The sequence below is a fragment of the Strigops habroptila genome, chromosome 6 (assembly GCF_004027225.2).
Source record: "Strigops habroptila isolate Jane chromosome 6, bStrHab1.2.pri, whole genome shotgun sequence".
In the NCBI taxonomy this organism is placed as follows: domain Eukaryota; kingdom Metazoa; phylum Chordata; class Aves; order Psittaciformes; family Psittacidae; genus Strigops; species Strigops habroptila.
Window position 1 is genome coordinate 5353208 of NC_044282.2, and position 144179 is coordinate 5497386.

Sequence of the window (144179 nt, forward strand, 5' to 3'; positions counted from 1 at the left end):
TTACACAATTGTGGGAACACAGTCACATCATGAGGAGGAGTTGGGCTGTCCCATAAGTCCTAGTATGAGAGAAAGATATTCTGTAAATATCTGGATCTTCATAGCAGTGGAGCAAGCTATCGATAAGCTTGAACTATTAGAGATGTTTTATGTCACAATCAAGTGAAATGGATCTATCATTACGGTTACAGGCACATAACTTTTGCGTTTTCCATAGCAGCAATCTCTAAGATGGGATCAGCAGGCAATTTTCTAATGGTCTGTAGATGATATGGTACATAGTGCTGCTTTCTTCCTTCCAGATACTCGGAGGAGTAGCCAGGAAAAAACAAAAAATCAGGAATCTTATTTAAGAACTTGGAATGGGACAGAAAGAAGTATCTTAACTACCTCTTGTATGCTTATATGCACAGTCCTCACAGAGAAAGTGAAGGCCAGCACCACAGCTGGAACCTAAATATTTTCTTGACATTATTTTTCCATTGGAGCAGTTGCTGTGGTTATTCCTGTTCCACAAATGAAATGGGAGGTGACCCACACCACCAGCATCCTGTGTCCCTCACTATGGCCTGGGAATACTTGCTTTAGAAGATCCTCAGCACATATCCCAAAGAGAAGCAGAGTGGATACTGGATATGCTTTTTATTTTGAAAAAGTTTTAGCTTTCAGGACACTGGTAGATGATTAGATATGGTACCAAATCTGTGGGGGTTTTCTTCTCTACTGAAACTGTGAGGAGAAGAAATGTGTAACTACCATGGCTTGGGTGGTGGTTGGTTTTGGTGGTTGTTTTTGAGGGGTGTTGCTGATTTGATTTTGTGCCTATGTTGTGAATTCCTGTTTTTAACTTTTTGCCATTGGAAAGTTTCAAAGCTTAGCAGGAAAATAAAGTCAGCAAGTGACAGAAACTTGAAACATTTTATAAAGCAATAGGGGAAGTATAGAAATATTCTATTCAAAGTTTTTGCAGGAATTTGACTTTATTCCTTTACACGTATTCTGGTACGTATTCTGGTTTGTCTTTGTCAGAGCAGTGAGGCCAAGACTCCCATGCAGAGTTATAGGGTTAATATGTAACTCATCTAATTAACCAATGTCATCTTTCCTCATTGTGTGGTCTGTCACATTGCAGTATGTTTTTTCCAAAGCATTCTTGGCGAATGGTTTGGCTTCCTACCATAGGACACTGTGAAACATGAACTTCTTTAAAGAATACTGGTGAGTCTGTTCCTATGAGGTGTTAAGTGATTTATATTGAGTTATAATCAGACTCAGCTTCTTTGAACTTTGCTAAGTGGTAAGGTTGCCCACAGCTTGGTTTCAAGTTCTTTAGCTGGATGATTCTAGGAATATGTATGATAGATACTACGCTGGTGACATAAATACCCGTTTTGCCATCAAGGATAATGGGACCAAAGTGGGACCTTAGCCTATCTGGCACAGCGTTCATGGGACTCCAATATAAATAAAAACCACCCCTCCCAGCCTGCATTTTTTCCAAGATTCTATTTATCAGCCCCACGAAAATGCCTTTCAAATGTGATAATTATCCATAGCTTTTCTAAGGTAAGTGAGAGCCCTCCCTCACACAACCCAATCTGCTCACTCTGAAATTGCAAACTGAAAGTCAAACCAAGAAAATCTTTACCCCCAGGAGGAAAACAGATCAGTGTGATCAGTACAGCCCACAGACCTTTGGTGGCAACAATTCTTCAAGAAGGACTAAAGATCAGAGATTGTATAGGCACACAGAAACCTCCTGTTGCGGCAATAGCACCTATGCACATCCCTGCACAATGAACATGTGGGCTCCCTCCTTGAATTATCTTAATGGGATAGCAATAAGATGTGCCTCTGCAAGTTAGATGATGATGATTATTAATGCACATGTATCCATTTTATCTAATCCTTTCCACACTAACATTGGTATCTTAGAGAGACAGCATTTTCTTCCAGTCCTCTCTTTTATATTCAGCTTCTTTCTTCTACACTGTATGACTGAGCCAGCTGCTTTGGCCTCTGTACAAGGTGTTCATTCTCTCATCCCAAAAGCTTTTTACTTTATGGCCTTACACCTAAAAGCTGTAGCTAGTGTCTACGTGCCAAATTTATCCATCACAGCTTTTGACTTGACGAAGACAAACTCTCTCCCACCAGACTCTTGAAGCTTTCATCAATACTTAAATAAATTAGAATCAGAAACATTTTAGAGAGATGTTAACAGATTGTATATGAATTAAGAATTATCAGCTTTGCAATTGAAATACCAGAGATGCATCAATCATGTTTTCACTAAGTGACAAAAAACATGCATCCTTTGCTTTTCTTAAAATTATTTTTCCTTTGGAGTCTCGGTTGGTTGGTGTGGTGCAGCTGTGAAATAAGTAAATTATTTTCTCTCTTAATGAATTTCATTCTCTAGTTTATTACCACACAACAATGTTTCAACTACATTTCTTTTGCCGTAACTGATTTCAAGCCCTGGCTGGTCTGCCAGGTTGGATCTTTCCATCTGTTGTGGATGTCTGCTCTACAAACAAAATCTAGGTCTTCAGCGACACTTGCCACTTACCGATGCCAATATTTGTTATCCGCTTCACTACCCAGGCGGTAGCAATGCCAAGCAGCAACATCAAGAGAATACAGGCTTTTCACATCAGCAGTCACTTTGAACTACTGGTTGTTTTTTGCTGTTCAGGGAAATTTATGTTGTGGCATTGATTTTGATACTTAACAACACTACCGAATCAAACAAATCTAAAGATATAAGACAAGTATCACCCATGCGTATCAATTTCATGACCAACATGGTGTACTTTCCATGCAGTTCTCTCCCTCCCTCTTCTCTCCAGCTGAATAAAGAGTTTAAATTCATTGTGTTTACCTTACCTCACATACTGCTCATATTTTTGTTGTTATTTTGTGTTTTGCCGTTAACACTCCTAACTCTACAACTTCTATTGCTATAAAAGGTGCAAATGCCCCCCTTAAGGTGTGCCATTTCTTCCAGAGATAAAAGCAAGCTTCTTCTCTTTAATGGTATGGTCTGACAATCGACAGAGGTGACATGTCCCAACTTGAGGACAACCCTCAAACCAGTATAGCAGTAACCAAGAAGCAACGTAGCAATTCAGAAGGTGCATTCACAGGAAAGAGTCCTTTAACCGGTAGTGTCTGCAAGACTGGAATCTCAGTAATTCCAAAACCTCACAATTACATTTATCAGCTTATAATCACCATATAAGAGCTGTCAGAGTGGGATTGCTACATTTGCCCCCCCTGTCAGCACCACAGCTGGGGTGTGAGAAAACTCATGCCTTCACACTGCAGCAATATAACTTGTCTCTAGTTTCAGGCTGTATCTGATGTGTCAAAATCGGAGGCCAGAGGGAATCCACAGCGCTGTTCTACCGTGAGAAACGCAAAGCAGAATCACACATTCCTTGACCAGCAATCAGAGGTAGCAACATCCACTCCTGTGATGCCACAGTGTACCTCTGACATGACCTCATGAATGTGCATAAGTCATGAAACCCTGAAACGCTGCATACAGATTATATTATGGGGCACATGAAGCCTCATGTGCCAGTAGATTGAAAATACTGTCCATGACGAGCGTCGCGATCAATAATGCAGTTTTATCACAGCAGAATTGCAGGTACATCAACTTCTTTTCTTAGAGCATATTTTTATGCTGTAGCACATGTTCTATTAATTGTGGAAGATATTTTCACCCACTTTTCCAATGCCTTGGAATCTTCCTGAATGCCAGCAGACGGACCTTTGGGCAAAAAAGAAAATACATTTCCTTTCCAGAAAGCTGCCTCTTAGAAGCTTATTCCCATCTGTAAGAAACTTGATGGCAGGAGAGACACTCTTTCAGGACCCATTGCTAGACCACTCTGGATTTTACCCATTAAAAACCACAGTGGTGATGCTGAATAGCTGAAGTAACTAAAATTAAGTTTAACAGTAGTTCTATTATTGTACTAGGAATAGGTTATGTAGGTTTATTGTGTTTACTTCATCCATTTCTTGGAAATTTTTTTGTTTGCTTTTTGGGTTTTTTCCTAAATCTCTAAAATGGAGAAATCTTTATATACAAGAAGGCAGCATTCTTCCTTATGTCTTGTTTTCTTTTAACATCAAATAGTTTTAAATTGGAAATGGATATTTTTACCTCATTTTCTTTTATAACAGACAGTGCTGATGGCTGTGCCATGAGGTTAATGTGTAGACTGCAGGCTGAACGCTATACAGGAGGAGTTACTCGAGTGTTATTTAGGTAAAGCCAAGAAGCCAACTGGTGCAAGAGGTGAGCAAGCAGCCACTTTGACTACAGATTTATAATCTGTAGGAACAGCAGCTACAATATGAGGTTCAAAATTTGCTGTGTTTACATTCAGTTGTATTGCTGCGGTCTTTATATCTGTTAAACAAGTGTTGGTTGTATCAGCACTTTCAGGAGATTTTGCATATTGAGTGCAACAACCTATCAACCAGTAACATTCTTATCACTGTGGCACCTGCACAAAATTTAGATGTAAACTCAGAAGAGCGGAAAGGGCACGGAGGATAATATCTGAAACTGCATTAATGGCATTTCTCTAGTACTAGTGCAGCAGCAGTGTATCTATCTCCTAAGAAAATAGCAGATTATGAAAACTGCCACCTGACATGCTGTAGGGAGAATGACACAGACTTGATTTGGCTATCCACATGTTTCATTACTCTGCTTATGAAATTGTCTGTATCCTTCTACTCTTTAGGCCATGTACGTCCCACAGTAAAAGAGTTAAGGAAAAGCATACACCAAAAATTGTATTATATTTTATACCATTTAAAGAAAAGCAGCATAGCTTTTAAATTCAGTGAAATAGGCTATTTCCTTTTCCAAAGTTGTATATCAGAGAAGAAGGAAAGTTTGTCATAAGGCAGCAGATCTTTTCAGGAAAAAAAAAAGACCCAAAACCAGTGTGAGAAGAAACATCAGCACAATTACAGCTCTCGGGGAGGCACAACTCACTGGGATTCTCAGCAGAGGTGTCTGAGTCTCTCTGAGGAAAGAAGAAAAAAGAAACTGAAGCAGTTTCCTTCAAAGTCTTCCTGACTTCTTGTAATTAGGGAAATTTCATTACAGGCCTTTCCACTGGTTTTATCAACATTGGCAACATTACTGAAGACCAGATCGTTGCAGGTGCAGCTGTCTGTAGTCCTGTGCCAATTAAACTTTGTCAGGCCAATGGTATTAAATACTGGCAGTCACACAAGCGCTAGCATAAAGAAAGAGGAGTTTGGATGGTGCAAACTCAGGTAGCCTCAGAAAGCTGCAGAGACCAAGCGTTGTGCCTGTAAATTAAGCCTTTTATAGCAGTAGCTGCTGGGTTTAGGCAGGCATGTGAGGCTGCTATATTATTTCTTGAGAAACTGGAGCATATTCTGTCATTCCTTATGTCAAAGCATCTGAGGAATGAACCAGGGAAAATCCTATATAGAGTTTTAGAGTCCATTCTGCATATAAAAAGCATCTAGAGGTAAGATCCTAATCCAGTTGGTGCTGTGGTAATTGTAGCATCTGCTATATCAAATAAAATAAATAAAAAAAAGCGAAGTGAGTGGTTTTCCTGAAAAAGAAAAATGATACAAATGATACTGCATCTCCTCCTCCAGTCAAAGGCTTTTTTAATGCTGTTTTTGAATGTGGAGCAACAGATACTGAAAGTATTTCATAAGATTTAAATTATACACTGTAATAAATAAAACATGAAGATTGCAATAAAACACAATATAGCTACTAAGAATTAAAACTGCTTGTGCACATGCATTATAATTCCTTCTTTAATTATTGGTCCCTAACCTCTTTCACTGAACAATGTGGAATTGAGCACAGATATCTAAAACTGCTTTCTCTCTATTCATTGCCAACTCATTGCCTTACTGTGTGCTTATATTATTTTCCTTTAACAGCACTCCTATGAGCTGCAGGGTTCTTTTACTTCTGAAGCAGCAAGATTAAAGAAAAGGTATTAATCAGTTTCTAATAGGACTTGATTTCTCAATCTTATGCATTATGAAATACCCAGAATATTTATGGTATAATGCCTGTTGACTTCATTTTCAGTAGTAAGCTACTTTAAATGAGACCTCAGCATCTTAAGATTGGCATTGTGAAAACACATCCCTCAGCCCCTTCACAAAATCAGATTCAAGTGTGGCACATGGGATCGCACAGAAATTTTTGATAAAGGAAACTTGGCATCTTACAATTTCTACAGAATTCTTAAAGAACACTCAGCAGCCTGCCATGATCCTGCTCTTCCCCCTGCTTCTCCTTACTAATTTTTCTAGAAATGACACAGGGATTACATATAGTTTATTTCACTGCACAGCTCTGCTCCAAAGTAGAAAAATTTCTTCTGTGCACTAACAAAAAATAGTCATGGGCATATGAGGGTGAGGTGGGAAGTCTGCGGTTAACTTTGGGTTATAATTCATAAAAGGGATGAAGTTGTACAGGCAACATATACTGTGTGCTGGATTACGTAAATTCAGTATGACTGCATGTAATGAGAAAGAAAAAGATCAAAGCTAAGAGAAGCCACACTTTCTTAACCAGCCAGTTGTTTAGTTGTTTTAGTTTCTGGTTGTTTGGGATTTTTTTTGGGGTGTTTTTTTTGGTTGGTTGGTTGCTTTTGGTTTTTGGGTTTTTTTTTTTACACCTGTTAGTACTACATTTCTCTCCCAGCGTTTTCTCTCTTGTACATACATACATACATGCACAAATTGTAGGCCAAAATATCACCTCAGTCCACGATTTGACACGCCTTTTGCATGCTGAAAGTTACAAAGAGAATGAAAAGGCTAACACATGGTTTAAAGGAGAGCCCAAAGGCTTAAAGACTTGCCTTTAGGTGCAGAAAAGTGCCAAGAGCAGAGTGCCCACAGCACCCCTGAGGCCTGCAGCCTGTGCAGCCCAGCAGTTGCCATTACATTCCATCAAGTTTTTCATATCCGGGCCTCTCAGCAGTCAGCATCCACGAAGTCATGTGAAAGATCTTTAGCTAAGTGAAGGACAATCCCTATCAAGACTGTAGGACATTACAAGATTCAGATTGCAAGGAGATCTGTATTCCAACCTCCTGCTCGCGCCAGAGCCATGGTCAGGCCAGGGTGCTCAGGGCTGTATCCATTTGGGAATGGAAAACCCCCGAGGAACCCACGCCGCTGCCCGGCTGCTCTCAGGCGCTCGGAAAACCTTTTCTTTACACCCAGCCTGAACATCTCATTTCAAATCTCGCCTGTCGTCCCTCAGCCTCTCACCATGCAGCACCGGCTGCTGGGGGCTGCTGTGAGCCCTCCAGCGTGACCTCTCCCCCAGGCTGAACCAGTCCCGACCCTCAGCCTCCCAGCACCACCTCCCAGGGGGTGCTCCGGCCCGGCCACCTCGGGACCACGCCGAGCTCCCTCCGTTGTGCCCATGTGCACCCCGCCGGGAGGGGTAACCCCCTCCTCCCTTCAGTGCTCCTGCCCGCCCAACCCGCCGGCTTCCTTGGCAGCCCGGCAAGAGCTCGTTCCCCCTAACACCAGCGCATTACGAGTCTGCGTGGAGACACCGCAGCGCCGGGCGCTGCGGGACAGCGGCGGCCAGCCGCCCGCAGCCGTGCCCGGCGAGCCGAGGAGGGGAGGGGCAAGGCGGCGCCTGCGGCACACCGTCCCGCCCGCCCGGTGCTTGGCGGCGCTCCGGGGCAGCCGTCCCCGCGGTGCCGGTGTCGCTGGCGCTGCGGTGGCTCTCCCGCAGCGCACCCGGCCGCTCGCCTCCATCACCGACCACCCAGCCCCGCCGCGCCCCGCACAGCCAGCGGCCGTTGGAGGCGGCCCAGGAAAAGGGGGCGGGGGGAAGCGCCCCCTGTGAGGATTGACGGGCTCGCCAGCCAATGGCAGCGTGGCGAGGCTGGCTGGCGAGGGCGGGGCGAGGCGCGGATTGGCCGGGGGGCGGGGCCGGCGGGGGTTCTCCCGGCCGCGCTGACGGCTGCCGTTGCAACTTGGGTGCTGTGTGTGAGGCGCGGCGGCGGCCGGGCGGCAGGTACTGGTGGGGAGCGGGTCCCCGGGCGCTGCGGGCCGCAGCCCGGCCTCCCGCGGGCGGGGAGGTGGCGGCGGGAGGGCGCCGGGCAGCCGCAGCGCTGCGGCGGAAAGGGGGGGCGGCTGTGCGCCGAGGGGCCGCTTTGCCCCGGATCCGTCAGCGCTTCCCTTGGCCCGGTGCGGGATGCGGGGGCCGCGGGCGGGGCCGGGCCGGGTGATCGTCCTGAGGGCCGAGCTGCCCGCTCCCTCTCTCCCGGCCCCGAGCGGCTGCTGGGCGGGCGGGAGGTCGGTCGGTGGGGGCTGTCAGAGCCGGGGACGGCAGGGGGCGGCAGCGGCCCCGAGGAAGCGTGTCCGGAGCGGTGGCCGCGGCGGGGGAGATCGCCTCGGTGCCGCAGCCCCGCCGCGTCCTGGGGCCTTTCCCCGCTCCTGGGCGGACAGGGGTCTCTGAGGGGGCCGGCTTCTCCCTCCCGCCTCTCCCCGCGGGTTTGGGCGCTAGTGCCAGCGAGCCGTGCGGCGCAGAGCAGCTCCTCACCGCTCCGGTTCAAATCTCCCTCGCGGGGCTGGCGCCGCGGGCACTGCCCGCATCCTCCGCGCTGCCCTGCGGGCCCGCCGGGGAGCGTTCCGTCAGGGCTGGACGTGCTCCCGCGGTCCCGTCCGGCCCCGCATCTGCTGCCCTGTCGCGTCCGCCTCTTCCTCGTCAGAGGCAAGGAGGAGAGGAGGACTTTTCCCTGCCAATCTGTCCCGTTTTCTGTCGGTTGCTCTCCCGCACCCGTCGTGTGAATACTGCGAGAGGAGTGCTTAATTTTTTTCCTGCTAGAGCACCACTCCTGATGCTGATAACTTCATCTGTTTGCATCTTGGGCGGTTTCTTTCTTTCGGCTGTACGTGAGCAACGGCAGGAAAATGTGCTAAATAGGATCCTGCACTGGAGCTGCTTATCAGTAATTAGGTAGGGGATGAAATTGAGGAAGACTGCACATTCCTAATTTTCTTAAGAGTTAGACTTAAAGTCAGTTTAGAATCCTATTGTTTGTTCTTTGTCCACCATTAAAAGAAGAAAAATAGTCTGCCTTTCAAGATGTGATGACCTGGCCTCTGTGTGAACAGTAAGCACTGAGGTCTTACAAAATTGAGATGTTATTTATAAATTTAGGTGCAAAGTTATTTTCCTATTATTGTTCTTTTGGGAGACTTTGATTACAGGGCTGTAAAGTCTGAATACTCTCAAAAGAGCTATTTAACTCTGTGGTAACGTTTTTAGTCCAGCATTTTTCCACAGGTGAAGATGCGGCTGAGTTGAAGATAATGCCTCTTGATGTTAATAGTATTGTGCATGCATGTGTATGACTGGAATGGACTTAAAGGAGGTCACTGTATTGATCACTGATTGACACAAAGGGAGTTGGTTTGAGGGCTTATCATCTTGATGACTATGATTTCCAGAAACAGCTTCTGAAATAAGTCACTTCCAGGGAACAGATAATAGCCAGCTAGGGTGTGAACTTCGGTTAAGGTGCTTTGATACCAGTGATGACTAGCAAACAGTTCCATTAGGCTGTTTTTCCTTCTTGTAAAGCTGTCTAAGACCCATTTTTAATTAAAACAGTCTAATTTATAGCTTTTTCATTGTCAGGTAGTGCTTTACTTGGCTTTACTGCCTCATTTTCCTGTCTGCTAGCATGGGTGCTTCCAGAGTGTTAGTGAAATGCAACAAGCACGTAGTTCTGCAAAACTTGGCCTTCAGCAAATTCTCACATAAAGTCACGTTTCCAGACCTGGAGTGTTTGAAATCAAAAATGGTGTGATATTGTTAAGTTTCCAACAGCAGCAGAATTCAGTCCCTAAGCTGCAGAGCCGTCCGGTTATAGAACAGACCTAGTTCAGAACCAGTTTCGTGGCATCCTGGCTTACACATAAGCAGCCCTGAAAGGGTGTTCAGCTGAAGCGTCCTGCTTCAGCCTGCTCTCCTCCCTTCCCACAAGTTTCCATTTCTGCTTGCCATGCTGTTTTCTATCTGGTCTTAACCTCTATGGTGGGAAGTTGAAATGCTTTCTCTTGCACAAATTGCAGTGTTCTAATGAGTTTGATTCCCTTTGGGCTTAGGATATGACTTTCCCTTTTGTGTTTTCGGAGGTTATGGATCTTGAAGTTTGTATCAACAATCTGTACCCATGGCAGATGAGCTTGTATTGTAACAATGTCATTTAGAATGGTCCAGACAAGGCTTTCAAAAACTGTACATAATTCTGTTTGCACACATGTTGCAGTAGAGGGAGAGTTCAAACTGAACAGCCAGGGCCACTTGGAGTAGACTTCCAGGTTTCATTCCTTTGGAAATATACCTGTTGTTCCCCTTCTAATTTGATAAGTCTCCAGCGATTGCAGTCAATGCATAATAGATTTTTGTTACCACTTTTTGGTATAGCTGAAAAAGTAGGAGCAAATGCAGCTCTCTGAAGCCAGCCTGACTTGATGGTTAATGGGGTTTTAGCAACGACACTGGATAGGTCTCATTTAGAGAGGGTAACCTGAATAATAATTGCATTTCTTATTGTATTCAATATACTCTGAATAATTTAGTGAGGACAAGGGGTAATGGGTTCAAACTTAAACAGGGGAAGTTTAGATTAAGTATAAGGAAGAAGTTCTTTACAGTGGGGGTGGTGAAGCACTGGAATGAGTTGCCCAGGGAGGTTGTGGATGCTCCATCCCTGGCAGTGTTCAAGGCCAGGTTGGACAGAGCCTTGGGCCACATGGTTTAGTGCGAGGTGTCCCTGCCCATGGCAGGGGGGTTGGAACTGGATGATCTTAAGGTCCTTTCCAACCCTAACTATTCTATGACTCTATGGCAAAATACGCATTTTTCATGTGGCCAACTACCAAGTATACATTTAAGGATGAAGAACATGAGTCATAGAGAATGAGAAAGTGTTCTGGGAAGTAAAAACATTTGAAAGACGTATTGTGGGTTGTGATTAATAATAATTTAAACATAAGTTCTCTGTAAGTTGTTGTTAAAATTAAACTAGGCATACAAACAACATATAAAATACATGACAAGGTAATAAAACCTTTATGTAGTTGGTACTTATATGATTCCTTTTTGAATTCCGTGTTCACTCTTGGCATTAAACTTCAGAAAGTTGAAAGTAATAACCTGAAAGAATTGCAAACGTTACAAGAACTGGGAAGCATGTTTCAGTACAAAGATTCACCTATTTAAGCATTAAAAAGGGATGGAACAAAATAGAATGGTGATAGTTGTACCTGTAGTCTGAACAATAGCCAATAATCATGGCTATGAAAGGATTTAGTGGCAGGAAAAGTTTTTTAATAGTTATGTGTCTAGTGTACAGCATTACTCTGATTGTTGAAGGAGGACAAGTTTTCTACATTTTGGTTTACTGTGTGTAAATTTCAGTAGGGTAAAAATGATTTTACCGAAGGTTGTTGTGTATAGTGTATTTGCCATTAGGTATCTTTAAAACAAGATTAAATGCTTTCCTGAGAAAGATGTACTAATTCTAATGGTGGTTTCATTCTGGAACTGATCTTAAGGTGGGGGAATCAAAAGGAGAGAAGGTGGGCTTTCTCCTCATTGCAGGCAAAATTAACCCAACAAAAGCAGCATTGGAAAACTATTTGTTGTATACTCACACAATGGCTGGACACAAGAAAGGGGATGGGAGCAAGAAAAGGGATGTGAAAGTGTCTGATTGTGTTATAGCCTGAGTTATACGAGTAGTCAAACTACATTGTAAGGGGTTATTTTCAGTTTTCTGAACCGAAAGAAAAGACTCGACTTAAGAGTGTTAGATTTTACATTAACTGCCACGCTTCCATATTTGTTTATTTTTTTGTTTGTTTTAAGAGAAAATCAAAAAGCAAGTTAAATGATTGTGTGTGTTGGGGTTTTTTGCTTTTTGTTTCTTTTTTTTTTTTTTTTTCTCTTCCTGTGTGGAAGGGTGTTCACATTTCAAAAAGATATTTCTCATTTAAGCACAGTTCAATTTCACTTCTCTGGTTTTCTAATTCGCTCAGTGGGTGGGATAGTTTTCCATGTAATTCGACTCCAAATTTAACTCTCTCTTACAGGTAAAGAAGATATTGTGCTGTTACCCAGTTGTCATAGTTGACTGCATTCTACTAACCTTCAAGGCTTCTACTGGTGTGAAAGGTAACTTGTGATTAATTATTTTTTTTATATCAGAAAATTCACTGTAGGAATTTACGAAATAGGCGAAGTTCTGTTTCAACTTCTCCAATGTTTTTGCTGTTGTAGTAAGTTTACATGGTTTGAATTGTCAGTTTTGTAGTATTGTACAGGAAAGAACATATTAACAATACAGTAAATATTTAGATTTTTAGCAAGTTTTATTTATTTATTACTTAAAATGTTTGTGATATAAACTCTTCTGTGAAGGTAATTTTACTAGTAACTTATTTCCTCCATAGACTTCACTTTGTCTTTGAGTGCTTTGTGAAGATTTATGCTTTTAAGTGAAGGCCACATCAACAGATCATTGATTAATTAGTATTGGGTAATCCAGAAATAGCCATTCTCTTTGGCTAGGCAAATGAGAAAAGAATGTTCTGTGTATGGTACGAGATGATAGACTTGCATGTAATGCAAGTGGCAGAGCTCAGTGGGAATACAGGCTTGTTTAACTGACTTGGGGACAAGAAGTTTCTTTCCGTTGCAGTAGTGTCTGATAGGTTAGTGGCACTGTGCAGACAGTACGTTACAGCAACTATACAAGTGGTGTTGCCTGCCCAGCAAGCTGTGTAGGTATTGCTGACAATAATGCTGAACAGCGCTGTCTGATTTCAGTTTCCAGCTCATGGCTTGATTTCTCCATTTTATATTATTCATGCAGCTCCTTACATCTGACATACTACCTTGAAAATAGAAACAATCAGGAGAAATCTATGGACTAGATGTATAAAACTTGAAACCCAAACAAAACACAAATCCTGTTTCCCTTTTCCAGTAATTCTCTTCACCTTCTTGCCTTCTACTCTCCTGTACCCTGTGTTGCCTTCCTAGTTATAGGGGAAAGCTGGGGCTGCATCTCCTTTAATTCTTTACTCAGTTGTAGGTAATGTTTATGAGGTCTCATAAAGGAGAATTTCAGATGCCTACCTTTTGCTCTGCACATCACATGTTTCATGGCTGGATTTACGAGATTCTCTGAAGGCCTGCCTTCGGTTAGGTTGGCCTCTTGTATAAAAACTGATTGGCTGGCTCTGAATACTCTCAGAAGCAGGTAGTAATATTTTATTGGTTTTTGTTTGTTTGGGTTTTTTTTTCATTTCTAGTGGAGATAAGGTATAAGGTACTACTGCTGTTCATCTATGTAGTGCTTTTATTAATAGTAGCTTTGCTCTTCAGAGACCTCATTGTGAAGGAGCATTGCAGGAAGATACTCCCTTTAAAACCGGAGACTTCTTTGTCAGTGTCTAGGGGGTTAACTAGGTGTTTTGCTTGATATTACATCTACCATGGTGCTCATATTCATCTGTGTCTTGGTTCCTCTTCCCTGTATTCTTTCTGACCTGTCTTCTAACTTACCTTGCTGTTATTAAGTGATGCAGCCTGTGTGCTCTACGAGGTCATTGTTAGAAGACTTTGATATTGAATAATAAAATGGGGTTAGCTAAGGACGGTTTAAAGGGAACTATGGATTGCCTTGGTACTCCACGTTTGAATCTCCCTTTTGCTTCTACGTTGTCTATGTGGTTTTCTATTTGCAAAGTGGTAGTTTTGGAGAAATGTTCTGTAGGAAAAGATGTTCAGTTACCAGAAAATAAAAATAGACTCTAAAAAAGAAGTGTGGACTCTTTGAAAGATCAGTTTCATCTTAAATTGCTTGCACTGATGACAAAGCAGAGTTTAACCAAATATTTATTGTTGAAATTACTCTATAATTAGTAGTGTTGTACAGCTAAATGTAACACCAGATTTTACTGTAAATTACTGCTATCCCGTTACTGTGGCTTGAGAAGTATAGACTATAACTGTGGTATTCTTTTTAGTGGCCTGGATAAGAATTTGACTACAATGTTTTAAGAAGATAGTTTTTATGTTTTTAATAACATTCTTCAGTACATATTTAAAATGCATGATGTGCTATCTTACCACAGTGGAAAATTAAAACAGCTTTTTCTAATTTGAAACATTCAGTTGTCCTGTATATGGGATTAAAATATATATTCTTGTTGCAAGCTTTTGAATGTGGACTAGGCAGACTTTTAAATTCTGATTGACTCAGCATGTATCCTACTTCTTCCGAAAATCAAACCAAAATTAGAATCTGATGATAAAAATACGTACTTAGATTTCACGTTTGTTGAAACATCTTTATTGCTTCCAGTTACTCACAAAAGCAAGGATTCACTAATAAAGTATTTTAGAATACACTGAGTGAAACTCCTTTGAGTTTGAACGTTTTGATTTTGGAACTGCAAGTTCTTGTTCAATTTCCAAATTGAACAAGTTTTGTACTTTGTAGTCACTATATATAAATGAACTGTTCGCTGTTTCCTAAGCTGAAAGAAGCTGCTTTATCCCCTGTTTGGCTTACTCCTTTTGAAATTGTACTTAAATGCTGTACTTAAATAATACTGTAACTGCTGTTGTTCCATCATCAATTGGTTAAAGAAATTTGGCGAAAGAGCAAGCCCATCCATCATTGATCTTCTCTTAGGGCACTGGATCCTTTTTCTTGAATAGCTTTTTGGGTACTTTTCCTGGTAGGATGTTGCATTATTGGACCATGAATCTGAAGCAAATGTCTGGAGGAAGAGAGGTGGGGGGGGGCAGAAGCCACTACTAAAACCCAAAGAATGTCAGAGCATAAACTTCATACTTAAGTCCATGTTTGGTCTTAAGGCTGCTCTGTCCCCTCTGTAGTGAATGGTTTTGTATTGCAGTAATCTTTGACAAGAGGTTATCTACATAATGGTCACAGGCAGCTGCTCGGATCAAGGGGCTGGGATTGCTACATATCAATGCTACTACTTCTTCTTTACAAACCCCAATTGCAACTGATTTTAGTATTAAACCTGTTTTGGACCTCTAATTATCTCATGTTAATTAACTTACGCTGTTGGATATTTGAACTCAGTTTCACTGTGTGCTTTCTCTACTCTTCGTGTGCTTAAGGATGCGTCTTCTAGAAAGCAATTAATGTCTAATGAGATTTGTGCACTTACAGTTTTTCTTCCCCCTCCTATCCTTGACTATGATATTTGCTTACAATATGAGACCGTTGTAACTTTTTCTGAGTAGATTGTAATATTTTCGTTCAGACGGTAAGACACATTTCTGAAGACTGAGATCCATATTCTCAGAGTTTATCTCTTAATTCCATTCAATAGAAAAGGTGAAACACATAGCATATTAAAACATAATTTTTTTTGTGTCAGTTGAATTTAGTCACAATGTAATTTCAGAAAGTAAGGATGCTGTATGTAAGTGAACTTGGGAATACTTCAGTCCAGTAATGCAGGTGAGAAAATGCTTGGGGAAAAGGTGCCTTCTCTGTAAAAGTGTTCTATAAAACAACTTATGTTAGCAGAGATTTATGTTTAAAAGCCTCATTCAAAACCAAAATGAAATCTTAGTAGAGAACACAGTAGTGAATGACAGTGTTCTGACTTGGGGAGGGTGCCAGCGTGATTCGTTCAAAAATAACAGTTTTAAGAAACTACATACAACCAATTTAACTGGATATTCCTGCTTTTTGAAGACCTGAAGGGGCTGAAGGCACAACCTTTTTTACCACGGCACACACAAATACCCCTCTCCCCTGCCCCAAACACACCCATGCAGGCTTATTTTGGCAAATTTAGTAAAATATACAGAGCCCTACATTTCATTTTCATCTGTTGATCATTACAAGATCAATAATCCTTATAGGGTATTTGCAGTCTTAACTGAGTTACTGGCTGGGTTTAAACCACGACAGCTAGCGACCAAGTATTAAATGTGAGGCAGTACTTTATGGAGGAAAAGTTTGTGTGATTTTGGCTCTGATATGAAAGGATGATGCTGGAAGCTTCATTACTTGTCTCTGTTATGTATCACAACTTCTGTTTCTTGGATTTCAGAAAGCCTAATGAAGCTTTATAAAAATACCGATATGTTAGTCGAAGTGTATTTTACTACGCTGACTTGTTCAAAAGTTGAAATAATTTAACTCTTTATCTTGAGGAATTGTGAGACTTGGAAGTACTGGGCTAAGAATGTTTTATTTATTGCCTGCAAGTGAATTTTTAAAAGCCTATGTGAAAAATCAAGAAATGCTTCTGGTATGTTGGGGGCAGATTTGATTTGGTCATTTTTTTGCTTTTATAGAAATGCAGCGTCTTTGATTTTTTTTCACACTTTTGTTCAATTTTCCCTGATTTTTCTTTTTTTTTCCCCCTTTCATTCTCTTAACTTGCATCACAAAGCAACACCTACTATGATGCTGGTTGGTTTACCATAGAATTCCCCAGCTGTTGGTACTGGTTTAGAGTATGTCATATGCATTAGATAAAGGATGAGACATACGCCATACATAGCAGCATGAAAACTTTGGAATGGGACCAGATAAAAACAGTTTTTATTGGATGAATTGTTTAGTTGCTGTCATAAGCCCTGATTTTCTGGCTAGAAAGATCTTGTATCCATAACCTGTCGAATGATGTGGGAAGATTAATTTGCCTGGTGAAGTTTTTTGTTGGTTTTGGTTGGTGGTTGGGGTTTTTTTTATGTGTTAGAATTTGTGTCACATGGTGTATGAAGAAGTTACCCTAGTTCTTGTAATACAGAATGTGCTTGAAGTTTTAAGCATCAGGAGCTAGCGCAAGATGATGTTATAAAATACATTGATGTTGTCATGGGATTTTTTTGGTCCCTTCCAACCTTGGTAATGGCTTATGACTTTTTTTATTAGGAATTAATTGTATTTTCGTAGAGTGCTGTTTTCTTTTGGTTTGCCTTCTATTTGTTATTGGATGCTGTTCTGTATTAAACTTGAATCCATTTTTAATTACATTTTGCAGTTTCCCTCTTTGAGGTAACTTTTTAGTAGAAAAGGTAGTTTGTTATGTATGTTTGGTTTTGTGGGGTTTTTTGGTTTTTTGTTTTGTTTTAATTTTAGTAAAGTTAGGTGACTTTAATATGTAATTATTTGAGCTGAAACTTAGTAGTGCAGTGGGCACTTAGTGCTTCTAGAAGTATATCCAGCTTTATCAACTCTTTTGAATTGCACTGTAGTAGGTAGTACTTGTGTGTTGCCCACGGTTTCAGTAGCTTGTCAAATCTCGGTTGTTCCTCCACCACCCTCATTTTTCTTTAAGAATAAAGCGGATTAAAGATGATCCTTTTTGGGGGGGGGTGGAACAAAGTAGTTTGCTCATTTGTTTTGCAGGGGTATGGAGCTTGTAACTTCTTTCAGAGAAGAGCAGCTTCTGCTTCAGGTTCTGCCTCCAACCAGTGTATTGGAGCTGGTCACTTACCTCCTAGGCTGCTGCTGCTACATGTATGTGTGGGGAGTCTGCAGGAGAGCGCTGTGTCGTGATGGCATTGGTCTGCTATCAAATGACACTCATTCTTGAAATTATCTCCTCCTGATTTGAGGAAGAGGGTTCCTATATGCTTATGGAAAGCAACGGTGTTTCATGACAAATATGACTTGGATTAGTCTGATTTTGTTTTATGCAGATGCAAAAATGTCTGATTTTGTGCAGTTAAGTCATTTCTTTATTTATTTTTTTTTCCCCCAGATGATATTTCATGTGTAGTTGTATTCTCTGGTAGTTTCTGATGATTCTGGTACGTGAACGTGGAAATTCTCTAACCGAAGTTCCTTGGTGTTGTAGAGCCTTGAGTAACTTTCTCACAACAGAACAATTTTCTGTAGAGAAACAAACTTGGAAAGTTTTGTAGTGTATACTTCTGTTATAAAATGAAAGAATAATAAAATAGCAACTTTGGCATCTGTTAAAACAAAGTTTAATGACTACTAAATATTCTTATTAGAACAGCAAGATTCTGCTATAATGAGAATTCCACTTGTACCATTTTTCTAGTTGTTTGTTTGCTACTGTTAGGGTATTAACAAACCTTTTTATAGATGACAAACCATGTTTTGCCATTAGATTTTTGCAAGCTTCAAATTATTTCTACTTTACAGTATCATAAAGTAAAATTACAGAGATTTGTTTTCTTTCAACATGTTTTTGCAGAACATTATTAGTCTCAAATGGTATGTAAACTATGATAGCACAGAGGGAAAATGTGCCACTGTGTAGGAGTGAATTGGAACTGGAGATACTTGAGACATTTCTGACTATGACACTATTTGTTTGCCTGGTTTGGTGAGCTTATAGTCAAGACTGTGACTTTCGTACCTTTGATCGTATGTATTTTGTAGGTACAAACAGTTGAACAACAAATTTGGTCGCTAATTAGATTGTAACTATTTTTTCTTCAATACTTAATGTGAGCCTGTTGAAGTAGTGATATCAGCGGGAAGCTCTGTGTCCATGGATCCTTCAAGGACAGTACTTTTGAACTATTGCTCCTATCATGGGACCTTTAAAACAAGAATGTACTTAGAGATGCCTTTAAAAAGGAGGCTGAGTGTATCTGTAGTCTGTATGGGGGTTATGTTATGCAAGTGAAATTGGGCTTCCATTTTCAGCAGTAGATGTACTGTTCTGGGTGATTTCCTTTCCCTTCACTTCAGTTCATCCTCCAGAGGCATGGTTCCTTTTATTTTCTCTCCCCTTTGTCCTTTTAGCTCCAAGCAAACCCTTTGTAACTTTTCCTCCCCACTTCATTTTCTTCTGTTCTCTTGTCTCTTTTGGTCTCCCCTTGAATTAACTCTAAAGTAAACACTACTGTTGTTTACAAAGTCCTGTACTACTGAAGAATTGAAGATGGTTTTTCCTCTGCTAGTCATTGCTAAAGAAACATTTGGAATGAGTTGAGAGTGCTCTGATAGTGATATGATGCAAAGGTATGCAAAACTTTGTCTCCACTGTGAGCAGTAAAATGTTACCTGATCCACAGCTGGGCTTTTAAATGGTACACTAATATGGAATGTTTCTTGTTGCTTTATATGAAGGTAGTCACATTCTGGGCTTTAGCTGAAATTGAAGGAGCTGCCTCAGAATTCTTCGTTTAAAAATAGGCAATGTAGCTATCGCTGCAAATGTGATAACCTAATATAGACCTTACATTAACATGATTACAGTATAAAGATTCTTGTCCTGCAAAATCAGGCTAAGCTGAACATCCTTCCATGCAGGACTTCTAAACTTTTGTTTTGAAAACAGTTGTTGCTCCTTTCACCCGGCTAGACTAAGGGAGATGCCTCATTATCTTCTCAGGTGTATCTTCCTTTGCATGAAAAACCTTTCAGTTTACTGACCTGTCTCTATGCTTGAGAAACACTGCCATAGGCATACTTACATTTCAACAATATGCAGTCATTCACATGACAAAGCTGTCTCTTGATGCCCATACCCTGAAGGGCTGGTAATTCTGCAAAGGGCTAAAATATTCAGCAAGAGTTTTGCCAGAAGTTCAGTGCTTTTCAGCCAAGAAAGCTTGTGTGCTATATTCAGTTTTCCAGTTTGATCTGGAAATCTGTGATCAAACATCTAGTGATTTGGTTGTAGTTACTTTTTTGAATCATTTGTATGCTTTATTGTTTTGCTGCTATTCTTCAAAACACACTTGCAAATTTCAGTGTAGAATTTTTGAGGACCCCTTGTTTAAATTCTTAGCTTGCTGCTGCACGAGGAAAAGTGATAGCAAGAGAGAAGTCACTACGCATGCGGAATGAATAGGTACCAGTGCTGGACTTAGACTTCCACTAGCTTTCCATTTCTTATTGCAGCGCTAAAGAGGGCATAACTTTGGGAGCAACAAGTGTGACTTCTCAGTTAAAAAAGTTCTTGCAGCAAAATTGTTATTTAGAGTGACATTCATAAATACAGAGTGGTTTTGTAATCTAGCACTCGTATATATCAATCTGTAAGTTCACACAACAGGAGGTGGTGTAATATAGGAGCTGATAGGCAGACAGAAACTACCTTTTTGGGAAGGATTTGTTGTGGTGAAAATTATAATTCTTTTACCCCCAAAATGCAAAGACTCATGCATCAAGATATTTCTGAATGCCTTTGAATGATTTTATTTTTGGTGGTCTTATGACTATTGTATCTATGTTATTCTGTAGGTTACATAAGCATTAGGAGACCAGAGTGTTAGTAAATATGAGGCATCTCCTGACCTTTCAGAAAAGGTTGAGATGCCATTATGAGAGTTCTAAATCAGATGTGCTGAGTTGTTGTAATAAGATGTCAAAGATCCTTCACTTTTTTTCCTCTTCCCCACAGAGTCTCAAGAGTATTATAACTTGATTTATATTTTTGTTTCTTTCCAAGTCAAGAAATTTATTTGAGCAGCTTAAGCTCTACACAGGCTGCAAATGAACTTCCCTATGTATTTTATGGTAGATAGCTCTAACATAGCCTATTGGACTTGATATGTTCTTCAAAAGAAAAATACATGGAAGTTGGTATAGTCAGTTCCCTGTGTGAGACTGAAGTGCTTTATGTATTGTCTGTATGTGAAGATGGGTCTGTGCCTGAACTATCACTGCAGTTTTGAAACTGTCCATTAGTGCTTGGATCGGAGGTAGTTAGACTACCTAGCTGTGAGTAAAGGTAACCTTCTGATTCAGGCCGTCATACTTCTGTTTCCATGCACGGTGGTTGTGCTCTCTGCTTCCAGTCTAAGAAGTCACCATGCCCAGTAAACTAAATTGCAACAAATTCTGTGCCCTTGTGATGGGGGTAAAGACACGATACCATGAGTTATCTGTAGTCTGAAGAATTGCTGCTGCCAAAATTCCAGGATGACTGTCTGAAGTTTTGCTTTCTCAGATTTGTGAGCTGCAACAGTTGAGGTGTGTTGATAACCAGCGTGAACTAACTTCTCTGAAGCAGTTAAATTTATACACTGTGATAAGATCCCCTGATCCCAGGCCTTCTCCTTCCCAAACAATCTCAGCTTTCTCAGCCTCTTATCATATGGCAGATGCTGCAAGCCTTGAACCATCTTAGCTGGGCTTGCTCCAGTATATCCTCAGCGTTTTTGCATGGGAGAACCTAAAACTGGATGAACCTGCAAACCATAATGTGCAGCAGGGGCATGGTGGCAGATAAGTCTACTGTGAATCTATAGGCATCAGTTACATATGGGAGAGGGTCCTACTAGTTTGTCTTGTAATGCTCTGTCATGTACAGTCTGTGTACCTTTTGCCAGTGATAACCTTGGCGCTCCTTTTAAGAACATACAGTTCATATTTGGTTGTGAAGACCAGCTTCCAGGCTTCTATAAGATATGGTAGTAATAGGATAGGATAGGATTAGTCAAAAGAGGATCAATACAGAGAATGGGGTTTACTTTTAAGTATGTATGTGTGTATGTATAAGAAGTTTGCCTAGCTTGTGATTTGTAAAATAATGGTTAAAAATAAAAAGTTACATGATTTAGCTTCTGTTCTGTTTCATTTTGATCATTATTTATTTGTACGGGTATATCTTCAGGAGGTGTCAGGTGGGATTTGAACTCTGTATGTGAGGCACAGTAGTTAGATTTAGAGCAATTATGGAAATCTTATGACTGGGAGACAGAAGTTAATGTTTCCAATTTCAGTTGAGAATTCTGATTTACTTCAGCAGGCTTTTTGCTTAAAGAATGGTTAATACTTCTGGTAAAACTGAGTATTTAGACTGCCTTTTGCTGTCAGGCAAATTTTGCTGCTATACAAACTCAGTCTGTGTTCTTGGAATCATAGAATCATTTAAGTTGGAAAAGACCTTTAAGATCATCAAGTCCAAACATTACCCCAGCACTGCCAAATCCACAACTAAACCATGTTCCTAAGTGCCACATCTACACATCTTTTAAATACCTCCAGGGATAGTGACTCAGCCACTTCCCTGGGCAGCGTGTTCCAATGCTTGACAACCCTTAAGATGAAGAAATTTTTCCTAATATCCAGTCGAAACCTCCCCTGGTGCAACTTGAGGCCATCTCCTCTTGTCCTATTACTTGGGAGAAGAGACCGACACCTGCTCGCTACAGCCTTTGTTCCAAAAACTGTGTCAACTCTTTTGCTGTATCCTCTGTAAGCTTTTAAGTTCGCTCAGCTGAATATATCATATTTAGCAACTGAAATCTCTGACAGCTTGTCATGAGTAAAAGGTCTTATTTCCTCCTTTTCTGCAAATAGGAAAAGATGTTAACTAGCAGAAGGATGTTGCAAGTTAGGGAAAATACAGTCATGATTGTTACCTTAGTAACACTTAAGTCATTTGCTGGGCATCTTGTAGTACATGGAAAACTCTTTTCTGTTAGACCTAAATCTCACCTGATTCTTCTTCTTTGGAAACCTTATTATGAAAGTAAAAATTTTCTTAAATGCCTCAAGATTATCTTTGACACAGGGTTTTAGAGTAGTTATTAATACCTCTTTCACATTCGTTCTCTAACAAGATCTTTTGAATTTACTGTTAGCTACTCTTATTTTTCTTTAATGAGGAGTCTTTTGAAATCCCAGGCTGGGTTTGTCTAGTATTTTGCTAGTATCACTCATCTGGCGTTACACGAAATTAATTACCAGAACAATTGCCTCAGGGCTGTAATACTGCCTGTTAGTTGATTCCCTGACCCATGTATTTTTCTTTTCTACTTACTATCTTCTGTTGCCTTTTAAGCATCAGAAGTTATCCATTAATTTATATGTATCCTGTTGTTTAATTAAAACATCTGACAATGGAAAGTTTGTAGCAACCTTCCCTTCTCCTAATTTTAACCAAAGGCATGTCATAACTGAAGTGCAGATCCTTCACGTTTATTCTTTTACTGTTTCAGATCAGGAGACAACCTGTTAGTAGACCACTCAGTAGAGCAGACCCAGCAACAACTGGGGCCATATCCACCAAAAAATCTAACCCTCCAGTGTGTTTTGATATTCACAGTCTTTCATGAGTAACAGGAGACAGATTCTCTGTGTTAAACTACAAAACTTGTCCTGGTTGTTGTCCTGAGTTGCTAAGTATGAAATATTCTTGATCGACTGAAGCTGAGTATTCCAGGCAGAGAATTTAGTAAGCTTCTTTGAAGTGTGGAAACTGTGTTGTTTCTTTTTCTCTGACCTTAAGCACGTGGGAAAGAAGATAGTTTCTAAGCAAAGGGAAAGGGAAATTGTCTCATATTTATTAAATCCTTTTCCTATCAGGAAGTATGCACCAGGATTATATGCTTGGCAGCAAGAGTACATATTTTGGCACATGCTTCTCTCTTTGTAACTTTAACAGCCTGCCAGCATTGCAGGCAACACTAGCAGCAGTCTGTGTCCCAGACAGTTTTGATTATAAATCCCAGTCCCTGCAGTGGGGCAGAAAGCTCCATGGGGATGGGTACTATTTGGTCTCCTTGTCTCCTTTTCCTTCGTTAGTGCACTGGAGAAAGAGAGGGTAAGGGATACCTGACCAGCGCAAGAGGATGGTCATGCTGGTAGTAACCCCTTTTGCATCTTTGTTAAATATCCTGTGAATATTGCCTAAATTTGAGGATGTCCCAGGCTTGTTGTGATGGAACCAATGGTCTGCAATCTAATTGTATCTGAAAGATCTTCTGTAAACCATTGTTTGAGTGCAGAATCACAAAGGGCATTGCCCACACAGGCATTCCAGAAATTTTGTATGCAGTCTTTTCTTGCTTATCAAATGCAACGTTGATCATTATTTCCAATTCATAAATATATGGCTAAATCTTTTCTAAAGTTCTTCTGGGGCCAACAACAGTTATGTTTTTTTGTTAAGACTTCATGTGATAGCAATGACAATGCTGTTAAAGTAGCTTAGGTATTTTAAATGAAGTAAAATATTCTTGCACCATCTTCACTTCTTTGTGAAGTGTGAAGAGGGGCGAATGAAGAGTAGATGCACTTGTATGGGAAAGAATCTGAGGGGAAGACTGGATGTCCAGTTTATGTGAACATTCTATCTACAAATACATTTTATCTTCATTCTGCGGAATGAATATGAAGGGTACCAAATCATGGAATCATGTATGTCTTTCCAACTTATGTGTTCAAGCAAATGTTATTGTATTTAAAACTTGCTTTAAAATGTAGAAAGCTTACATCTTAACATCTAGGATAGTGCCTTTAATATTAAAGTTCATTCTTTGGGGGACTGGAGACAAATGTGTAAGGAATATTTTGAATAATTTATTTGACTGTAAACTGCTTTTATGGAGCAGTTAAATACATACTCTGCTTTTGGTTAAAATGTGGTGATATTTTTGGTTTGTGTGGTTTGTTTTGCTTTCTTTTTTTAAGAAAGATTTTTAAAGCCAATCAATTTTCTCAAATACTAAGGAGATATTTAGGTTCTGAATAGCATCTTAACATAACATATAAACTCAACTATTGACATTCTTTCTAACTTCATATAAGCTATGTATTGTGGTATATCTTTGTGGCATGTAAATTCCCTATCTATGTATTTGGTTGTGTGAAATGTCTGATAATGCTCCATCCCTGGCAGTGTTCAAGGGCAGGTTGGACAGAGCCTTGGGCTACATGGTCTAATGCGAGGTGTCCCTGCCCATGGCAGGGGGGTTGGAACTAAATGGTCTTAAGGTCCTTTCCAACCCTAACTATTCTATGACTCTATGTTAATAACAAATTGTTGGTGCCCTTAGCTCAATTTTATCACTTATCTGTTAGGCTGTGGTTTAATCTCAAATGTAGCTTTTAAAGTCTGCAACAAGGAAAGCTGAAGCTACGAAGAGTAAAACTTTTGTTACTGTGCATATAGAAGCTATTCTCCATAATCCAAAGGAATTGGATTAACACAAAAATGTATTTGTTTAAGGGAGCACTGAAGTCCTGCCAGTAAAAGGAATGTTGAAATAACTGCATAGTCTTCCATAGTTTCAATTATATTGCCACATGCAAAGTGTTCTATATCTATCTTACTAGGATCAAGGTATTGAATGTGACTTAGTCGTGAAGATAAAGGAGGGTTGGTTTTTTTTATCTAGCATGAAATCTGAAAATAGAGTTCATAACTTCACTAATGCGTCTGTGCCGCTTCCTGAAGATATTCACAAGACTAGATTTCTCTGTACAGAGGTACAAAAAGTGGATTACCAAAGCCAGTACCACAGCTTGTAAAGCTTGATCTTTACCTCTAGGTATTTATCTTGAGTCAAGGATCCTGAATTTCGTTTTTGAGGACTTGGTATTTCACAAGCCATAGGCAAAGCAAAAAATACATTGCTATTACTGCTAGCTTTGATCATATCCTATAGTTTATTCATTAGGTTGGTATTAATTAGCAGAAAAGGGTTATTGTTGATTTTTCAGATTGCAGCAAAGTCTCTGTTATCTTTGTAGCATAAAAACAAACAGAAAGGTTTGATTACTTGTTATAATTACTTTGGCAGCAGTTCTCATGTAGGAAACTTCTGCCACTGTACAGTTTCCTGGTATCCCCCCTTTTCTTTACCACAGAAGAGACTGCTGCTTCAACTCTTCCTATACATCCTACAAAGACAGAGTTATTGTACCTTGTTTATTTAGTTAGCTGTTTAGGTGGCTTCTCCCTAAACCAGGATTGTGAAATATTTGATTTTAGAAATCAGCTGAGGAGACGCATCTTAAACCAAAATCGTAATGAGTACCTGTAGCCTTACTAGATGGTACCTAGCATCCTTCTTCCAGTTATGGAACTGCTTTTTATTCAGTTTGTTATAATCCAACTTGGTTAGGAATGGGCATACTTGATATGCATTGCAATGAAAAGCTGATTGAAAGAGTGTCGTAAATTTACTTCTTTTTTTAAGGTTGCACATGGTGCAAGATTGAACTGGATGGACATTGTAGTTTAAAAAATGGTGCTATCTTGTGTACCAGTGCAGTCGTATACCTGTTTGGTATTCCTGAATAAAAGTAACAATGCTTCTTGCTTTAATAAGACACAAAAATAACTCTTTGAAATTACTATTGAAAATACTTCATGCCTATGACAAAATTCTGACTAAACTGCGGAGCTCTTAATGATTGACAGATTGTGGAGAACAGTGGAGAACAGTTTTTAAACACTTAAGAATGAGTCTATGGCTGGGAAGCGCTGGCAAGTGCAGGTATCAAGAGCAGTATTGAAGGGAAAGTGCAGCTGTAAACCGAGGGACAGCTGTAATAGGATGAAGAATTTATAGTGTAGCTTTGTAGAGTAATTGCAAGCTTAATACAGAAGAATGTCTCCTGAGGCGCTTCAGGAGGTTCAAGTGAAATAATTCACAGTGAATTTAGCTATAGCTGGAAACATACTAATTTCTTTTTGCTTTGTTTCAGTAGTAGCGTTAGCCTGATTGCCTTGTCTACCCACTCTCACCACCTGAGAAATGTTCAACTGAAATGCTTAAAGTAAACCCCTGTGCGAGCTGATGGGAATGATTATACAAGTTTGCCAAAAAGCTGCTTGGTTTTAACCAAGAGTTAATACTGGGGACAAAGGAATAGTTTTAATGTTTCTGGAAGGAGAAAGTATAGACCAAGACTGCCTTTGTTATATGCTTTGCTTAACTGTCTTTTGTCACAGAACTGATATGTAGGATGGGGGGCTGATAAGGGCAGCAAAAACTCAGCATAAAACCAAAGGGTGAGATTCTCTGGGTGGAGGCTCTGTGTTTTGGTTGCTTTGGCACAAGGGCTGCTTGAATGGCTCGGGGAGCTGACACTGAGTGAGGCCTGCAGCCTGTTCCTCTGCATCTTGCTCCATCCTGTACTGGCATTTATTATGGTAGCAGGGGGTAAGATAACAGTATGTCTTTGCAAAAGCTCTCGGTTGTGAGAGGGAGGCTTGGTTCTTGCAGTATGCTTAGCTCTGTGTTCTCCTGGTGTAAACTGGGCACATCTCTGGGAAGCTGTCAAAGGTCAGAAATGTGACCAGAGAGGACCCAGGAGCACGGTGTGACAGCAGTAGGGCGGGAGTCACTGTGCAGTGCGGCTGGGCGCTGGGGTTCCTAAACCATGGGAGGAAGGATGGAAGTGGAAGCTAGTACTGTTGCTGCAGCAAAAATGAATTGGACTGGAAAAGTTAGTCTTGTCAGTACTGCTGAGAAGCCTTGAATTTGCGCTGCTCTGTCCCTAAACTGTCAAATTAATTAAATGGTTAATGGTCTTGTTCAGTCACATGACTGGTGCCTTTTACCAGAATAGACAGATCTTGGAAAAACTGAACACCAGCTATGTTTAAGTGTCTGTGTGGCTTACTTTTGCAAATGCATTCATAATCAGTGATATCGTGCATCTCCTCTGATAGCTTTGCTTTTCATTAAAATAAGTTTCCTTTTGATTCTTTGGCTTATTGAGATGTTAGACATAGGATAAAAGGTTGAAGGAAACTTGAAAAGCTTTAGTGTTTCAACAACGTGTACAAAACTTAAAGCTAAGGTAATTTGAGAAATGGGGTGCTTGACCTATGATACTGCTGTAGCTTGCTGTTGGAATCAGACGAACTAGCCAAACCAGTAAATCCACTGTGTGGAAAACAGTGTTCTGAAAAAAGACCTCCTTCAACAAATAAATCAAACATGTTAACTAGCATGGAAGTCTTTAGTTTCTTGAAAAAAGTCAATGCAGAATAAGTAGCTTTTAATACTGGAATAAAGATGGTTTTGTCATGACAATAAAAAATTTACTACTAGAAATTTTCACTTGTCATTTGCTTCCTTATATTTCTGGAGGTACTAAATGTTCACTTTTAAAACAGTTTTCTACTTGTTCTATAGTACAACCGTTTAAAGAGAATTAGTATTTGTTATGCCTGACATACTACTTGGGTGTCAGCCTTAAGGCTGCCCTGACAAGAGTTCTGAAATGATGCATCCATTGTACCTTTCAATGCCTGTAGTGCTGTAGAAGGATATTTCTCAGATTCAGCAATACATTGTACCTCAAACTGGAACTGATTATCTAATAACACTCTATTTCAAGGCAACCTCGGGTTAGAGATACTGAAAAGTCAGTCATTGCAAAGTAAGGTGCTGTGTGTTCCAGGATAAAATAAATTTTCCTTGAAAATTTTATTTCGGTGGAATAATTTTCTCATTGTCCCACGGAGTCTGATGCAAACAGTTGCATTGTGTCAGTCAATTAAAACTTTGAAAAGTAGATTAGGAATCTATCTTATCTTCAGTGCAGGTCTAGTCGCCTTTTTTTTTTCCTTATAGTTAAGTATTCCTCTATTTTGAAAATTTCAGAAACACCCATCATTTTAAATAGACATTGATAGGCACTGAAACATATCTGATTTAAAGGAGGGAGAGGGAAGCATCAGCAGTAGTTAATGGATGGGAGTGCTGAGTACAGTGGATCCACATGGGCCCACTGTGGCATTGCGGAGTCTCAGGATGATGCTGTGATGTCCCTGTGACTAGCGGGGATTCAGGTGACCGTGCTGGCCCCTTTGATAGCCCAACACTGATTATAGACTCGGAAGGGGAGCCATTTCTAAGCTGCGAGAAGCTGCATTTGCTGTAGTTGTGAACTGGCTAGGACCACATTGTTGCTCAAGGGGTAAAGTGGAGTTAATCAGTTAGGCTTTTATAAATCTTATATAAATATGTTCGTCTTATGCTTAAGTCCATAGAGACATTTCTGGAAAACAGCATTACATTTCAGATTTAATTCCAAAACTCAAGGCTTGAAGTTTCTGGGAGTTTATAGATAATCTTATTAAATATCTCTATAAGGTGTCTGCATAGTGAGGTACACAGTCTGGTTGCCATCAATGCTTTCTCATATGAAAAGCTTGTAAATCAGGGAAGTAATAGGGGCACAAAGTTAAAGGTAAGCAAACAAACAAACCCCAGGTTTTTTTGAAGAGAAGCTCAATAGCCTGATTTTGTGGATGAGGTTGCTGGGGTGGATTTTTGTGTTGCTTTGTCTTGTTCAGAATTTATATTTATTGACAAGTGGCAGAATTACATTTTCAGTGTATGAGTTCCAAGCATGAGTATTTCTGAGTTAGAGATGCTAACTGTGGCAAAGACTTGGTGTGTTTGGTGGTTTTTGCTTCTTGAGGTGGTAATGTGCCTGACCTAATTGGGGAGTAAATTCCAGATTTGGTTCTCAGCCTTTTTCTGAGTACTTGGCAGACTTTAAAACTAAACACTGCATGAAAATTTGCTTCTTATTGTCTCCTTTGGAAAAGCCAACAGTAGTAACCTTTGGAGCCTTAAAAAGTTTCCCCTAAAATATTGGCTTCAATTAAGATGATTTCAGTTCCTTCAGATAGGTATGCTCTATTTCTTTATGGTTTTGACACCTGAAAGGTGAATAGTGTGGTGATTTGTAGCTTAGTGAGAAAGTAAGCAGAAGTTTTGCTATTAGTCTTTTTTTTTTTGCTTACAAAGAGAGAACTTAAAGTATATAATTTTCAATTTACTGGGAAAAGTCACATTTCATGGTACCAAACACTTCTAGAGGTTAAATTAAGTATCCTTTAATAGGGAAATAGGGATGATGCTCTTGATACCAATTTTGATGTAGATATATATGTTCTTAGATATCTCTGATACGCTGTGGATTTCTTATGGAAGTCACTTACTAACTTTCATTGTGAAAGCAGTTGCATTCAAAGCAGGTTTGTTTTTATAGCAGCCAAAAATTCATTTGAAGACAAGAAATACCGAAGCAGCTGCCTAGTACATTGGTTCTATTAATTAACTGGAGTGCATTGTGTGAAGTGGTTGAGTGTCTGCATGGATGATTGATTACACCCTGACTCATAGTGAAATCTTCTTGCAATAAACAAGAAACTTCCTCGGGTTTGTCTGGGAATCTTTGCTGACAAAGTTAAATACCTAATGTCTCTACATTGTGACAATTGCACTGCTGGTTTGGTCAGCTACATTGCAGAACACAGCGTAAAACAAATTGTCAGCATCTGCAGTACTATTACAATTTTTCTTCAGATGAATATGTGGGGCTTTGGCAGGATGTGCAGTGATGTCTGTTATGTATTCCATGTAGGTTACCTCCTAGCATCATCCTACTGGTGGGTGAGGCTTCTGTGATTTGCCAGGGGTCTTTAATGGCTGAGCGCTCATAATGATGCTTCTTTAGTTGGGTTTCTTTTTAAATCTAGTGGCAGACCACTTCTAGATTTATCTGTACATCCTGATTGAAAATATTAACACTGTAAATTTGGGCTTTATTTCACCACTATGTTTTTATTTATACTCTTTTTAAAATGGAAGAGATGAGAGAACTTTAAGGAGCAAGGAATTGTGCAGGTGTTCTGCATATGGCACACAAGAAGGCAAGATTCAGTGAATTACTCTATGTAAAATGATTTTTCTTTTTGTCAACTGTTCAATTTCAACAATTATCAGTTGAAAATTCTTACAAAGCTTTAGGATTTATAATAATGTGAATGATTTTCTGACCAATCTGTATTATAAAATGAATCTGTATAACTTCTCACGTAGGAAGATATTTCCTGAGGAATCCTTGGCTGATCAAGAGAAATAAGACTATAATATACATATGTCTGTGTGCAAACATTAAAAAAAGTGTGTATGCATGTGTTTCTTGTGTGTAGCTTCTGTGGAACTCCCGTCTGTTAGTCTGACTACTAACACACAGTGACGATTTTGGATTGGCAATGTCTGCATTTCTGGGCACTCACAGCTATTACTGGTATTACTTGCATCACTTCATTAGCCTGTCTGTGTGAACAGGGCTTGTTAAATGCATGCAGGTGTATTGATCTGAGTTGCTGTTTTGCAGCTCCTGAATCTTTTACTGCGTGATAGCTCCTAAGCCTTGGTGTACCTTCCGCAGCCCCAACAACTCCTACACTTGCAATGGCAGCTATGCTTCTGGTCTCTCAGCACAAACAGCTGTGCTGCTTATCTTGGATGTTCTGTGAGCTACTAGGATGGCATTAAGATGGCATTTTCTTCCCTGAGCACCTGATTTGAATGAGACATTAGTTCTGTAATTTATTATTAAAATTCGAAGTTATAGTTAGCCATGCCTCACACTGTCCGTGTGAGCATGTGTTGAAGCACCAGAGCTGTTGCTTGAAGGCTTTTCTTTGTTTCTACTGTGAAAGTAGTATGGAAGGCTGTAAGACTTCTAGATTTAGCCTATGGATAATCGGAGGAAAGCAACTTGTTTGTTCACAGACTTTCCAGCAGCTCTGTAATGGATCTCCCATGGCTGATGCATGTGACTGTGCTGCTCGTAAATTGACCCTGCTTGAGTGCACTGATGATAAAATAAATGAGTGGATTATTTTTCACAATAGGCTGTTATGACTGACAGTGATTAAATTATGAGAGAGTGCAGAACACATTCTTTGGGTGGCTACAAAGAGAGCTGTCTGTTCAAAGCAGCAGAGAAAGTACATTGCGTTTCTGTGTTCCTATTCTGAAAGAGTAAAGTGGTGCATAAAGGAGATGCTGAGCAGTGTGTTGATGAAATCCTAGTTTGGGTTTTGGTGAGTGTTAGAACATTTGAATTATTAGCAGTTAAAGACTGAGAATAGGTTCCCTGGGTCTGAGAACTGAAAGTAAACATCACCTGTTTCAAGACCTTTGCAAGTGCCATTGAAGGGTTGTTTTGGTTTGTTTATCTTGCTGCTTTTTAAGGAAAGTGGCCCCAAAATCTCATTCACTTGTATGAAAAAAACATTTAGTCACTAATTTTATCACTTTTATTCAGAAGTAATGTGATAAAGAATATTCTGTAAGTCAGACATATTTACAGGCTTAAGAATTAACATTAATCATCTTATTTCTTGAGCTGTTTTGATTTTTTATCATCTTTGCACAAATAGAATTTTATTTTATTTTGGGTACTCCAATATATGATCTGCTAATTAACACTGATTGTTGTTGTGGTCACTAGTGGAAAAATACCATGACAGTTGTCATTTATCCTTTATTTATAGGTTTTTAGTTTCTTTTCCCATTAAACTTACAGAAGCAGGGCAAATGGAGTTCTGCACAAAGTGGGAAAATATTGTAGTCTGTTAGTACAGAGTGTTACATGAGCTAGAGAATAGATCTCTAAGTTGGTTGATGTGGTATACCTAGAGTAATGTTACTGTCACAGACGCGACTTAGTAAGCATTTGTAAATCATTTTCTTCTATTGCCATGTTTTTTTGTTTGTTTTTTTTTTAACCTAGAAGATGGGAAGAACCAGAACAGTGCTTGCATGCATTGCTAAGTAAAAATGATGCAGGTATAGAGTAAAGCATGAAAAGCACTCTTTTCATGGGGAATCACTTTTCCAATGTATTTCCTCTCATAGTGACTTAGCATGTGTTATGTACAACTCGCTTTCTAACTCACTTGCTATTTTGTAGATGCTGTAGAAGTGTCAGGCTTGATGTCTTCAGTGAACTTTGTATATTACTTTTCTTATGTTCTGGATCTTGAGCAGACTGATAAAGATGTCCTTCCTAAAATGACTTTTCCAGTTTATGGATATAAATTCAGTTCAGACTTAACCAAATGATGTGGGTCAGAACATGAGTGGTGGTTGCTGCTTGGGGTGAGCCTGCTAGGCCTGGCACAGCGCTCCACACGCTGCTTTGTTGTGTGTGTCAGTCTCCATCCCCTCCTGAGACTTCACCTTTCAGTTCCTGCAGCAAAAACAGTGAAGCAAGAGGTGTATTGTGCTGTCCAGCACCTTGCCTTTCCCCTTTCTTGCTTTCGTGAGCCATTGCGTGTGGCATTCAGCGAAGTGCTGGAGCCAAGCTCTGCTGTGTGGAGAGGAGCTGCCAGCCTTATGGAGGGTTGTGCTGGTGTCAGTATCTCAAGGTACTGAGGTGACATGGATGGAGGGAGTGCAGTAAGGAGAAAGGAACACTCAACTAACTTTTTTTGCCTAAAATGTTTAATATTATTGATAGTTCTGGTGGTTTTGAAATACATTTTGATATAACTGTTGGGAAATACTAAATTTGTGTTGCACAGCTAGTAAACAGGGACTAATCTGTGTGGTTTTCTGCACTGCGCAGAGCACTAGAACTGCTATAGGAACATACGTGTTCTAGAGAGATGTGATTTTAAAAAGGGAAATTCTGAATAAGAAATCCATGGCTTTAACTTATTTTCAGCAGTACTTCCCCCCCCCAATATGGTTAGATCAGCAGAAAAGGATGTCGCCTATTCATGCTGTTCACTAGGTACCCATCCAAATACAAGTTCATGTGCTGATGTATGTGTTCAGGACAGCACTGTAAATTGTGATACAGCATATTCTGTCTTAAGCTGTATGTAGTTTTGTTTGGGAACTAAATGCTGCCTGCTAAGTATGACATGAATATAGATAATCAGAATGGGGATATCTCAAAATTCTGTTGGATACATCTGTACTAATAAACTAACCCATGTCAAGCTTCTGCCAAGCCTGGTAGAATCTATAATACATTTTCTTTCCCTTCACAATAGGGAAAGGACCAGCTGTAAAGGACCACTGGAATTATCTGTTAGTTGTGCTAGACACTAGGGAGTAGGAGTGGAGAAAAGACCTTGATGCTTTGTAAACTGTAAGTGACCATATATTAAAATACTATTAGCACTTTCAGTGTAGACAGTTTTTAAAAGCAGGCTGAAAAGTAGAGAGAACAAAACTTAATTTTAAAGCTCTTGCATGATAGTTTTTAAGGATTTTGACCTGTTCTGTTTATCAAAACTAGTTTACCAAAGGGATTGGAGTGAGATGATTTAATATGGAAGGACATTAACAGGGGAAAAACAGCGAGAACCTGGGGGCCGCATAATTCCAGAAAGGGAATGTTGTTTTCAGAGTCTGGTTAGAAGCTGAGCCTGACACACTTAAATTAAAAGCTGGTTACTATTTCTTAGCAAGTATGATTGATTAATTTTGAAATCAGGTTTGAAGATAGCAATGCATTCTCTACACGCCAGGTCTCTAATCAAACTGGGTATCTTTGCAAAATTTTCATCTCAATAATGTAGTTCTAGTTTTCTATGACACAATTTGAAAACAGGTTTCAACTTCATTCTAAATAGTATGATGTATTAATCACAAATAGAGTAATTATTTTCATGTAACAGCATAAAGTGAAGTTAATAAAAGTAAATATATATTAAAGTAAAAAATAACTTGAATGTGTGGGTAATTGATTATCACAAGAGCAATGCTAAACGTAACATTAACGTTGCATTCTACTGAAATAAATGAATTTTAACAACTACTGAACAAAAAGAAATGAAAGTTTCTTGAGGAAAAAATCATGAAAACATCTATGTGCAGGCATATGTACACAGTTTGATACAGCATTACTGCCAACCAGCTGAAGTCGGGATCTGTTCTTTATTCCTGGAGATTAGACTGAATACTGTAGAAGGACTTCACAGATGTCTAAAATGACAACATTAAACGGTTTTAGAAAGTGGCTTTACAGAGTCTTATGGTCACTTCATTAATGAATTTGGAGATTTTAACATTTTAATACTAGCTTTCAGAACTCTTTGAGCACCTGCAACTAAAGTAACCTAAAAGAATTTTAAGAACACAGCAATACGAACAGAGCCATTTCTTTACAAAATTATGTATTTTTTTTCTAAACAGCATTTATAAATATTAGCTTTTTTCCATCAACTTACTTTTTAAATGTTAAGGGCTTTTCTTGGATCACTCTCAGCAAAGTGCTCAGAAGAAAAACTTGCTCCAACCCCACTTCTTAAAATTTGTTTGCATTCCTCTTATTCTTGCTGTGTTTCCTGAAGGGATTAAACACTAAGTAGAAGAAATATTGCACAGCTTCCAAAAGACTTCAGTATTCTTTCTTTTTCCACAGCCCCATAATGCTAGGAATTACTGAAAAGACAAATGGCATCTCTCTCTCTTACAGTTTTTCTTTTGATAATTGATTTTTGTTCCTGCTGGGTTTATTTTCATTTACTAAAGGATATACTAAGGATTAGTTAGAGCCAATTCTCAAGATAGTGGCATGGTCAAAATTGAGAAGAAAAAGGTGATATTTCTACCACCTATCCGTGACTTCTGCAAACAGTAAAACCTACTCTGAGTAATGCAGAGTATATATTTTTCCTGAAACTTCTACGTACATTCTTCGAAATGGAAAATTTACTCCTTAAATAAACACAGTCCTTGACTAGAACGAAGATAAGGAATATTATTTGTCTGCTGGGCATGGGCAGATTGCAACTCTTCAAGTATCTTAACTTGTAGACAGATTAACGTAGCCTTGTGCAGCACAGCATGCTGCTTAAACCTTGGCTCAGATTGAGCAGTCATAAAATGGATTGGTGATTTAGGCTATTCATCCCAGCCATGGCAGTTTAAAGGAGGTCACTGACAACGTCAACAGAGCATACAATCCTTTTCTTCTAGATAGGCTTTGCCTTGGGTTTTTTTTCAGGCAGATTTTTAGATGTATTTAGGCCTTCTACTTTCATCTCCATTAATCAGGGGTTGTTCTGGAAGAGATTCCCTATGAAAGGAGATCCAGTGTTGGTTTTTGATGCCTGTGATCTCTTCAGTTGGAGAATGCAGAGGTCTTCATAGGCTGTGGATCAAGAACATAATCAATCCATGTTTTTCAGAACAAGATATTTTGGGAGATTAGAGCAGAAAAATCTGGTCATTTATACCGTTCTCAGATTTTATTGCCTCTTTAAGAGGATTTCTGTCACTTCCACAATTATTTGGGATGTTGAGAACACTAACTGGAACATATGGTGTGATCTACAGAAAAGGAAGAACTGAATTGCCATTGTTTCAGCCTCTCAGCACATCTTTTTGATATATTGGCTATACCGGTTTCCAGTTGCTTTGGGCAGAAACAAATCCCCAATACCAGGTAGCAGTATAGTTCTCATTAAAAAGTGAGCTGCAGAAATGCAGTCTCTATTTCTGAAGCTGTTTCATGTTATATATTTTGTCTATGGCATAATTCCATTAGTTGAACAGCTTTTAAGTACTATGTTTTTTTGGTTTGTTTTTTTTTTGGGGGGGGGAGGGTGTTTTGTTTTGATCAGTTGGTAAATTAAAGTATTCACATAATTTCACAAACAGCTTATTTTGCTTGTTCTGCTGTGGATGTGATTTGTAAGAAAATTCCAGCTTGCATATTGAATGGCTTATGTTCTTTTTGTTTAGGTGAGATCCTAAACCGTCTGGATATAAGCCAGGCTTTTGACGAAATTTGGCACCTTGGCTTTCTAACAATGGTTACGGAATTAGGAGTGGAAGGAATAAGACTTAATCAATAATCAGGAAGGTTCTAAAAAAAGCAAATAAGATTAAGTGAAGGTACAAGAGGGGAGAGAGAAGAAAAGAGGATGAAAGAGGGGTTTATACACTAAACTAAAGATTTTGTGTTTTGCAAATGGTGATGCCCACACATCACAGCTTAAAACGGCTTTGTTGCAATGTCCTGGGAATTTTAGGGAAGCTGTGTCCCATTATGGAACATTATGCTCCAATATAATTCTTTTTTCACCATTTCCATCTAAATGTCTCTCTCTTTATTGTATGACTATATATATTTAAAAGGCTTATCTGTGCATCTAAGCATGGGATAACAAGCTGGTAATGCGTTTTCAGAATAAGAATTATTGATATATCTAACTTCTCAACTTTTTGGGAGTCTTTTTGGATAGCTTAGCATCCTTACATTTTATGTGAAATATGCTATAATATTTTGGTTCATATAACCTTGTGGGATGAAAAATTATTTTGTCTGTTCAGCAATTTGAAACTCTTCTTTGGAAGTCACCCTGAGCATGCTGTATTACTTATCTGTGTATCTTAAAAGGAATGCCTTCAGTTTCATTTCCCTCTCTTTTCCAGTAAGTTTACTATAATCTTTACAACTTTCATCTCAAGTGTTGCAGTGTATTTTGTACATGTGCAATCCAAAATCCATTCTCCTTTGTTAAAGAAGACAATGAAACATTGTTTTAATTGGCATAAGAAATGCATGAGAAATGCCACAAAATTTCTTTGCGGAAAAAAGACAGCATATTAATTTTGCTTCAAGTATTGAGTGGTTTCTGTGTAAATGTACTCATGGAGATTAATTGACTCAGGGAGTCATTTTATGACAGCATTACCTCATAAAAGGAATCTGCCACGTTAAAATTCTTCACCTGATGCAGCTGAGAATTTGGTTTGTTTGTGCATAACTGTGGTGAATTCTAATTCGGTTGAACTGGAATGTATAGTTAGTGGTGTCTGTCTCCTTCAGACTTGAATTTGACCTCAGATTTTTAGTGATATCATACAAGCATGAATTAGCCTGGATTGTTCAACAGGAAAATGTTACATCACTTCACAAGAGCAAACTTTTAGCTTCTTTGATAGTTATTTCAATGGAAATTGAGCTGGGAATACTTGTGCTCAGGGTTACAGTTTTAAAAGCAAAAAAGCTCATTTTGTAACTTTTTGTAAGTTTTGTAACTCCCACATAACCCAGTACTGACAGTCTGTAATGTAATACAGTTTTTATGCATGTCTAGAGGATCTGATAATGAAAACGGATCAAAAAGACTTGTCACAACTTTCTCGTTTCTGTATTGCTGTGAAAGTATTGCTGTTGTCTAAGCAATATTAAACTCCTTTTTGTGGTCCATCACCCTTATGTTTTTGGAGAGAAGTGACCTCTGGGTTTCGACTGAAAATAAATGAAAAATTATGATGTTGTCTTCTCGTGTGGAACATCTAGAAGTATTTGATGTCATGAGAGGAGGCCTTGAGACCTGTTTTTGTTTTGGTTCTACTACTGTCCCAGTGAACATGTCTTGTATGTCACATTTTGTAACTACCACAAAGCGCTCTAGTTCATGTCTTCAGATAGTTTAGACAGGCGTTTGATCTTTGAGCCCCCCAGCAAAAGTAAATGGGATATAATTCATGATGTTTTTTAAAACCAGAAAGAAGCTTACTATGTAGGAGCTGGTGAGCCAAAGAGGTAGTTCAATTGTGCCTCAAATCTTCATATTGAATGTAACCAAAACACTTGTGGACATGTGGATATGCCTGAAAAATGAAGTGAACTAATGAGAATCCTGTTGTTTAGGGATTTGGGGATACATTAACCCAGTTTTTCCAGGAAGTACAACTTTTTGCTTAATTCAGGCAATCCAAAGCAAGCATTTGCTGCTTAAAAATAAATACATAAATAGAGTGCTCCTTCTTTTGCACTTGTTTCAGTCTGACAACAGGAGAACAGGTCTTGAAGCTTGTAATGAAATTAATATTCAGAAATGAAGAAGCTACTGGAAAAGGGTTGAAAGTATTGCCCTTTGTGACGCATTTCATTACATAGGAAAGAGATTTTTTAGGCCCTTAAAATAAATTCTTCTGTGGAAACAGTATAGCAGAAGGGCAGCAGATTTAAGGGTTTTGCTTTTCCCAGTCCTGTAGGTGGGCATTTGCCCTTTCTTGCGCAAATTCTGTTGTGGTTAAATGACTTTACTGGGCAGGATTTTATGTGTGAGGGTGAAACGACAGTTGCTGGATCTCCTCCAGCCAAGCACTTGAGGGACACCAACGCTTGGAGACTTTGTGGTCTGTCCGGTGCCCTCTGCAATGTAACTTAGCCCATAGCAGGATTCTGGTGTCTTCCCACCCCGCCCCCCTTTCTGGCCTCACTGCAGTTTTTTGGCTATTACACAAATCATGACCTTTTTTTCCTGTTTTGTCTTCAGTGTCTGTTTCCTGTTTTCTCCTTCCCTCCCCCATCCCATATTTTACTCCTGACTTTCTCTCCAGTGGTGTCTTTACTTTCTTTAGCTTGTTTGTTAGCTTCTTTTTCCCAAGTTGCTTTCGTTCATAATAAAATGCAGAGAAAATTGAGAGCTATAACATCAGTCCTTCCCTTTTACTGCATTTCCGCTTGTTACTGAATTTATTGAACATTAATTCACATGCTGTTCATCCTGTTTCCCAAAACTCAAGTATATCATATGGATGTATTTCTCCCATCTTAACACAGATACACAGATGTACACATTTTCCAAGTGCTAGAAGTTTTCAGTCTTATTTGTAGAGGCTCATATGTTTAGGTAGACGTCTTAGACTAGCACATCCCAGACGTCATCTGGATGAGAGCTCCAGTTGGTCTCTGACATCTCAGTTTGGGAACTATTGTTCAAGTGATCTTGATTTCTGAGAGAACGTGATGCAATTTTAAACAAGAGTCTGAGCCACTTGTCCTTTTCATTAGTATATCCTTCCCATTGCTTCCACACAAGAATATGCTCTTTCAGAGAAAGTTGTTCGCTGATGTACTATGGTCAAGGAAAATTTTAAATGAATTACCAGTTTTCATTTTCTTATTGCTTGATATTCCAAAATACTTCAGAGTTAAGGAAAATTCAGATATTTAGGATGGAGGAAATGCACGACTGTGAGCTCTATCATGGTGTTGGATCTAAGATTAAATGTGAGAGAAGCACACCCATAGAGAACAGTGTGGTAAATATGCTTTCAAGCATTTGGTCGGTCAGCCCGAAACTGATGAGCCCAAAAGGAGGCAAACAAACCCCCAAACCAATGCAGATGGGGAGTTTCATTCAAACAAAGGAGTCTTTTCGACACGGTGTTCATGATGCTGTGTTGTGTGGTTTGTGTAATAAAACAGATGATGAATTGCTGTCAGCTTGGATTTGTGTTTGCCTTGGATGGTTTCAAAGCTTTGAAATTTCTCTGGATATATAAGAATGAGAACTGAAAACATAGCCCAAGAAGGCAGAATAAAGCCTCTACTTAATTTGGCCTGAAAGCTTACTGTAATAACAGAGCATCCCCATTTGTATGTGGTCATTGAAAGGCTTTTCTGCAATGGGTGAGGCTGCTTCAGTAAACTGCAGTTTTGATGTATATTTACATGGGAATGTCATTGCAGTTGTGGTTTGGCAAGTCACCATCTTTTCTTCTTTGTCTACAGGACAGTTCTAAATACTCCTCCCCACCTTGTTCTTAGTGTTCACAAATGAATTATTCTTTTAAGTCTTTCTTATCTGTTGTCTTTCCCTAACTCTCCAAAGAAAACTTTGTTTAAATAGTTACTCCCTCGGGATTTTCATGCATATCCTGTTATCTGTTTTATATTACAGTCTTTCATGCTGGGAATGTCCTTCCAAAAAGCACAAAGCAGCTAAAGCACTCAGATTACTAACAAACATGTTAAGTGCTGAAGTCGAGGCACAAAACCAGCTTTATTAGCATAAAATTCTTTCGCGTTTCCCCCCCTGTTAGTATTATTAGCTTTGTTTCTGACCTCTAGGGAATCATTTTACTTTGCCTAGCCCAAAGATGTTGGCATGGTCGAAATGTTGTTAGTGGCGAAGCCATTGCCATGAAAAGCGGGAAACTTTCTAAAAGTTGCTCATATTTTCATTCTTCTAATCAAATACCAGCATTCAGAAGAGCCTATGGGAGTGATGAACTTTTGGCTGCCAATTTTATTCGCTCAGTGAAGAGGCATCTCCCCTTCACTGCTTTTTGTTGCTTGGGATTGGCAATGTTATGCTCCCATAGGAACAGCAGATGCATGCTTTCCTGAAGAGCAGTATTATCTGTAGTTTCAATATTTCATTATATATTCCAGTAAACATAAATATGTAGGGAGATGTTTGCGGTGTTCTGCTTTACATAAATCACTTTACGTGCATTATAATTATTGGGGAGGGAAGGAAGGGGGGTATGACACTGAGCAAATTGGTTCTGCTCTTTCAGTGGAATGCTTCTGTTCCAGTAGCACATAAAAGACTCAGCTAGCTTGTGCTAGCTGCAAACATAAAAGGGAAAATGCCAGCATAAGACATCTCAGATGGCTAACCTCTGAGGTTTGGGGAATGTAGGATAGCTGGCAGGGAGTATGAGATACCGTTTATTCTTACAGCAGCAGTTGTGAATTACCATGTTTTCAACTATTCTACTTTTCATTTATTTTCTATAAAATATGCTATACCATTAGCAGCCTGGGTTCGCTTAATTGCGTGTGTGTCACGATCTCTGCAGGTTCTTCAGCAGTTGGTGCACATACTGGTAGTAACATACCCAACAAAGACACAGCTGCAAGTTAGCTGCAAAAGTCCTGAAATACTTCACTGTATAGCTTGAAAATTTGCATTTATTTGGAATTTGGATTAAGCTTGTTTAAGATTAATTGCCAGGGATGCCATTTAACCAAGTATTTGAAAACGGACTTCATTATAGATAGGAAGTGGTGGTGTATCGATTTTTTTGTATTTCAGCTGGCATCCTGGTTCAGGAAAGTTGGCATTAAAGAAAAATAGTAGCATGAGAAGATTCTACATCTGTCACCTGTATAAAAGAAGGTCTTATTTTAATGTCACTTTCTTCCAAGTTTTTGTTTCCCTCAGTAATGTGCGAACATCAACCAGTATTGTTGAACTGGCTTGCCAAAGAGAACTGTTCTCTCTATAGTGCTTATATTTGACGATAGCAAAGATGAAGTACACTTTGAAGTTGAAATACAGAACTGATGTTGCTGCCAAAAAAGGCACTTCTGTGTCTCTGTTTACACCCTGAAGCTTTGTTAACAATGTTTGTCTACTGAACTCTATTCTTGTACATGACAGAGCAAACTGTCTTAATGCATTTTTCAGTTGGTTTCTGGCCATTGTTCCTAAGTTGGATTAGCTGAAATAAAAAGCTAACAGGCATTTTGAATGAGATCTCAATAGTGTCTGCATCTGTATGACATTCAGCCACGGCATATTGGTGAAATGAAGCTAACGGTTATATCTGCTTATGAAAATTACTTACAAATGTGTTCTGCTTTGTGGGGGACTGTCGGTACTGTCACCAGTGTTCTACCAAAAGCACAGATTAGTTGCTTCTCATTTCTCTTGCTGACCTTCAGTCCTGGTATTGTGATTATTTCCCTCTTTTGCATGCTGTTGTACATTTCCTAAACATGCGAGGTGGTAATAATTCTTTATATGACTCCCACTGAAGAGGAAATGGATACTTGTCAAAACAATGATGTGCATCTGGGATTCCGGCATCCAGGAGCTTTATTTCACTGGGGCGTCTCAGTTTGCTGTAAAAAATTCTCAGGTACTAGTACATTATTTTTCAACCTCAGTTGGAAAGTGCTTCGATTAACCATGTTATTGTAAGTGCCTTAGAAACATACTTTATGCAAGGGTAAACTTAATGTTGTAAGTATGAAAAGAAACTGGTTTTAATCTTGCCGAGACATTATAAACAGAAGGACTGAAAGTTGGAAATGAAAATTTTGCTGTGGCATCTAGAAATCGATTACCTCTAAATCAGAACAAGCTAAATAATTTACAGAACACCAGTTTCCCCCTGCACACACACTTCTTTCTTTAACAAGAATTGGAAAAAATGAAGTGTTTGCCTGTGCTTCAGTGGAATAGTGGCATTGTTATAGAAACAGCCATTTGGTGAGATGGGATGGGGTGGAAGGATGGGAATGGAGTTTGGAGGGACAAAATTGCTTAGGACAAATGAATGTTCACTGCTGTTTTTAATCTCTAAAATTGTGGTTATCATGAGGGTTTAATGTGAACAGTGAAAACCCACTGTAAACTTGCAGTGTGGATTTTAAAGATAGGGCAGAGATTTTTCTCAGACTGTGTTCTTAGTTTGTTGGACAGATAACAGGAAAACAGAGCTGTCTCTTGACCCATGTTCATTTTCTGGCTGCTGGAATGAATTTGGAACTTAATCCCGGTTTTCCACTGAGCGTGTCATTTAGCAGTGTCAGGGCCTGGGTGGGGTCACTCACTCTTTTTCAACACAGCTTTTCAAAAAGGCAGCTGGATTCTCATCAGCTTACAACATTTTTTTTCAGTGCTGGGAAACAGCACAAAACTAGTTTGATAAACAACAGATTATATATGTGCATGTGTGCTCTGGCAGAGAGAGATTTCTTAATTTGAATTTCAAGTTGCTGTTTAAGATTTTATTTTATTTTATTTTGGTTTTGGGTTTTTTTTTGGTCCTATTGGATTATTTGTAGATTGAAAATACAGAAGGAACAGATTTCTGTTACCTCTGGATATGATATAACTAGCACTGAGAGCTGCAGGATGTCTATTTGCTTAAATGTAATCTCAAATAAATGTGACGCCCACATCAACAACTTGGCTACATATAGCACTTGAAAGGTATTTGTGTTCTGGTTTTGCTGAAAGTTTTGGGGTTGGTTTTGTGGTTTATTTTTATGATGAGCTTTTCATGTTGTATGGGTGCTGTTACACAGATGATGCAGTTTCTCAATGCATTTCATTTAGTTCGGGACACAGCACTTTCTAATATTATCTGTGTTTTATTACACGTTTTTAGGCTGCTACCCGGCATAGCAAAACTGTTTAAAGAATTGTTTAATCTGCTCTTTAAAGAATTCTCACTTGTTTTCATGTCTCATAGTGTTATCTTTGCTTTCTGGAGAGTTGTATCTCTTCCACTGAATTTTCCTTTAAAACAAATCTTTTGAAGTTGTATACGGATTGCGTTAACCAAGTTATTCACCAGACAAAATAGAGATGGCCTGCAGCAGGTGTTTTCTGAAAAGCTCAGAGCACTTGAGTGATAGGAAGGAGGTAGGTGGTGGTGTCCTGCTGCTTTAGCAGGAAAAAGCTTCTGAAAAGTAGTAATGTTCATGGATTCTGCTTTGACTTCACAAAGAGTTGAGGTAACTTCACTAGAGATGCTTTATAAGAATTTGTCAGCATAATAGAATATTTTCACAATAAAGCTATCTAGACTGCAGATACTTGGCAATTTTAGAGAGAAATAGCTTTGTTTCCTTTCATTTGCTGTCTATAGCCTTGTTTTTAGTTTGTTTTATTTTCACAGTGATCTTCAGAATTACTTTAGTACTTGTCTTATATTGCCGTTTCAGAAGTATCATTGAAGTTCACACCATTCTACGTAGGGAGTTCTCAGAGTGTTTCTGGAAAGTCCCTGTGTATTCTGTGTATTGCAAGGAATGATGACATGCTTGCAGTAATTTTCTGGCACTACAAAAATTAGTTCTAGAGACTTAATGATATTTCAGTGTTTATATAAGGACAAAAATGTTTTCCTAGTCATGCAGGGAGGCTACTGTGTTTGGGAGGGAAATGTATGCTTGCAGACATCCAGCTGCGTAATGGAGGGCATGGATGTAAATGTGAGGGCTAACAAAATACCTGTTGTTTTGAATAGTGACTTCACTGTCTAGGTAAAAGGATGATTGTAAGTGTAGTTGCCATTAACTCCGGGGCTGCTAACCACTGTGACACACCTGGAATTCTCTGGAAACTGTATTTGATAGACATAGGACCCTTTGGGAAGACACCATTTTGTGCCATTTCTGCTCTTGGAGATAAGCTTAGATGCTATGTATGTGTATATATACTTAAGCACACACATGTTCATGTACACATGTAACTAACTTTTTTTTGTCATGGAGCAATTCACTGTCTGGCTCTGAAGTTGTATTTATTACAATCTGTTACATTAATACTCCTGTGAAAGCGTTCAATTACTTGTCATAATTTGGGAATTACACTTGAAATTGGAGTATTGGTGGTGTTAAAAGTTCGGCCTTTGAAATGTGCTACTGCTTTTTAGAACTATTATGGCACCATCTGCTGACCAATGTACAGACTGGCAATGGCAGTTTGCTCACCTGGTTACCTCCTTGCAAATAAGCTTCCAGTTCAGGAGGCACTTGGACCAGAATCATAAGGAGAAAGTGTGCTTTTTAGTTGTCTTATGTTGGGGAAAAATATTTTTAGCAGGAGATATTATTACAGTGGCAACAGTTTGAATCATAATATACCTTTAGTTCTCTAATCGGCTGGATTATTGCATCAGGCCCCTCCATGAATTGTGAAGCTTTATAAGAAATAATTTTTGGGTGTCTTTGACAATATGTGGCATAGGATTGTTCATGGTAGTCTCTTGGTCAATGCATTACCTTCTAAGCCTACAAAGAAGGGCTGTGATGGCATAAGATCAGTTCAGGCCCCAGCTCCGGCAGTATTGTCACAGCATGAGAAATTGATGGGCTCTGACAGGCTTCTGCCCTGTGGCTACTGCTGAGACTCGCCAAAAAGCCGAGTCTGCAGTCTGCCTGTTCAGAGCAGGGAAGGGCACATAGACCTGATATTCTGTTTCTCAAGGGATGCGTAGTTCTGGTGCCAAAATGAAACTCTAGAAAAAAGAAATCGTGTCGAACTTGTGGTAAAGAAGGTAGATATTTTGGGAAGTTTGGGAAGCTATCTCTTACACTCTTGGTCATTGCCCTTGTTCAGTAAATTCATCTATCTCTTAAGAGCTCATCCAGAGACTACTGGGAGTATAAAGAAATCTACAGGCTTAACAAAGATGTGTGTTTTGTAGGTTTTCCTCTCTATTTCCAACTTCTTTCCCCCTGGAAAAGCATTGAAGTTGCAAGCTTATAGGAAATACAGCTCGTGAAAGAAATCATCTCCTGCTGTGGGCATCAAATGAAGGCTTTAAATGAACGTGGACAGACCTATTCAGACAGGAGCTGTAACAAGTTTCCCTTTCTTCTGCAGTATAACACCAAGTTCTCCGTTTAACTATACCTTTGATTATGAAACCTGGACACTTGGAGATGCAGAACCTTTCTTGTTTCACACTGAGCAAGTTTGTACCACCCACTGCTATCCTGTCTGGATTTAATCAGTTGAGATGCGTAACTTGGCATCCTCAGTTCCTTTTATTGTTAGAACAATACCATAGGGACGTATTTACAGGGTGATTTATTTTGCTTAGTTCTAAGGAATTCTCTGGAGATGCCTCCTATTTGATTGTATAAGCAAAATATGATCTTAATTTTAAGAGTGGGGTATAAAGAATTTTTGTTAGTGTGTACATGCATTTGTGCATATTTTGGAAAGTAAAAAAAACATGCAGAGAATGAAGTGGTTTTTCTTTCCTGTAGCTTCTTTGAAGGTTTGTTTATCATGTTGTCTAAAATTTTTCAAGCTACTTTCTGAGGAGAAATTGGTTCATTCTTAGAGATGCATGAGAAAAAGAAATCACCACCATGTCTGTTAATAATGAAATCTCCATTTTGACTTTATTAAGTGGAGTGGATTGCTAATCTCTGATCAGCAGAAGTTTGGATTTTTCTCTTAGGGAAAGTTGATTCTAGCTCTCTATATATTGTTCATTTTAATAATAATTTTTTACATTATTAAGATTGATACCTACCATTAGGGAAGAACAGCAGCAATTCTGTGTATATGAAGGTGACAGCAAAATGGAATTTGACTGGTAGCAGCTTTAAAACTAGCATACTAATATGTGGCTTTAAATAGCAAATTCATTGGAAACCTGCTTTTCAGAGGCCTATTATCTCTGAGATAAATAATACTTAAATATTAATACTCTATCACAAGCTTTATTAATAGTATTAAAACTTGAAGGGTTTTATAAAAAGCGAAAGAAATGGCTACATAACTAATATTTAAGCTTGACATATATTCAGAAATCTCTATTGTAGGAGTAAAGATATTAACTTTTCCTTCAGTTTCCCCAATCGGCAAATGTTTTGTTTTAAACGGTGAAGTTTAAAGTAAAAAACAAAGAAATGTCCACAACCTATAGTTACTTTTGGTCTCAAGATTCATGCTTAGTATGAGTTTGCCTGTAGGTGGTTAAAGGCTCCCATGTCTAAGCTTCTTACTAAGGTAACTGTCGAGTTTGTTTCCTTTGGCTCAGTACTGTTCATCTCTTTTGCCAGAAGGGCATATCTCTTGTGTATTTAGGCATCTATTAGCTTCCTTTTTTTTCTTCTTTTTCTCCTTGGGAATGGCTTAGTCTGACTTTGTCTGACTACTTATGAATATGCCTTGGAAACCTGGAGGCAAAGTGTTGCTGCCGCCTTGTGATACGAACTAGTTTCCAGTTGGCTTGAAGTGCAGTTTAAAGTGTTGTGCAAGTTAACTGCATCAAGCCTGAATAAGATTACTCTCTCCTTGACTTTTTTGGGCAGGGGCGAGGGCAGCAGCTTTTGCATTCAGCAGGAGTCCTGAAGTAATAGCCTCCTGATTCTAATGGCAGGCATTGATGACAATCGATTGTAATAATAGAGAGCGTCCATTGTGTTAGTTACACACGTGATTGTAACTAACCTGTTAACCTTCAGGCCAGACAGACAGACCATCAGTTTAAAACTTAATTGTTTTAAGAAGGTTGTAAATAAGTACCAGTAACAACTAATGGAATCTAACCATTTTGAACTTTGTTTGTTGGACCCTGGTGTGCTTATTTTTGTTGGCTCACTTCAATAAATTGGAAAAAAATAATTATTAAGTTCTCAAAGTAATGCAGCAAAATACAGTGCCACACAGCTAACAAAATTTGTTTATTTTAGTCAATATTTTTTCCAAGAAATACCAATAATGTTAAAATTAAAGGGGAAGGAAACTATTGGTAGGTCTGTCTAGAGTAGTACTTTTGAAAATCTTTGTGCAGAGCACTAAGCTTTAGCTTACTGTTTTCACTTGTGAGTAGAGAATTTGAAAAGAAGTATTTCTTTAACCAAATAATTTTACTTTAGAAACTCTTGTAGATTATTACTACAAACTACTGCAAATAATTTAAGAGTCGGTAAAAGTAGCGATGCTACATAACAGAACTATTTTTATTGTTACTTCTTTTAGTGTTGGTTGTGACAATGACAACTGAAGTTGGCTCAGAGACTGAAGTAAAGAAAGATTCTGATCAGCTGGGACCAGACAAAGCCAAGGACAAGCCTGAAGAAGCATCAGAGACTCCAGAAAATCAAAAGTCCAAGGAAACATTGTCTGAAGAAGTTAAAGATTCTTCTTCTATCCCAGCACCAACTAGCCAAAGTAGTCCAGGTAGCCAGAAGAAGGAAAAAACTTCACCTGAAAGCAAGGGTATTTCTCGTTTCCTTCCCCCCTGGCTTAAGAAACAAAAATCCTACACCTTGGCAGAGCCCAAAGATGAGACCAAGAAGAGGACCACAGGGGAACAAACAGCTGAAGAAGGTGAATGCCAGACACCAGAGGGGGTGTCTCAGCCAAAAAAGAGCTTAGAAGTATTAGCGGCTGAAAGTCAGCAAAATGCTAAAGCAGACGACAAAGAAGAAAACCACTCCGTTAGTAGTGCTGAAACACAGGTATGTGTGGGAAGGCTAAGAGATGATTTGGAGCCATTTTAATGAAGTCTGATTCACGATTTCTGTAATTCATGTAAAGCTCTGTTAGATCATATTGGGGAAAAAAATGACAGCTACTGTCTGCCTTTCTTAATACAGTTGGGTTGAGATGAGTGGCGTAGCTGGTTTTAAAGGTTTCTACTCTGGCAGACCATTTTTCACTCCAATACATATAAAAAACCCTCACACTTTGGCAAAGGAACATTTAACTGCATCATTGTGGTAGAAGTGAGCAGGGATCAGAGAAGCTTCTTAAGTCAGCTTTGTCTCTGAAGCTATTGAATCACACAAATACCTCCTTAGTGGTATTTAACCACAACAAATAGCAAACAGATTATCTCTGAGTCCTTATCTCAATTTTTGTTATCCTTTACCTAGAAAGCATGCTTGCAGTCACTGTCCTTACCGATTCATTCTAAGAGGTTGGTGATGAGTTCCAAGCCAAACTCTACCTTCTGCAGTGCTCCAGAGTCTTGCTTTTCGAAAAGTTGCGTGTCAGTTCTTAACACTCAAATCTCACTTTCTAAGGCAGTGAAGGTGATCAGGGCATAGAGAATCTTTCATATGAGGAGGGGCTGAAAAAGCTGACACTGTTCAGCCTGGAGAAGAGAAGGGTCAAAGAGAATCTTACCAATGTGTATAAATTCCTGAAGTGAGGGAATGAAAAGGAGCCAGGCTTTTATCGGTGGTATGCAGTTCAGTGACAAAAGGCAAGGGATACCAATTAAAACCATGACATTCTATATCAAATCACAAAAACGTCTCTTTTACCCTGATGGTGTGTCAAACACTGAAACAGGTTGCCCAGAGAGTCTCCATCTGTGAAGATACTCAAAACCCAACGGGGTATGGTCCTGGGCAAACTGCTGTAGGTGGACCTCAAGGGGCCCTAGAGCTATTGGACTAGATGATCTCAAAGAGATTCCTTCCTACCTCAATCATACTGTCATTTGGTGTAACCTGATTTTCATAATCGCTTGGTTTTTAGTTTTGTGTAAGTCCTGGAGCTTAGATTTGTTTCTGTTAGGGGAAAAAAAACCAATAAAACATTAAAAATATTACCTCATTTTAAAGAAAATAAAAGAAAACAAACCCCAAAACCAGGAAAAGACCTTCTGTGGTTTGAGAGCAAGAATATCTGGTCCCCAAAGGAAGACCTTAATGCTTACTCTGGTTATTGTGCTTCCAGTATGTGTATAACTTTAATGAAAGTTTTATGAACAAATTAAAAATACCCACCTTCCTGAGTTGCAGTTATTTTTTTAACTGTTTTTTATATAGCCTGCCAAAGAAGATGGAAAAGAAACGAAAGTGGAGCAAGTTGCAGAAGAAAAGGAAGAAAAACCAGAAGGAAAAGAAAAAAAAGAGACAAAAGAAGTGCAGACAGCTGAAACTAAACCAGAAAACATTCCTCAGAAGTCTCCCAAGAAAATTAAAACTGTGCAGTGTAAAGTGATGCTTCTGGATGGTACGGAATACAGCTGTGACCTAGAGGTAAGAGATCAAGTTTCTATAAAGAGAGCTCTTTTTTATAGAGAAGAAGAAAATTTGCTTTCATTGCACTGATAGTTTAACAAGTACATTTTTGTATATCTAGAGAGCTCATTACAGTGTTACATTCACATTGCTATGTGTCATGGCTTAATCCCGCAGGCAGCTACGCACCACTCAGCCGCGCACTCACTCACTCACTCCCCCTGCCCTCAGTGGAATGGGGGACAGAATCAGAAGGAAAAAGAGTAATATTCGTGGGTTGAGGTAAAGACAGTTTAATAGGACAGAAAAGGAAGGGGAAATAGTAATAGTGATAAAAGAATTTGAATATATAAAAGAAGTGATTCACAATGCAGTTGCTCGCTACCTGATACCACTTTGCATTTACAACTGAAAAATGCTGTTTTGCTGTATTTTAAGTCTATCATGATTCAGTTAAGTTGGTTGGCAAGAAATAAAGTTTGATTATTTGTAATAAATGAGAATTTTCTGTAAGAACAGAAGCAAAATTAACTAAGGAGGGGGACAAAGTGGAATAGAAACAGCTTGTTTTATGTGTTCATTGGAATAATTTATGAGACATGAGCAGTGCTGACTGCAATTTTATAGATGAATTCATGTTCTTAAATACATGTAGAACTCTCATGATATCTGCAGTGGATCCTAGTAGATCACTTTCTGATACTGATCTTTTCTTTAGTCTCCCTTTCGTAATATTCAGTGTTTGGGTAAATGTTTTAGTTCTGCTTTTACAAAATAACAGAAATTATACAAGCTTTAAAAAGAAAATAAACAAAAACTCTGCATCTAAGCACAAAGTGCAAAGCTCAGTTTACTTTGGTTGACTTTCTAGTAATACAGTTTTTAGTTTAGAGCAATTTCCATGGCTGAGACATTCCTGATGCCTCTTCCAGTGTTTACTGTGCACTGTAGATGAACTTCATTATATTTTATTTATGTTAGAGGCAATTCTTTAAATACACTTGCTAATAAGTAAAACTGAAAAATATATTGTTTACATTGCTATTACTTTACAGGCAGCTTTTGGTATGAACCCTGTCTTTTTCTAACTAACTGCCATCTTAAACTTTCACGATAAACCAGTAATAAAATCTGAGATAATACATTATTTCTCGGGGTCTTTTCTGTTCGAGTTACGATCACGTTCATTTTTTTTCTTGTAGAACTGCATCGGTTTATACTTACATAACTTAGAAGGGGTGTGAAAGAAAACAATTTGTTAAATTTTGTCATTGTTCATTCTTATTGCATATATAAGTCAGTAGCTGGGAAAAGGCATAAAAGGAGATAAAGCCATGACAGAGTAGCTTCAGTATCAGCATATAGATCAATGCTGTGGTTAGTACAAGCTGATAGGATTATCAGCAGTAACTAAATACTGCAACTTTTGTGGCCAATTAGTAGATACAATACTATACAATTAATTTGTAACAGTGGTGTAATCGTAATGTAAGAGGATTTGATATTTGAATTCAGTTATTATATACCATAGATTCACTACAATCTTAATAGTTAATCTTGACGTGGGTAATAATGCCTTTTTTGTTTTTAAAATAAAGAAAAACAAAAAGTACTGATGCACTGCTCTTACTCTATAAGATGTTTTAGTAAGAAAAACTTTACTTTTCCAGCTTAGAATCATAGAATCAACTAGGTTGGAAAAGATTGGAATGTCTCAGCTTTAGCAAGGCTTTTGACACTTACCCATAATTGTTCTAGACAAATGATGTATGAGCTAGGTAAGTGGAGAGTGATGAGGACCGGAACCTGGCTCAACTGTTGGGTTCACAAGGTTGCAGTCATCATCCTGATGTCCAGCTGGAGGCTGGTCACGAATGCTATATTAAAGGCATTGATTCCAAGGCAATTAATGACCTGGATGAGGGGCCGAAGTGTGCCTTCAGCAGGTATGTCGAGGGTAAAACTGGGAAGAGTGGCTGATGCATCAGAGGGACCTGGGCAGGCTGGAGAAATGGGCAATCTTGTGAAGTTCTCCAAAGAGAAATATGAAGTTCTACACCTGGTGATGAGCAACACTGTCCAGGCTGGACTGATTGGCTGGAAAACAGTTTTCCACAAAAAGAACTGAGGGGTATCCTAAAGGACAGGGTGACCATGGGCCAGCAATGGGCCCTTGCAGAAAAAAAGGCCAACAGCTTCCTGAAGCACAGAAGGAAGAATGTTGACAGCAGGTTAAGGGAGATGGTCCTTCCCCTCTGCTCAGTACCTGGAGTGCTGGGTCGAATTCTCAGCTGCCCAGTACAGGAGAGACTTGGATATACTGGAGAGAGTACAGCAAAGACTGCAATGTTGGTTAAAGGCCTTAAGCATCTGGCATATGAGGGACTGAGCGAGGTGGAACTGTTCAGCCTGGAGAGGAGGAGGCTGGCACTCTGTATAAATATTTGGCTGGAGGATGAGTAAAGAAGACGGAGCCAGGCTTTTCTCAGTGGTGCCCAATGACAGAATGAGAAGACATGAGCACAAACTGAAATACAGGGAATTCATGAAATTGAATGCATTGAAACATGAATGTGACGGTGTATCAATTGAGGATGATCAAGCACTAGAACAGGTTGTCTAGATAGGTTGTAAAGTCACCACCCTTTGCAAAGGTGACTAGACAAGGCCTTCACCAACTTCTTGTGAGCAGGGTTGTTAGACTAGATGACCTTGAGAGGTCCCTTCAAACCTCAACTAATGTACACAATTATAGCTGTATTTCGCCATTGGAGAAATATAATTCAGGAATTACTTCTAAACATTAGTCTAAATTATTAACATGGCTATATAATGCACATTACACACATACTCTGTCAACTAAAAACTGATGATAGTGTGCATGGTATTAACATAAAATTATTATTAAATAAAATTGGAAAAGTGCAAATGGAGAAGCAACATAATTCAGTATAAAATATTTGTCATATTTTCAAGGGAAAGTTTTGTCTTCTTAGGTTCTCAAAATTAATAGTTTTGTATGTGGTCCTTCTAGCAAGGTGAAAACTGCCAACTTTTTTTTACTTGCAGGAAAAAGCAGTTCCATAAAATCTCATCTGTTCATCACTGTTGTCCAAATGCTCATTTTTCTCTAGCTTTTTTGAGTAAGACAAAATCTCTAAATACTGAAAAACTTCCTTTGGCTTGTCACGCTTGTCCAATTGGAAGGCTGCACTTTGAGATTTTATACTTTTTGGGACTGTAGATGAGTTCAGGCATAATAACCCTTACAGTCCCTATTAAACAGTTTCTAAAATAGCAGCTCTCTTCTGTAACTGCTTATTGAATTTCATGGTCTAGGCCAGCCGTTTGGTCTGACATTTATCTTTTTATTTACCTCTATTTTCCTTCATTTAAAAAAGTAATCTTAGCATAGGTTCAGGTGATAGCGTCTCAGTTCTGACTTTGTGGGGGTTTTTTTATAACTTTTGTTTCCATTCTTTTTGCTGTCAATCTTGTTTTTCATTTTTCCTAAAAGAACAGAATATCTGCTGACAATAGTCCGAGTGCTTAGCAAGAAATGCAATTTCAGTAGACCAGGAACTGCTCTCTAATCTTCTACCCACGCAGCAGTTTGATTTCTATCCTGCTTATATTCCCTTTTGCTTTTTGAGCTTAATTTAGTTCTAGACATGTTTGTGGCTGCATTTCTTCAGCTCCAGTGCTTTAAAACACTTCAACATGCTTAATTTTTTATAACATGAGTTTTGAATTTTGGATATGGGAAGAACTGAACTTTGTTTCATATAACATCTTATACAAAAGACAGCCTCCCCATCCCTCCCAGTTGCAGCTGGTTTTGTTCTTTATTTTGCAAAGGGGCATGTTTGGTACAAATTAAATTAGGCTAATTTCTCAAAGTTGATGGGTTATAGAAAGAATATTATTCAAACTTAAAAAAGATCTATTCAATAAAATGCTGGTGAGCTTCTATAGAATACATAAAATAATTGTATTGGAAAAGAGGTTACAGGTTTTGGCTAAGGTTGTGTTTAATAAAAGAAGTTTACCTGGGATTAGTTTTCAAAAGTGTATTATCTCTGAGATTTAGGCTCAGCAGCAAAAGCTCTATACAGGTTGGTCTGGACCAGGCTCTGTATGCTTCACTAGATGTTTTTAGGAATTTAGGATTTATCAAGAGAGTTGGATGTCGTAGAATACTATCTTGTTGAAAACTGAGTTCAGCTATATTCCTAAACACTTGAATTCTGTAATAGGAAGATGAGATAAGTAGAGGGGTTAATATAGGTGAGTAGGTGAAGTCCTGTAGCTGTGATATGACCAAAACCAATTTGTGCATGTGGTGATACCTGTTTTCTGTTGTGGTTATCACAGATACTGTTTTTTGTAATAGTTCCAATATTGCTCAAGGATCTTTTTTGTCTTGGAAGTTGAGAGCTGTGTGATACCATGTGTGGCAGTGGCTTTGTTTTTAACTGAAGGAGTACAGGAGAAAAATTCATGTATGTTTTGTATATTGATGATTACCAGGTTCTTTTTTGCAACCACCTAGTGTTGTTCGACAGCAGAATTATTTCTTCCGGCTTGTTTTTGCATGTCTTTCGTGTTGCCCGGGGCATGCCTGACATGGTTGATGTTTGGCTTCCAACATAAAGTGCATCTCAGATATTTCTCCATTTTGAGGGTTACTTTGTAAATTAATTTATTACTTCTGAGAGTAATCTGTTTGTTCTCTTGCCCTTAGAACTCTTTATTTTGCCTTAATAAGTTTTCTGACTGGTATCAACTTGCTAGTTTGAACTTTAAGTCAATAGGTTTTTTTCTACAGAACTGTTTAAACAAATATTTAAGTCTCTGTTGTGATGATTTCCTTCAGGTTTTTTGGATTGTTTATTTTTCTTTCCTCATCTATCTTCATACTTTTACTTTGCTTTTGTAGGTGTAAATTTGAAGGACCTGGTTTGTAGTCTTTTTCTTCAGTATAGCTTCTCCAGGTCTGCTTCTCTGAATAGCAGTGTAGATACAACACAGAAGGTACTCCACTCTTGCCAAGAAAAGTCCATGACCTGTCAGTGTAATGAAACTAAGCCTTGTACCAGGTGAAACGTATTCCTCAGTTCATTGTAATTTGAAATTCTTGTAGCGTTTCATGGTCTTTGATTTCTCAGTCAATTCTATCATCAGCATCTCTGCATTGGTATCTTGGGATAGTTGATAAAATAGGTCTCTCTGGTCTGTAAATGATTACTTTCTATCTTGGCTACTTGCTCTGAGGAATTAAAAATTTTAAGTGGGAGTTGGGTTATGAACTTTGATGTCAGCCACTCTTCAAACATGCTTTATTTTGGGGGTTAGGAACCTGAAAGTTTCATAAGGAAGCAAAATAACCTCAATTGAAATATTATATTTAAGCCCTGTAACTTTTAGTCTAAAATGTATAAAGCTCCATAAGTCCACAAGTGCCATATTAAAAAAAAACCATTTATTTTCTGTGTTCTGTAGCTTTAAGGTAAAAATGTCTAAAGTTCTTTCTCTTTAGGAAACTTCTGAACAACATCAAGAAATAGTATTGGATGGAAGTATTGTACTAAAGTAGATGAGTTATGTGTACACAATATGTGCATACGCAGAGCATGAGCAATTAATTCAATTAATATGTTTTAGCACTAAAACTATTGTAACTCTTAGAGATCAATGTAGCCTCAGACTCTTCAGAGTAATGTGTGAATGCGGGGAGAGGAGGAAGGAAGAAGAAGCTATTGTTTGAATAGTTCTGGAGGAGTCTGACTTAAACCAACTTTCACAGGCTGTGAACTGTTAAGAACTTTCAGTTATGTTTTACCACTTTCTTTAAAGGGAGTTCAGCTCACTTACAGGGACAACAACATGCAAGTGTATCAGACTTTTGTCAAAGTACGTGAGTATGAAGGGCAGTGAGTAGTATCTGCCAAAAATAGTGAAAGACTAAATCTTTGTGCTTACTTGAAATTACAGAACCATATTAAAGGATAAAATAACTTCAGTTCATGATTCAGTAGTGTAATATTTGTGAGACATAATGGCAGTTGAATTTTAACAGTTTGAGCAGGTTGTTGGAATGTTTGAGGTTTCTAGAAGCAATTTTTAACTTTTGGCACAGTGCAGGTGACACAATTTTGACCTACTCCTTTTCTGATAACTGACATCTGTGCGAGCACGTATAAGCTGTTAATCTTTCAGGGTGATCCACATGTGCCTCTTGCTTTCATGGTGGGGGAATCAACTTGCTTTTTCTTCCTCTTTTTCTGTGGTTTCTTAGGTAGTTGAGAGGAAATTTTGTTAAATTTGGAACCTGCGATAAAGATTTGTTCAGATTTTCTGCTTTAAACATAGTCTGGGGTTTAGTAGATAACACAGTTTAAACAAACAAAAGCGTGCTAACTGCATAATGATTACTAGTTAGAAGCAAATAAGATCCTATTGGGTTTGTTTACTGCATTCAGACAGTGGTCTAATTAAATATTTATAACAAAAGGCATTTAAAGGATGCCAGCATTGACTGTATTTTATGCACGTATGAACAACTGAAATGTATTGGAGTTGACATAGTTTCTGTGGTTACTTACAGTTGCTAATACAAAGTAAAAATATGCTTCCTTAATGTACAATGATCAGTGTTTGACCCTGAATTAAGAAAAGTCTGAATGAAATGCAGGGTTGGTTTCTGCCATGGCCTGAGAGAAGAGTAACAGCACTAAGTTTTGTCCCTGGGAGCTGAGTGGCAAAGGAAGTTTTCCACTGCAAGGCCAGCTCCTAGTTGGGGCATATTTAAAGCTCCTCTGATGGACTGAAATCCTACCTCAGCCATTGGGGAACAGATGCCAGCTCCTCAGGAGATGAGAAGAGCCACGAACACCTAGAGGTGCCCAAGGCTAACAGGCCCTTTTAGCTGTATAGCAGTGAAAAGACCAATGGCATGCCTTCTTGAGGAACATTAAAGAGTTTGCTGTTGTCATCCCCTGCAGAGCCAGGAGCAGCAGCTGTAAGAAATGGGATGCATAGATGTCGCTAGAAGATCTCAGTGCTTTGGAACACCCACTAGTGTCCTGCCAGGCAAGGGAAGGATTCTTGCCCTCAAGTTCGATCAGGCTGGGGGAATTTTGCTGCTCTTGGAAACATCCCTGAGAGGCTTCAGGCTGAAGAAGAATGGGGACTGGGCATCTCCTGGGAAGTATGACCAGCCTGTGGGATGAGGAGGCAGGTCCATCCAGGAAAGCAGCTCTACAGTGCAGGTCCCAGGCCCATCCAGGAGACAGAGACGGGTATACCTACAACATTGCTCAGGCATGGACCGAGACATGTCTTCTGGGCCCATAGGGTAGGAGTCCCAGGGGAGGCTGCCCTCAGCCATTGAGGCCCATGACCTCCAGGACCCGAGGCTGCTCTCCAGCCACTCCTCTCCCAGTTTATACTTGTGTTCTTACATACACTTACAGGGTTACTCTGTCCCGGGTGTGGAATCCAGCACTTGTTCTTGTTAAATTTCATCCCATTAATCATAGCCCAGTGCTCCAAAGTATCTAAATACCTCTGTGAGTCCTCTTGTCCTTTGAGAGAGTCAGCAGCACCACCCAGTTTGGTATCATCAGCAAACTTGCTAATGGTGCATTCAGCTCCTACATACAGATCATTGATAAATACATTGAATGGGACTGGTAGCTGCAAGTGTTTATTTTGTATTTGTAGCTGGCAACTCTTTTATAGCCAAACAGATCCATAATACCCTATTCTAATTCCCAATTGGATAACAATTTCCATTCTGTATGTCGGCTGCAATTGCTTTGCTCTTGTTTGCTGTTCTTGTGAGAAGGAAGTAAAGGATAGAAACTTTGTTACTCCTAGTTTTATGCTGCGGTGGCCACTGCGGTGTTGGAATGGGTACTGGAATAACTTTGTTGTCTTTTAAACTACTGGCTCTGCAAGCCTGTCCTCACTTCTTGGACTTTCTATATAGCTAGGCTGAATATGCTCATGTTCTTGCGGGACCTGAGGATGGATGTATGCTTTTATTGCCATTTCAGCGTTAGAATCAGGACTAAGATTTCCTTATTTTCAGCGCTTATGTCTGCCATGCTATATCCACAAGCATGTGTGTATGTACATACCTATGCATAAAGGCTTATCTATACATATATATAAGGTTAGCAGTTATAATTTTACACTATTGTGACTACCACTTGACATATCAAACAACTAGTAGAAACAGAAAGAGAATCCAGTTTGAAGAGTAACATTAAGCTGTGCAAACCATGATGCTGCCTTCTTAAAGTTCCCTGCTCTTCTATGAAAAAGTTTCTAACTTCTGAAATGACTGGATCAGAGCAGTTGTCTTCTCTACAGAACTTCAGGTCTTTAGAGATACTCTCCTATAGGAGCATGGGCTTTTCCAGAAAAGTTATGTTACCATGTATTGTAAACTATGTAGTAATGCCTGTTTCCCACAGGGATTACAAAGAAAATTCACTTGAAAGACTGTTTTTGCAAATTAAATACTCCTGCAGATTTTTAACATTATATAACTATATATAAAAAGCAAACTTGGAGTCTTTTATTTTACAAGAAGGATTTTATAATGAGAACTGTTGCTGATACTGATAGGTTTCTTATGCTTTTGAATCTGCAACAGTTCTACAAATGTCACTTACTGATGCTGTAACTTCTTTGTATCATGTTCTTGTCTAGAATGTAGACTAATATCACTTGACCTTCATGGCATGATTGTGTTTTTCCTTACGTGGACTTAGAAGCTATAAACTTGCAAAAAGACCTTTAAAGATACAGTGAACATTGCCAGTGTATCAAAGTTCTGTTGACTATGACTACCTAAGAAACTGCAATATTTTACTGTTAAACTTGAAATATATTTCCTGTAAGTTTGGCCTGTTTGTTTCTGTATGTCAAAAGATTTAATATTAACTATGGGCTTTAGTTTATGACCTTTATAAAAAGCTACATAATTAGCAACTGACTCCATACATGGACTTAATGACAGCATACGTTATTTCTGCACTAATCTCTACATTTCCTTTACTGAAAATACGTATACCTGGAACTTGCCTTTGCAAGGTGTGATCACTGATGTGCACAATGATTTAGGAAGAAAAATGATGCATGCATCTGAGCAGGCTAAGATTCTTCAATCTCTCAAACTTTTCCTGCTTTCAAATTAGTTCTTTTTTATATTTCTGATTTTTTTTATTAGGCTGAAGGTGAGGCTGTCAAGAAAACAAAGTAGTTACTTCAGACTCTTGTGGGAAATAGCCATGTCTCTTTGAAGAATAAAATTTTTGAGAATACCAAACAGACTAAAGGTTCCTAGCTCCCCATTTCAAAAGTGACTCTGACTTCTAAGTTCCACTGCCCTACTGTGATGCTTGTGCTACTAATTGTGTTCATTTTATGAGTTTGTTTCTTTGAAAATTTTCTGATCTCCAGGACTGTAATGTTTGCTGAACAATGCGATCTTGAATAAATAAAGCCTTGGTGTCTTGGGGAATAAACCAACAATGCTTTCACTGTTTGCTCAGTGCATACCTTCTTTTCTTCCCCTTCCTCCCCTCCTGGCCTTACTGCTTTGTGCCATGGAGCTGAGCCGCACGCCAATGCGAAGCTGGGGCATATTGTGAGCGTGCTGCCGCTGTCTGTGGGGGACAATGGCTGCAGTGTTGGAGGGCCTACACAGGGGCACTTGATGGCGTTTCTGTGGAATTGCAGTGGTGTGTGGCATCTACTGAAATCTGTAGGATGAGCGAATGCAAAAATTCCTTTAAGCTGCCAGGCCTCTGAAAATGCCATGTTGAGGCCTCATTGATAAATGCCACAAATAGCAGAACAGTTGTGAAGGAGTTCGTTCAAACTGGGAGACCGCATGCCATTCATGTTCAAATTTTAACTGTGGAAGGAAATTCTCATCTTCCCCATCAGTGTGTGCTGTGGGCCATCTGCTCTAAAACTGCATCTCCTATCAGCTTCCATCTATCTCCAGTACAACAAATCTTTTCCCTAACACCTGGCCCACAGAACTCGTGCCTGGGCCTGTTTTTCATTAGCAGCACTAGGGAGATACAGGATGGCCTCACTTACATTCCCAGTTCCAGGGACAAGAAGAAGAGGTAAAGCTTCAGTACTAATTGTCGTTTGCTTAAGCTGTATTAATACTGAGCTACAGCAAGCAGCCTTTTAAGAGAGTGTTAAAATGATGATCACTTCTCTGTTACAGTTATAAAGTGGCAGACTATAATACTGAAGCTAACCTCAAACAAAAATATGATCTCTTTCCCCCCCCCCCCCCCCCTTTGTTACCGACTTCCACAAATACTATTTTTAGGAAGCATAAACTTCCTTAAGACTAGTTTTTATTTTTGAGTATCTAATGGATTTATTGGGTACTGAGGGAGTTCATAAATCTACAGGTAGAAGGCAGCCCTCTTCTGTTCTGTCCCTCAAAACCTCTGCAATATAGACAGCTAGACATGTTGCTTATGTTCTGCTGACACTAGTATGCTACTTTAACTGGTCTGATCACTGACTTTTAGTGGTCTGCTTGTTCTTTTTGTCTCTTCAAGGTGATAACATGCTTTATTTTCCTTGGGAGTTCATATCACATGATTCATAAAAGTCATTGAGATGGATGCCAAAATGCTATAAAAGCAAAAGTTAACAGAAATTAACACCATAGGAAGTACATTAATTTTTAGAAGATAACAATATAGAAGAAGTGGGCTCACATGAAGGAATCTTACATTATTTAAAAAAAAGAGATCCAGAAAAACTGAAAGCTATTTATGGTGCACACTTTATGGTGCAAAATATTTAAATCAATTTAGGTACTGAATTTTCCTTGTGCATTCAAGCTGTTGTTTTTTGGGTGGGGTTTTTTTAATAATTGAAAAAAATTTGAAATGTCTTTATATTTGTCAGTGATATGTATAGCTTTCAATATGGTGAAAAAATGTATCGTAAGAAAGCTACAGCTTTGTAAAGTATTTTATTGATATTCTGAATTTTCCTAATACCATCAAATAACAGTACCTGTAAGAATTTTACCGATTTATTGATAGTAACTTTTTCCTTTTCTTTTTGTTCTTTCAGAAAAGAGCAAAAGGCCAAGTGCTGTTTGACAAAGTGTGTGAACATCTCAATTTACTGGAAAAGGACTATTTTGGGCTGCTGTTTTATGAGAATTCAGAACAGAAGGTAAGCCTGTTGAGAGGTTGGTTGGTTGGTTTGTTTATTTTTCTAAATTGCTACTGACTTCAATAGTTTTGTGAGATATTAAATGACAAACATTGGAGTAAACTGTTGTAAAATGTCAGTCCTAGTCTGCTAATTTTACAAATGAATGGTGTTTTGATATGAAATCATTCAAAAGGATCTCTTAAATACCATTTGGTAACTTATTTTCAGTTTTCTTTTGCACTTGCTTACATGTTGGGTGGTCGAGCACACTTCGATTGTTGAGCTGAGAAGAATCTTACATCAGTCGGTGGCATGCATTCCATTCATTACCAAAAGCCAATTTAGATCTTCCCAGCATCTGAGCATTTACAGTTAGTTATGGGGTGGCTGCCACTTGGCCCGGGAAGTAAAGATATACCTGAGCTTATATTTTCCCTCATAAAGTAAATGGACTAATAATCACATGCTGAAGTGGAAAAAATTGTATTTCTTTTTAATCTCCGTATTTGTAGCAGGAAACATTATTACATGAGTACTATACTTGGTCTGGAAGCTTTTGCTTTTCTTCTGTACTATATACACACAGCAAAATACCATAAAAGAGCAGTCCGATCTCTGACAAGAAAGGATAAGTCTAATAGCAACCTGGGATCCTTGAACTAAACCAAGAAATAGCCCACTTGAGTAGATCCTACAAGGTGGAATAGGGAGCCTTTGGCTTTTGAACGTGCAGCAGGAAAGTCTGGATTGGTGTAGAGTTATGTCTTCTTTATTTATTTATTTATTTTCTTCTTCTTTTTTAATGTGCTTCTAGTAGGACTAAGAGATTTCTTGCTATTCCTCAGTCATGTCAATGGAGGAACAGCGCATCACACCTTAAAAAGATCCCATCTGTTTTTTCATACTTGACTGTATATGAGCCTGGGCAACCTGATCTGTTCCAAAGCTGGCTCTGCCTCGAATCACAGTTAGATCAGTTATCTCCAGAGGTCCCTTTCAGCTCGAATGAGCCCCTGAGCTCCCTATCCATTGACTATGGAGGTGCTACTGTAGCAACACTCACAAATGAGGTATTTACATTAAATTCAGCGAGAAGTATCTTGATAATGGGGTCCCTGTGGTTCGGTTATTTATATACGCAGGCTAATTCTAGCACTCTATTCAAGGAGTAGACCACTTGTCACCAGAATTATGGACAGCAGCAGGCTTTTGTTCAAAAACTTCTGGAGAAACCTGGTCTGATTTGTTATGAAGACTAAAAAAACCACAGTTTGTTGGATTTTGTCATCTTCATACAAGTATTATTTGAAGAAACTTAAAAAGGAGTCTTCCCTAGCAGATTTGCATTTCCCACCTCCTACTTTCTATTGCAGGACTAAGCTTAGTTTATGGTGAACTTCAGGAACTACAAGATTTTGAATGCCAGTGAGTAGCAGAGAAAAAGGGGTTTATCTTAGGTATTTCTTGGCTGGATAGCCCATATGCTTCTAGATTTTACCCAAAGTGCCATTATGTGGATGGTACTATGCCCCTGGTGCAGCTCTAAGTTGTGATTACCAGGTAAGTGGGAATACCCAGGTTTTCAAAGAAGAGTTTGAAAATGTGGGTTTTGGCATGAACTAGTCGCTTGACTAAGAGCTTACTTTCTTTCACAGGTTGCACAGTGTACTGTAACATGTGCATGTTGATATAGACTTGCTTATTTTTACTGCTGTCGTCACTCAGATTACCTAATTCAAAGCTACTGTTTTTGTACAACACTGTGTTTGGAAGTTCTTATACAGGTTATGATATAAATATATCCTGGTAATGTGAAGGGTAGCTACTGTGTGTCTTAAGAAAGCTCAGGGACTTGGAACTTTTACTGGTTTTAGGGCCTTCTATTTTGTTCACCTCTGTGACTCTGACAGTTTTTTCATCTCAGTACCAGTTCTCTCTGATCCTTTTTTTCTCCTGTTATGACTGCCTCTTCAGATAAAAATGCCACATATCTCTGACCTCTAGGCCAGTCAGTACTAAATGCTGAATGATGTGTTTTTCTCATTCTTGTGCACTCATCACAGCCACCCATTTATGAGCCAGCTGTTGAACTCAACGGCAGCTGTGGGGTGTGGAAACTGAATGCCTGGCACTCTTTTGAATTAGAGCTGCTCCCTGATGCACCATCGGGGTACCATTGGAGGAGAAGTCCCATTAACTTTTCTCTATGGTGTTCTGTGCAGCTGAGAGAGATGTCATGTCTTCAAATCAGACAGATTTTTGTTAGATTCAATACACATTTTAAAACTCTATAGGTCAAATTACTCATTAATGGTTTCCTTCATTGTTTTGCAAATGTTAAATTTATTGGTCTAAAGTTTAGGTAGTGATTTCATTGCATTACACCCTCAAAAGTTCATGAATGTGCCATTCACACTGTAATTGGTCTGCAGAAGTGTTAGAAAGCTTCTCCTCTTATGTTCTGGGCACCAGCTGGAAATACTGCTTTTCTGGATTTGTACAAAATACTTTTGTACTGGTAGAGAACATTGTGTTGTTCTTCGACAATTCAGTACTTTGTCTCATCTACAACCTTACAAATCACAAATTAAACAAATAATTTCTGCCTACTGGAGCAAAGTCGTGTATATACACTTTGTCTTTCGATTTCAAAGACAGACCTGTCTATTCTGCATTAAGAGGTCTATTTCAAGGTAGATTCTTTAAGTAGTGTTTGTTTTATCCATAACAAAAGGCACAGATGCAAAAAGCCCACCCCTGTAATCAGGTATATAAATGGAGTCTAAGCATCTGTTTTTATTTGACAGAGTAGTAATGGAAGTTGGTGAAAAAGTCTGCTTCCAATAAGCTCACTCTAGGTTTGTAAAATCAGAAAATGAACTGTATAACTTCTGCAAAGAAAAGGTTATTCTTCTTACCTTGCAGCATATTCTGTATAATATGTTCTTCTACTTCATGGTGATAAAGCATTGAAAGTAACATATACCCAGGAATCCTAGTTTTCTGCTGTAGTTATGCCATGCTATATTCTATCTTTACTTACTTTATCCTATACTTGTACCACAGTTTAAGAGTTTAAGCTACTTGCAGATATTTTTAAGCTACTTGTAGTTATCTTGCGAGTGGAAGAATATGGCTCTGTATCATTTTGGAATAGAACTCATGCCAAAACTGAAAACCTAGTTTAAAACTGTAGCTGAAGTGAGTTTCAGCTAAAATTATTTGAAGACTTCTGTTGTCTTCCAAGGCCTTTCCATGTCAAGGCTTTTCCAACAGATGATAGTAGTTTTTCTGACTTAAGCAGAATAAAGAGTATCCAGATTTTTTGGAGGAGTGTTTTGTATCTCTTCCTTTGTAATGATGTTATGGACTGTGCATCTCTGGAAGAGTTATAGTAGCTGTGAAACACAGACGTCACAGCCTTCTTAAAGCAAGTAGAGTGAAATTATTCTCTTTTTTTTTTTTTAATTACATCTGTAAAATTATAGAAAGGAGGTTTTACATTTAATTTGTAAGTAGTAGTTGTCTAATATATACATGCTACATTTGTGATTAAATCAACTTCAACCAAGGTCATTTACAACAGGGAACTTAGTATTTTGGGTCATATTTATAGAAGCCACATCCTTTATCAGCAGAGGTGATCTGCATCAAAGATGTGCAATAGTGCAAAAACACACAGTTCCACGTTCTTCTAATCCATACACACCCCGAAAACTGTAGCCTTATGTTTTGTCTCCTTGAAATAAATTTGACTTTTGGTGGAAAAGCCTATAATAACGACTAAGGGATACCTTACTGGAATACAGTTGTTGCATCAGGAGTTTGGTACCATAGACTGGAAGGTGAGTCAAATTATACCCAGTGTCTACTACTGGCTAGTTTAGGCAAGAAACATTGGTAGAGATAAACGTTTAGCAACAGTTGTGCTGGCACTGAGGTCCCCTCTGACTTGAAAGCTGCTAATACGTGTAGTGGTTTGTGGAAATGCACGTTGTCCTTGACCTCACAAGTTTTCTTCCCTACTTCACATAACTCTGATGTGTGCCAAGTCCTGCTGGCAAGCTGATGGTGTGCATGCGTGTTTCTTCCACGTCTGTGTGTGTGTATGTGTGTCTGGCCATGTGAATTAAAGGTTCAAACACTGTATAAAGTAAATTCTCAGTAACTGCAGTTAAAAGGCTTATGTTTCTAGTCTCTCATTCAGTCTATTTTTTAACATCTATACGTAAAACTAGTAAACAGGATTGTCTGAGTGACTGATGAATATACGTTACTGATTTATTAGTCTCGCTTCCCAAAGTTACATTTTTGGCTGATCAGTCACAAAGTGTCTTTGCAAATATCCATAGTAACTGAAGTGCTGTGAGCTGTTAAATAGGTTGCACAGATGATATGAAAATATTTTTGGTATTGAGGATAAAACACGTTTGAAAAAAAGCATCTAAAATATGAAAATCTGACTTTATTTGCATTGCCTAAAATAGAGCTGAGTACCCAGATTTGAACCTTGCCAGCGTTATCAGTGTTAACATAATACTTGTTCATAGAGAACTTTGCTTTGGGGGAGGTTAGGAAAAAAGCGTGAAAGTTGATTAGATTTTTCCGAGCACCTTTGAATGTTACCAGAACTGAAATGTATACGCCTTAAGACAAATGATACGAATAGTAAGTCTCTGGAGTTCAAGAGAAATGTCATCTTAGGTAACTCTATTTGTGTGTATAAGCACAGAAGCATGGAGATTACATAGCCATTCCTGGAAAGTCTGCTTATGTCTATAAAAGGAGTATGAGAGAAAATTTTGTTTGTCAAATGTCATTTGCTAGACCACCTCCACTGGAGGACTCTCCAGTTTTTAATAATACAGGGCATAAATAGTCTAAAGCAGTAAGACAACCATGAAGGGAGTGGCATTGCACAGTGTCATTTATGTGCATGGGTGGGGAGGCTTGCTAGCAAATCTCAAGTTCAATTTTAGAGTTCTCTGGGTTATTTTAAAATAGGTGTCTGAACAATACAAACTTTTATTGCACCGAATGAAATTACTTCATCATCTTCAGTTCGTGGTGATTTTAAATGTTGGTTGTGGGTTTGGTTTTTTTTTTCAGAACTGGCTAGATTCTTCAAAGGAAATTAAGAGACAAATTCGAGGTAAGTACCTCTGTATTCAGATGTTATGTTCCTTTTATTTCCTCACAGAAATATTCTTCATAAACTTAGGAGCCTGGCTGTTGACTACATTGTATGCTTGCAGCATTAAAATAATGTATATCTGATAATGACATATTATTCGGCGTTCGAACAGAAAGCAAAGAATAGAAGCTGTTTCTGTCCACTGTCCACTCAGCCTTGTGTTGCAGGAGTTAATCATTAAACCTGCTGCCCCATTTTGCTGCCCCAAAATTTTCCCGTGTTATATGCAACTAATAGTCGGTCTTTTTGCATCCTGAAACAGTAGATTTTTTTTTCAACTTTTTGTTGATATTTGGGTTATGGGATGGAGAATATAATCTTGCGAAGATGGTCATGGTTGTTGCTTTAGGACTTTCTTACTTCAAAGACTCAACAGAATATGAAACTATAAAAAGAGAATCAGTATGTCTTACAGAAAATGTATATTGTTCAGTACTGCTCAGTCCAGCACTGGCTTTTTTGATGTTTCCATCATCTCTGGAATGGAAATGAAATAGAGCATAATCTGGGAACGTCTTGCTGCAATGCCTTTCAGACTGAATCCATGTGAAATCATAGTGGTGTTAATTCTGTTTCCTTTAGGCCTTTCCCAATTGATGAAATTCCTTACTAGGCAGATGTGGTTTGTATTTTCAGAAAAGAAATGAAAGTTACAGAAGCTTCCTTGGAAACTATTTATTTTTTTTGGATCCAACATGCTCTTGTATAAGAAAACTAGACCTAAAATGGTGAATGTACTAATATGCAAGTAGAAGCCATCGTTTTAATTAAGGCAAAGTTACTGGTATTATATCTTTGTACTTTGCAGGTCTTCAGTAAAAACCTAGTAGTTGGCCACATAACGGGCTAAAGGCTGTTTTGTTTGGTTTTGGTATTTGACAAAAGATTGAGGATATTGATACTTGCTGTTATTCAGTGGTGATCTGCATGCTATTTAGCCTACAATGTGTCATGAATCTGAAGTGTAAGCACTGACCTGGTAGCTTTTTGGATTCACTACACAACATTTTTTAATATTGTATAATATATACTACAAAAAGTATTTTAAGGCGATGTGATTTGTCAAATGGCATGAAACCTTCATTTTATATTGGAGATTGAATCCAGTTTCTTGTATTGGGCATTTTTTCTCCAGTCTGTAACATTTCAGAGTTGATAGGCATAGAGTATAAGGCAAACAACTAATAAGAACACCTTTTTATTAGTTGTTCTTAAAAACAGGATTTTAAGAAGAAACTTCCTTACACTAATTTGCAACTGATGAGCATACTGTCACTTGTGTTCCTCATAATCAGTGCATTAATGTTTCCAGATATTGGAATGTGCTGCAGACAAATTTTATCCTCCAGCTACATGAGTATCAAGTAGCGAGGCTTTTCTTTGTTTTAGGCCTTGTTCTAAATATATTTGTCTTTGAAACAAGAATGGAAATCTTATGTACAAAAATACTCATTCATAATAAATTGAAGCTACCTCCAAAATGTACTAGTCCATTTGAACATTTGAAATGAAGAAACTAATTTTTTTGTCTTGTACAGCACAAACTGAAACACTAGTGTGCTGAACGCACAAAGGTGATGAATTCAGAAGTGGAGTTCAGCATGTCAGTCTGCAACTTTACAATAATCTCTGCTCCCTCCTATATGTGAGCAATACCAATACTCTGCACATTGGCCATATATGTATCACCTGTGGCTGGAGAAGACAAAGTACAATCTTTTAGTCTCCCCCAAGTCATGTTCTGCATCAGGCTGCCTCTTGCTAAGTCAGGGACCTCAGGCCTTCTATGTGATCTCTTACCTATTCAGGCTGGCCTTTGGCTGAGCAGTTATGTTGGATCTCAGCAATTACTGATGTTACTTTGGCTAATTAACGTGATGATGTGCAAATTATTGGCTCTGTTCTCAGGACTGTAAAGGTGGCAAGGAGCTTGTTTGCTTTCAGCTAGCCTGATCTCTTCAGGAAAATTATTGCTTGGCTTTTTTTGACTCACGTAATTGGGCATCCACTGGCATGTGTTAAAACCTCTAATGAATTCAATTAGGGACAGGTAAGGTAATTACACTTCTGTCACTATCTTCTTGAAAATCGCTACATCTGAAGTGGATTGAGGCTTTAGCAAAATTGCCACTTTCAGCTTGAATATTGTGATGGTACAAGCAGTAGCAACTGACTTTGGAATAGCCAAATGCCAGACTTCACAGGGGGTGTGGTGGTTCACCCTTATGTAAAGTTAATTTGAGAATTTATCTGTGTGAGATGTTGTACGTACAGTTAGTACAGAACACACGGTATTACACTCAGTTTTTTCTATAAGTATTTTTATAACTCTCATTCTCACTGTAATGGAATTGGATGAGTAAACTACATAAACCTGATCTCATCATAGTGTTTATTGCAGTTGAAGATCAATCTTTTGTCTGCAATTTCGGTGTTCACAGTTATGGATAAAGATTAGAGATGTGAACATTATAAAGCGTCTGTTTTGGGAAGTCTTAAGTATTTGCTTTTATTGTTTGTATAATTGAAGTATATGAAACTGGGTTACAGATCTGGTTATCTTTCTCTTCAAACAAATTTTGAAGCTATTTTTTTAGATATATCCTGGTTTTAGTGTGGATGTAATTAATTCTCTTCCAAATGGAAATTAGATTTGTATGCTGTGTGAAATAGTTTAAATCCAAGGTAATGTTCTGTCAGTTAAATCTGTTTCTAGTCTGCAGCACAATTAGTGGTTTTTACTAGAAAAAATACTTCCATATTGCTTATCCTGTGTTGTGAATCTTATAAAAATTGGAGAGAATTTGGATATTCTGAGGTCAGAAAAGACTGGTATAGGGAGTTTTTTGTGCATTCTCACCCGATAAAGGATACATTTAACTTCTTTTTGCTCTTGAAGTTAACCGTAAGATTGTCTTACTGTCTTCTGTCAAGAGAATACTTACTTAGCCTGAAAAATTCTAAAACTCATCACTGTACCTAGGATATGACTAATGTGATCTAATATAGGATGACTTTGTCCACGTAAGGTAAATGCACTTGTTTTTTTAAGGAACGGGCACTTCCAGGAGGTGGCTGAGTTCATTCTGAAATAGATGTCTGAGAGGGGAATCAAACTAAATGCCTCTTTTCTTCCATTGGCTATGAAGGGGGTCAGTACTCACATAATTACATCTCAGCAGTCTAGGGTCAAAAGAAACTGTGTCCACTAGCATCAAAAGAGATAATGGCTCCAGTGACAGAAAAGACATTTTCTTTTTAGAAAAAAGAGTGATTAACTGAAGGACTGAAGACAGAAAACTTAATTCGCTTGTTTCTTGATTGAGTTTAATTATTGAGGGGAGTAAGGGAAATCTTCCCTGTAATTTTATGGAAGTGGATTAGAAGAGATAAATAGTACAATAGGTAAGACAGCTTGTGACAAATTTTGGGCTACAAATTTAAACCTTTCTCTTTGCTCATGCTGAAGACTCTTCTCAATGTCCTTTTGTTAATGGGAAACCAGTCATTCTGATTGGGGAACTTGAAAACAGCAAAATGCAATACTGGCCTATTCTGAGACATACTTAGCCAGCCAACAACTTAGGTAGTTCTGGGGCTTGTCATGGAGTTGAAATGGATTTATTTTTTCCCCCCACATTCTTGGTTATATGGTGTATTCTGCAACACAGCCTAAACAACTGCTGAGGAAAGAGGATGATACAGAAGAAGAATTATATGGTTAAATAGGTATATTTTCAAATTATGCAGTAGACCAGATGGTGATAAATTCATAAGTAAAATTCCATAATAGAAACATGAGTTTAGAATTTTGCAGCACAGTGTTCTAAGATATCTAAGAAATCTAAAGTTTGTATCTAAAGGGCTAAGGTAAGTTAGAATTAAGAAAAGTGTTTGCATTTTAAATGTACATCTCCAGCTGTCTGATTTTAATGCTAACAAAATGTATGGTTATGCTCAGGCACCAAAATATAGGGGTCACTTGATTTTATATCCATATCTTTTATGTAAATAACTATGTATCTGTAAAAGTTATAGCTAATTTTGATCAAAGCTAATTACACTGGAGTCTGGCTTATAGTTACTGAAGAGACCTAAGTACCTGTGCCAAGGGAAGAATTTTCCTGCGGAGGTACTTCTGTACGCCTGCTAATTATAAAGAATGATTTTGCACTTTGAGATGTCTGAGTTTGAGAGCTGAATCTTCTCAGTCCAACCAGGACTGTCAGTATTCTGCTTTTTATGCATTTTTTAAAATGTGGACTGCATATGGATCTTCCTTATTTCTTTGGTTCTCTTGCTGGTACTTTTAAGAAAAATCATAAAAATAATTTTCTTACTTTTATGGGGCATTTTTGCATCTGCCTGTGAGTAACATATTTGTCCTGGTCACACGGTACCCTAAAAATCTTAGCTGAGGCGCAAGAGACATCATGAGTAAAAGCCAAAAAAAGCCTTTACTGGAAAAGAGACCTCACTGATTTTCCAGTTTAAATAGGATGAATCATGTTACTTGTATGCTGCTTGCTGGTTGGTTATATTGCATTCTTTTTCTCTAAGAATGTGCCTAAAGTTGCCGCAGAAGCATTTTTGAGGTAACAAGCTGGTTAGAAAAATTTCTGACATTTCTGTAGCCCATATTATTAAGCATCAAAACAGAGAGCCTTATCAGGGACAGAATGCTACATACCATTTCAAATATCAGATTTATTTATTTTTTTGTCTTGACCACCAATTCAAAGAGCCATAATAGTGTGCATCATTGTGTGAAGACAATCCCATTTGTATGCCTCAGTTATGCGGCTATAAACAGCACGCTGTAGTGAGAAGTGTAAGTATAGACTGTGCCCATTGTAATATACTTGCTAGTCTATATTCAGGCAATAGACGGGCTTTCAGTCATCAGGCAAAATATAAGGTCACCAACTGTCCAGAAAATATTTAGTAGAAAGCCAACTACAACATTTTTTCAATGGGTTAGCTATGGAATTAGTATGAGTAGACATCTGAAATTTTTCACATAGTCTATACATTGAGTATTTACACTCTTTTTAGCTGTTTGTAGCGAATACAGATTTGTTTTTTTTTCTTCCTCCTTCAAATGGTTTCTAGGTCTCCTGGCTACAGTGCTTTCTGAGAGGTAACTGCAGAAATGCTGACAAGATAGAGGAATATGTTAAGCAGGAATTCATCTGTAACTAGTTTAATTGCAAGTTTTAGACCAGGAAAAATTGCTTCCAAACAGGAAATACTGTTTCATTCCAGGAAAACTTGAAGACTGGTTTAGTATCTGTATAGGACACATCCTTCATCCATCTCTCCCCATCCCACTGTCCTGCTAAGATGACAACTCTTCCTGAATTATTTTGCTTCGACATTTTGGCCCAAGTGCTTCTCTTCATCAGTTTGGCTTATTCCTTATCAGCAGCTTTTCATTAAATGATGAAAATTCCCTGGGAGATAAATGATGGAAGTAGGCTAATCTATTCCAGATTTAATTCCGTTTGTGATGCTGTATGTATTAATTAGTGTTGGACTTTTTTTTAAAGTTATTTTTGTCCTCATTCTGTCTTACACTGCATTGCAGTAGATGATGCAACGAGGCATATTTTACCCAATTCAGCACTATGTGTTCATCCAATAAATTAGGCTTTTTCATTTAAGGAGTCCTGCCTTATTTTGTAAGCAAAGTAATCGATATTCTAACAAATAATTGATAACTGGGAACATTAAGACGCACTAAAACCCTAATCTCTCAAAAGGAAATAATGATTTAGGGGCCAGGTGGAGAAAGAGGTTCACATGTAAGCAGAAATTGAAGTGCTCTGATGAATAGACATGTTTGTTTGAAAATCTGAAATAATTTTTGAAATGTTGAAAGGCATTAGAAATGTTGGCACAAAGCACCTCTTCACCTTTAACGTGAAATTTTAAAAGGGGATTTTTTTTAAAAGAAATAACCTTAAACCAAAATGTCAGCACTCTTTTCTAGAATTATGTTGGAAATGGCATTTCAATGGTTTTGGTTTTGTTGTTGTTAAAATACACATTTTTCAAAGCATGGTTTATCTGTGTAGCACAGGTATTTAAACTAATTTACTGTCCAGAATTCATCATTAACAAGCTTTATAAAATGATTAACTCTTTACCAGAGATTATTTTTGCTAGGCCTTTCACCAAAATATTGTTTGCATTAGGAGAAAAGGGGCGAGGGGAAGACAAAAATGGCTGCTGAATCGTTTTGATTATAATATTTTCATAGAATCATGGAATGGTTTGGGCTGGAAGAGACCTTAAAGCTCATCCAGTTCCACACCCCCTGCCCCGGGCAGGGACACCTTCCACTAGAGCAGGTTGCTCCAAGCCCCTGTGTCCAACCTGGCCTTGAACACTGCCAGGGATGGGGCAGCCACAGCTTCTCTGGGCACCCTGTGCCAGAGCCTCAGCACTCCCATAGTGCGTCAAGACCTTTCTCCTAATACCTAACCTAAATCTACCCTGTTTCAGTTTAAAGCCATTCACTCTTGTCCTATCACTACAAGCCTGTGTAAAAAGTTCATCTCCAAGACTTCTGTAGGCCCCCTTTAGGTACTGGAAGGCTGCTGTAAGGTCTTCCCTGAGCTTTCTCTTCTCCAGGCTGAACAACTCCAGCTCTCTCAGCCTGTTTTCATAGGAGAGGTGCTCCAGCCCCCTGATCATCTTTGTGGCCCTTCTGGTTTTCTTTTCTTATCTTTCTTCATTGTTTTTAGCAGTCCTACATTGTACTGTTACTTTATGTTTGGTAAGATACAATAAAGCTCAACTGCATTTGCTTTCAAGCAGCATGCAAACCCAAACTATTAAATTCTTCTCCTAGACTGCTAGTTTGTGACTTTTTTATTACCTATGTATATCTGCATTGTACTTAATAAAATCTGTTTGACTTAGCAAAGAAGTTCTACATTTTGTCAAACTATTAGTACTTTCCAATGAATGTATTCCTCTTGCACATAGTATTACAGTACTGGTAAAGTAACATTCTGCCAATGTATTTAAATTATTGATGAGTGACTTCAGCTTTCAAATCTTAAAAATTTATTTAAATCTAGAGCTATGACTAAAGGCAATGTTTTATGATTTCTCAAATTATTAATCTAGTTTTAAGAATGCTTTTGCTTAAAAAGTGCACGTAGTGTTACCAATTCAAATACATGAGAATTTAAACTTAAAATATCATTGCTGTTATAGTTGCTAAAGGTATTGTTTCTCAAAAAATATTTTAAAGGAGAAATGGTTAATATTTTTTGTCCTGCATCCATTCTGTGTGAATATGAATAACTTACTTATCTTTGTGTATACAATGCAGACCTCATTTTGGCATCTCATGTTCATAGTTTTTGTACAGTCTCTCAAACTAACAGTCAGTTTAAACAGGAGGAGACTGTTAGCCTTCAAGGAGTTGGAAATAAACACAAATTCAGTGCAAGTGTCTCTGAACACAGAATATCTTAAAAGTGTTAATTATATTATGGTAGTTTTCAAAATAAAAACGTCTTCTGATATTTACATAATTTTCTGTAAAACTTTATTTAAAAATTGTTTTAATGTGCTAATCTTTCACTATGTATATGAGTTACTACCTGAGAATGAAACTATTCTATGCTTCTTACTAATATGCCGTAAAAGGAGGAAAAAAACTTTACTCAGGATTCAGTGATCTAAGATTTATACGACTGCCTAACATTTTTCGGTAAGGTTCTTTCTTTGCTTTCTTCAGCTTGTTTGAGATTAACAATCCAACATTTCCCATGTTTAGGTTTACCTTGGATATTCACCTTTAATGTGAAGTTTTATCCCCCTGATCCTTCACAGTTGATTGAAGACATCACTAGGTATGTATAGTTCCTAATTTCAAACTAAAAAATGACTGTTAGTCTAATTTGAAGGCCATATAAAATTTCTTCAATTTCTGGATGCCATAAGAGGTTTGGCTATTACTTTAGAACACTAGAGATGCTTTTACATCAACTCCTTTTAGAACAAGGTTGAAAAAGGCAAAGTGAAAACTTCAGGAAGAAACCCAAGAAAGAATTTAATGGTAAGTGGGGATATGATTTGGGCAGGAGGTAAGATGCAAATGATCTTTTATGAAAGAAGCCAGTGGTTTATTGTCAGGCTTCTGCTTTATTATAAAGTAAACAAGGGTGTAGGCTATTAAGAATGAAGCTTAAGGGATCCAAGGTACTTCAGTAATAACCTAGACTAGGTTGGTGAAAAGCTAGTTTTATACATAGGCATTAAATAGAATCATTAGAATCACAAAATTGTTTGGGTTGGAAGGGACCTTAAAGGTATCTAGTTCCAACTCCCCGCCATAGGCAGGGACACCTTCCACTAGACCAGGTTGCTCAAGTCCTGTCCAACCTGGCCTTGAACACTGCCAGGGATGGGGCAGCCACAGCTTCTCTGGGCACCCTGTGCCAGTGCCTCACAATCCTCACAGTGAAGAATTTCTTCCTAATATCTAACCTAAATCTACGCTCTTTCAGTTTAAAGCCATTATCCCTTGTCCTATTGCTACAGGCCCTGTGCTAGGGTAGGATGTCTACTGATTGTTAACTTGTTAAATTTGGTAGAAGTCTGTATGCAGTACCTGAAATACTAAATTCTAATACGTATGTTTAAGGCAGGTAATTACGATTTCAGTACTAAACCAGATTTCTTTTCTTACTACATGACTTGATTAACTCATGAACTGCAAGGGATATAAAAGTTAGAATATTAAAGCCAAAGGGAAATGTCAAATGGGTTTTATTTTTAAACCTTACATACCTGCAGGCTACAATGTGAAATAAAGGAGTTCTAAGCCAGCTTTTGTTACAAGCTAGATACAGTTTTTCTTTCATTTATACTGAAAATCAGAATTTTTCCTGCTTTTCACATTATTTATGAAAGTAATATCAACTGTTAAAAAAGGAAGTGAAAATTGCTGTGTGGCAGTAATGCTCAAATAATGTAAGATGTAATGAATTATTAATGCATTGATTTAATTTAAAATATATGATTACATGCATCTCAATAAATTCTGTCATATCTCATAAGCCTGCCGTTAGTAACACTTTGTCTGTTCTTGGTTTTGTTTGTTTGATTCCCCCCCCTCCTTTCTTGTATCTTGCAGGTATTTCTTGTGCCTACAGCTTCGTCAGGATATTGCTTCTGGTCGCCTGCCGTGTTCTTTTGTGACTCACACCCTCCTTGGTTCATATACCCTGCAGGCTGAGCTGGGTGATCATGACCCAGAGGAGCACCGCAGTGACTATATCAGTGAATTCCAATTTGCACCTAATCAGACTCAAGAAATGGAGGAGAAAGTAGCTGAGCTACACAAAACACACAGGTGTGTCAGATACAGTGGGATTAAATGAAATCATTATGCTTTGTCACGTTTATGTCAATCCTTTTAAAAGTATGTGTAAAACTGCTAAGCTGAAGTTACTCTTACTATGGAAATCTTTTTCTGTGTTACTAGAGCCTCTTACATGTGTTTAAAAATTTCGGTTATAAAGGATCTGCTCATATGAATTAGTTTAAGCAACATAGCGCTAGAATATTTTGAAAGAATGAAGGTGGATATTGCAACTAAAGAAATCTAATATGCTTTAAAAGAACACTTTCCCATTAGGGCAAAAATGCTATTGATACCTTACAAACTGAGGTTTTCCTATGTGTCTGAATTCCAGGATTCCACTCAGTTTTGATTCTCGGTTCTTTTGTCAATAAACTCAAGGCTTATTCAATGGTTTTAGGGGCTTGACTCCAGCACAGGCGGATTCCCAGTTCCTAGAAAATGCGAAGAGACTCTCCATGTATGGAGTGGATTTACATCATGCCAAGGTACTGGGGATTGGTTTGGTTTTGTTCTGGTTTTGGATAGACATGCTTAGTATTGAAGAACATAGTATATATATTTTCTAAAAAATGTCATACCCTCAGTTTTTAGGTATAAGCCTTTTATCTGTTGGTCATGATAATTTGCAGTTTACAGCTTTAAGATCCTTAGAATTTATTTTAAATCTAAGCTTACTTAATGCATGATGTATGTGCAGCTTAGAAATAATATTTTATTTATAGAAGTGGCTACATACATTTTAAATGTCAGATTTTTGATGCCAAGGGGATGTAGGGCCATAAAGTAAAGCCTAGAAGAATATGTAATTGTTTTAGTAATACCATGAGAGTTAAAATTGGGGTGGGGGAACGAGTGTGGTTTTGGTGCTTTTTCCACTCTTCTGGGAGGGTCAAATCAAATTTACATTTCTAGTGGGATTTTTTTTTTGTTAAAAACCCAACTAACCAACCCCCTCCCACTTCCTCACACAAATCCAGAGTCTCAAATCATTAGGAAAATTAATGTGTTCTAAGCATATCAGTCCTTTATATGGAAAAAAACCCCGGACCCAACAAACAAACAAACAAAACAAACCCCACAAAAACCCAAAAAGAAAAAAACCCAAGACTTTTAAGTACTGGCAAAACATTTTTGATTCTGTTGCATACGGAAACAATGTGCACTTGGTTTTGCAATTTTCCGTAAACTTTTTTCTTGTGTTCTCGTTAGAAGCACTTAAAAGAAATACACACAAACTTTTATTCATGTACATTAACTATGTCTGGAACATTTATTTGTTTATTTGGGGTTTTTTAACGCAAGTGCAGCTGGCAGTTCGATTGGTTTGTAGTGTTTTAAGGAATTTAGTTTTTTAGAGTTTTATTGGAGCTTGCTTTTGCTGTAGTGAAGTATCTGCAAGAATTAGAACTGCTGTTTGCCAGGAACCACTTGCAGCATTAGTTACGCCAGTGAAGCAACTTCTTGATGACAGTGTTGGCATTTGATGTAGTTGATTTGTTACTGGGGAGGACATGAGATTTTGCTGTATTGTGTACCCCCAGCACTTTGAAATTACTATGGTGATATTTTCAGCCAAGTATCCATTACTTCCCGTGTCTGTACTGGAATAGTAGGTGACTGTAAATGATCATCATGATCATCAACTTTTTTTCACTGACTTTTAAGTTGGAAAGGTCTGGTTTTAATTTTTCTTCTTTTAATATTTGTTGAAATTATTGGTAGCACACCCACCATACTTTTTCTTGCTTTTAAATTGTTAACTTAGTCCCTTTTGCCAGAATATTGAAGAATTTCCCAGAAATGTGGCATGTGCAATGGCATATGAGAGCCAAAGCCATTACTTAAGAGTCCAAAGCCTTTCCTATAAAATCTACATACTTGGCAATTTCTGCTTTAAAAATCTCATTGTTGGGGTCTTTCAGGTTTAAATATGAAATAAATTCGAGTTGCATTATTCCCTCAAAGTATGCTAGCAATCATTACTTGTTTGGAATGTTATTAAACTGATTTTTATGAAATTGTCTCATATGTGGTAGGATTCTGAAGGTGTGGATATCATGCTGGGCGTATGTGCTAATGGCCTGCTCATTTACAAAGACAGACTCCGGATCAACCGCTTTGCTTGGCCAAAAATTCTGAAGATTTCCTATAAACGAAGTAATTTCTACATCAAAGTCAGGCCAGCAGAAGTAAGTAGCACCTTTCTGTCCTGTTTCCTCTGTGACATCATTTCTATCCAGCAACAAGAAAACATCCTCATCTTTTTCCCAGATGTTCTCACAGGCTTATGTTGGATTCAGGCAGAACTTAAGAGCGTTTTATTTTCCTTTTCATATTCTACTGATTGTATTAAACACCTGGCTTGATTACTAAATGCAAACCAAGAAGAAAATGAATTTTCTTTGATTAATAGATGCCATCTTGGAATGCTTAAGATTTTTTTACAGCAAAAGCTAGTTATGCTGGCCATGTTCTTGAGTGTTTATATAAACTTGCAGTCCTGGGAGAGAGCCAGCTTCTCTTCCTCTTTGGGTATAATTGTTCGCTAAATGTCAGCGCATCTAGTTTATGGCTGTAACTGAAGGCCTAAGTTGTCCTGTAGGAGGTTATAACTCTTTCTGTTAGCTGCTGTGGAAATAGTGGATTCAACTTTCTTTTCAGATAGTGTTCTAAGTGTATGAAAGTTGCTAAGAAGGGGAGGGGAATATGTTTCGAACACATTGGAACTGGAAATTTAACAAAATGTCAAAAACTGTAATGCTTTGTTAGATTATACTCTAAAATGTTTAAGGTGGCTTTTACTGTGTGTATAAATAAAACAAAAGAGAAGTCTAAATACCAATAATACAATACTAACATTGTAGTTTTGTAAGTTTTGGAACACAGATGTATTGTTCTTGCACTCACTGATGGTACATAGATGCAATATTTTTGCCAAGAAACTATTATATAGTGAAACAGCTTAGATGAGCTTAACACTGCAGTATGGGTTTTGGACTTTTATTAAATCCAAGGGAAGGGTGTAGCACAACCTGCAGCACAATTATTTCATGCACTTTGAAAATAAATACATCGAGCAACTAGTCAGAAAATGAGCAAGGAGCACTAAAGCATTATTGGGTTTTTCAAAAGAGTCATTAGTTCAGTTAGGAAGTGGTAATGTGATTACCCATCATAGCTAACTCCCTAAGTATAATATTATTAAAAGGCTGGAAATCCTGATTATTTTTTTATTATTTCTAAATCTTATGAAGTCTTATGACAGGAGAATTAGAGCTTGTTACAGTAATGGAACTACCTGAACTCTACCTGCTAGTTAATAGCCAGCATGAGGAAATGGGTTAATTTATTTGTGGATTCTTTCCAGACGGAACAGTTTGAGAGCACTATTGGGTTCAAACTGCCAAACCATCGGGCTGCTAAAAGGTTATGGAAGGTTTGTGTGGAGCACCATACTTTTTTCAGGTAAATGATAATTCTCTGCTTCCCCTACTTTAAAAAGTATGCTCATATCTTCATTTTAAAGGATAGGAGGAAAGTAGAGAAGACTTCCCCCCTCTTTGCCCCTAATTTCCCAGTCCAGTAACACCTTTTAGAGAGAAGACACCCTAACAGTCACTTACGCCAAATTGACAATTCTGGAAGTCTGAAGTGCAATTAGTTGCTTAATTTAAACTTTGAGTGCTAACAGGATGGGACTAAACTAGTTACCATATGTAAGATTTCCTGAGAGATTGATTCTTCAGAGTGACCATCTAGAAAGCCACTATACACCTTCTAAAGAAGTTCTCAGGGCTTGACAATAATCTTTATTCACTTCACTTTTTAGAATATTCTACTGAGTGTAAATGCTTACAGCTGAAGTTTTCCTTATTTATAAAAAGGGCTGAGTTCACAGCCATTCATTAAAGAACAGGGAATTGCTTCAATACTTGTTTATGTAATAATTCATAATTTTTTCTGCCCCCCTTTTTTTTTAACCCAGCACCTGATAAACATAATATTCTGAATTGGTCATTAAAATTATGGTCTATTTGTAAAGGAGCACTTTAACAATAAGGCACAGGATAGTTTCTCTTTCTACTTCCTCCATTGAAAAGGAATTTGAAAAAATCCTGATTTGATTTTTATAATAGCACAAACTCCAGGAGGGAGTGCACATGCCCCGTGCAGCCCAGGAGTCCCAGATTCAGGTTGACTCTCTTATGCATTGAATGGGCACTGAATCTGAGTTTCTTGCTTCAAATGAGCACAGGAACTGGGGTATTTAAAAGTTAAGCTTTCCATTCAGTTGCCTGTGTTTTTATTTGAAAAAAGCAGTTGTGTTTTAAGGTAGATGCAATCCTGATGCTGAATACTAGTCTAAGCTGAATATACTTGCTAGACAGAGAACTTGGGGACCACGAGACCTAAGCAGTTCATTACCAGAACTGTCATACTGGATGGTTTTCAGTATTCAGATTTTCGTTAAATGTAGAGTATTCTTGAATGCGATGTTAGAATTTGTGCTGAGATTGGCAGTCAGTCTCAAAATGTGTAATTTGGAAGTACTTTTCTAAATCCTGATCAAAGATTTATTTTTTTTATTATTTTTTTTATTATTTTTTTCATATCTGATAGAATTCATTAGTTAAGTTACATTCTATTCTTTAAAATTTGAAATCTTTTTTTGGCTGGTGATGTGTGTTACCACAAATAGCATGCAGTTCTGTCTGCAGTGGAAAGTTTATCAACACTCTTCAAATAACTCATGCTATGATTTGCGTTGCTGGGAAACTCTATTTCCTAATTATATAGGAATAAAATGGACCAGAATAGGAAAAAACAAATTTTATGGAAGTCAAATATCCTAAACTGAGAACTACCATTTGAAAATATGTAAGTTTTAGGAGCATTATCACGTATTTGATAATCTTGCTACAGAAATTCTGACATAATAAAAATAATTAGATTTTAATCCAATCAGAAGTGGCTTTTACTTAGTAGAAATGACATTATAATGAGAATTATGTAGCAAATACTTGAATAATTCTGAAAATCCATACACTCCAGTGATGTCACTGACAGAAAATCCTCAGAAGCCGTCATCCTGATTTAAAAACAGTAAAATAAATCCAGCTCTATTTTTCTTGAAAGAGAAAAAGCAGCATGCAACCGCTACAGTCCAAGAGACCATAGCTCTTTCAGAGCATGTGTAAAGCTTGTATACGATACCACACTAAATGGTATTGAATCTAGATGTACATTTTTAGTTTCCAGCTCTCTTGAGAGACTCCTTGCGTTGTCTTTTGCAATGTTTCAGTTTTTCTCAAATAGTTAAGATTCAGCTTCTAATATATGGGAAATTCAACCAGCATATGAAGTTATTAATTAAATTTTCTACTGAACTATATTGAAATGACAACAAAAAGGCATTGGCTTCGCTTGTGATACAACCTTATAGAATTCCAGTACCATTTTCAAAGAGCAACAATCTACTTTAAGAAATACAGTCAGACTATGTATCTACAATAATCTTTTGAGCTAAGCTTAGTCTGCAACTTCCAATTTAAACAATAGCTGCAGAAAACTGCTTAGAATTCTGCTTTACGATGTTTTATTTGAAACTTTCATGATTTTTTCAGAATGTCTTAAAATGTTAAAGGATAGTCTTCAGTTATTTTATGTAATTAAGCATGTAATACAAAAAAATCCATTCAAATGCCCTTAATCAGGAAGTAATTGGTTCTCTTGTTTTTTCCACATTAAAAGATTAAAAGTTTATCTCAGCAGGGTGGAAGAATAAAAACTGGCAGTTAATGCTGTAGCCTTGCCAAGACTAGAAAATAAAGAAGAGAAATAACCTTGGAAAAACCCTTTTAGCCTTCTTCCTCTTAATGCATAATGCACTCTTTCTTGGAAATCATGTGGAGAAATAAATTGTCACAAAGATTGCATAAGGTTGTTTTATAGAAGCAATGAAAGTGAAGCTCCATATACTAGTGATTTTATTTCATCAGCGGCCTTTGTGCAGAAGGTTGGATTAGTTTGTCTTGAATTTTGTGTTCTTTAAAAAAATCTGTTGGAACACAACAGGATTCAGGTGCCTGCGTATATGCATCTTAGGCATGCAGGATTGGATCCTTCTGGCTAGCTCTGACAGAGCCATAAACATAGAATCATAGAATGGCCATAGATGACATCCTCTTTTAGAGAAAATGGTAACCTTCTACCTAGTTTTCTTTGGTTTGTTTGCATGGCAAGGTTTTGCTGGCAGGAGGGTAATACGGAGGGGTGGTTTCTGTGAGAAGCTACTAGAAGCTTCTCAGTCCAATACAGCCAATGCCAGCCAGCTGCAAGAAGCGACGGTGGCTTCTCATTCTTTTCAGATCCTCAAATCAGAAAGCTCTATCTGGAATATTCTGATGGTTTTATACAGAGGGAGAATAGGCCATGGAGACAGCCATGCTGGGTGAGCCTGTATTTGAAGCACTACACTGATCAGGAGGCAACATGAGAGGCCTTTCTAGAGGAACGGAGACTGGGAAGAGTTCCTGCGGTGATGACTGTTTTACCCATCAGCAAGGATGGCACTGTGTCAAACAGTTCCAGATTTCAAAAACAAAGCATAAGCAATGAGGGTTAGATGAATAAGAGCTTTAAGTCCTCATACTGAAGGGATTTCAGGGAAGTATGGAGGATCTTTTTCTTCAAACGCATGTGATGTCAAAAACTGATGGAACAAACTAGAATTCATCATAGCAAATTCTGTCACATTGTTACTTTGACTTCTGACATTGACTCTAATGCTTAGGTACAAACATGCAGAATCCAGCATTAATAGTACTCGTACCTGAATCTCTTGTTCACCCTTTTCACAATATGCCTTTTTTTCATCCTTATATCCAGAAAACATCAACTTATATAAACCTATAAATGACATTGTAAAGAAAATGGAGTCTGAATCTATCTTGTTAAACTTCTTATTGTTGGGTCACAACTCTCCAGCCATCTCGATCTTTTTTTTCAATTGATACAGCCTTCTATGCAGCTTTGAGATGCTATTCCCTAACTTGAGGAATAGCAGCTGCTGTATTGGTATGTCAGAATATAGAAGAGACAGTGGAGGTGGGATGTATAGATTCTACCGTAAGTAACATTTTAAGGAGAGAGACCTGAGAGGTATTCTACATGGACCTACAATGGCCTCAGCTTTCTACAAAAAATACAATTTAACCACATTAGCACCAAAAGATAAGGATCCCAGATGCTTAGTCGTACTATGGAAAACGTGATGATTATCAGCATCAACTCAACTGCAATTAATAAATAACATGCATTGTTTTATTAAGTTCTTAGAGCTTATTGTAGAATCTTTTCTTGGAGCGCGCATATCGTGCATGGTGAACTGAAGTTTAAATATAATAAGGAGCTTTAAAGTACCCTATTAAATACATAAAATAAGGTCTTTTAAACTGATTTTCTTCATATTCCTTTTTAGGCTTGTATCACCAGAGCAGCCTCCAAAAGCAAAGTTTCTAACCTTGGGTTCCAAGTTCCGCTACAGTGGCCGTACGCAAGCACAGACGCGACAGGCTAGCAACCTCATAGACAGGCCAGCTCCGTACTTTGAGCGCACTTCAAGCAAGCGTGTTTCCAGAAGCCTCGATGGAGGTATGAAGTTTGACTTATTTCTTCAGTGTAATGATTACATACGTGTTGTCGTTCTGATCTGACCAACGTTCAAAATGTTGACATTACAGATGGCCAGAATGTCAACCGCCAAATATGTGAATTTCAGTTTCTGATGGGTGATCTGAGGAGTAGCCACTTTGGTTATTTGTCAGTTTTAGGTAACCTAAACAGTCAGTTTAGTCATTGCCTAAATTGTATGGCACTGCTGTGAATATATGGAGAATTCTGTATCGGACATGTAGCATCTGTGTTCACTACTCATGTGTATATTACGGTATATCAAATCAAATAAGAGAGAAGAATAATTTAAGGCCCTTCACTCTCTTGTGCTTTGACTCTATTCAAGTATACATATGCGGTATTTCCTCATTTTTTGCGAGCATGTCAGGAAAAGTCTTACATTCACTGAGCTGTTGTTTCTGCAGTTTTGCTAAGGTTCCAGAATAAAAACACTGTGACAGTTTTATGCATAGCTGTTTGCTATTTCTGTATTGCATTAAACCAGTCCTCTCAAAATAGTGAATTTCCACAAAACACTGTTGCCTATTTCTCTCTTTTGTCATGGTGATTTACACCATCACAAGAACAGTACTTTCAATATGTCTTCCAAGTCTACTCAAGAAGTTGATAATCAAGTACCTACCTGATACTGTGAGGTTTTTCTCCCTTGCATGGTAAGTGCACATTACGTTACAAGGAGATGATTCTCATCTCGAACAGCAACATAGACTTCCTGCAAAGGCAAGAAGCTGGAAAATAGTGTATTAGTCAGTAAGTAGCTTGTATTGCTCATTGCTAACATCACCATAAAATGATCGTTGTTAAGAAGTCTTAAAACCAAAATGTTCCAACTTACCTAAATTAACCAAAATGATTTTGCTCTCTAATAGCTCCCATGGGTATCTCAGACCCAAGTCTGCTAAGAGACTTCCATGCTACTGGAGTGCAGGCTGCTGGAGATAAAGGAATTGACAGTGAAGCTGCTGGTCAGGCTAAGTTAAATGAAGGTGGTGAAGATGGAAGCCCAGTCAAAACTCCGCAATTAGAACTGACTCAGGATGGAAAGGTATGGCTGACTTTCACACCAAAGTTATTTGTTCACGTGGTGTGTGTCCATGTGTGGCCTGTCACTTTGGGCATCGTACAGAACACCATATTAAAATATTAAGGGAAAATTGTCAAGTGCTTTCTGTAGGTTTAACTTAATGTAAATGTGTGTATGCAAAAGAAAATACAAACTTCTGAATGGCATTGACCTAGTGTTTCCTTTATTGCTAGAAATTTAATTTGAGTTCTCAGTGGGCTTGCATGAGTCCTTGAAAAAAAATGTTTCAAAGGTTAAATAATGTTTTATTAATTTCCTTAGTTCATTTAGACTTAAAAGTTAGTATATCTACAGCTGTGTACATTCTACGAAGTTGGGTATATTATGACTGTATTTAACTACCGTAGGTAACAGTATTGTTTTAGTAGCCATTGCAGAATTATTTCATCCTTTAAAAACTTGTATGTTGCCTGAGGAGTAGATTTCTGTGAAAAGTTGAGTACTTTGGTCTGTGCCTATTACAACCAACCATTTACTTGTCTTGTTTGTTTGAGCTACTGGGGGAATAGGTCAAAAAATTAAATCTAGATCTTGTATGATTTGATGTAAAAATTTCCTTCCAGAGTGTCAGCTAAAATCTGCTGCTCCTCTCTCTTGGAGAGCCTTTCTTTTTCAGGCAGTTCTCCACAACTTTGTCACATTTCGAGTAATTTTGTTTTCACACATTTTTGCAAGTGAGCTACCCATTTGATTCCTAGAGGGAATGCTGAGTTTCTCTGTGCAGTTCGCATGTTCCCACTGCATTCAAGTGTAGGAAGGGAACAAATACCAACAGTTGCTTTCTCTTCCTCCCCTCACCCCCCACCTTGGGGTTTTTTTGGGGTTTTTGTTTTGGTTTTTTTTGTTTGCTGGTAAGTTGAAAGAATTTTGAATTAGCACAGAGTTTCCTTATTGGAGAAAAATAGTAAAATAATTTGCTGGTTTGACCGTGGGCTTGGTAAAATGATGGTACTCCTTTGTTTTCAAAGTGGCAGTATCTTTCAATATTTTAACCAAAAGAAGAAGAAAAAAGCAGTATTTTGGGAAGTTGTTTCAGGAAGCTGTTCAGGAAGGTTTCATTACACGTGCCAATTGTGTGAACAGCTTTCTTTTCCCCCTAGTGCAGATACTTCTTGAACTTTCTGGCTCTCTTTAAGTCTTAGAAGAAATGGCTATACACCCAAGAATCAAAGTGCTAGCTTGTCTTTTGTGTACTGCACTGTCCCTTGACCTTTCTGCCTTTGAATGTCTGTCCGCTTCCATCTGTTGTAAGTGACTATTACAGTTCAAAAGTACACAATTCTCTATAGCCTGAGAACAAAACATTTGTAATGGGTTCCTTTTATAATCCATGGAAGTAAACAAGTTGGCTGCTTGTAAAACGCAAGGGAATTTCTATTTTTATGTGGCATTTCTGTTGCGTTAGTAGAGCTATCCCTGCTTCTAAGTAAAAATTTTCACTAACTAATAATTTCTTCTTTTTTCCCCTTTTCTTGTGCCTTCAAACTCATACTTTGTTGTGCTTTCATTTTCCACCGTGCACAGAATTTTTTTCTCCAGCTCACTCATGTACACCCATCATCACTACCCATCCATTCTGTGTCATCCAGAAACCTGTCACCTGTCCCTGAGATGGACATGCTTTCAGATATTTCTGAGGAAGATCCCTTTGGGGAGCCCCTCCTGACCATCCCAGACACCTCAGAGTGCAATTCCATGAAAGAAACAGCAGATCATAATGAAAACAAAATAGCTTCACTGAATAATACCTTTGAATCTATGGGACCTGTAGCTAGTCAAGGCTCCCCAGCTGTTGAGGGAAAAATCTATGCAAAGGACTACAAAAGCACTGACTTGTGTGTCTCATTCAGCTTTATCAGATGCTTTTCTTTTAGTTTCCATTCGCTGCTTGATGAGAATGGTTATATTACTTTTCCTAGCCTTCCTGATGTTTGCATCTCTTTCCTCCCACCTGGGCTTCAGCACTATATTCCTATTACCTCTCCTTCTTTCATCCCCTCTTTTCTCCTTATCTTCCTGCTGCTTCTGTCTGCTTTCCAGTCAATTTATTTTTCACTCACGTTTTCCTTTCCTCTCGCTCTGTCCCTCTGCTACCTGGAGCCTAAGGCAACTTCCTTTAGTGGCTCTAATGACAATGACCTGCATGACAAAGCAGAGGAAGAGGAGGCGTGTAATTTTGTTGCTTAGATGTTGACACTTGCACATAGCTTTTATGCTTATTGTCCCAGAAGCTTGCTCAGTTTTGCACACTTCCTAGTATATGGATATGTCTATGTAGATGTCTGTATATATATATATATATAAAAAAATACACACACACACGTGTATATCTGTATCTTTCTAACTTTTCCGATTTGTGAAAAATTGCCATTGTGGTATTTAGTAAATGGATGGATAGCTTGTGGGTTTTTCTTTCCTGCCTGAAATCCTGCAGCATGCGTAATTCCACAGATACTGAGCTGCAGGTAGAGTTGCTCTGTAGTTCAAAATGTTTACAAGCACATAAATCTGAATACTGAAAGTGCTGTGTAATAATAGATACATTATTACTTGATGCTATTTGCAAGTTGTGCTGCTTTCACTATCAGTTTGTATTAAAACGCATGTCTTCTGCGTGCATTGACTGGAATGCACATCTCCAAATTCTAGTTAGATCCGAAAAGTGAAATTCCTAAAAGCTAAATTCAGAAAACTGTGAACACTTTAAACACTTTTGTTAATCCAGATTTCAGATGTTTCTGGTCTACCAGGGTGTGCGCAAATTTGAGTCTGTCCAAGGCACTTTTTGTGTTTTTAAGTGCTTTGATTAGTCTGTAGCAGCAGATAAGGTGGAGACTGATTTTGTTCATGAGCTGGGATTGCAGATTTTGTCAGACTTTAATCACTGGAGTCTGAACATTCTTTGAAATACTTTGTTAAAATTGCTGTACAGAAGCCTCAGTCACACTAATACATTGCTCCGATCATCTGGAGGGGTTGAAAAAATGCCTCCTTTCCTTATGTCTACTGTGCATGTTACAGCAATACCACTAGAAAAAAGTGTTTTGATCTTCAAAGGAAATATGAATCCAAATATTATAGAATCAAAAAGGGGGAGGGCCTGTTCAATGTTACATTTAACAAAGTTTGTTCAACTGAGTAAATCAATACAATATATATATTAAAACCATGCTAAACACGACATGCCATTAAAACCACCAGTCTAAGTTTAAAATAATGGAAAACATGTCTTCAAAGACTTTGCATCATTTGTAACATAAAGTTGCAGAAAATAGAACCCCAGATAAGCAAGAAGTAAATTAAAATGTGGTATGTCCCACATTATGCACAGCAGTATATGCAGTAAGTGAACCCCTCTTCAAATTTATGTACTTGGAACAGTTTTGACTTCTAAATGCATCTTTTCCTAAGACTAGCAGTTGATATTGGTACCTGTGGAAAAACCGCGAAGCTGTTTGCATTTTAAACAATGCTGTTCCATAAGGTATTCAGAATACTTGTAGGTAAGATATAAAGATCAGCTTCCGTTTCCAATGAGTGCATTGCAGTTTGAGGAAGAATATATTCACCTAAAAAAGGGGGCAGGGTGCAAATAACTCATCCCAAGACTGCAACATCCTTAAAATAATTAAGATACTTTGTAAATACATTTTGTAAATACATCTAGATATTTAGGTGTTTGACTTGAATCCTAGACTCTCTTACCAAATGAACTCATGCATCAGATTCCATTTTTGCATCAACTTGTTGCAGAGTTAAAGGCACTTACCATAGAAATTATGCATATCATCCTTTTTTCATTACTCATTCTTAAATTTCCATCTGGGAAAACACTGAAAAGTGCAGCAAGAAAGGGACACAGTGTGAAACTTCCATTTTTCATGCCACTTATGCCAAATATTGCTTCAGCCATTCTACAACAAATGTAGGTGAAGGAAGACCAAAGTCGCTTAATAATTTCAACAGCTGGGGCCGAAACAGTAAAGGTCTGTAAATACAGCACGCTTTGCAGCATTTACAAGGAGATGAAGCCTCTGTGTTAGTCTGGTAGCATATGTTAACAGTTCCTTTTCCTGCTAATTTCACCATGTGCTTGTGTGGTGAGATATGAAGAGGAGGAAGCACAGCAAAGGTGCATGGTTGTGGTTTTTACAGTTAAATCTGGCTGTAGCTGCCTGCCTTGATAGCACCCTGAGCTTTCTGTGGATTTAGTCTGAATCGTGCCTTTTCACCTGGCCATTTTTTTCCTTTATTTAACTGTCTGATTCTAAGCATCTTTTTTTAATTTATTTGCTGGTACATTTTATGTTCATTTTGTTTGGTTCTTTTTGTTTGTTTGTTTTTGTGGCTTAATTTCACAGAGCAATTCCTTGAGAGTAGACGGGGAAAATATTTATGTCAGACATAGCAATTTAATGTTGGAGGTTTGTATATAATATAAGCAACACTTTTCCTTCTCACGGGCTGCCAGGCTGCATGGGATGGGAGGTCACTTGCAGGCTGTACAGACACAGTGCATGAAGTGCATGGGGGGAAAAAACAGCTTGGAAATGTTGCATGTTGCCATTCTAGTTTCTGAGTTTATATTCAAAACAAACAAAACCACCAAAAATATCCAAACAAATTAAAAAACCCTTCAGCTTGAAAGTTCAATGTACACTTTTAATATTTTTGCTAGGTGTTTTCAAGGTGGCAACTGGGAATAATAGCCCTATTTAGATAAAGCAAACACTTTATAACACCAATTCATAATCCTAAATGGGATTTTTATACATTGCTTCTCAATGTGGGCATCTTCTGGTGAACAGGGTATTTAGTTTTTGCCAGTTTAATCAACCTTTATCACATACATTATGTGAATAAATGGAGTTCGTGAGGCACAAGCAGTGGTAGAAGTATGGAAAAACTAACTGTGGTCCTGATGTTCACTGATCGTAGGAGTTTTGAGAAATGGATGTGAGGATCAGATTTTTAAAGGGAATGTTTACATATGCTTCTGAAATCTTTATTTTTTTTCACTTTTCAAATGGAAGTAACTCCTCCTTCCTAAAGGTTGGTTTTCATTGAAGATGAGCAACAAGAAAAGAGCTTTCAACAGTATGTTAATGCGTAGTGCTTTCTCACTGAATTTCCATATAGTTTGTTAATCTGGATTATTTTATCAAAGACTGTAGTTATAAGCATTATCATTTAACTTGTGGTTATTAACATAAGCTAGTAACTGAAGAAATTTTAGAAAATCCTTTGTCTTTGAATGTCATTCATGTATTTTATTCATCCAGATGGGGCTATAAATAATTCCCTTTGTCACAAAAATTGGGTTTTCAAAAAAAACATTGGGTTTGTTCAGTAATAAGGAGATATATGGATCGCAGTAACCCAACTAATATGTGTTCTGGCTTTTTGCAGCTTTTGATCACTGTTGAAACTTGCTTGTGTGTAACTTACTAAAGCACTGAGAGTTTGTGTTGTGTAACTGTCCTTTAATCAAGTCCAAGAAAAGTGCCTTGTGTCAGGTTTTAAAATGATGATGTGATTGTTACGAGCTTCAGTTGTGTAACAGAATGCCTTTGGCATAAGGCTTTACTTCACTCAGAAAATACATACTTTAGGGGTCATATTTAAAGTCTCGTTTGTAAGTCCTAGATTAAAAGTGAAGCATTGATCCTGTCACAGTATGAACCTACTGAGTTGCCAGAATGGGGGAAGTTCTTAGTGTTCAAAGTGCATGTGAGAATATTTGTAGAATTAGGAAATAGATGTGCAGCCCCAAACTGTTATTTGAACATGTAAGTGAAAAGAAATCGGGAACTAATGAGTTTGTATTGGGTTTGGATTTTTCATGACTTAAGACAAGGTGTCTTTGTATTGTGAGCACTGACTACAAAAAGCCTAACTAAAATGTTCAAGTAAAATTTCAAAATATTCAGTTACAAAGTATGTAAAATCTTTGTAAAAAAACCCAGCTCTTTACCTAAATTATTGTATCTGATTACATTCTTTTGTTAAAGCTGAATTAATAATTATATCTACATTGATATTATTCCATTTTAATCTGCAGTCCTTTAATTCTGTACTAAAAATGGGTCTGAGGCTTAAATTTCAGCACAGAATACCAAAAAAATATTCTTGTGTTAGTGTGTGCATAACCAACATAGGCTTTTCTCAAGACCTGGCATGCTGGAAGGAGGAGAGCTTATGAAAGCAGAGTGAAATCTGCTGCTCAGAGCCCAGCATTGTATTTAAAGGATAATGAATTTTCAAGAAAGCTAAGTGATAGATTTTTGCCTATCTACCAGAACAGTTACATTTCTGCATAGCTCCTGATCCTTATGTCTGCTCCTCTATCTGATACAAAGTGAAAGGCTAGCTTGCAGTTATTTGATCCAAGGTGCTGCAGCTTAGCCTCAATGGGTCATCACAAAATATAATTCAGTATTCATGCTGTGGTGACCCCTTTGGCACTTGCCTGTGTAGGTGCAATTTAGAGAGAACACCCCTTTGGTATTGGCGTGCACAAAAACTATCCCTACTTGAGTGGTGTGTCTGCTGTCAGGTCCTTAAATTGGTAGATACCAGGCTTTAAGTCGTTAAATCTCATCCTTCTAGTGAGTTTAAGCCTACGTGACAGATATAATGAGTAGTCCCTCCGAAGTTAAACAGGTATTAGTTGCTTACATATTCGGCCCTGTAGCATTGTCTTCACAGAAATATTTTTCATGGAGCTTTTAATATCAGGAAAGATGCGTTTTTATAACGCTTCTTGGGTTAGACTGTTCTTTCTTACAGCTGCCTTCAGTAATGTTGTGCAATATCCCGAAGTGTTTGCTTCTGGACTTACAAATTTTAGGTGAAAGCCAGTAACTACTGGAAATTATAATTGATTCAGAGGGTTGGTGGTTTCACATTTTGGATAAAAATAGCCTTCAGTTAAATAACCAAGCACAGCATTATTTTTCCTTTGCCCTAAAATACAGAAGAAACAGTGTGAGAGTGGCTCTTCATTACAAAAACAAACCCAAACCAATCTTTGTTCCTTTATAGCCTTAGACTTTTTTATTTCTAGGCACTCCACAGAAGTGAAGCTCTTCAGACACAAGGCACTTTCCTTGGTTTGGTTTCTTTTTTTTCCCTTTTATTTCTTTATTTTTCCCAGTTAAGTTTGCTTTTGTCGTTATGTTTTGTCCTACTTTGTTTTACGTTGCGGGTTGCTAGGACCTGGATAAGACCCAGGACGACTTACTGAAACACCAGGCTAGCATTAGTGAGCTCAAGCGCAATTTCATGGAATCCACACCTGAACCACGCCCCAATGAGTGGGAAAAGCGGCGTATCACACCTCTGTCCCTACAGACACAAGGGGTATGTCACTGCTGACACTCGTCCGCATGCGTTTCATACAGCCCTGTATGTAATACAGTAAATGCAGTTTGTCCTTTAGATTAACACTTTGTTTGGCTAATGTGATATTTGTTTGTACTAAGTATACATTAACTTTTTAGCACTTAGCATTGGACCTGACTTTAAATAATGTGTGGAATTTTATTCTTCTGCAAGAGCAACTTAATTTGAATCACTAGAAAAAAAATGGAGGTGATGGCAGTATTTTTTTGTGTGTTAAGGACAGCTGAAATTTCACTCTTATTTACACAGATTGATGGAGATAACATTTCAGTGACAGTAGAACTTTACCCTCCATTTCCCACTCTTTAACTCTTCATAGACAGCTTGTGCATAAACAAACACACAGCCTGTGTGTTGTTTCAGAAAGACCTTATACGATCAGTTAATTTACACTGTTGACTTCTTTGGGACGTATTTAATGTACTTGTTAAAATTTTCTCACCTTACTCTCCAAAAGTCTGTAAAATGAATATATCTACTTTTCCCCTATACCTCCTTCCTTCTTGAACCTTAAAACAGCAGTCTGGAAAACAATATTCTACAACTATCACCCTGAATGCTTGTGGCAAGAAAACTACCCAAATTTCTCTCGCTGTCGTGAAACTTCTAGGTTTATGCAGAGTTATTTGTTGCTTCTTTCATAAAGTAAAAGAGCAAATCAGTCTTCAAAAGCAATCAGTTTATCTTCTGTTGTTACCGTTTTCTTTCACTACTGTTCCTACCCTTCCCTCCTAAATGTAATGTTTTCCTATCCCATTAAATTCTTAAGTATACTCTTCAGTTCCTAGAGAGGTGAACTTTCACCTCAGTTAAGCTTGCTTGCTGTTACCAAATTATTTTTGTTAATAGGACATTATTTCAATAAGAGATTTAAGGAATCTGACCTATGAATATGTGCCTACAGATAACAGTCACTGACTGTATGGATCACGTCATTAATGAGTATTTTGTTAGTTTATGGTTACTGCCAAGAAATTACTCCTCAAATTTCTGAGTAGTTCCCGAATATTTCTTTGTATAGTGGTATATGCATAGGTACAAATGTTGGTCTAATTTTCAATTGTCTACGACACACTGGTTCATTTAATGGCTGTAAATATATTTTTGGTTAAAACAGACATTTATGTAAAAGCGTAACAATTTTTATTATGTGGTTGCGTGTATTTTCTTTGTTGATTTCTTTGTATTGAAGTTGAGGCCCCTCCAAGTTATTTTATCTCAGTATTTTTGTTTTTCTTTATCTAGTATGTTCTGTCAGTTTCAGATGGTTTGGTTTTATGTTTATGTATAGTGTATGTCTGTCTCATTGCTTGTTGATTTACACTGGTTTTGTGAAATGAAAACCAAATAGAAAAAAGGAGACCACATTTTCCAAGTGAAAACGCTGCCTGGGAAGGAGAAGCAATGGAGTGCAATGCCATGGATTGCTGGAGCAAAACCAGAGGAAACCGATAAGGTGGCTGCCCTGAAACCTACTGCCTTTTTGCTGTATCTGCTCTGGGCTAGCTTGGGCACTTCTTTCTTTTCCTATTTTTTTCCTCTGATGGAGATAACTTTTTTTAAGCCAGTACTGAAGGCGAAGGTTGAGTTGTAAACCAGGATCTCTGTGTGTGTGTGTGTATACACACACATACGTGAATGCCAGCAACATTTTGCTTAAACACCATGAAGTTCTGAATGGATACTATTGAAAAGAAAACCCATTTTTCACTGAAAAACTCCTGTACTTGATGGGACTAGGATGACAGCAAAACATATTTCCATTCTATATGGAAATAATTGCAGTTACTTGACACTTCACACAAGAGCTTTTGCATTACTTGTACACTATGTAATCATTATTCAAATGAATAATGCTGTAGAAGCAGCTTCATTTCAAAGACAGTTTTGTTCTGAATGTCTCCACACTTCTGTACCTCGCTTTTCATCCGGGAAAAGAGGGAGGTTTCCTCCCCCATAAGCTGGTTTAATATCTATGTGGTGAAGAGCACTAGATAACCAGTGGGGGACTACTAGCAGTGTGATACTGATGATGGGTGGCAATTGTGATGTTGCTTTTTTAAATCACTTTTGGACTATTTCCTATCACTTAGGATCTGGGACAAAAGTAGGTTAATGTGAAGCTGTTTCAGTAACATATATAGATATGAGGTTTGTGAAACAGTATATTTCCAGCCTGAATTATTTGCGATGGATGTAGAGAAGTTTGTGTTCAAGTGCTTTGTTATCCCTGGTTTATAAACTCGCTGGCATTAGCAGACAAATACATTGCTCAGTCCTATTGCTGAACTCTGCTTCCTTGCCTGTCTCTTAGGATAGCTGGACAGTAGACAAGAATAAAGCAGAGATACCACTGCTAATATTCTTTCTTTTTTTCCTTCTTTTGCTCCAGTGAAAATACTTGCAAATAAGTAATTTTCTGCATATGAGAAATGTTATTTTGGGTACATCTTGTTTGTGCCACTATACTCCATATCACTGTACTCCCACAAATGCACAGCATCTGTGACTTAATTGTAGAACTTCTGACACGTTGATATGTATGTCACAAATATGTGAAATGTTATGTTATGGGTGCCCACAATATTTTACTTTCTTGTAATTCATGCCCTCCTCCACGCTGCTTGTAAACAGTATTTCATGTTTAGTGTTTATGACTGTGTACCAGAAGGAATTTGCCAGGAATTTAAACATCTTCACAGGCTGATACAGGACTGCAACTACAGTAATTTGATGAAAAGTGCCCATTCTATGTATACATTTTAATCATTTTTTAGTATATGCCTGCTCAGGGAATGGGGGTTACATTATCAAACAAATAGTGTGATTGGGGTTTTCCTTTTAAAAGATTAGAAGACCTAAAAATTTGAATCTGGTAAAATGCAAAAAGATGGGTGGTATGTGCCTGTCTTTAATTATGTATGTATTTATATGTGTGGGGGGAGAGAGAAATGCACAGTCTGACCACATACCACTTTGATAATTCCCCCCCACCCCTTTTTTTAATTGATTCAAGTGGGTAGAAAACGTGGTACTAGAGTATAGTAGGACTATCAACACTTTTTGCCTTTTGATGTGATCTGTTAATAAATGAACATTGGGCACGTTAAACTAGGCAAAGAAAGTGGGGGTGAGTAACACATTGCCCTGATGGATCTTGAATGCTGCAGGAGGGCAGATTTTAGTAAGTCGCATTCACATTAACTCTTCTTAGCCACCTTTGAAATATGCTTTAAACTTTATTGTAGGGAGAAAAGTATAGGGGTTCTTTTTTTTTCCCCTTCTCTGTTCTTCTGCATGCCATATGTGTTGTAGGATATGCACAGTAGCATGTTGTAACTTATGTCAGCTCAGATTCTACATTGCTGCTCACATGCTGAGTCCACACGGACCACAGTTGTCTGCATGGCACCTTGGCTTTCCTCTGGCATGTGCTTCTACCATGATTCTCTGCAGTACCATTTTCTAAGACAAAAATCTGTCTTCTTGAATGTTGTCAAGATGTATGTTATGTCCATGTTAGCTATTTTTTACATTACTGGCTTTTTATTTTAACTGATTTTACTTCTAACTTAACAGAAGAGCTTGTGGAAGGAAAACTGGAATGAAGAATTTTAGCCTTTTCAGAGGCTTGTACCCACATGAATTTTAAAAGTTTGCTTTGTCATATGGATTTGTAGTACTACAGAAAATAGACCAGACAATGAACATAACTTATGCTTTAGAGCAACATACTCTTTTACATGTGTTTGAATAAAACAATTTTTCCCAATAGAATGGGGAAGGCTTTTTGAAAAGAGATTCTTTAACAGAAACAAATTTGCTTATGTGATTTAAGCATTTGAAAAAAAAAAAAAGCCCATATATATAACATGTAAAGAAAACCTCGTTTCAGCGTTGTGGGTGTATATTATTCAAAGCAAATATATCAGAGTACCCTGAAGCTCTGAGCCGATTAGGCATCAGGTGGTGTTAAAAATGGATTTTTAAAAAGGCAAAAATCCCAGTAGTAAATATGGAATTACTGGCTAAGTGTAAAGTGTTCTGTTTGGAAAGTGCATGGAAGTGTTAATGTTTTTAATGTTTATGGTGTGAGTTGCATGGTGGAGTACGACTGTGTGCTGTGGTGATAGCCGTTCTTGTTCTGTCTGTTCTTCTACTGCCCGGGACCCTGAGCCCTGCTGCGCTCCTTCCGCGTTCTCCCAGCCGAATCCTTTGCTGTGTTACGTTTCTGCCTTGCCAAACCTTTCCTTTGTAGGTCGCTGCCGCTCCGTCTGTCACTGTTTAATTCTTTCCTTTCCCTTCTCTGACTCGTCTAGAGCCTAGAAGAGGAGATTACGTCCATTTTGTTTAGTAAGGAGGGCTTTTGCGCTGGCACCAGAGGGCCCTTCGCCGCCGCCAGCGTGGGGCCAGCAGAGGGCGCTGCGGGGGAAGAGACCGCCGCCTCGGCCGCGCCGCCGCCCCAGGTGCTTCCCCCCGTCCTCCCCTCAGACCCAAAGCATTAAAGTGCGGAAAAGGGGGCCCGCAGCTCACTTCTCTGTCAGAGGCGGTGGGCTGGCATTAGAGGGGAGAGAGATCTGGCTAGAGAGCTTAATGCTGTATCTGCAGCACTCAAGAAATACCACTTGGTGCTTGTTTAAGCTTCGCCGGGAGTGCTGCCTTACACTTGGTAGGTGCTTTGCTAGGATTAAGTCACAGATGGTGTTGATTTTTCATTTGAACTCAAATTTTGCTGCAGAGTGTTCACTAAACATACATTGCATCAAAAGTACTACCTAATGCGTAATTTATGGTGGGCTTTCTGGAATAACCATCACACAGCATTCCATTACGAAACAAATACTAATATAACTGCTTTAATCTCATCATTTTGGCTCCAAACTGAATCCTGATGAGATCAGCTCAGTAATCATATATTGCTATTCTGATAACAAACAAGCCTAAACGGTTTTCTCCTTGCTATCTCTTAGCTTTCATAAAGTAACAGGCCAAAGATGAACAACTAATAAAATCTTAAATAATGTATTTTTGTATTTTGTATGACGGTAAATGGATAGTAGAACACTAAATATGTTTGGGTTGATGGTTGGTTGGTTTGTTTTTACTTATTTATTCTTAATTCCTGATTTAACTGTGAGAAATAACTGCCTCAGTAGCATCACTGGCCAGTGCATTCATGCTTTTATTTTCAGTCTTTCATAATTAAATTCTTATGCCAATTAATAATATCTGTAATTCTTACCTACTTTTGAATGGAATATTTCAATGAAGTGGAAGGAAAGGAGCATAGTTCTATGTGAATCTTGCAGTGAATACACAGTATCTGTCTAGTATCATAGAAATACATTCTTAAAAGCTTGCTTGGAGGCTATTGCACTGTTGAAAAGAGTTATGCATTGATTTTTATCCTCTTGATTGCTTTTTGTTTCACAGAGACATGCTTCCAGAGCAGAAGGGCCTTGTACTGGAGTCAGCGATGCTGATAAGGTTCTACTGATTTTTTTTCCATGGTGAAATTTGGCTCTAATTCTTCCAATCCATCTTCATTCTTTCTTTCCTTCCTTTTTCAGTTAACCATCACAACCATCTTTTGTCTCCTACATGACACGAAACAGCCATCAGCTAATTTTTTTGCCATCATTTTAATTTATTCATGTACCCTACTTTTGTTTTTCCTCATCCATGTTTTTTTGTGCAGAGTTCACATGAGACTCTTGACATAGTGGAGGAGAAGAAGCAGGCAGAGGTTGGGATAGAAGAAATAATACTCATAGACGAAACCAACAAAGGGAAAATGCAAATTGCCACTGAAGCTGGGGAAACATGTAAGGTGGAGCATCTGTCAAAAAAGGACTCTTCCTCATTGCCATCAGATAGTAGCAGCAGCAGCAGTAGTAGTGAGAGTGAGGATGAAGAGGTGGGAGAATACCAGCCACATCATAGGGCAATTGAGGAGGTCATCAGGGAAGAACAGGAAGAAGAGGAAGACATGAAGAGGAAAGAACATGAAGAAAAAACACAGCATGTGGAAGCCACACCAGAAAGCAGTAAACTAAATGTACCAGTTGAGCATACACAAGTTACAGCTGAAGATTTGGTCCAGGAAAATGCAGTTACCATAGCTACAGAGGAGAAGATTTTGTCAGAGGAAATTAAGCAAGATTTAGGTGAAGAAAAAGAGGAAGAACAGCTCAGACTCAATGGAGATGTGTCTCATGTTGACATTGATGTTGCACCACAAATAATTTGTTGTTCTGAGGTAAATGGTAGAACAGTTTGACAACTAGATTAAGCAGAGATGTTTCTTGGGGTGAAAATATACCCGCCTTTCTTCTTCTCCTATTCCTCCAGCTCTTCAGGCATCCAACAAGATTCAGATCATTTGGAAGGGGAAACCACTGATGAGCAGTGAAATTCTGTCTCCTTCAGTTATGGTTTCTGACTTTTTGCTAGAACTGAGTGAGAACCACCAGTAAGGCAAACCTTCCGAAGACTGACATCTCCTTTTTATGCCCCCTTATTTTATATTAACAAACATAATGTATTATTTACATGTTTCCAATGTTTTAAGTCTTGTCTTGTCTATTTGTCAATTGTTTTTGGCACGTCCATGACATGTAATTGTGATTGGAAAGCAATTGAAATTAGAAAACACATGACAAATTTTTGTTCCTTTTTTCCCCCCTCATTACCCACTGCTTTTCTTGCCACCCCCTCCTCCCCCCCCCCCCCTTTTTTTTGCCCCCTGTTTAAAAATGTTACAGATTTATAGACTAGAGTAGAAACTGCATAGGTGAGAGCACCACCTTGTAAAGCGATGAGGCATACATCACAATCTTTCGATGAAGTCTTCTAGTGCAGTAGATACTTAGTGAAGCATGCATGGGGTGCAGTCACAGTCAGTTGTGTTTTAAGCCAAACAAGGTTGAAGGGGTTGTTACTGGGCAAACTGCATAAAGAAGCAGAAGGGGAAAAAATGAAGCACGGGGGTGCATTTCTTTGTAAAGTTGGCATGATGTTCTGCTGAGTTTTTCAACAGCTGGGTGGGTTTTTCCTAGTTATCGACTTGCTGCTTGTTGTAATGGTGGCAATTGTTGCTTTTTTTCTTTACACTTAATTTCTAAACTACTTACCTTTGTTTCTTTTGTAGTCTTTTAGCACACACAGGTGTTCTGATTAATAATGGAAAGAATTAGTTTATAAGACCTTTTGAAGTTGCAGGCACCCACACTTCCTAAAACTGTAGCTAGTTTGAAGGAAAGGGAAAGGGCTGCTGTGTGTGCACGTGTGTGTGAGGGAAACAATTATTTTCTTTTTCCTGGGATTTCCCCCGCCCCGTGCATCCAACAAAATCAATGGGAGATAGCAACTGATGCATCTAGAAAAATAGCAAAAGGCTTTACTAGACTTTTTTAAAGTTCTTAAATATGTTGAAAATCTGCTCCAATAAGATAAGTCACAAGTTCACTGGCTTGTAGTCCCCTGGTTAATTGCTATCTTTGTGATACTGCAGAGAACACCACTGGTTAAAATGGCTTTTTAGGATTATTGTCAAGGAAGCCATTGATTTCCAGAATTATTACATTGAATTTAGACTGCTTAAAATCTAATTGTCAGAAGTAGTACATGTTTAAAAGTTAAACTTTTATATAGTTTCACTGGAATTCCTAGTCCTTATCTACAGTGAAGGAGTAGTGATATGTATTTTCCCAGATGAAGTCTAATGTGAAGCTTATCCATCCGAGCTAGCTATCAGCTTCTTTATGCAAACAAAAGTTTGGTTTGTTTTTTTTCTAGTGATACACTTTTACACACTTTTCCATACCTGTGTTGCAGCTTGGTTTTAGCAGTTCCCTTGTGATATGTACTATTGGCTGAAACAGAACATTGGCAAGGTTACTAGGATGTGAAAATTTACTACCATGACACGTAGATGTTAGAGGGCTGGTTTATTAGTCTTCATTTCACTTATTGCATGCTTTTTGATTCTGAAGACAGTCAAATATTTATCTTACTGTTACAATTTCCTTGAATTTGTGGTTGTGTTTTCTTGGTCCACCTTACAAACCACCTTCTGTCTTTTGAATTGATTGGTTATTTCTTGCACCACAGCCTCCAGTAGTGAAAACAGAGATGGTAACCATTTCAGATGCCACACAGAGAACTGAAATCTCCACTAAAGAAGTTCCAATTGTTCAAACGGAAACTAAAACTATCACATATGAATCTCCACAGGTATGGTGGCTGGGTTATTATATTGTTTGCAGGCTGGTTTTTATTCCCGTTACTTGTAGATCAGAATAATGTCCAAAAAAAGCTTTTCAAAAACCTTTACTTTTTTCCTAGCAGCTAAAATTGTACTTTGGCTATGAATTATGTAAGTGAAACGTTTTTAGACAAAGCAGTATTACTTCTGAAGTTCTAAGTGGTTGTTTTGTTGGGTTTGGGGATTTTTTTAATATAAGGACTTTATTGCAGAAATAAATGTGTAACTTATTTTTAGTTTTGGAAACTTGGTTAGAATACCTTCTTGCTCCTGAAAGGAACCTGTAATTTTGTTCATAAATTTTTTGCAAGAATGAACGGTAACAACAGTGTTACATGACTCTGTAAACTTGGATGGCTTCTATTTAGATTTCAGTTCTGGCTGAACTAAAGAATGTATTTCTTAAGAAAACCAGCTTTCTTGGTTTTTTTTTTTTGTGAAAACAAAAAATACCTCCCCCCCCCCCCTTTTTTGTTTTTTCTTACAGTTTGATGGCAGTGCCGGTGGCAATGCTGGTGTGCTGCTGAGTGCACAGACAATTACATCAGAGTCAATTTCTACTACCACAACGACGCACATCACGAAGGTAAAATAGAATAGTGTTTCTCTGAACTAAAAAAAACAAAATCAACCCCTCAAAGTCTTGCATGAAGTAAGACAAAACAAGCACATTCTGCTAATTTATTGAAAACAGTTGAAGTGGATTGGAGTCATTCCAGGCGTAGAAGAGCCCTAATGCACAAGCAGGAATATCTGAGAACAGGACAGGGAAAGGGAAAAAGATATGATTAGGTTTTTTAGTATTTAATATAGGTCTTATTTCTGTGTTTGACAAATTAGTATGTACCTGAATTTTTATGGTTCCAGTCCTGTCATCACTCGCTGATATCTTACAGAATCTTTGTTAATGTAACTGATCTGCCTGAGGTCCACAGGAGCCCTGCTAATGACATCAGTTATAAGAATGAACTGAAACAATGTTTTCTCAGCCTTGGTGTTGATCCTTGTCCTGCTAGGTTTAGAGCATATTTAAAAACAGGTCATGCCACCAGGTTAATTTGCAAGCATATTTTGGTGCTGAATTATGTGCTCTGCATTCCATGCTTGAAAAGGAAAGGAAAACTCGATGTTAATAGAACATCGCATCTGTTCCAGTCTTGTGTAATGTTTATGCCAGAGTATGTTGGAACTAACAAAGTGTGATGGTGATGATGATGATGGTTATTGTAATTATTTATGTAAATATTTATCAAATTTTAGGTATGCCCCAACAACACAGTTTTGAATGCTTGTCTTTGAATTCTTAACGTAGTTTTCCAAGAAAATTACAGAAAGCATTGTTAGGGTAAAGCAAAAGGGAAGAGGGAGATGTAAGGTGTGGGCTTTTTTTTTCCCCCCAAGACAAGAATTTTCGCGTCATCACAGAATGGAACAGTAATTCCCTGCTTACTGGGTATATATTGAATTTTAAATATTTTTAAGATTTAAAATTGTATTCACAGTATGACAGTGGAAAGATGATGTTGGAATGTTGTCAGATAAAATCACATGAAATAAAGTAAGCTCAGAATTTAAAGTGTATGGTTTGTTATACAGGCAAGTCAACAGGTCCTTTTCAGTCTCAAAGCCCTTTTGGGGGAAGTGTACATTTGCTTTTCAGGCTCAGATGTCAAATCACGCTGCTTTTTGGAAGGAACCATTAAAGAAAATGGTTTTGGTTTAGTCTCCTATTAAAAAATGACTGGGATTGACATAATGCAGCAGATCCTCCTCTTTTCTTACTGACTGCTTATCACCGATTCAGAAGACTGAATTTTCTAATCTAACTTTGTATTTTACAACAAAACTGTTCATTACTGATAAAGGGACCTGCCAAAATAGTTTTAATATTCTAATGGTGTTCTTAACAAAGTCATCTTAGACCTTTTCTAATATGCTTAGTGTATCTTAAGTACTAGTTTATTCTTTTCTCTAATACAGGCTGATTAAAAAAAGCAGCATATAATGCTATTTCTGTGAGAATTTTTCTGTAAGCTGAAATGATTTGGTCATGAGAGTAAGAAGGAAAGCACAAAATTATTTCCGTCAATGTGGAATACATTGAAAATATCTCACTAAGGTCCACAAGTGGCGGACCTGAAAACCAGATCATCTTTGTGTTTAATGGCATAGGTTTCTTCAGAGGCTGAGAAATGGCCCATTGTTTAAATCAAATGAGAGACTCATGGAATTTCCTGGTTGCTAGATTTATATGGTGGAAGAAGCTGGAATTCCAGTTTGTCTGCATATCTAGATCTGTTCAAACTTGGGCTCCAGTAACAGAAGGAATTCTCTATTGCTTTTTTATTAACAAGTTTAGCAATAGCTTGAATGTGACTTACTGTGTAACTGAAAAAAGAAAGGATATTTTAGCACCAATACAATTTACTACTAATTGGAACTCAGTCACAGGAATCTGTTTGCTTCAGTGCAGCAGAAAGGAGTGCTTTGTGGTGGTATGGAATAATTACAGCGATGTTTTCTTCCTTTTTTTTTGGTTTTTTGTGTGCCATCTGTAGATGGTAAAAGGTGGGGTATCAGAAACAAGAATTGAGAAGCGCATTGTCATTACTGGAGATGCAGATATTGACCATGATGAGGTAAGCATGTAAGCTGTTATCACTTACAGTGTGCTTTGTGTAGTCCAGTGAGATCTACCCAGTATTTCAGAACCTGAAGACTGGGAGAGATACAGAAGTTGAATAAGAGGGCGTAGAAAGACCCTGAGGCTGTTGATTGTGGCAAAGTTGTTGAAACAATCATGTTTTGTGAATAAAGAGCCTTTAGAATGTAACTGAAAGAAGAACAGCATTTCTAATCTTGCATCATAGATCATGTGAATGGATTTCTTACTATTTTTAAAGGGATTTCTTTTTTTTGGAAGAGACCTGCTTTGTTTAGTGCAGCTTTTGCCATTTGAGAGGAAAAGCATTACTAAAATAATCTTATTTTGATACATTAATCTTCATAGATGGGAGTCTCTACTGTGTTGTGTGAGCAACATCTGAATGCAGGACTCATTTTGACTGAAAGCTTTGAAATACATAAAACCATAAACTGTTTGAATTTCAAAAATAGGGTTTATCTTGTATTTATAGAATTATGTATAACAAAAGTAATTGTTGATCTGATGGAATCTTGTGTAAGTACCTTTCATCTCTACTAGTACTAAAGCAGTATTTTACTAAGTCTTAGAAACTAAGATTAAAATCAATTCTACCTGTCCAAATAAGAAGGCTGAATTTAAGCAGTACACAAGACATTAATTGAGAAAGTGGAGTTACCTGTTCTTTGTAGTGATGACTACACAATCTTTATTGTTTGTTATCAGAGAAACTACAGCAACAAAGTTGATCACAGTCACTGGATAGTACGAATGGAAAAGCCTACCTTCTACATAAAGTTGCAGTGAATCCAATTCTAACTTCAGGAAAGCTACACAAATCAACATAACAGGATTTAATTTAACTTCTTAATTGTAATATACTTAGAGCTTGGGGAATTTAATTTCACATTTTGATTTGCCTCCAGAAAGCAGCTCTTGATAAGCTGAATCTCTTCTTGAAGCTCATAATTAAATGACAGGGCTGTTCAGCATCAGGCATGGCTCTTGTTTGCCTTGACACATGCTCAGTGCACTTCAGACGTCTGGAAAGGTCACACAATATCTTTAATATAGCAGACAATTCTCTAAGCCCCTCTTTGTTTTGAGATAAGTGGCTAATGAAGTAAAAAACTAAATAACAAGAAAGGAAGTATAAGGTACAATCACTGAAGTTGAAAGCAGCCATAAGCAGCTTTTAACAGATTTAAGAAATACCTACCACTTATTCTTCAGTGGATACAGAGCTCTTTAAATGCACAAACTACATGCTGGATGTTTATTCTTATGTCTTTAAGTTCTCTTCATCACTAAACCAATTTTCAATAGGAAAATAATATTTTAATTTGAAGTTTCTGAATACAAATGCTTGTATTACTTGTTGTAATTTAACAGTTAGAGATTTAAGGCTTTTTCACTGTTTATGGTTTGATTATACACACTGATTCTGAAATCTCAACACCCGCTTTCTTTTCAGTCTTCATTTATATTACGGACATTACACTTGATGTGTTTCAAAGGGTGAACTAATAAAAAACTGTTAGGATTAATATATCAGCAAACATCAGTATTGTTCCAAATGGACACTGTGTTCTTCTGTACATATTTCCTTAATAGGACTTCAGATCCATTAGCATATAATAGTTAAGGTGGCTATTGCTGGTGTTTCCAATCTCTTTTCAGAGTTTGTTATTTCTTCTCCCACTTACCACCTACGGCTCAGAAAATGGCCACTTTTTAAAATCAAGATAAACCTTCAAGATAAACCTTTTTGTTACGTTGTATTTTTTTTTTCTCCTTTTAGTATATTCAGATTTTCTTCCAGTTGAGGTTGATACTAAGGTGAACAGTGAGCTTACTGTTGCTTTGGAATGCCTTCCTTCTTAAAATGTGGAAGAGGGATTATAAGAAACTGAGTAGTACCTACATTTGCACTTATTATTTACTCTTCTTTTTCTGTACTGCGTACATTCGTGTTAAGTCTTTGTTAGGTCTGTTGCAGATGTTCAAAAAATTCTAGGATGTAAGAATACTTTTTGTCTCTTGGGATGAGCTAGAAAAGTTACAGGATAACTTTATAGTTATTTGTTACTGCCTTGAAAATTTGGTAAATTTTTAGCATAGTAGTTTGGCTTTTTTGTGCTTTGGCGGTTGGTTGGTTTTGGTTTTTTGTGGTTTTGTTTTTGGCTTGTTTGTCTTTTTGTTGGGTATTTTGGTTTTGGTTTGTTTTTTACCCCTGAGACCTCTGAAGTTAGGAATTTAGAATGCTGAACAATTATAACCATTATAACCAAAATTTCCTGTGCTGCTACTCCCGTTCTCTGTCCCCACGTGAATGTCCTTTTGCTGCTGTTGTTACATATTTCAAATACATTTGCAGGCCCTGGCACAGGCAATCAAAGAAGCCAAAGAACAGCACCCTGACATGTCTGTCACAAGAGTGGTGGTGCACAAAGAAACTGAACTTGCTGAGGAAGATGAAGAGTAAAAGCAAATACTTCAGGTAAGCGTATGTATGTAATGAATATAGAAAAATGCAGCATCAGTTTTCTGTTGCATTCTGTGATAAAAGGCTTGAAAAATATAGGATGTCTTTAGTATACGCTATCACAAAATGGTGAGTTGAGGCAGGTTCTAACAGTAGACTGTTAATGTAAGAATTTTTATTGTAAATCCAGTCTGTTTAACTGTACAATTACAGTCCCTTCCTTACATCTTGCATTTAGTGAGAAGATTATATGCAGTTCACCAGTCGTGAAAGGGTATACTTGGCCACTTTAATTGTCAGCTAATTCTTAATCCTAAGCATACTGAAATATTTAAACTTTTATCATTTTCTTAGGCAAGGAGGTAAATGTATTGCAAATTCAAGTTTGAAAGCCTCTTGTCAGTTGAGCTATTTGAAGGAGTTTATTAGGCCCTCATTCAGTTTATTAGGCCCTCATTTCTACGAATAAAAAAAACCACAACAACAACAAAAAAAACTCCAAACCCAACAACAAAAAACAAACAAAAAACCCCCCAAAAAACCAAAAAAACCCCATGAAACCCCACAACCCTGCTTTATCTGATGTATTCAATAGAAAGGTCAGAATGAACACCGAAGAAATCTGCTATTGCACTGGTGATAGGCTAATGACTTAAACTCAGTAACTGCTTGGGTATAAAAAGCTTCAGATTTCCTTTGCTTTTTACACTGGTTGAGGTCATGAAACTGCAGCTTCAGATTTTTCAAACTTGGTGATTTTGTTAATTGTAGACTCAGATTCAAAGAAAAGGTTTCGTGTTGAAGGATTACATAAAAATGGGAGAGACTTAAAAATAAAGTTTAAAAAGCAGTGTTTTAAGTCCTCGTTGGGAGACAGTTTTTACTGATGAGTCTGTGTATTTGCTAAAAGAGCAGGGGTGTTATCTGTCAGAAACTTCAACTTGCAGCTTCAGGAGGCTTCTAGATATCACGAGCACTATTCATGAAGTGCCACGAGTATATGAAAAATGAGACACTGACTTGATTCCAAATTTTATGTAAGCTACTATAAAGAGAGGAGGATGCATTTCACGTTATCCTGGTAACTTCTCATGTTGAGAAGACCAGTTTTATTTCTATGCCCAGGTTTCCAAAGGGCTGACAATTTCACTATTATCAGTTCTGCGATTCAGAGGAGAAAAGAGGCAAGCATCAGTTTGAGAGGATAAAGTGCACCTTCTGAATCTTACTCTATGAAAGATGACCATTATCAAGGAATCCGAGTCTTCCTGAACTCATTATTGATCATAGTTGTGGGGGTTTTTTCAGCTGAAAGACATAGGCTAAAGCCTTGGTTTATTTTACCTATCCACAAGTGTCTTGCTTTTCTTTAGCAGCTGGATATGAATGGAGGGTCTATGTGGCTGAGGAAAGGAGAGCTAATACACACTGCCAACTGTTGACACATATATGACCAGTTAGAGACTTGTATGTTGTGTGGTACTGGGGAGAGAGGTTTTTTGCCTATAGTTTAGGTTGTTTCATTGGTCTCTTGATACACAGCAACATGAAAATGTGCACGCTGAATCCATCCTTCTCACAGTTTCAGCATTTACATAGCAGAATCTAAGGTAGAAAGATAGATACACTAAAGCAGCAGAAGTGATCATTTGGATTTGCAAGCATTTGCAATTGTAATATGTGCTATCATGACATTTTTCGTTTATAATTAATCAGTGTGAATTTAAAGGTCTTGGGAGTAGGAATTGCCTCTTCTGTTATATTTGTGCAGAATGTGCCAGTTTCTTCATGCTACCTTAATCCAGGAAAATATATTTCGGATAGGTGTCCAACATAATCTATTCCATATATATCCCATAACAACACCTTTCTTAAAGGGACTGTGTCATGGGAGGAAGAAACCATTTTGGCAGATTTGCACCACATTTCTACATTAGTGACCAGCTGCAAAGTTGATTCTGTTCCTTCATCAAATATTTAACTACTTTGTAAAAATTTTATTCAGGAAAAAAGAAAATTCAAAGAACTCCTTCCATCTGCTGAGGGTGTTTTGGGAAGGTTTGTTTTTTTAAGAAATATGTTTATTGTAGAATGATGTTTGCAATGTATCTGAGAGTGTCAGATGCTCGTGTCTGAGTTTGCCAGTTGCTTTACAGCTCTTGGTCTGAAATGCTTGTGAGAAAGTAAAAGAGGCCTAAGGAAGACATTTCTCCATGCTGCTCTTGTATTTGATACCTGGTGGCTTGTTAGACTGATGATGCCTTTCATTTAATCAATAAAGAAAAAAATCTGTCTAAACACACACCACATGAAGTGCCTTGAATGTCTCTCTGTGGCTTGGACCATCAAGACCCCTGTGCTGTCCTGTAGCAGCAACTGAAGGACAGGTGGGACTGCAGAAACAGCTCTAGGCAATTGAGTCATACCATGAACTTTGATTAGTTGTTTCTAAGCTCTGACCCAATGACTACGGCAGTATTGTTTTTGGAGACTTGTTTTCTCTAATAAAGGTGAAAGATACTGCCCTCTGATTCTGAGGGATTATTAGTTAAACAAATATCTGAATTTTTTATTTATGAACAAGATTGTGGGTTAAAATTTTGTGTAAATTGTGCAAGAGGCAACTATTAAAATACCATGACAATTTTGGTGAGGAGAAAAAATACAGTAAAACAAGAAAAGCACTGAATCTGAATTACTGTTTATCTCATGGTTGGAGGGGGCTTCAGTTAATGCAACATTTTTTTTTTTTTTTTTTTTTTTTTAAATGAAATAACCTTCTTCCCAAATAACCTCTGTGGAAACAGTGACTTTTTGACTCAGATAATGTGACATTCACATAATATCTCTTACAACTGCTTATATAATCTTCTCCCTCCTTTTCCTTCCAGAAGTAAAAATTATACTGACCATGATCATGACCATGAAGAACTGTAACCATTCCAAGTCACCACTACTCTGCTGAATTCACCAAGCCTAGCAATGATGACCAGATGCTCAAGACTTAAATGCCAATACCAAACTTCATTTTAACATCTTTGGTTTATATTCCCTTAAAATCTTTCTTGTTTATTTTTATAACCACTTCTTAGCAATCTTAGATTTTTTTTTTTTTTTTTTTAATGAAGTTTTATAGGGTATGATCTTCTTTTGCACAAATACTGGTATTTTTGAAGCTGATTCTTAATTATATGAAAGTGAACAAAAAAGTCTGGCAAGCATTGTTCACTGGAGCAGGTGGTAATTGTGCAGGAAGAGTGATCTTTACTAATTTAGATGTAGTTTTTTCCAAAAACTTCAAGTGAAATCTTTTACTGGACTAATTTACAGATTATCTTTTTTTTTTTTTCTTTGAGATTATTCAGGTAAATATATGGTATCAAATAACAAAGATTTTTATAAAAATACAGCATTTCCTAAAATTTGAAAAAATATATTTCTTTGGATAAACTTTATATTGAGATCTCTGTAACTCTTTCTGTTCTAAGGTTCTCTCTGTGGAGCAGAGATGGTGTGGCAGTCTATAGAGGAGAAGGAGTTGCAGACACGTTTCTTCTGACTGAGCACTGTGTTCTTTTTGCACTTTGGTGCCAATGCTCTACTTTTTGCAGCCATGTTGCTGTCTGCAGCATTCCAGATAAGGAAAGAAGGAAGACAAAATCTTTTTTCCAATAAGAGATGATCTAGGCAGCTTAAAACCTTAGCGCTTTTTTCTTACTGTGTCCCAACTTCAGCACTTCCATTATTTGAATACATGTGTAGAATGCTTGCTTTCTATTAAACCTCACTGTCTCCACGTTAGAGCTGACATTTCTGCTATTGAGAAGGTATACATTTCAGATGCTTCGTCTAATGGTTAATGCAGGTTTTTAGGATATTGAATAAAAGCATACAGTGGGTTCCATCCATAAAATAAGAAGACAGTACCATCATTTGAGACTGCCATTGAGAAAACCTGTTAATTATTTTGGATTTTATTTTTATGTTGTTCTTGCAGGGGGGTTGTTTGGTTTGGGTTTGTTTGGTTTGGTTTGTTTTTTTTTTTCTGTCAACTCTGTGTATAGTTAAAATGCCAAATTAGATTTATAGCAGCTTGAAGTTGTATTAAGTGATATTTTGCTTTCTCTAATTCTGTTATAAAATAAAGTTGTTTATTCTCTGTATAACATTTGGCATTCAGATATAAACTTGGAAGATATTTAAAGCGAGCAAGTCAGTTACGAGAACTGGAATTCTAGAGGTCACAAAACCTTGAAAAGCAGGGATTAGTACAAGTAGCCTCCAGGGTTTCCAGAAGGGGTGGCACAATTATCTGGCTCTTCATACTGATACTTAGGTATCAGCGGTTTTTAGACATGTTCCAAAAAGCATCCTGGTTTCTGTGCTTCAGAGAGAAAATACTCACATGCCAAAACGAACGAGGTTTGGACAGCACAGTGCAAGTTCAGATGCCTTTCAGTCTGCACGTGGTTCTGCTGAGTTCATTGAGTTAGGAGGTACTATAAACTTCAAGTAACAAAACAAATCATATAATACGTCTCAGTATGTTCTTTTTCACTTTTGAGCAGTGTATTTTTGGTGCTGTTTTCAGTTTAGATTGCTGCCACGTGCTAGCATGCTTGCTTAACGGAAATTTGTATTAGCTTTGGCTTTGTATAATTTGGATAACATAAAACAACAGTAACCAAGATGTTGATTTCTATATTCACGTAGGTGTTCTCAGTTACATCCCACATTACACAGAAAAATAGTAGCAGATAACAATCTTACCTGCCTTTCTTCAGAAGCAGAGACATTATGCCTTCAAAAAGGGGAAGAGAACTCCCTCCAGACTAATGACATAAGAATACTGACACCTGTGGAAACAGGAGAACTTGTGCACTGAGCATGAGTAGGGAGGTTGCCAAAGAAATTGCACGTTTCGGATATGTAAGTGGAGGTCAAAATAGAAATACATGCATTTAGTGGGATGTCTTAATGGATTTTTCATACAAAAGTGTCTAAGAAAAAGCTCTATAATTTTTTTTCAGGTGTTTTTGGTACAACATGTTAGTTGCACAACTCGTTTGAGGGCAGGAAAGCATGTTACTTCAAATTCTTACTGATTTGGATCTTTCTGATTTGTTAGATGCTAGGTCAGTATTGCGTTCTATTGCAATTGTATTTAATTCTTAAAAGTGCAAATACAATATTCTTAAAAGCAATATTACTTTCACTGAGAGCTGTATTTCTTCAAAAACTAATCAGAACCTTTTGTCAGGGAAAAATTAATAGGGCTTTCAGGTCAGTTATATCTATCTTGTGCATAGCTATCCCTTCCATTGGTTAAACATGTACTAATTAAACAGCCACTGTCACACAGAAAGACATAAGCCTCAAGTGTGATCTAACCTAAAAATAGTCAAGTTTTACAGATTCTGGTTGTATGTAATTTTTCAAGTGTTCTGGAATATTGTGCAATTATGAGTTTTCATCATTACTTTTTTTATATATCTACAGCAAAAACTGCAACAGGCAACAAATGAAATTGTTTTCATGGCACTTCACAAGCTGGCTTTATAATACATAAGTAATTTCAAATACAATTACAGGGCAATTTAATGAGAAGATATTTCAGTAATTCTGCTTAAATACTTCGAATAGTGAGTCATGTAGGTCCTACACAGAAATACTTAATAAATCTTTTTAATCATGATGACCTAAGGGTTCATAATAAATGTTGGAATTGCTCTACAGATTATTTTCTACATGAAGATTTCATAAAGGACAAGCAAGCAAGTTTGGTGACAGACTGGTAAAAAAAAAAAAGAAGATTTATTGTTCAAAGCGCTGAGCAACCACAATACAAAGTATCTCAAAGTATTCTTTATTTGACAACTCAAGCTGAATGGCATCTTTCATTTCAAATCAAATAGATGGAATAAAATAAATGAAATACTATGGCACAGGTCAGAGTTTGAGATGTGACAGTGATCAGAATGACAACTAACTACTTTTGGCCAGGATGCAGTGGGAGATTCTCAGCTTTTAGGCACATTTGCCATGGAAGTGGGCTTGTAACAGCTGCTATCCCGTACTGTTGACCTGACTAAACCTCTGGAAGGCTGGAAACCATTTTGATTTTCAGGCTGCTTAGTTGTTTGGAGTTTGTATACCACACTGGAAAAAAGATACTTGAATTAGTGATATTAGTGCAAATTACAAGCATTAGAAATGATGCTAATACTTCTAGCTTAAAGTTATTCTGTTTGGCATGTAGCAAATAGTACAAGAGTTTTTGGAGGTAAGGTTTGTATGAATGGCTGTACTGGGCTAGGCTAGACGAGTTAACACTCCCAGATTCCTACCTCTGAGGCTACTATTGGTAGTTGCCTAGGGGTGTGTGTAAAAATTAAGTATCGTACTAGCAAGTACTACTTTCCCAAATAGTCTTCCAGCTTTCAGCAATTTTCAAAGACTTGCTGGTCAGTCAGTCTTTCATACTTACCTGCCTCTCTGGATTTTTGGCTAATTGCTTTTTAAAAAATTCCTCTGTCAGGCATTTTCACCATTTCATGTGTGTTAAGGAAAAAAAACCACCTTTCATTTCTCCTGAACCTGCCCCTGCTGGCTTCATTTGATAGCACCACTGCAGATACTAGAAGAGACACCTAGCAGTCATTCTCTTCAGGCATTCCCCAGCCAAAAGCTATTCCACAATTCTTTATCATTTGTAGCACCTTTCTCTGTATGTTTCCTACTTGAATGTTGAGACTTTAAATTCTGTTCTGGGAAGTGGAGAGGAAGCAATCACAGATAGATGAGGAGGTTTTGAACATGCTTACATGTTATAGGTAGAGCGGAATCAGTTTCACATTCTTGCTAGTCACAGGAAGACAGAGGTCTTCTCAGTGATAACAAAAATTGAAGGCAAATTATTTTCTTGCAATCACTGTTTTCATATATATTTAGAGAATGCTTTTATAATTTACGTAGACAAAGACACAGTTCTATGGTGTTACTTAAATATATTTTTCCTTTTTGAAGAAATTGTGTAACATACCATGATGTGTTTTGTGCCTGTAACATGAAAACTGAGATATTTCTCGACACTGTTCAGTAATGGAACTGAGAACAGCAAGGCCTAAGGGCTTTCATGACATGTTACTGAGTCTTGAATGTTAGATCCTTCTACATGTTGGCAATTACTGCTCTGGAAGCAGTTGTATCAAAGGCATCCAGTGTATCTCTACAGTATTCAGTATCCATACCACTATTTTACAATAAAGTGCTATTGAAGAGTGGTATCACTTTTCAACATGTTAAATTTCTCTATTAGCAGTCATTCTGATCAACAAAATCAATTTTACGTTGTGGTAAGGCTTGCTAAACTTCAATTCTGTATCTTTACATGTGGTTCAGGCCAGTATTTGGTTGGCAAATGCGTGCGTGGGATAGGGGGGTGGGATGGGTAGGGGTGTTATGTTTCCTTTAACATTTCCTTTTATATTTCCTGATCAGTGTCCAAGATCACTGATTTTCTATTGGCAGCATCTTTCTTACATATAAAATGTCAGTTCTTTGCAGCAGCTGTCTCAAATTCCCTGCAAAGGGTTGTGTAGATTATAGTTAATAAAACCAGAGGAAAGGATATATTACAGAGTTTTTAAAGGTTTTATTTAAAGATATCAATATCACTGAAGTTTATGTACTCAGGTAAACAATAGTTTCACTGCTGTGGCTGAAGAATGCACTGCTTTTAAAAGCTGCTGGTCTACTTAAAGCAAAAATTTGTTATCTAAGGATTATGTGGGAAAACAAGAATTGTTCCGCAGCACAGGATACTAAATCAGTTGGCAGTATGTCTGTGTTGCAAGGACCTATACTAGCTGAGGAACATATTTCTTCTAGGGAATATTCTTTCTAGGAATTCCTTCTAGGGACATATTCCTTCTGAGGAATATGTTGGACTCTTAAATAGCAAATGATGAAATAACATACTTCTGGAGAGGTTATAACCTATAACATAACTCTGCTCTCCAGAGCAGAGACATGGCAGGAGGCCAGCAGGTCAGACTCGTCCATCCCGTACCATGGGTTTTCTAGCTGAGACAGCTGTAAGCAGAGGTGGATCATTAGAATCACGCTTTCAGATCTCTCTCATTAGACACCACGTTATACCTGGTTTTAGCTTTTGGTTCTCTACTCTCTGTGGTGTGTTTGATCTTCAACATCACAGCCAAACAGGAAGGAAAATTGACGCTGAAGAAACACTGGAAACAGGAGAACAGATCTCTGCCTTTACGTTCATGTCTGGATGTACTAGGTGTAAAGAAAGCAAGCACTGCTTTGAGCTGTGTTGTGTTAGGCCTGCCAGGCAATGTAAATGTCCAGGTAAGAGAGAAGCTCAGGAGGGAGGTGCTCCTCAGTATCCTGAGTAGCTATGCACGTAAGGTCCACTCAACAGCTGGGTGATAGGGAGCTACTGTGATTTTCTATTTAAGAGCTGCTTTTGGAATGCTTCTTTCCTTTTGCTCTCTGAGGCAGATCATGTTTGTTGCTAGTCAAATGAAATTCCTGGTGTGAAGTTTAAGAACCAAAGGACTGCACACTTTTCTCTTAGTGGGAAGAACAAGTATATATGAAGAGTAAAATCAAAAGAAAAGTGTCTTCAGCCTTTTGATTGCAAAATACTGGGTAAAGACTTCCGGCATAATCACAGTTGCGGCATCCTGAAACACACAGAGAACCTCTTAAAGGGCATTCAAGTGAATTGCCAGCTGAAGGTGGGGAGCGCTGCGATTGAGCTGCAGATTCCTCTGCCAGCTGACTGAGATAAACTTGTTTTTACTATCTTTGCTCTTTCAGGTTTTGTTGTGGTTCTCTTACAGGGTTGCTTCCTTTGAAGTCAAAGTCCATACATCTATCTTGTGTTTAACTTTTGCTGTTCGAGTTAACGCTGTGACTTCTGAATAAAGGTTTTTTCCACCCAGCACCTTCTGTTGATTTCAAATGGAACTACAAAGCACTTTGCACTTTCAAACAGGTAATTATTTTGGGAACCTAAATAGAGACTGCTAGATCTAATTAGAAGTACTTGCATTTAAGCATCCTAACTTTTATCTTTATTATACAAATGAACAGGTACCTTTTTCCAAGTAATAGTTGGCTCTTCACCTGTTCAATGCAATGTATTCTGTGTTACTTGCGGAGATGTAAACCAATGTGATGACTTACTTATGTATTTTTAAAAATGAGATAGTATTAGAATGTGATGGAGGGCTGGTACATATAGTAAAGGTACCTGCTGTTTGACTCCTGTCTTCTTCTTACAGACTTTGATAAATTACAGTGTTTCTTAAACCTGTGGTCATGGTCTCATTAGTGTTTTTAATCAAATTTAAGTCAGAGGAGTTCCTAAGTCTATGAGAACCAAAATTGTGCAAAACCACACATAATCTCAGACAAGGTATTATCCACTTGTTCTTGCAGGGTGGGTAATGACAAACAGCTGTAATGGAAGGTAATTGCAGACAGCAGTTGCTAGCAGGTAGGAATAGTGTGTGTCACGGACAGAAGAGTCACTTCTCATTCTTCATCAGTTTGGGGTTAAACTTGAGAGTCAGAAACAGGAAAACTAAAAGGCAATAGTAGTTTCAAACAGTCTGAATTAGCCACAGCTAATCTGGAGTGCACTAAAAATTATACATCTACAGCGAAGGGGGGAGAGGCAGATTATTTTGTGTGAGATATGACATGTGAAGAAAAAAAACTCCATACTTATGGGGGAGCTTATTTTAAAAATCATGCATTTGTCCTTAAACTAGAATAATAACTAACTGGTTTACAGAATACTTTTTCATGTTTTCAAAACCATGAATCTTTCATGGTTTCAAAAACTAGCATGGTCATTCAGCAGCGAGAAGTCCTTTTGCTTTCCATCGCTAATATATTTTGCTTCCAAATTCTGTGGAAAGTATACTTTACAAAACCTACAATCTTTCCCAAAGTGTTCAAGCTAATAAAAAAGTCAGTTCCCTTTCATTACCCTTCTCAATTCCCTAGACATCAGTTCTTGCAATGAACTTGCTATTTCTGCATCTTCAATTTAATAAGACTGCCTGCCTTGTATATGCCAGCTCAGCTCTCTCAGGAGCTTGTTATGCAGCTTTCTTCTCAGTAGGCTAGGGAACGGCTAGGAAGCAAGGTGATTTCCCTCTCCCCAGCTCCTGTGTTGTGTTTGTGTGAGAGAACTGATACAGAGTGCTGTAAGAGGTCTCTAGTGCCTGATGAGTTCCATAAAGTACTTTGCTTGGCCTCGTGAGAAAGCAAAACCTGTTACAAGACCTTTTCGTACGGCAGCAGCTGTTTCATTTGTATAGCACAGCACTAGTTTTTTTCTCTCCATTTTGTTTTCCTCCATGGTATTTATCTACAGCTGGTTATTTTAAAACCTGCAGAGCTGAGTACTGGGTTTAAGCTTGCTTCCTGAGACGTGAGACTCCCTGAAATGTCCTTCGGTTCTTGTATTTTTTCTGGTTTTGTCCAGGTCTTCTGGGTTTCTGCCACTGGCCCTGGTAATTCAGGAGGATATTTATGGGGTCTTCTGCCATGGCTGGTTCCTCATCCACTGAAAAATAAACCAAAACCACAAAATTCCATAAGGATGTGCTAATTTCCTGTGGTGAAATTTTATAAAGAAAAGGAGCTGGCGTAGATTAGTTGGAGCTAATCCTAGGAAATTGAAGGTACCCAACTAGCACGTTTGTATCAGTTTGACCATGTTCCTAGAAGGAAGTCTTCCAAGTTTCAGACTGGGACTGTGCCTATGGATTGACGTCAGCAGACTCCAATCAGAATAAAATTCCTAAGCAACAGCAAGGAGAGCAGTTAGCTTGTGCTGGCAATTCACATTCTGCTTTACTGTGGCAGTGCCGTGAGAGCCTCAGATTGGCCTGATCCTCCTGATTCTGCGTGTGGTACAAACAGAACAGAAAAATTAACTCTGCCCTCATAACCTGGAACCTTCACAACAGGACAGTGTCATCAGAGGCTCGTCAGAGCTTGGAGAGTATTTGGAGAGGGATGGGGAAACTGAGAAAAGCCAACGTTAATAAAGAAAATAATAAGAAAAATCCAGTTAGCATAAAACAGTTTTTCGGGGTGCATTAGCTTCCCTTGTCACTGCTAGTTGTTCAGGAGAATTGTGTGTTGTTTTGATACTAAGGTGGGGTTTATTTATGTGGAGCCTCTTTCTTGCTACACAGAGGAAAATGAAATGCTTATTTGACAATGAAACGAGTCAACCTTGCTTTTAGTAATGCAAATTTGATTTATGTTGATTTATTTTGATTTTTTGAGCTCTAAGGAAATAGGCACCTAAAGCCTCCTGAATTTCTGTTTGGTGTTTTTTTTTTAAGGAGCATTTACAGGAGTCTGTTCTCAGGCATCTCTGTGTTAGTCATTTTGCTCAGCTGATAGTCTTAAAATGAAACTGGCTTAAAATGAAACCACATGTACCAGGAGAGCTGCTTGGGATGGATTGTGTGATTTGGCTGGAGGCCTAAGTGGTAGGTTGGACTCTGGCTATCTCAGGTTAAGCAGAAGGGCTTGGAGGTAGACTTGGGACTGCGATGCTCAACCTATTAAATAGACATGAATTCATCTTGCATCTTTTTGAGAGTCCCAGCCAGAATACCTGAGATCTGCAAGCTAAGAATCTCCTTCCCTGAGGCACTGAACAGCCAGATGTGGTTCCCTTCAAGCATTCTTCTCAGATACAAGAGAAGCATAGAAGCAGTATTCCTCTGGCAAATTAGTCTGCCAACTACTTCATTCACCTCTCTCTCTTAAAGCCTTGATTGCTTTAAATTTAGAAAATTTAGGAAACTGTTACTTAAACTCACTACAAATGCAAAGCTAAAAATTCTGTGCTTGAAGAGAAGTGGGATTAAACACCTGTTTCTGCTGATTATTTACAGGCCTGCAGAAAGCGCAGCTAAGGGAGGATATGGGCTCTGTCAAAGAGGGTAGGTCAGTTTGTTTCAGCAGTTGTTTGTGCAGCAAGAACCTGAAAGGTTTTATATGTTTTTTCAGATGGGCTCTTTTGGCTTAATAAAAGTATTGTCTGAGCCTCAGCAAAAGTACTTTCTGAGCCCTGGATTGAGGGGATCTGTAACCCACCTGCTTTTCCTGTTTTGCTCGATCCCAGCTGGAACAGAAAAGCAAGAGCATCACCAGGGACAAATGAGTGTCTCAGTATTATTTTGTAATAACTAATGTCCATCGCAGATGGACACAGAGATGTTTATTTTCTGAAAGGGAGAAGCCGCACTTTAGTCCAGTCTAATGCAATAGTTGAATTAGTTTCCATTTCAACTATTTTAATGAAACAGCTCTCAACGTTTAGCCTTCCTATTCCCTCATAGATACTGAATTGTTTTGATGTTCTTGGCACCACACCACTTTTTGGTGGTTGTTTATTAGTGTGTGAAAAACTGTGAGCACCTTGCTCTAAGGATAATACATAACTGAAGGCAAAGCTGGGTTAGGCACACAGAACAGACTTCCCTGGTTGATTAATTCAGCATCTGAAAGCACATCTTGAACAGGAAATGTTTGAGTTTTAGCAGCCTGAAGTTAACTTGTGGTGTATGCTTGTATGCAAACAAACACCCTTCCTCCTTGTTAAAGCCTCAGGTCTAAATGCCTGGAGATGTTATATAAAATAAGAAGTTAATTCATTCTACATTTCAGGGTGTGACCTTTTTACTTTTAGCACTGTGTTAAATTGCTCAGGATTTCAGAAGCTGCAGGATAGAGCAAACATAATGAATGTGCAAATTACAGTCCTTGATCTGGTATCTAGATAAGGTTCTTCCCTAGCCTTATGCTGGTGGGTAAATCTACCTTCTCCCGTTGGGCTGAAGCTCCTTGGGCCAGCTTGGGTCAATGCCTCGGCTTATCTGCAGAGCCCTGTGGCCAGGATTGTCCTGCCTGCCCTAGACAAGGCTCTGCTTTTGAGATCACAGGTGAGCTGCTAGAGCTGAAACCTTCAGTGTGTGCATTGTGGACCATTGTCCCGGGCAAGGTTCTCACCAAGCTGTACCAGGAAGCATCTGAAGTTCACAGAGGAAATGTGGGCTGTCATCTTAGCTTCCCCAATGCTCCCTATAGAGAAAAGCTTCAAAAGGCAGCTAATTTGGGAAACAAGCTTAGCTTAGTGCCTGCAAGAAACATACTTTGGTAGGGCTGAAGGAAAGAAAGGATGATGACTCTGATCTAAGCATGCGCTGGGCCTGGCCTTGGCAGCTGGAAGCCTAAAACAAGCAGAGCATGTGTGAATCTGCTGCTGCAGCTGGGACCCAAAGCTGGAAGGCATGAGGATCATCCCATTAAAACTGGATGTCTGGTGTACAGGGGTTTCCCTTCTAAAAGAAACTCCCTGTCTGCTATGGTGACAGCCCAGTGTCTTTTCTGTGAGCAGCCGTGGTCTGCAGTTCCCAGCTGTGTTACGCTCATGCTGCACTTACTTGGATGGGAGTGTCTCTTGTTCTGGTTTTACTCTGAAGATAGATGTTTGAAGTGAGTATAAGCTGATTTTAAAATAGAAAAGGCAACATGGCAAATATGCATTCAGATACAAAGTAAAAGCAAATACATACATTTGAAAGAACAAGATGTGTACTCAATAACCAACTAGTTACAAGGTGTAGCTGCTCTTACCTATCTCACTGAACGCTTGCATGGTAAAAGCACAGAGGAAAATTATCTGTACTTTAACTACCCTATTGCTTTTCTCCATTTTGGTTGTCTCTTCTATAGTGTAATGTAGTAAAAATCTTCTATAGTATGGTATCTAAAACTACCGAGTTCTGAGTGAGAGTCCAGTCCAAGTTGTGAACAAATTCCTGTAACATTTTTCAAAGAGGAAATGGTCTAAAATGCAATACAACTTCAAAAAATATCATACTTCAGTTTAGTTAATGGTACGAGCCTAATAGCCTGTTGAATTGAGAAGTTTTGTCTACCTACCCATTCATTGCCCCCCAGTCCTGACTCACCTTCTGTTAGTTTGAGCCTGAAGAAGGCAATTAGCAGCAGGAGTAGAGCCATGGGCATAAAGATCCCAGCAAGGAGAACATAGCCAGGCAGCTCCTTCACAAACACTGAAAGTGAGTAACTCATGTGCATTTTCCTCTGTGGCGAAGGAGGTGAGCAAGATACTTCAGATCTTCAAGTGTGGAGCTTGTTTATCCTGCTTTCTTCCTTTTCTCCCTACATCCACATTCTGCCCTTTGCTCAATCCATTATCTCTTTTTAGACTTTGGTTTGTTTGTGTAGGCCTGTGATTCCCAGTGAGGCCAGAGTTCGCTTGCAAAGTTGCTCAACCACAACATTTAAATGTGCATGTTGAAGTAATGTGGATCTTTGAAACCTTTGCATATATTGGGCTGGGAAGGGCTCAATATGCAAGGCTGCTGCCCTTTGAGCAATACAGGTTCTGTCATCTGCTAACTTCATACAGGCCATTCTGAACAATAAGCCCTCTCTTTCTAAACATATTATTAATTTTACAGTAGATCTCAAATGCTCCCTCGGGGTGAAGACCTTGTTGTACACACCACAGGCTTCTCTGCTCCGAAGGGTTTTCAGACCAGACCATTGAGGCCAGCAGCAAATGATGGAGTGGATGCTGTACCAACAGCATTTTTCCAAAGAGCAGCTGCAGAACAGTGAAACTCAGGAAGGTTTCTTTTTTAGGAAGTTGAAAATAGGTGATTTTGGGGGGTGAGGCATGCCAAAGAGTTCAGGAAACTTAAACATTGAAGTAACTGGGTTTGAAGTGTTCAGTGTATTCAGTTTTTCCCATCTGCTCACCAGCCTAAGGCAGAACTGTGTCTAGGATACATTGATTGGTTTAAAAAGAAGATTAGTTGTTTTATAGCCCTTCCCTACACCTTCAGATTTGTAAAAGCATGTAGACCTGACATCTTGGAAGTGCTATTGTGCTCAGGTTGCATTGACTTCACTTGGAAGCAATGCAGAATCTCACTGTTTGACCTGCCTGTGTGTTTGAATGCCAGCAGGGACGTATTTCAGGTTGTTGGACATCAGGTTAGTCTACCTGGACATTCACTCTAGCTTATCAAATCTGATGCCTAATGAAGGCATCAGGTGACATTAAGCATTGTGGGTTTGTGGCTTTAGAGCTTGTTAAAACATGGACAATTGGGTAGGTGGGCAGGCTGGAGCCAATGGGAAATGTAGAAGATTTGTAGATTTTCAGGGGAAAAAGGTATTTCTGTGTTCACCTTGTTCCCTTCACCTACTGTATTCAAAAGGGAAACCACCTCAGCTAATAATTTTTTTAATTTTATAATTTTTTTTTGGACTGCTAACATACTTGAGATCCTCCCTTTGGCACTACGAGCAACGTAGGCTATCATTCCTGGATTTGTTAATCACCTGCTGTCGTGACTGAACAAATGTCAACATTGTTTGCGAACAAATGGAGTGTGACTTATTTCTTGCTTATATTTCTTTGGCTTGTAACCATTACATCTTATTCTGTTTTTTCTGACTAGATGTTTGACCTTGTTCGTAAAGTGCTTTATGATCTACTGATGAAAAGCATGGATTAAAAGCCAGGTTGTGAGGATATTGTTATTACAGGCCCATCTGTTGCCAGATAATTCCTTTCTTGCATAGATACCTGTCAGCTGTGATAAATAAATTCCTTAAACTTTTTTTTTTTGCACATGAAAAGTTAATTTGGATTTTTCCTTAGGCTATCATGAATGTCAGTATTCCAGGCTGCAGAACAGTTGCAATATTTAGATGAACCTCTATTGGATCCCCTTTAAAATTCCTTCCTAACTGGTGTTCTTAAGAAAAAATTATGTCTTGAGCAATCGTAGAGCTCAGTCTGCGAGAGTGAAGGTTGTGACTGAATTCCAAGTGCTGTAACATTATGAAATGAGCCAGGGGGGTATTTCACCTTGGTACATGTGCATGGCTCACGGTGGTATTCATGGCAACTAAATACCTGCATACAAGGGCAAAACAATCACTTGGATTTTTTAGTTGGTTTTCCTTGTGCTCTTAAGAGAAGTTCTTTCTGTCAAATGTGAGTCAGGGGAGACAATGAAGTGCGTAGCTGCCTTGCTTGTCACAACTGACTGTCATGGGGCCAGACAGCTGCTGGACGCAGAGCAGACAGCTTGGAAGTGGTTAGATTCTGCCTGGGAAGAATAGGAAAATTCCCAACCCTCCACATTTGTACAACCTCCTTGTGAAATGCCAGATGTCAGCTCTGATCACAGCGAGGAGCAAATCTCGTGGCTGTTCGGTGCGGCAGACGTGTAAAGCAAGTTTCTATATTGAAGCAGGGCAAATGCAGGTGGAAAGAAGGTTAAACATATTTTTACCATGAAGGCAGTTCTATTTCTACCTGAGTTGGTTGGGATGGCAACCAGCGCATGTGAAGCTGAGGGGAGCTCTGCTGCCGCATGGGCAGCAGCCTTGGGCAGAGCTGGGCTTCTGCACCCCAGCAAGACCTGGTCTTGTGGTGTGGGCACATCTACCACAGTCAAAGGAAAATTGGGAAATGTGGGCCAGGCACAGATTAGTAACACAGGAATATATGGTTTCCTGGATGATCTGTGAACCTTGGGTGTATTTGGGAAAATAGGTGGATTCACGAGCTCTGTGAACATGTCACGATTGCTCGTTGCTGCAGTACAGGGCAGACCTGCCAAAAGCTCACTTTCAGGCTCATGGGAAATCCAGCCATTTCAAAGTTTTCTTTTTGGCTTGAATCAGAAACTTAATTTCCTGTGAAATGGAATTTAAGGAACATTAATTTTAGAGCCACTAAAACTCTTGTTTCAGCTCTATCATTTTGATTATTTACATAAAATATGAACACACATGAATTCATTCAAACTTTAAATGAGTTCTGTTTCCAAAACCTGCCAGCTAACATTAGAAATGGTGCACATCACGCCTACCTTGTTGGAAGGAATTACTTTAACTGCTCAGCTTTGTGAGTGTGTGTTGAGCAACACATTCTTGTTGAATGTTTTGATTCAATCACAGTTTCCAAAGGAAAACTTTCTCTTAAAATTTCTCGATTGCTTTACTAGGGGGTATATAAAGGCAAAGAAATACTGGAGCTGAGGGGAAAGAGTAAGATCTGCTTGTGAAGACTCTGCCACAATAAACAAAAAAACCCTACGTCTTGCAGGTATTTGAGAGCCTTTTGGACAATAACCAAGATGCACGTAAAGGCAGACTGCCAATGTGTATGGCAGCTGATCTGGCAGAGCTGAGGTTGCTCTTTCTCGGGGAAAACACTAAAAAAGTTTCTGTGAGACTGAAACATTCATAAAAAATTGATACTGACGTAATTATGGTGGAAAGGGGAGGCAGCAGTAGGGGTCCAGACAGAGCTTTGCAGCACAGACCAAGGGGTCGGGCACAGACTCCTGTTTCTCCCTGAGCCAGAGTTGAAACTGGTCCCACAGGGCTTGGATAGTCCCACAGGTGTCCCCTGGCCCTGGAGGGGTGGTGGTAAGCTGAGTCCACTGCTCAGGAGACACGTTTTGAATGGAAAAAGGGCTTTAGTTTCCTAGGCTATCAGGCTAAAAAGGTTCCCTAAAAGTGTATCTATCTCTAATAAAATCTTTATCTTAATAAAACCCTAAATTTTATTAAATTGAAATGCTAAATGAGTATTTAGATCTTGCCTTTCTTCTGGATGTTCTGCTGGAACACCAACATCCTTTATTCTCTTGTTCAACCTAAATTTGATAAAGACTATTAGATCAGGTAGTTTGATATCTTTATTACTACAGGTGATTTAATTTCCTTCCATATCCTTTGTAGAATCCAATAAATTGATTGTTTAAGGCTTGTTTTCCCAAAAAGCATTTAGCCTTGGTTTGAAAACATGGGGAGATGGAGAACCATCTGTCCTTTTCCATGGCTATTCGTGATGTAAATCAAATTGTGTTCGGTTTGGAGCTTGCCATGTTTCTTCTAGCCACTTGTTCTGCTTGTCCCTTCCTTCCTCAGTGGGTCAAGGAGACTTCAGGGACCTGGTATTTTTTTTTCCCTGTGAAAGTGCTTATGCCTTACAATGTCGCTTCTGAATCTCTTTGCTGTTAAACTAACACACTGGTCTTTTAAATCCTTATAGTAGGATTTTATTTTTTGCCCATCTTTGAAACATCCTTGAAGGTTTCTGTGTGTTCTCTAATTTTTCAAAGATATCTTTTGAAACATGGGCATACCAAAGGCTGCAATCTCATAACAGTGTCACCTGTGACACTCCTAAAAGTAAAACTGTGTCTTTATTCCCACTTGCTACTCTGCTGTTCACCCATCAGAAGGGCTGATTAGCCGTGATTGCTGGAACCATTCAGAGGCACTTGCTGCATTGCACACCTGCTCTGTGTCTCAGTCCTCTTCAGGCTTGTGGTTTCTCAGGACAATCTCTAGGGATGGCCTCTTAATCTTGTTTCTAGATGCAAAACTTTGCTTTGGAAGTGTTGGAATGCTTTTTCTTGCAATAAACCCAGCCTCTCACAAATTTTCCAGATCACACAGCCTAAGTGCTGTGTTCAATCCTTATTAATTAAGATCAAGCCTTTGATCATCGGCACTTTTTAGGAGTGCTGATTTTTTATCAGTTTCTACTTTGGTTTTTGAGTGAGGATTTTCTTGTTTTGCTTTGTTTTGTTTGGGTTTTTTTCCCCTCTCCTGCTTTGCTTATTTTCTACTCGTTGCTTTTTTAGTACAAGCACTTGTGTCTTAACATGTTAAATTGGTTCAAGTTACTGATCATAGATAGAATCACGGAATGGTTTGGGTTGGAAAGAACCTTAAGATCATCTAGTTCCAACCCCCTGCCATGGGCAGGGACACCTCTCACTGGACCAGGTTACTCAAAGCCCTGTCTGACCTGGCCTTGGTTGAAAAGCCTCGTAAGCTGTGCCTGGGCTTTCAGGGAAGGATATTAACTAGATTATTTTTAAACTGGATATGTTTTCTGATCGAGTTTGTGTGGGGATGCTACCATAGCCTGTAAGTTGTACAGAGGTGGCGATGAGCGGCTGTTTAGGAAAGAGCCCCTTCCCCAAAGTGAGGCAGCAAAAGGCAGAGCAAAGGGAAATGGCTCTGTTGCCACAAATGCCCAAGTATCGCCACGCCAGAAGCACTGTAGCTACTCCCCCGTGGATGTGACTTGTAAGATCCCTGCAGCAATTCCTAATTTGTTACTTGTGTGCTTTATTGATAGAGAAAAGTGATTACTTTTTAATGAGCACATTGTGTGCTACTAATTCAAGTGCCTCAGGACATCTAAGTGTATTGAAGCTGTTGTTGCCTTTATCAAACAAACTTGTAATCTCATTAACAAAGTTACAGCTATTTTGCATAAACCATGCTAAGTAGCTTATTTATATTCCAATTCTCTGTTTGAACAATCTTTGCATTCTTCCTGGCTTCTATTTATTTTTCTTACCTATAACTAGGCCAGACCATTTGAGTGTTGGTGTGAAAATAATGGGTTTCTAGTCTCCTTAATATTATGCATAAGATTTACGAAAAATTAGCATAAGTGAAATAAAACCCTGTCACCCCCTAACAGTATCACAGGGTCATGGGTCCAACAGTGTAGTCATTACAGTGACAAGGGGTATAGTAGCAAAGGGTACAAGCTCGGAGAAAATTAAGCTTTGCTACTTCTACTGCTTGTGGGGAAAAAATTATTTCTAGGTGCTGCCTTTCTTATTTAACCAATATGGAATTTTATTAAAAATAATTTTTCTCCTTACCTTGAAATACAACCCTACAGAGAGTCAGTAAATGTTTCTTTAAGAGTTCTTGCCTCTATTTCCGTTAAATACAAATCTGTTAAGTATGTTGGATGTTTTATTAAGGTAATAAATATTTTTTCGATTTCCATCAAGCAATTTTGCTAAAAATTTTGGAAATAGGCTGATTTCTAATACCCGTTTTAGTGTGCATGCATAGTTTCTTGTTAGAGTTGCTCACAGTTCACCTCTATCTAATAAGACTAGCTCCCAATGGCTGCTCTGAAAACAGCTGCCCTTTACCAGCCCCAGCACCAGGATTATTTCACCTGTACACAGCATATCCCAGTCCTACATGGTCCCTCCCTGCCTCTGAATCCCATTTCTATTAGAAAATCATAGATCTTTAGAAGCCATATGATGAATGCTCTCTGCATGGGACTTCAAGCAGCAGTGTATTAAATGAAAGGGAATCTTTATCTTTTTAAATAAATGCTGCAAAACAAACCCATGCTCTTTCCACCTCATCTCTTGGATGGCTCACAGCTGCCTCCCAGAGTGCTTTTCTTCTTGATTAGTAAAGAGGAAATCAATGTAACATTTAGACAGTGTAGATAAGTGAGTGGTGGAACAACATGCTGCTCTGACACCCCAGAAAGGCACTGGCAATAGTTGTGTGGTGGTAGCGCAGTGCTGTCTGTCTTACCCGTAACCCATGGCCCCAGCTATGCTGGCCGTTTGCTGTATTAGCATTTGCTCACTGACATGTCATTTTTCACTTAGCAACAATCAAAGCAACAAGATGTTCTTCTAGAAACCAGAACAAATTCAATGTCCATCTGGTGTCCCAATTTGCAGCTGATCCTGAAACCGCTGTGTAAAGGTCCACAGAAGTGATCAGAGTAATTGTGAAAAGTAAGGCGATTTTTTTTAGCTGACCTGATTTCAAATGAGTTATGCCATTTATTGCCTCTTGGTTAGCTAATATTACTTGATATTACTTTGCAACATCACTGCTATCCGAGTGTTGCTACCCTACGATACCTCAGACAGTTCTGAGTCACCATATAGCTGTGGGGCAATGTACCTTTTCTCTTCCCACTTTCCAGCAGCAAAAGAGGACAGAGAGCGGGCCACAGGGGCAAGGTTTACAGCTGTGCCCTGCTAGTTCACGAGGCTGAACTGGATATGCCTGTGGGTCTCCTGTGCCTTGCCTTGGGCAGCCTGACCCCGTCCCTGCCTAATTCTGCATGGGGCTGAGCTGCTGCAGTGACAATGACAGCTGGGGCAGCAACAGCACGGATGGTGAGGAAGGCTGCTCAGCACCACAGGTAGTTTTTAACCCTTGTGAACAAGCCACACTGGGTGGCACTAATGCCTCAGCTACATTCTGTTCAGTGGCTATATGTGCACAGTTGTGTAGCTGTATTACATGTGAGGCATCTTCCAAATCAGAGTGCTTTTTAGCTTAGATATGCTAGCTTATTTCTGCTTGCTTGTGTGCCATAAAAGTGACTCGAGCCATGATGCCTCAGCTGCTTTTCAGGGCGGCTGAGGATTTTGCAGTATCTTGGTTTCAAAGTCCTTATGAGACATACTTGAAAAAAAGCCCAGGTTTTCACAGAGCTGTAGAAAACTCCACATTAAAAGCATCTGTATCACTGTTGCCAATATCCTAAGACTTTTAAAGTTATTCATTAAAGGTCTGGCAGACATTTTATGTTGGTTTTCCCAGTGATATTTCCTCATAGCAAGGTCTGTTCTGACCCTTCCTATAGCATGGACTGCCTCCTTAGAGGAAGAAGGCTCCTCTGTGCAGACAAATGCCAGGGAAACAGGCTGCTGGTTAAACAGGACCGAGCTATGGTTCCACCAGAAACCTACTGGCCTAAGGCCTGATGTAACCATGGGTGAGAATAATCCACAGTGAAATGAACAGAATGATAAGTAAGTAAGTAATGGTGAAAGGTGTGCGTGTGTGCACAGCTACCTCCTCTGCCACAGTGTCTGTAAGGAAATAAATCTCTGCGTGAGAGAAATCTGCTACTGCTCGCAAAGGCTGTGGTTAGTTTAATGCATTTTGTCAGTTGTCTAGTGCTCGATTAACATGACATGGAATAAAATGGCACGAGCCTGTATCAGTCTCTGTTGTGGATTCCTGGTGAATGCTAATTAATTTCTTATTCCTCTTCCCAGGCTGTACATTTGCACAATAATGAGTTGTAGCCATCTGCTGGCATGAAATGGTCTTTTCCCCCCCAATTTTTTTTTCTCTGCACAGAAAGGCAGACGGCCCTTCGTGTTTTGTCTTATACTGCAACATTTCCAGGAAACCTTATACTTAACCCTCACACTGGCACCAACAAATGATAATTTACACATGCAACTATGAAAGACCGAGGGAAGAGTTTTTAACCCTACCTTGTTCAATGATTTAAAATAGTTACTGTGAATGTTTTGTCCTGGGGAGATTTATGTCATGTTTTAAGACAGCAACATCTGCATTTTTTCCCTGAATGAGGAATGCACTCTGACGTCTTTTACTCACTAGAGTGAAAAGGTAAATATACTCTATCCTCATCAGAAAACTGCCTTATAGGCAGCAGCTTCTCTAGCATGAACTTTACACCCTGCAGAGCTGTGGCAGGAGGATAAAGGCGCTGCAAACAGATAAAATAGAAAAAAGGGGAAATAATTGAGACAAATGTTTCCTGTTTGAAAAAAGGTACAGCTGCTTTGAGCATATATTGCCCCAGGCTGCTGACTTTTCAGATTGTGGGCCCAATTTGTATGGAAAAAGCTGAGAGCCCCTGTAAGATCTGATCGATTTGGTAGCAAATATATCTGTAATGGGGGGAAAGACTATTTACCTGATTTTTACAGGTATTTCAAGACATTGATTGAATAGTTGATCCTGAAGGATGAGAGTGAGGGGAAATGAGGTCACTTTTGCATTAAATCACAATAAAATGCTAAATGACTGAGGAGAAGGGCATGGTGAGGACATAGGTTTTTTATCTTGTAAAATCTGAAGCTCATAAACAATCTTTTCCCCTCTCTTTATAATGTTAATTTCAAACTAGAACTAAGCAATAACCTGATGGTGATGTAAGTATTAATTTGTGATAAAATGGTGAGGCATTTTGGTTTGACCAGAAACTCAACATATGGGGCTTCAGAACCTATTGTAAAAGCCTTCCATTGAATTGAAATTGGCTTTGGCAAATAGACATTTTCTACGAAATAATATTTTGACTAAAAAATTGCAGTCTACCCCTATTTTGGTCCTTCTTCATTCCCTTCATGACCTCTTACTGTTGCTAAGCCAGATGCTCAGAGACACTGACTTGCAGCTCACTTCAGAAGTTTGTAAGAGAGTATGTCCCTTTGCAGAAGCCATGTTGGCCCTTCTGAACTAGGTTGCATTTATGCAGGAATGGAGTAATCCTGTCCTTTTATTCCTTTATTAGTGATTCTACTAATTTGCCTAGTACAGACATTAACTTTTACCCTGGAGTTCCCAAGGTCTCTCTTAAAACTCAGTGTCTTTTTTTGCACCATCAAATGCTAAGATACCAAGGCAATTTTAACCCACCACTGCTGGTACCTCACCTATTTGATCCTAGATTTCTCTTAGAACCTCTGCAGCCACCCAAAATTTCAGATATTTGCTGCCCCCTTATTCTCCACCAAGGAGTTACAGCATGAGTCTCCTCAGTTTCTTCCAAAGTGGATACTTGCAAAAGGAGTTCATTTATCTTCCCTGTAGTGGTTTGGCCAGGGGCTGCCCTCACAGAGGTGTCTGATCTTTGTTTTAAAAGTACCTGAAGTACTTTGACTCCTCAGAGGAATAGAAGTCACAAATGTCAAGAAGATCAAACAAAATGGATAGGCAGGAAGAGCTGCAGATATGTTTAATGTACCAAACGCACTGAGGACTCTAACTCACAGTGTGCTGCCAAGCAAACTTCAGTTCATATGGATCAAAAAGCATATGAATGCAGAGTAGCACTCTGGCTACTCGGTATGTACCCCCAGGCAGATTTTTACCTATCCTGTCACCTTGTGGTGTCTTATCACTCTTCTGGTGAGCAAATGCCTGGGTAGTCATCAGACACTAGCTATGGATTCATAGCTTACTCTTCCTGGTGACATATGTTTGTGTATGTGTGTATGCACGCATCTGAAGACTAGGATTTATCAGCTTTGAGTGCCTGGGCAGTTTTATTGTTTACAAAAACAGAAGCAACATGGCATCTGCAGAGCTACAATCATCTATAATTATCATTGCAGCATGCATTTTCTCTGGTAGATTGAAAGGTTTGAGAGAAATTAGCAAAAATACACATTTTTAAGTTTTCTGATTCATTTTCTTCCCTCATCACCTGTACAGATTCTCTCCCACACACTGTTCTTCCATCCGTGCTGGTTTTATCTTGGTAGCATTATCTGTTTTCACTTATACTTAGTTGTGTGATAGCAACCTGCTGATTTTTCAATGGCTTCCAACAGCATTTATTATCTAGCACTCTTCTTCAATCAGTGGATTGCAGAAGCACAGTGCACTCAGGGATACTCAGATGATGAGTTAAAATCAATGACATTACAGAGATATGTTCTCCTATCTTTCTGTAGTGTTTACTTGTGCATTTGACAGAGAGTCATAATACCAGCATTTGAAGTTGTAATAAGGCTTTCTATCTAAGGGCGCCCAAGCGCTGTGCAAAGCGCCTATAGATTCACTCTCTTAGATGTGCTGGGGAATTCAGCACCTCCTTGGAATGCTGGGATTAGTGATTCCTGTTTTCATAGAATCATAGAATGGTTTGGGTTGAAAAGGACCATAAGATCATCTAGTTCCAACCCCCCTGCCATGGGCAAGGATGCCTCGCGCTAGACCATGTTGCCCAAGGCTCTTTCCAACCTGGCCTCGAACACTGCCAGGGATGGAGCATTTACCACTTCTCCGGGCAGCTTGTCTCAGTGCCTCACCACCCTCATAGTACCGAGCTTCTTCCTTATATCTAACCTGAACTTCCCCTGTTAAAGTTAAACCCATTACCCCTTGTCCTACCACTACAGTCCCTAAGGAAGAGTCCCTCCCCAGCATCCTTGTAGGCCCCCTTCAGATACTGGAAGGCTGCTCTGAGGTCTCCACGCAGCCTTCTCTTCTCCAGGCTGAACAGCCCCAACTCTCTCAGCCTGTCTTCATACGGGAGGTGCTCCAGCCCTCTTATCATCCTCGTGGCCCTCCTCTGGACTTGCTCCAACAGCTCCATGTCCTTTTTATGTTGAGGACACCAGAACTGTACACAGTACTCCGAGTGGGGTCTCATGAGAGCAGAGTAGAGGGGCCGGATCACCTCCTTTGACCTGCTGGTCACGCTTCTTTTGATGCAGCCCAGGGTACGGTTGGCTTTCTGGGCTGCAAGCGCACACTGAAGCCGGCTCATGTTAAGCTTCTCGTCAACCAGCACTCCCAAGTCCCTCTCTGCAGGGCTGCTCTGAATCTCTTCTCTGCCCAACCTGTAGCTGTGCCTGGGATTGCCCCAACCCAGGTGTAGGACCTTCCACTTGGCTTGGTTGAACTTCATAAGGTTGGCATTGGCCCATCTCTCAAGCATGTCCAAGTCCCTCTGGATGGCATCCCTTCCCTCCAGCGTATCAACCAAACCACACAGCTTGGTGTCATCTGCAAACAAAACAAAACTAGGATTTTTACCTTGTCTTCACAAAAGTATAGTAAGAAAACAGCTTATCTTCTAAGCATTCCCTGAGACTCCCTTGATGGAGGACACACAGGATGCCTGTAGCTGGCAGACTTCTCTGGAGCTGGTTGGAAGCAGAGATGAACCTCATTTAATCAGAGTGGCAGAGTAACTAAGCGTATCTTTATTCGGTCCTATCCAAAGAACTAAGAAACATCTCACATGTCACTAATTGGTGTGGAAAAGGTGGGATGGCACATTGGCAGAAGATAACGGGATTTCTCTGGGCGCTAGATGTAAGGGAAAACAATGGCTGTAGTTTAATGGACCTGTCTGTTGAGTAAGGGAGAAGAAAAGGCAAAAGACAAGTCTAAGGAGGTGGAGTAGAAGTAGTCCTGGGACTCAGGCCTGAGAGAAATTGTATTAATGGCACTGTTGGCTACTGAGAAGTTGGAAAAATAAATAAATGTCCTATTTTTTGATTACTAAACAGTCATGTTTCTCAGAAGTAAACAAACATTCCTCTCCCTGTTTCCCTTCTCTAAATAATAATGCAGATTAGATATATGTCCACTACCAGCGGGTGGAAAGGGAGGAAAAGAATGGCTCATATAACCTACTGTGGTAAAGAGAGTGAGAAGCACATGTGCTGCTGCCATTAAACTAACTCTGCGTGCTTGGAGTAAAAAACCAAAGTTTAAGCACTAGTAGCCAAAATTACAAGGAGTTAATTGTGAAAGCAAATCTTAAGTGGTCAGCTTGCTGCTCTAGACATATTTGACATTACTGGGAGAAGTAATATTAAAAATAATGCAGGTGGACTACTCTATCTCAGGTATTAGCAGTATTTCAGTACAGTTTAGGGACATTTACCTAAATGCCAAGTCTTCTGTCGCAGTTGATTGTGTTTAACAAAACTGAGTTAGCATCATCAAGCTAAAAAAAGACTTAATTGAAGTAATTTACTGTACCTATATGAAAGTTCACAGTGTATTGAGAAGCCTTCAGGGTAGAAGTGTACCTTATAGGAAAATTTTAATCAGAAAAGTTAGCCTTATTTTTAAAACAATCTTATAAGGTGATACTATGATCTTCTTGCTGGCTTGTCTCAGTGAATATGAATATGAATATGTCTCTGTTTATAAATTCTTTGTTTGTGCTGAAGTGAAATGGAAGAACTCCTTCCCCTATTGCATTGACCATTTTCTGCAGGTAACTGCTGAAGGAAGGCTGAGATGGACATTCAGTTTCTCTGGTAAACATTTTGGGGTCTGCTCTTTTACGTTGGTGACCCTTTTTTTGCCTAAAAATATTTCTTCCTTTAACTCCCTCCATCCAAGACCTTATGCCCTTTGTCACTTCGGTAAGATCTCTGGACAGCTCTAATTTTCACCCTAAATATTGCTGTCAGTGTTTGAGAGTTATGTTAAGGATCAAAGAAACGGCACTAGAAAAGCTTTTGAGAAGCTATCTAAGCAATACCCCTCCTCTGAGACAGGGTCAGGAGAATCTGTGTTTCTTGAACATGTCAAAACATAACCTGTCCTTAAATGTCCTTTAAACCCTCTAAGACCAAGGTTCCAGTAACCTCCTGAGGTATTGCCCCCCTGGGGGTATCATGTAATGAGTGCTATGCTGAGACCTCCATACTATCTAGCCTGAATGTCCCTTACTGCATCCTTTTTTGACGCAGTACATAACTTTGCAGTCTGCTTTATGCATCTTTTCATTCCAGTTTTAGAAAAAGCTTGGTGGGTTTTTTTGTCTATTTGCATACCTCATTTTTGAAAACTTTATAATTGTGGCTATTCTTCTCTGAATTATGCCTAGCCTTTCTATACCTTTTTGAGAATGAGCTGCTTAAACTCCAACTGGAGACCTCAAGTACTCTCCAGAGTATAATTTTCTCTCTTTCAGACAGAGAAAGTGTCTCTATTATGTCTGTATTATAAATATCTCTATTGCAAATGTCTTGCAATATTTTTTGCTCATATAGGCCTTAGTCTGGCCAGAACTGTTCACTTAGGTCACTTAGGTGTGCCTGCCATGTCTGGCAACTGTTGGCCATCAAAAAGAACAAGCCTGGTAGTACAAAACTGGCTAAGTGGGAGAACATGTAGGTTGGTCCTACAAGGGGATCAAGAGGAACCCTAGAAATGGGAAGTGGCCTGAATACTAAGGAACTGCTAAAGGGCCTTAAACTGTCTGGGAACTAAGTCATGGGACAAGAAAAAATCGTGTCTCTGTCTTCAGAAAAAGAGATCTTGAAGGCACAGAAAGGGGAAATGTCTTGATAACTGGGATCATCCTCTACAAAGTTAAAAGACAGCATCTTCAAGAAGAGGTCCAGTAGGATAAAGCCTAAGGAAGTGGTGGGAGTCTTACAGAGAGAGAGACTTGTATAAATTCCTGGGAGGAGTCTTGCTGGGATTAGTAACTCTGGGTTTCCCTACAATGCTTGAAGAAGGAGCTCCTCTAATGCAGAGCAAAAATTGGACAACTGTTGCGTGGGGGAAAACTCCTAGAGTTGTAACTAGAGAATGGGTTGCAGAGGAAATAACAGGTGGAAAAGAGTGGAAGAGGAGCCAAGCACGTTGTCACTGACTGAGGAAAAGAAAGATGGTGCTGGTGAACCTCAGTAGATTTTTTTTTTCAACAGTATCTCTTCACTTTCAATTTTTGAGCCACAAAACCCCCCAATGCTGAAACATATCTTGACTATTCCCCATTTCGAATGTATGACTTTCAGTTTTACTTCTAGCGTGGTCCTTTGTACATTGAATTTTATCATTTTCAGACTATTCCTCCAATTGTTCAAATTCATTTTACATGCTAATCTTCTCATCTTGGCATAGCCTATATGCTAACCCATCACCCAAGTCACTGATAAAGATATGAAACAGATTAGTCTTGGGACAGACTGTGTGACCTAACTTGAATGACCCTTTCATTTGAAGCAGGTAGGCTAACATATTAATGTGCATTTACCTTATAGGCTTTCTTTCAAGCTCTTTTCTGAGAACAGAAATGGGACTTTATCAAAGGCTTGCTAACATTAAGACGTGCAGCATCAGCAGTTTCTTCCCCTACATAAGACTAGTCACCTTTTCAGAGAAAGAGATGAAAAGATTTCTTACAGCTTAATCCTGACAAACACAGTGCTGCTGAGGAAGGACCTGCTTTCAGGGTTGGAAAGTCTGCAATGACATCAGTCAAAATGATGGAGCATCAACTTTCTTGATAAAAAGTTAGTAGCTTTTTTGTACTCATAACTTTGTAAAGAAGAGGTTTTGACATCCTCTTTCAGCTTAATTTCTTGTCAACTCTATATACTACCTGAACTACAACCATTTTCTGAATATGTTAGTGGGTCCATTGACATTAATGGGGAATTTTCTATTGCCTTAATTGGCCAGGACCCTAACTGACTGCAGCCAAAAACAGCTGAAAGCATGTTTCCATGCCAGCAGGAAAGAATAATTACGCTCAGCAAATACTGCATCCTGGCAGTTGCAGCTGACAATCTCTGAACCCTCTAGCTCAAGTCTATTTTAGCCTATATTGATTCAGTTAACAGGTATTTTATCTTACAGGTAGCTATAAAGCTACTTTGTCCTTGATATAAACCTGCATAAACAACACAAATGAGCCAAAAAATGTGTTTTTTTTTTTTTAATAATACAGATATTCTGGCAGTAAAAACAAGTAAGCAAGGAATTAAAGCAAGGAATTTAGATGCTTTTGCCGTTTTCCACTAGCTCATACACAAAACAGCACTTGCTGTCTGGCTTGCATGGCAAGATGTAACATTAAAACTTGGGCAACTTCTAAATAATTTCCCAGTATATTTCCTTTCTCAGTTCTTTTCCATTGACCTTTTTTTTTGTTTGTTTGGTTTTAGGTTTGTTTTTGTTCCACTTCCCTTCTGCTATTTTCTCATTCTCTTGTTTTACAGTTAAATAGTTTGGCTGTGGTCCGTTCCCAGTCTGGCAGAGTGGAGAGAAGGAAGTACCAGGAGGTGGAGGAATGGCTTGCCAGACGGTAAGGTAGCAGGTTTCATACTATACTCAGGAGAGTATGGAAGAGCCCAAATGCTCTTCTACATGCTGCTGGGTTGCAGAGGGTTCTGAAGAAGCCAGTGACTCCCTGGTGCAGCTTTGTCTCCCTGTCCCTGGTGCAGGGGCTGGCCCCTAGCAGAGGCTTTCTCATTGCTGATGGGTGTGGGAGCCAGCTAGTCAGGGGTGTATGTTGCAAGGACGAGTGATTGGACTGGAATTATCTGATACAGGTCATTTTGCACTAGAAGACAATTGTATTTCTACCCAACTTGATTCTGAGGTAAAATATAAAGCCCACATCATGTTTGTGTGCTTTTGGAGAGTAACAATGTGTATATTCAAGGTAAGTCTAAGGGATAAAGTTTGAATAGCTCATGAATTCTTCTATGCGAGGCTGAAAGGTAGGTATGTTCCAGAGCAAACCTATATTCTTGCCAAACAGCACATTGCTGCTTGGAGTAGCTTTCATATTACTAGGTTTCTCCTATCCCAATGGGCTGTGCTATTATTATGTCTTTCTGCATAATATTTACCCTTTGTCTGTAATCACATCTGTTAGAAGGGACGTTACCCAGCCAACAATACTCTTGATGGCATATGGTGCTCTTTAATTAAATGTAAGTATTCACAAAAGCATAGAGTGTGCTCTAGTTTTTAGGCCTCCAGCTATTCCCCGTGGCTTCCTTTATTCATTTAAATGTATCATCAGAATGCTGGAAGTTTTTTTTCCTAATACACTAGGCATAAAAAATGGAACCTGAAAGCGTAGTAATGGAACTACATGGTGTAGCTTGCAAAGTCCAATGAATTTTAATCTTGGTATAGAAACCTGCCTTCCTTTGTAATTAAAAAAATATCTGTTAGGTAATTCCGTATAGACAGATGGTTGCCTTCTACTAAAAACCAAGTATGAGACAGCTGTGAGCTGAATCATGGCCATGATATCCAACATCAGGTAAAATTGTGAGCAGTAATGTAGTCACTTTTTATTTTTTAATTTTCTTTATTGGATTGTTTTCTGTGCATGGAGTGATTCCCTTCTCAAGTCTTATTTTCATTTCTTCTTGAAATACCTGCATTGGAAACTGGAATGTTTTAGTTTTGCTCTCTAGTGTTGGAAAGAGAAGTAGTACCGAAAAATTAATAGCAAAGCTTTACGTTTCAAAAAATTCATAGGTGGGCCCTGCTGCTTTTTTTACACCAAAACCTATAGCACAGCATGCAAGGGTAGTTGAAAACATTTTACTGTGTGACATTAATTTACTGCCTAGCACAGAGCATACATACATTGTTCTGGAAGCTCTAAACAGAGCTAAATAAAGAGCCTGCCTCGGAGGCTGTACACAGCAAGGCAACCGACAGTTTGGTATAGACAAAGAAACAAAAGACTACATTGGTCAATGTGATAAGTAACAGACTTAGCATAGTAACCATGAATTCTGGTAGTCATCACAGTAAGGAAAGTTTTAAGAAATAATCTGAATGTAGTTACTAAGGCAATTGATAAGGTGCTACCTTCTGGATCACCTTCCAGACATAAAAGTGTACTAACTTGAAGCTCCAAGTGATGGAGCACCAAGGGTACGTGATGCAATCTGGCACCATGAGCCTATCAGTCTCTTGGTATTGTTCAGAAAAACAGGTCAATGAGGTGGGACAGAATATGGAATACCTTGGAAGAGACAAGAAGTAGCTAAGATTGATTGCTCTACAGCATATGGGAGAAGCAGCATAGATCGATTGCAAGATGAGATACCAACTCAACGTTATAGCGAAGCATGCTACAGGTGTGCTCTGAATGGATGGAGCAGATGGGGTGAGGGCACGACTGTGTCTGTCTGAGCCAGGGAGGAGGAGGCTGCAGAAGCAGATGCATGGGAATGAAAGCCTCTCATTCCAATCCTGCACAATACACTCACAACTGCCTTGTTAGATTTTCATGGCTTAAAGTGCAGACTTCAGCTGTCTCAGTGATCTTTCATGGATTAAACCACTGTCACCGGGGAGACCATTAAGGCCAAGATGAGCTCACAATGTTGGGTTTCCATTTTATTTTTAATGATGTAAATCAGAAACAAGTTGAGATTTCGTAGTGGGATATTTTGGACTTTACTCTTAATCCAAAGGGATTCACAGAGAAAATACCTCTTGAAAAAGTTATGTGCAATATCTAAATTGTTCTGCAAAGCAAACTCCAAAGTTTACGTTAGCTTTCTGTGTTACAGACTTAGTTTTCCTCAGAAGGTACAAAGTTTTCTGGATGAAGTCTAGTGACAAGATAGGTTTTCCCTCCTCCCTGGAAGGAGAAGGGTTAATTCCTTATTGTACTTGTCTCATGAAAATTCACCAACTACAGTCCTGTAATGTAGGAGGGAACAGAGCCCTCCCTCACTGTCTGCTCATTAAAGCTGCCCAGTCTGTGAAAACAAAACATCTCTTTAAAATTCTTTGGGAATGAAAACCTGAGAATTAAAGGAAATTTGATGTTAAATAGAACGTCTATTTAAATTCTTGTTTTCTTGTTTTTATTTGGGTAATTTTGTCAGCTCCCACATGATGTGCACATTGCTTTCTGCCACCAGCAGAGCTGTCCATTGCTGTGCAAAGAAGCTGGCAGTAAATTAGATTATACTTCTGAAAATGTGTCTTTCTGTTTTATCCAAGTGGCATCAACCTACTTTACTACCTCAAAGTGGAAAATGCACTACAGTTAATACAGAAATTCCTGTTGATGCAGGTAATTGGTAAAAAGAGCCGCCTTTTGTTGTTGTTGTTATTGTTTTTTCCCTTGATTATTTTGCTTTTTTAAGGTCTTGGCTTTAAAACAAACACCTCTCTGAAGACCTGCATTGGCTCAATTTTTCCAGCTAAGCATTTCTGAATGGATATCCTGTCTCAGGTTATTGGCCTGGATACAGGTGTTAGGAGCTGAAATCCATTACTTTATGGTATCCCTATACCAGACTCGTGAATACATATACTGGACCCACAACTACTCCCATCACTGTCACATCAGTCTTAAAGGACTTAATGTCAGTATCTCCTCTAATGAGTATTGCAATATCTGTCAAATCAAGCAGCAGTGTGAAAATTTGCTGTTAGGCTCCATTTAGCTTAAACTGCTACTTACTTACTTTGTGTTAGCTTCCAAAGCACTTAAAATATCTAGAACAGAAAAATTTCAGTAAATTTGGTAGGAATTCACTGAGAGAAGGAAATTCAGCTCACATCTCTTCTAATTGGTACTCTCACAGGTCAGGCATTCAGGTCAATCTCTGGGCTTCTCTAAATTTTTGCAACCTGATTGAGACATAAGCTGGCACATATGAAACGATCAGATGACCTGAAAAGATGTTATACAATCTAGTACAGCTTTCCTTTTGCATAATTTATATTCTCCTTTTGAAAACATCGGTGCTTAAAATTTCCAACAATTTATTTCCACCAAAGCTTTCTAATTAAATACATCTTTCTGAAGTCACTGAATGGCTTTATTAAGTATGGTTTGTCACTTAAAAGCATTTTGTAAACAAACTTGGGAAGGAAATGAGGGAAATTACCAAGGAAGGGAGTGGGTTTGCAGTAACCTATGCAACTAATTAACTAATGATGTTTTTAATGTTACAACAATGTCTTGGGGTCCAACACAGTTAGGGAATTCTCTACATTGAGCAGTTAACTGCTGTTTCCATTCTGGCTGCATTAAGAAAAGACAGCAGAGACCAATATTTGTAGAAAAACGAAGTATTGCTATCTCCATTTTACATGCAGTGGACTGGTGGAGGGAGGCTAAAAGACTGCCCAAAGGTCAGATAGATGGACTTTGTTAGGGTCAGATATAGAAGCATGATGGATGGAGCACTTAGTCCCAAGACCAGCCCAGTTCTCTTAACATCCCTGATTGCAGCCAAGATGCTTGTTTATAGCATGGAAAACCTTGCGAACCTTAGTTCAGATAAGCATTAGTTCTTCTGAGTGCTTATCTCAACCTCACTCAAACTCTCTGACTCCTCTGAGCCTGCAAAATGGATGTCTTAAAAGAACTTGCTTTTCAACATGTTTCTGTATTTTAAATTCCAGTTGGAAGCAAGCACTAAGAGGGATGAAAATGAAAGATAACATGAAGCGAACAAATTAACTTGCAAGTCCCAATGTGATTTGATCTGGCTGGTTTTGATGAAAGTCACTCTGGTTCCTCTTTTCCACTCCTCCTTGCCTTGGAAAAAACCCAATTTCAGTTACTTCCATGTGCACTAGAATTGAAACAATCAGAAAGGAGATGTTTTGCATGGACTGCGTGCCTAAAAACTGCTGGCAAAGAACTCCAGTCCCCATAATCTCTCAAGTGACTGAAGTGCTTGTTTGTAAATATGTTATAAAAACATTTAAAATTGTATGTTTATGATAATAGATATAGTAAATCATGTGTCATGTTTAATAAGTAGTGAGGTTGAGTTTGGCAGTAGAAGACATAGCACTTTCATTAGCAGCTCAAAGGCTTTGTTCATTCTGATTTGGCCCTGGCTTCCGGGAAGATTAATTTTATACCGGATATGCTTAGAGGTTCAGTGCAGGTATTTGCGATCTGTCTCCATGATAAGTTGTAACAGGCTGATGCTACTATTCAATGCTAATGTCACTTCCCATTACACAGGCCCTGTTTTCACTTGCTTAACCTTCACAAATATGAAATGGTTTGCACCATAGATGTCAGTCTCAAATGGAATAGGATATGGAGAGAATAAAAATCTTCAAGAGGTCTGGAGAGAGTCAGGCAGCAAGAGTTGGATTTCCGAGGAATGAGTAGAAGAACCTCTGTCCACTTGAGCTGCTCTCTCCCACAGCTGGAATGAAACATGAGATTCTCAGGTTTTTTAGCCATGACCTGGGTTAATATCCCTCTGCGAGGCTAAATGTCTCTTGTCATTAGAGTTCTCATTAGCTCCAGTAGCAGAAGGAGTTCTGTGTGTGGTAACCTGACCATATAGTGACCACTTGGAAGTTGCAGCTCCACGGTTCAGTTTATTTTTCAAAGTTGGGGATAACATTTATCTGTCCCACATGAATGTATAACCCATATGTAAAATATAAAAGTTACGAAATCCAGGGTGCAGGAGTGAAGATGTCCATGGAATTTCAATTAATCCCTACGTGTCCATTATTATAACCTTTAATTACTACAATTCTGATTCTTTCTTAGCTTGGTAAAAACAGTGCAAAGATACTTCTTGATCTTAGAATTTCTCTTGGGGCAAACATGTAGTACTCAACAAATTCAAAACAACAGCAATATTCCTACATAGCTTTTAAAAGTAAGTTCATGTGCCAAGCCTATGCATTAGGCTTCATACATTAGTGCAAATTGTGCCATATCCAAGAGTAAGGATACTTCTATAATTTTTTTTAAAGTTGTGAAAAAAAATTTGAAAAATAATTATCAAAGATTGAAAAATAATAAATTTTGAGATAAAGTGTTACTTACTGGTAAATTAGACTATATAGCAGACCAATCTAATTTCTGAACCAAATGGACTTTAGGGGTTTAGGCTTTTAAGGTGCTTTCAAGGCTTCTGTTATCTTTCTGTTACTGTGCACCAATTCAAGCATTCTTTCCACATTAGTAATAATAATTGGTTTACTCTATCCAAGCATGTTATGAAATTATTTTCTTGTAGTATATATGGTATTTAAATGCACCTTAATAGTTTTAGTGGAGAAACTGTCAGACTTTCAAGTAGTATTTTTACTGATATAAAAGCTTTTTTTTTTTTTTTTTACTTTTTGCAGAATATTTTACTGTCAAACCAAGATTTAGGGAATTATACTCACAAGGGTGCTTGCCAGTGCTTTCTTACTAGAGCTACAAATAATCCACTATTCAGACCATGCTCTCCCCTGGAACGTTAATACAGATGAAGTAATTTATTTCAGCTGTTTGGCTCTCGAATTAGGTTCATCGGAATCCAAAGCAGTCCTATTTATTTAGGTGGAGTAAATTTGGATTTATTCAAGAGCAATTCTGAGCAGAACATAAATCCATAATTTCAGCAGATCCATACTCTCTCTTCAGTTTTGACAACCTCCCAGTTGAGTGTGTGTATAGAATCATAGAATCATAGAATCGTAAGGGTTGGAAAGGACCTTAAGATCATCTAGTTCCAACCCCCCTGCCATGGACAGGGACACCTCGCACTAAACCATGTGGCCCAAGGCTCTGTCCAACCTGGCCTTGAACACCGCCAGGGATGGAGCATCCACAACCTCCCTGGGCAACCCATTCCAGTGCTTCACCACCCTCACTGTAAGGAACTTCTTCCTTATATCTAATCTAAACTTCCCCTGTTAAAGTTTGAAGCCATTACCCCTTGTCCTACCACTACAGTCCCTAAGGAAGAGTCCCTCCCCAGCATCCTTGTAGACCCCCTTCAGATACTGGAAGGCTGCTATGAGGTCACCATGCAGCCTTCTCTTCCCCCGGCTGAACAGCCCCAACTTTCTCAGCCTGTCTTCACACGGGAGGTGCTCCAGCCCTCTTATCATCCTCGTGGCCCTCCTCTGGACTTGCTCCAACAGCTCCATGTCCTTTTTATGTTAAGAACACCAGAACTGCACACAGTACTCCAAGTGAGGTCTCATGAGAGCAGAGTAGAGGGGCAGGATCACCTCCTTTGACCTGCTGGTCACGCTTCTTTTGATGCAGCCCAGGATACGGTTGGTTTCTGGGCTGCAAGCGCACACTGCCGGCTCATGTTAAGCTTCTCATCAACCAACACCCCCAAGTCCTTCTCTGCAGGGCTGCTCTGAATCTCTTCTCCACCCAGCCTGTAGCAGTGCCTGGGATTGCCCCGACCCAGGTGTAGGACCTTGCACTTGGCTTGGTTAAACTTCATAAGGTTGGCATCGGCCCACCTCACAAGCGTGTCAAGGTCCCTCTGGATGGCATCCCTTCCCTCCAGCATTATCAACCGAACCACACAGCTTGGTGTCATCAGCAAACTTGCTGAGGGTGCACTCAATCCCACTGTCCATGTCACCGACAAAGATGTTGAACAGGACCGATCCCAACACCAATCCCTGAGGGACACCACTCGTTACAGGTTTCCAACTGGACATCGAGCCATTTACCACAACTCTTTGCGTGCGGCCATCGAGCCAGTTCTTTATCCACCGAGTGGTCCATCTATCAAATTGATGTCTCTCCAATTTAGAGACAAGGATGTCGTGTGGGACAGCGTCGAACGCTTTGCACAAGTCCAGGTAGATGACGTCAACTGCTCTGCCCCGTCCATCAGTTCTGTAGCTCCATCATAGAAGGCCACCAAATTGGTCAGGCAGGATTTCCCCTTCGTGAAGCCATGTTGGCTGTCACCAACCACCTCGTTGTTTTTCATGTGCCTCAACATGCTTTCCAGGAGAAACTGCTCCAAGATTTTGCCAGGCACAGAGGTGAGGCTGACTGGTCTGTAGTTCCCTGGGTCTTCCACCTTCCCCTTCTTGAAAATGGGGGTTATATTTCCCTTCTTCCAGTCATCAGGCACTTCACCTGACTGCCATGATTTTTCAAATATGATGGGCAGTGGTTTAGCAACTTCATTCGCCAGCTCCTTCAGGACCCACGAATGGATTTCATCAGGTCCCATGGACTTGTGCACGTTCAGGTTCTTAAGATGGTCTCAAACCTGATCCTCTCCTACAGTGGGCCTAAGGTCTTCATTTTCACAGTCCCTGCATCTGCTTTCCAAGACTTGGTTGGTGTGCATATTATGTCTCTATATATAGGACTTACTGACATCTAGTGTGGTCCAGTTGGTTTGATTCTAGTTATAGCTTCATTAGTACTTGCAACAATCTCTTATTGGAAGTCTGTAGGTGCAATTTCCTTGCACTTATAAACTTGACTAAAAATTTAAGGAAGATTACCATTATACTTACCTAAGGCAATGAATTGGCCAATGTGCCGCTATAAAAAAAGGCATTATTTGTCAAATGGCATTAAATATGTATCATAATCATTACATACTGTAAGGAAAAGCTAATGCTGGGGGGTCTTGGATGCTTCCATGTGGTTAGTGATTGATGATTTCTAAATGGTGAGAAACATTTGTCCACAACACAGATTTATGAATTCAGTGTCAGAGAGAAATATAAGAGACCTTGTGAAAAGTGGGGAGAAATTTGTTGAAGCTCTGCAGAAAGTCTGCTCTGCGTTGTGCTTTTTTTCTTTATTTTTAAGATTTTGAGAATTTTGAAAGGACTAAAATGTTAGACATCTCTGGGTTTCTCTGCTACCAACTCCCCCTTTTTCTGGCCTTGGCCTCGAAGGGCTGGAGTTATGACAACACACAGCACTGACAAAACAGAGAAAAAGCACTCTGCACAGAGAAACTGAGACTCTGCTCTGCCTCTTGAAACCCTTTCAGTTCTCAGGTATGGTCAACCAGTGGGCTGTGTGACAATCTCATCCAATCTTTTTCGCTAAAGTATATGACATCCTAGGCAAAATCTTAAATACTTCCCCTTGAGCACAGAACCAGCTCACCAAAGTACTGAACGCTGTCATCCAACAGCAGTCAGTACTGTCACAAGAGGTACTGACTGCTGTTACCCAACATGTCCTGATGATTTGAAGGAGGAGAGATTACTTCACCCCAATAAAATCTGTTTCAGGTCACTATCTTGGATACTTGGATACAGGTTGCAGCAACCAGAGACCATTTGTGTGCTGTTCCAGGACAAAGCAAAAGCTCCTAGCTCATTGGCAGGTTTCAACTCAGCATTCCTACCTTGTCTCAAAACACTCTCACCCCTCATTTTAGGCATCAGAAATGCCGTAGCAATTCCAAAGCAGACTGCTTTCCCAGAGGGACAAGATAAAGGGCAAAAAGCCAATTATGGGAGAGATACATAGATGAGTTGGTGTGTTCATCCTTTTCAGCTGAGCTATTCCTAGCAGGACTTCCCTAAGGGATGTAGCATGATGCCATTGCATTCCTTCTCTTGCAGAAAAACTTCCAGGAAGAACTGGGTATCACTCTTTGGTTTTTGGGTAATATTAGCTCTGAAACTTTCCTGTCTTCTTCCAGGTTTTGTCCAGTTGTTATAGATCTTTTCTTCTTCAACCACTCTTTGCCTTTTGCATCACATTCTGTGATAGCTACTGGAAGGCTCTGTGTGGTTTCCTGTGTGGGGTTGAGGCTCTTGAGGGTATTTTTTGTCTGCAGGCCTATCTTAGGGAAAGTGCCTTGGTCAGGAATGGTCCGAACAAGAACCTCCCTCCACGAAGCCTTTGAGGATCTAGAACTGAGATGTGCTCTAGTAGTTGCTTTGGCATTCATAGAAAACTATTAATGCTGGGCATTGGCCTTCACG

General features: G+C 38.7%; 1 protein-coding gene and 1 long non-coding RNA gene across 14 annotated transcripts; one reads left to right on the top strand and one right to left on the bottom strand.

Annotated features, from left to right (window-relative positions):
• Positions 1-7994: 7994 nt before the first annotated feature.
• On the top strand, positions 7995-112529 carry EPB41L2 (erythrocyte membrane protein band 4.1 like 2). Of its 13 annotated transcripts, none has more exons than XM_030489776.1 (24): positions 7995-8083; positions 12175-12256; positions 47872-48353; positions 49674-49886; positions 60999-61103; positions 66195-66237; positions 74075-74150; positions 75437-75655; positions 76065-76152; positions 77704-77856; positions 79035-79132; positions 83148-83320; positions 84232-84407; positions 88808-88870; positions 91662-91808; positions 93202-93306; positions 96170-96316; positions 97284-97337; positions 97549-98109; positions 99963-100085; positions 100604-100702; positions 102675-102755; positions 105138-105260; positions 108137-112529. In XM_030489776.1, the coding sequence occupies exons 3-23, from the start codon at positions 47886-47888 to the stop codon at positions 105243-105245; spliced, it is 3300 nt and encodes a 1099-aa protein (XP_030345636.1). In that variant the 5' UTR covers positions 7995-8083; positions 12175-12256; positions 47872-47885; the 3' UTR covers positions 105246-105260; positions 108137-112529. The 13 variants fall into 13 exon arrangements, with proteins under 13 accessions (XP_030345636.1, XP_030345645.1, XP_030345640.1 ...); XM_030489777.1 differs by having other exon boundaries at positions 8068-9028; XM_030489785.1 differs by lacking the exon at positions 97549-98109.
• Positions 109281-119510, bottom strand: LOC115609477. Its single transcript, XR_003991871.1, has 2 exons — positions 119288-119510; positions 109281-115854 (listed from the first exon to the last, which is right to left on the bottom strand). It is a non-coding gene; the product is annotated as an uncharacterized LOC115609477 (long non-coding RNA).
• Between the last annotated feature and the right edge of the window lie 24669 nt (positions 119511-144179).

Coding starts and splice junctions, on each gene's coding strand:
- EPB41L2 (XM_030489776.1), top strand. CDS start 47,886: ATGACAACTGAAGTTGGCTCAGAGACTGAAGTAAAGAAAGATTCTGAT. Junction 74,151..75,436: donor TTGATTGAAGACATCACTAG/GTATGTATAGTT, acceptor TGTATCTTGCAG/GTATTTCTTGTGCCTACAGC. Junction 93,307..96,169: donor AACCAGAGGAAACCGATAAG/GTGGCTGCCCTG, acceptor TGACTCGTCTAG/AGCCTAGAAGAGGAGATTAC.